Genomic DNA, 115,803 nt, shown 5'->3' on the forward strand with positions numbered 1-115,803 from the left:
CATCAGACTGTGTTGAACCACAACATGACCCTATTTTCAAATAACGTCTATAGATTTTGAGCATAGCTGAGGTCAGACCCTTCTAAAAGCTTAGTGTTAGCCTGCTATATGTATCCCAAACAACTCATATATTTAGGATCAATGACCTGTCAGAAAAGCCAGTATTATCCATATTCAATGCTCTCTCTGATGACTTTGAATATAATGGAATCATTTAGAGGTAGTCCTACTTTTTTCTTATTTATTTCTTACCTTTGGTGCAAAGGCAACACAAGCAGCCTCACTGAGCGATGACACTGCCACAGTGTCATTTGTGTTCTTAAATTTGAATTAAAATTTAAGAAGAAGGTGTCAATGTTTTTATTACATTGACACCCACGGCCACAGTGGTGAGGAGCTTGTCCTTTATGCAAAAGGTAAAGTAAATTTTGGATTAAAAAAAAGTCAACATTACGCCACTTCATAAAACTGTAGCAATGTTGATTTGACTTACTGGCAATACTTAAAGGTTTCAGCCAGTGAAAGTTGGAGGCACATGCCTGTGTCATCATTATGCAGTTCAAGAACCAGATAAACTCAGAGAAAACCTGAGTACGCAAAGAAATCCCATGTGGTAGAAGTCTAAAGAAAGGCCTACTGCCAATATCTGAGCCAAAAGGAAACACTGGTACCACACAGCCGTATCATGGTCACAACAATCATTATTTTGGTCTTTATGAGTTGAAAGTTTTGGGGAACGTAGCGCTTGACTTTGCCTGAGAAAAAAGAGAAAAAAAAATATCAATGCAGGTAAAATCTGGCAAAGTTTATAGTTTTAGATAGAGCTAATCATCACACAGCCAAACCACAGACTTTGCAGTCATTTTGTTGTTTGAAGCTAAAAAGTAGAGATGTTAGTCTCTGGGAGTACACCAAAGCAAAAGAGAAACGTGTTGCGTTAATTGTCACACAACAGTAATACAATCTCTGGTATTTTCATTTCCCCGTTTGGAAGCTTAAAAGTTTGAAAGTATTTGTTGGGAGAGCAGAAGTAGTTATACAAAGTCAGTACATGGGAAACCAAATAAAAGTTTCTTTATTTTTTTTTTAAGAAAGTCCTGCTGACAATATACCTGAACCAGAAGAGGACAGTGGTAATGACCACACAAGCATACCACTGTCATTGCCATTGTTATTTTTACTGTTCAGAAGGTAAAAAAAAAAAAAAGCAAGTTTGAAGAACCAAAGTGTTTCACATTAGGAGGATAAAGCACCAAGAGAAAAAGCACCCAAGAAAGTTCCAGCAAACGTTACAAAAAAATGCCTACAGACCAGGTTTGAACTGAGGCTCCTCTTGCCATGAGGATACTGTATTAATCACCCCACACCTCACCGACTTTTAAAGATTACTGACTTTGAGAGGGAGAAACAATGATGCTACTTGTTAATACAAAGCACCAAATACATTTTATTGTAGGGACTGCATGAGCTCAGAAAGGAATTTCTTATGAACACACATGCTAAATGAATCCCAGTCAATTGTAAATGTAACGGAAAGCCACGAAGAAAAGTTTCTTGACTTCATAAGTATTAGAACTAAGCACAAGGATTGTCCTTGCAAACTTTCGGCCTTTGTTGCTTATGCCAACCTGCCTCTGTGTATTTCATCTCCTGCCCTCCTACGTTGTGTGATATGAAGAAAGAACCTTCGTAAACTCAGTGATGTTTGTAAGAGTTCTGTCTCCCGCTCCCAAGCGATAATTATTTGATCTTGTTTAGTTCATTATTCATCTTGAGGGAGCTGGTTGCGACTTGTGGATAAATGCCATATGAAAGGCATTGTGCGCCAAAGATGCATCCTCACTTTTATCTCGGCTCCCACAACAGATCAATTAGTAAAACTAAACAGTAAATTATTAATCGCATTGCTTTGTGTCCCCGTTCCATCACCGGAAGAAAACAGTTCATTAGAGAGAGAAGAGAAAAGCGGGCGAGGAGTGGGGGAAGGTGTTGGAGGGGGCTGACTGTGGCATGATTGAGAGGGCCTTTAAACAAAGCTGATGCTGTGTGAACATACGAAGAAAGGAGAGGTGAGAATTATTAAGCGTGTCCATCATTCCAGGTAACTTCCAAACCCACCCACCCTTCCACAAAAAGGGGAGAAAAAAAAGAAAAGAAAAAAGATATGCACTCATAAAATGGGGTCAAGCAGTGAAGGAGTTCAATGTCACAGCCATCATATATGTTACCCGTTGGGGTGCGTGTGATTAAAATAACACACAGATATGTTTCATGTCATGGTGAGCAATCAGACCATATTTGCAAAAAATATTCAAATCAGATGAATTTTAATGAGGTGTACACTCGAGGGGGATACCGCTGCCGGTGCACTGGGGATGGAAGGTGATAGCAAGCCCGTCCTCATATTTGCCAGAAGATAGCGACGTACATAAACTTATTTTTTTCCTCCAACCCCCTTCCTGTTCTATCTACCTTTAGATGAAGAAGAAAGGCAGATCCAAATTTAGAGGTCCACTCAGCGTTCGGATTGCACTGCTGTTCTGTGTTGAGCAATTTGAATAAATTATTCCAGAAGAGGGGGTGGAGGGAGAAATGCTCAGTAGGGTTCATTTTGTGAGAAATTATATTTTTGCAGGAAAGGTTAATTTTGAAGGGAGCTTGAATGACTTGGAACAAGGAATGGAGGGGTAAAAAAAAAAAAAAAAAAAAAAAAAGAGAATGAGAGAAAGAAACAGGCAGAGACAGAAAGCGAAATGGATGGTGGGGCGATGGGGTTGTGCACGAGGAGCATTGGGCGTCAAGAGGAAAAGTGGCGAGAGAGAGGAATGGAGGGAGGGAGCAAGGGAGGCAGTTATTAAAAGCGATTGCATTGCCTCCCGGATGTCTCAGGAGAGCAGAATCAGTGGAGATGTTAAACCTTGCTTGACACCCCAGTTGGATAATTGTGGGTGTGGGAGCTAATCAGCGGAAGATGTCTCCTCAATTTAAATCTTGTCAGTTAGTGAAGATTAGGCCCTCCTGTCCCGGCCACCATTAGCTTTGTTGCATGTCAATGCACCGACGAGGATGTCCGCCTGGTCCGGCACCAAGGGTAAAAAAGGCAAACCGTCAGACGTATTTCAGCTAAAACCAGCAAGGTGTTTTGAAGAGGTGGTGGTGGGTATGAAAGTGGATTTATGCAGCCTTTTTGAAAAAGCATTTGTTACTAGTGACCTAACAGGGAGACCCTGTGGAATTAGAAGTGAAATACAAGGATGTGCTCCACATATTTGCAAGAAAAACATTGCATGCCAACTAGAGAATGTGCAGTGTAGGAAATCTGATTTATTTTCTCAGAAAAGCACAGGCCAATTACAAATCAAAGATGTATTCTAAAGCCGCATTATGCAACTATGTGACGCTCTGACATTTATGGGATAAATGAGAGGAAATCACTGGATCTGGATGGTGAGGTAATTAAAGGACTAATAACCTGTGACAGTGTGATCTCTTTAATAAAAATATATGGATATAATTTCAGCCCCATCTGAATGGAATGGGGGCACGAGGTGGCTTATTCCAAAACACACAGTTGTGAATTTTAAAGCTCAGGTCTGGCTGATTGCAGGGCCCTAGCTTTCCTAAATATTTGCAACCGATATTTTTTTTTTTTCCGTCTCTACAGAACAATGGCTCCTTTCAGTAAAAGCAGGTCCCGTAACCTCAGAGCAACCACGAGGTCAGGGCGAATAAACAAGCCGGCCGCGCCAAACTGAGAAGCTCCAGTGATTCCAGGGCAAGGCCTGCTACATACCAAGGTGCTCGCCTCTCTCCTCCTCAGCACCGGCGTCTGAGTACTGACAGATGTTTCGAGCTCAGCTGAAAGAGGAAGGGGGGGGGGAGACCAAAGGCAGGGAAAACAAGCGTGCTTACCTCAATCTGGCTCTACATTTCAATATTATTTGACTAAAATTCAGACACCTACCTAGAATCGTACAGTGATTCTAGGTAGATTTTTCTAAGGACATTTTGTGAACTCACCTGAAAATTACTGTAGTTTCAATTTCTGTTCATTCAGCAGCAATGACAACGTAAGATTCGACTGGAAATCACAACAAATCAAGACAACAAGATAGGGGAAAATTAAAACGCCAAATTTAAGTCAAACTTGTGGCACAAAGAGGCATCTAGTTTCTGTTGGAATGTGACAGATTTTGAACTGAGCGTAAACTATCCTATGCGCTTCAAGCTTGACCCCTTATATCCTTGTGTGAAACTATTTGAAGGTAGGAAACACAGTAGCCCTTCAGCTGCTTAATTTTGTTTTCAGAGCTGACGAATGAAGGCTTTTTGCTGAGTTAGCAAACACATTTAGCTTTGATAGCACTGAAGAGGCCTCAACCAATTCTTCGCTGAACAGAGACCCTAAAAACCACATTCTGGGATTTATGAAACCTTTACGCTATTTATTAAAAAACCCACTAAATTGTGTGGTTTTTTTTTTTTTTTTAATTTTGCAGTAGGACCACATTAGTATTAGAAATGCACAAACGCCACAATCTTTAGACCAGTCACACATGAACTAGTATAGTCAACAATAGTTGCACATTTTTCAATAAGCAATTTGTGATGTATAAAACTTAATGTATAGGGATTTTTCCTAATTACAAAAATTTTAGCTCCTTTTCTTCTCTTTTGAGAAATGCAAAGCTCAGACAAAGCCTCTCTGTGTGAGAAACAGCATCAACACCTGGGCTGAGTGGAGCGAGACATGGATCTATAACCTCGTTCCTTTACACTCATTGGCAGTCAGCAGGCGCAGCAGAAGTGCATACCAGGGCTGGCCACTTCTCCCCCCACATAAAAACAAAACAAAAAAAACAACAGAAAACCAATCCATTTTAACCAGCTGTGTGAACTGGTGACGAGTGTTCAAATTTCATACTTTATATATATTTTTTAAAGGAAACAAAAGTAATTTAACATAATTTAAGCTTGATACTACTTACATTTAAAAAATAAACAAGTGTATTTTAATTCAGATAAAATTGCATCAGAATTGATACATTTAATTTTACTTGATTAAATTCAGATTTCCTCAATCATTGTGTGAGGTGGTACGGACTGCGATTGTGCTTTGCAATTTAGTAGACTGTATATGTATATTTCTTTTAAATTAATTTTTCCGTAAAGGTAATGGAGTAATCTATTAAAATAAATGACAGTGGGAAAAAAATGAATATTTATGCATATATTAAATAGCACTTAAACATTCTCTTAAAAATAAAAAAATAAAATCACATTGGCCATGAAGGGCCCAGTTAAAAGTATCAAAGCCAAGAGAGTAGACAAGAGACTGGCGTTTAATCTAATCTATGTTCTAATAGTTTTGGAGACATTAATTATTGATAAGGCTGGCAATTGATTGGTTAATAAGATAATGTAATTGAGAAATGAAAATCATCATAGTTGTGTGTGCGTCAGCTCCGATCTGAGCCTCGTGGAGGTTGGGGAGGGAATGGGGGGGTATTGCAGAGAGGGAGGAAGGGGATCTTAGGGGAATGCCCCTACACAGCCTTCCATCATTACTGCCACACTATAAAAGCAGAGTGGTGATTAAAAGGACTTGATTGATTTGACTCTCATTGGAATAAGCTGTCCTCTTCCTGTCACTGGGATCCGTCTGCAAAAAGAGTGTGTGTTTGTAAGGAAATCAAATAAAACCCAGTTTACATTGTTGCAAACATATGAGAAGAAATGTTGGAAAATTCAATTCATTCAGCATATGTGTTTATTGGTTCTTGACACACTAAAATAATAATAATAAAAAAAATCATAATTAGCTGCATACTTTTCACTCATTATATATTTGTATACCACTTATAAAACTGTTCACTATTGGAATGTGTGTTAAATAAATAGTGCTATGGAAATGGATCAGTGCTGGAGAAGTATGTGTGTGTGTGCATGTGTCGTCAAGAGGTGGCCCCACTCCCCCAGTTTTCGCTCGCCTTTTGTCTGCACTCCGCCGCCCCGGCACACACTCTGATGCACGCGCCGGCGTGCGGCGCGCGCGTCTGTGCATTGCACACTCCCAGCTCCCGACCCACCAGGAGAGCGACGAAGACAGACCCTGCCGGCTGACACAAAAGCTATTGATTTTACTATCTGCCACGATGAATGATCTTCCTTGGCCAATTTCTGAATTTAGAAATGAGTTCAATACCAATAATGACAGTGGAAGGATTCTTTAAAATGTTAGCATGAGGGCGTGGGGGGACCAAGAGGATGGGAAGAAGGTGAGAAGTGAAGATTTGTGTGTGTTTGGTCTTGGGGGGGGAGAGGGAAGGGAGAGACATGATTTCTCTAAATGGATGAGTTCAAACAAAAATAACACTAGAGATTTTAACTGTAAATTCTAGCATTTACCCTCATTTCCCCTTTTTCGCAATGGGTTATAAGGAGACCTCTGCTCTTTAGGACACGATTTTCAATAGACAGTCCAAGTTCAGTCATGTATTTCACGCGCCTATATTTTGCTCCTCTGCTCTTTAGGACACGATTTTCAATAGACAGTCCAAGTTCAGTCATGTATTTCACGCGCCATAAAGCCACATCGTATTTTGCACCAAAGGTGTCTTCCATAAAACAAAAAACAGGCGCATAAATATTTTAACGCGGTGTCTGTTTGCATGTTGGGAAGCTATTTTTGTCAAATTAAACGGATATGAGGGAAAGCTTAACATCAGAGCCCAGCAGACAGGAACGTTTCTTCCGATATGAGATTTAAGGGCACATAACTTACCTTGTTATTCAGGAAGCAGTTAAAAAAAAAACAAAAAAAACATTTTGCATCTTCAAATACATAACCACAGAATTAAAAAGAAAAAATGCATAGAAATTGTATTGGTGACTATATCTCTTTTTTACAATCACTTATTTGGGGAGATAACCAGCATATTGGTGAGGCTGACGCGTGTTAATCATGCGCCCCCTGCCCTGTTGAGGTGTTAATTCAACTCCTCCTCACATAGAGGGTGTAGATTAATAGATAAGGGAGGTCTGAGGGAGGGTCAATGCGATACGGCCCTTCCCCGTGTTCGTTCGCTTGTCAGACACCTGCCTGGATTAAGCCTCCGGCTCTCCTCTCTGTTGTGTGCGGGTAAGAGGTCAGCGATCTACCCAGTTGACTGGGCTCTCACTCAACCTTCGACGTGGGGTGGATCTGCATAAAGGCTCCAGCATCTCTAGGCTTCGTCGTATGCGTGTGTGTGTGTGTGTGTGTGTGTGTGTGTGTGTGGGGGGGGGGCAAGGGGCTACACAAGGAGAGGTGCGAGCATGCGATGCAGATCGTGCTGCTGAGGATTACTGTAGATATACTTTAAGGCTTTGAGAGAGATGAGGAAGGGTTAGAATATTGAAAAAGATGTGGATTTTTTTTTTTTTCCCCAGTGTAAACCGTTGAAGATTTCATATTTCAGGTTATACTATCAAAGATTTTGGATTTTTTTTTTTTTCCCAGGAATCAGTTAGGCATGAGCTGGTTTCAAGGATCAAAAATTGGCACACCTTTTCAAAACTGCAAACATTTTACATCATACTGTTCTTAAGATTTATAGTCCTTTAATCAAGACGTGCAATGATGAGTAGGACTCACTGGAGTTTTCTCTTGCTGTTTAAAAGCTGCTGGTCAGCTTTTAAACCATGTTTCTGCCTCTTACAAGACAAATTTCATCTTTGTTTTACTTCTGATTAACTATAAAAAGATAAAACATGCCATGAAAAAAAAAAACAGATCTAACAACAAATGCTAAAATGAGCATGTGATTATTGAAATTCCTATTTCATGGCTATTTTCCTAATAATTTTAGGAATGCGGTAGTAATTGGTTTCATTTATTTCAATTTTTAGTCATTTAAAATATTTGTAATCTAAAAGCTGTCATCATAAAAAAAAAAAAAGGTTTTTTGCTATAATGCTGTCAGAATCTCAAAGGTTTTGAGAATTAATTTCACATGTGTGTTTGTATAAATTTTAGGATTTCTGCCAGCAGTAACACTGTAGCTGTCATGCACCATCAGTAGAATGTATTGCTTTTTATTCTGACTTCAAAGTGAGGAAAAACCTGGTATCAGCTGCCTTGTTGTATTTTAATTCTTAATTTATGAAACGTACTGGATACTTTTGCACACAGAAGTGTGAGAACATCCTTGGTGGCAAGTCAATGGCAGCTTGACCCTAAAATAAGCATCTCTTTTCTGAGCTTTGTGTTGGTGCTACAGTAAAGGAGTAATTCACTTTTTTTTTTTTCAAAGGTTCTGAACTGTATTTAATTTCTTTATTCAAAACTGAAAATATGTACACTGATAAAACCTTGGCTGGAAAATTCTAAGTTGAACAGGCACTCTTAAGACACAGCTTGACATTTATCAAACTGCATTCTGACAGTGAAAACACTCGTTTGGCATTAGAAACAGAACCATTCATCCCTTATTACACATTCTTAAAAATACAGTCAAAATTATAGGTGATTCAAAACTATTTTTCTTATTTTATATTTGCTTCATTTTTTATCTTTATACTGGAAAACAGTTCTATTTTTACATCCAGATATCACATGGTGAGAAACTAAAACCAGCCAATGTCTAACCATCAGCAAACAGAAGAAATAAAGATTTGGTGGGAAAAAAAAGGGAGGAAAGAACAGGTTGGGGGAAAAGGAGAAATAATGCATGAAACATGAAACTCTGCAAATTTGACTTATAACAAGCAAAATTACACCCCGCTGTCATTTAAATTATGGCTGCCCTCTATAAAGGTGTCTTTTAGATGCATTAATTGAATTCGGCACTATTTCCCAATAATAATCTGTAAAGTTCAGCCGTCCATCCTTCACAAGATCCCCGCCGCGTACCACAGGAGTATCTATTTCAGTGGCTTAATTTATTTTCATGATTCGCCGATAATGACGGCCATGCAGGCTGTACATCAGAATTAACCTTCATTTCACTGAGGTATATTACGATGACAGTCCCCGACACATTTCACCTACACAAAGGGCATTCTCCCCCCCCCCACCCTCCTTCTTATGTCTCCCACTTCCTCTCACTTCCTCCCCCCGCCTCCTCTCACGCTGCCCCTGCTGTATAATCATCCTCAGCAGACCAAGATTGTTTGATAGCCGATTAATTTTCATAGGAAATCAAGTGGCCGGCTCTTCCTCACTCTTTCTTTATTTCAACCCCCCCACTCTCTCCAAACACATACTGATGCTCCTCTTCGACAATGCCGAACAGCGCTCGAGCTTGGTGACTTTTTCTGTCAATTAGGTGTTTTATTTAATCTCATCTCACCCCCCCACTCTCGTAAATTGCATCCCTCGCCTCCCCCCCAGCCACCCGTTTCCGATATCTGCAGCGTGGTTAATTTATTTTGGACGATGCCAATGCAACAAAAGTGCTGTAAATTAATCAGGGGACATCAAGCGAAAGGGGGTCTCTAATTTCTATGCAAACCATTAAGTGTCAGATATAGATTCCGCCATTTGCCATGGTCGCAGTCAAAAGATTTCATTAGGGACCTGACGTCACATTTCGGAGGCAGCGCCGGATCATTTCTGTCCCATTTTCCCCCTCATGAGCTCTTTGTTCTTCGTCGCTCTGTAGGATCCCCGCCACTAAAAAAAAGGCCCCTATGCAAATGACAATAATAGATTTCGCTAAGCGCCCGCCGCAGCGGCGTGATAGCCTATTTAGAGAGAAACCAAAGAAACATTCAATTTGTGGCATTAACCAGGGCACATGCAAAGGTTGCTAAAAAAAAAAAAAAGAAAAAAAAAGTGATTAAGAAATTACAGAATTGCTCTTCTCTGCTTGAAGTTCCTTCTTTCATTTTTCTCCTGTTCCTCATTGACACGGCATCTGTAATGAGGAGGGCTGGTAATTAGAATATTCTGGAGAGGTGAGCCCTGCTGGAACTGGCAGTCAGAAGACTGATCTGTTTCTCCCTCCGCCTGTCTCTCCCCATATTATTTTCTTTCTCTTCCATGAGAGCTTGGATGCAGAACAGAGTAAAAGCAGCTGTCTGATGACCAGACTCTCTAAGGATGTCTCTCACTCTTCTTTGTGCATGCTTGTACAGTATAAGCGTGTGTGCGTGTGTGTGCGTCAGTGCTTCTGTGCCAGCGTATAAATATAATCAATCTCCCATTTACATACAAATAGGCTTCTCCCCTTCATCCTAATAATCGGCGCAGCATCTACAGAGGGGAGGAATTATATTCCCTCCACGGGACAATTCTGTATTTACCATTAAATGCCTTATTGATTGTTTTTTTCCTCCGTCAATTTTTCTCCACTTCATTTTATTACGGGATATTGAAGGCGTGCAGGGCTGACATGGGCACATACACTTCATTATTTCCTGCCCAATAGACGATTATAGTTATTGACACTGTCATGTATTTGCCCTCATCATCGGCTATCGTTGCTTACGGCTGTGCAATCCGGAAAGTTGCGTGAAAGTGTGTGTGTGTGTGTGTGTTCTGATACGTGGCAGTTTGGTGGGTGAAGAGAGCTTCTCATGTGCGTGTGTGTGTTTGGGTGTGTGTGAGTGCTGGTAACGTGTCTTATTCTTTGTCATATCAGTGGCGGTGGTGACCGGCAGGCCGCTGACTGAGTGTCAGTCCCATTTTGGACAAACAACCCCTCTGTCAGCAGCATCGCTTATTTTACACAGAAAATATCCCTCATAGAAACAGGAAGAGGAATGATATACTGCCTTTGCTTGTCAGCAAGCTTGAAGGTCGCCGGGGGAAACGGGAGTTGTGTGGTGGCATATTTTATATGAAAATCAAAATTATATGAAGACAACTTATAACCAGTTTGAACTGTACGGTGCCCTAAAGGTCACAAGCAAAAAAAGAAAAAAAACAAACAAAAAATCTTTAAAAATTCTGTTTGCACCAATGTGATTGGCATCACCTTCATACAAAACAAAAGGTGGAATAGAACTAAATAATTTCCTCTAATGCGAAGGCACCAAGCAGAGGGACTAAAATAAACGCCTACGTGTGAAACTGAATGTAAGGTAAAAATATTGATGGCATAATGTAGAGTCAATGGGTTTAGCTGAACACCATAAGGGAATGCAAAGCGATTTCGACAAGCCATAAACAAGTAGTCAAAAATGTTAATTGATTATAAAGGTGTAGAATAAATACACAAACTTGCTACAAGTGTGTGACAGTTACACCACTTTTCTGTAAGCAGAACTTGAAACTTTTCACCCTGCTGAGGCCCGTCTACATGGAGCCGTTTATCAGAGAATCTAACAATTTTGGTGTGATTCAGCTGTTTGTATACACATGACCAGGGATAAGAGTCTCTTATACTTGCGTTTTGTGAAACTAAGTCTCAGAGTAAAATTTTTCGGGAACCATGGAGGTGTGAAGTACTCCACAGGTGTGAAAGCACACATGCCCATACAGCTACAGGATTTGTTCAATGCACGCAGAGGCAGATGAGATAGAGAAAATGGTGGATAGCATTGTAGCGTTTGTGCTACTTTACCTTTTCCGTTTAACACATCTTCTTACTCAAAATGTGTCACATAGGCATTTGGTTGATTGGAGGCACACTTTGCATTTAATGCAGATCCTGGACAAACCCAGTGAGGCAAAGCATGGCCATTAAGTGCGCCAACACAACAACTACAGCAAATTCAAGATGATATTATTTAAAATGTCATCTAAACTTTTCCTTAATCAACATCCAAAAATATCTTCAGTTTCCAGAAAGCGGTCTTGTGTAAACAAAGCCTTATGAAGAACTATTCTTGCATTAGTTTGCTTTGTCCTGCTTCAGATAGCAGCATATTACACATTAATTTTAAGTATGGCACTTTATTAAAAAACAAAAGTACCACCTGCTGACAATCCCATTAATGAGTGTTGAATGATGTGATCTTGATTTTGACTGCATATACCTGAGTGATTCCTGCACAAATAGTTAAGCTTATGCATTTTACGTAAAACCCCAATTAATCAACAAATATGTAGCTTATCGTTGTGGCATAAAATTTCAATAAAAAGCATTATCGGCGTACCACAAACACACTCAACTGAAGTCTAGTTTAGAGTAATTTTATTCAGTCCATTATATTTAAATCAGAACAGCTAAATCTGCATTCAACCTAAAAGGATACATTTAAATTTGCTCCAGTAATGGCTGTACTCTAAAACAACATAAACTGAAAGATTCAGTTTGGCATTGTGTACTGAAAGAAGCTTTTGCACAAAATTTCACTTGGATGCAGTACCCAGTGTGCAAAGATCGTTGGACTAAGCACTGAGCCCTGCGGAGCACTTTAATGTCAACTTAAAATTAAAGTAGAAATTCTTCAGACATAACAGTGTAGGCGAAGAAGAACCTGAAATGGGCATTTTCTAATGAGTTTCCTGTAGCTTTCTTTGCTGCGGAAAGTGTCTCTCTTACTGTCAAGAAATCTGTTACTTTTCTACTGGTGAAATCTCACCCGGCTCCCAATCAAATAACATGTTCAATTAGAGCTCGAGTTCGGGTGACAAACATCACCGCATCATAAATGGTGTAATAAAACAACTGCCGTTACCACCACACACTTGGTAATGAGCAATTTAACTGTCATGGCTATTCTCGAGGTTTGCCATCAATAACAACATCTGCTTGCCACAGTAAGTTGATTGCTGGAAACACAACTTGTCACATAATTAACTTGTCACTTGTTAGCATGATTACATTCAGAAAGGACACCTACACTTGGTTAAGTCATGCAGTTTCTTATTTCCTCCCACATTAGAGGAAACGGTGCAGGTAAAAAAAATTCCCCATATCCTTGGTCAACCTTGTTAATTAGGTCGTAGTGGCCATTATTGACTCATTAACAGGCATTGGGGGAATGGTGTGTTGGCTGTGCCGATTTCAAAGAAATCAAATGCCATCCTGTCTATAAAACTCAGCCGACTGACTGGCGCCTGTGAGAGTTACCTACTGTGGGATTCAATAACTTTCAGAATAATTACTGTACATTCTTTTATATTAAATGCTTAAGTAAGCCCCGGATTCACAGTCATGTAGATGTCAGGTGTGTGAGGCTCTTTTTGGCACAAGATCAGGAAATATTAAAAAGTGTCAATTTCCGTCAAAGTGAAGTATGTCTTCCAAAACAGCAGTCACTGTCAATGTGTGACTTCATCTGGTGAAGATACACCATGATACTATTTAGAGCATTGAATATGAAGGCGATTGTTTGAATCATACATATCAATCCGAAAGTAACTTTAAAAAAAAAAGAAAAGAAAAAGACGAAAACCTCTAGTTGACTAAAAATTGCTTTTCAGAAGGTCTAGAAACAAAGGTTTTCACAAGCCTTCACCATTTTTGAATGGTTGCAGAAGTTTTATTGCCAATAGGAAAAATGATGACTAACTTTACATGTTTTTAAGTGCTGTAAGTATATTAGCTATTTTTTGTGCATCTTAGTGGTCCATTTAGTTTATTAATGAGTACAGGCTAAATTTGATCAACTTAAATTCAGAATTTAAAATACCTGAAAAAAACACTTCACTGAAAATGGATTCACAGTTTGAGAATTAAGAAACTTTATATATGTTAAAACACAAGGCAGCATTTTCAAAAATATTTTTGTTCTAACCGCTCAGCTGAGCAGAACTCCATGATTAATGTCCAGATTTTCTAAGCTTTTTTTCCCACATTAGGAATGCCTTATAATTGCTTAAGCACAACAACTGTAATATATGGAGAATTTTTTAAAGATAGTTTATGATTTCTTAATTCTGCAAAACAATGTTTCCTAAAATTCTCACTTCTTCTAAAATCCCAAATTATATATTTTCTTGTGACATGGATGTGTTGTTCTTCAACAACTTATCCAGAAATCCTCTGTCTTTACTGACAGCAAATTTACAACACAAAGCAGTGAGGAGGTAGAATGCTTGAAGTGAAAACACCCTCAAGTCTAGCTAGTTCCTTTTAGAAACTACCTCATATTAAAAGCCAATAATGTCATAACTTTTTTTCCTGAGATAAAAGACAGTCTGATCAGTATCAAAGTCATCCCAATGTGCCCGCTTTCATAAAAACAAAGAGACAGCACTGAAAGATCATCCACAGGCATTGACAAAGTGGTGCAATTAAGATAAATTTGGATCTGACAAAATGTTTGTCTGAGGTGTAAACATGCAAGTCAACAGCACCGAAGATGTAATAGGCAAACAGCCGCAGCAGATCACAGCATTTAGCAGCTTGTCATAATCAAAAGAGGTCATTAAAAATGTAGAAATTCCAAGGAGATTCAGCTGTAGTTATTGAGGAAAATTAGACTTTAATGTTGACAGTAGAAGCAAAGGCTTTAAATCTTGCAAGTTTATGCTGTTCTAACAACAATTTCCATATAATTCCACTGAACAACATTTATTCACCATTATTATTATTATTATTTTACCATATTTACCAAAACTACAACCTTTTTGTGGGTACAACTATAATGTGACACTTAAAGTTTTTGAAATGGTCATTGTAAATATAAAGTGTTTTGCTGAAGACAAAGTTAAGAGACACAATTTACCGTCTCGTCACCAGTCATTATCACCCATGGCAATAACCTACCTGAGGAGGAGAGAAAAAAATTCTAATTAACAAAAACTGTCATTCAGAAATGATGATGGAACACTTAAAAACACACACACACACGCACACCCCCGCCCACGCACACACACACACACCCACACCCACACACACACATGTTCTTTGAAGTCCCTGTTTCAGCAAAAAAAGAAAATATACACTGCATGTATTTAAAAAAAAAAAACGTATATTTAATTAAAATGATAACTCTATTCTCATTTTTCAAACTCTCAATGCTTGAGGGCCAATTGGGATGAGTGCGCACCCCACCCCACCACCCTCCTGTGCAGCTACAGCTTCTCTCTATCAGTCCGTCTCCTCTCACCATCTCTCCTTCTCCATGTCTTTTCCCTCACCCCACTCTGGCTCAGTGAACTGCTCCTACAGCAATATCCCATCATTACCATCTCCCCAGCTGAGCTTCAGCCAGCCATTATCATGCGGCATTATTAATCTTCTTGTCTTATCAACTTGCAAATCACAAACCATTGTGCCTTATGGCGCAGTTTGGGGTGCGCGGTTATTCATTTTGTAGGTCTACCTATCTGGCAAGTCTTTCAAATTGCCCTGCGGAGAGTCAACTCTCCCACTGTTGCCCAGTCCTTCTGTTAACAGTCATTAATCTAGTTTACTCTTAAGTAAATGCAAACAATTCTTGCATTGAGGCACGTGCCAGAGTGAAAACCTTCAGGAACAAAGACACGATATCAAAGTATTAACACAAAGGTTTTGAACAAAAAAAGCATAACATAATCTAATTGCCTTTATTTAAAACAGACTAAAAACAATTATTCTTACCGCTACTGTTTCTGAAAGTTTCAGAAGATAAAGCGTCCACACATATCCTCCAAAGAATGAGATTAATATTTTTCTAAGTTATACTTCGATTAAATATACCTGTGGCAATTTAAATTGATGTTTTCTGATTCTGGCATGCGAGTTCAGTGCTTTAAAAATCAACTTCACAAACTTCTAATATGTTAATATGTTATTTTCATGCCAAAGCTGGATTAAATATTGACTTTTTTCTTTTAGAAAGTTTGCTGTGAATTATCAGACATTTCAATTTATAACTGCTTAACACACAACAGCTGCATAACATTACCTAATGCACTACAAGAAAGTGGAGTTGATCTTGGTTATTTCAAAAAAGATTAATGCATAATAAATGAGCAATTGTACACTTCTGAGGTGTAACCAAATATTTAGATTTCAATATACAGACATTTTTTTAAAAAATACAGAAAATGGTTTAAAGATTTTTATTGCTCAGAATAGAACATTTTACTGTTCTGCTCTCCTTCTGAGTAAACGGTTGCTAATGTTGCCAGGGTTTTTTAGTCGAGATCCAGCAAATAAAATATGCTGTATGGATTTTGCTAAGTTCAGCTTTAATTACCTCAATTAAAGTCCTCGTTTGAACTCCTTTTGTCTTTGTTATAATCATGGATACATTGTTGAAAGCTTTTCCCAGCTAGCTGACCAGTAGCGTGCAGCAACAGGTGGGGTTCGGTGCAGTGCTCTGTTACAACCAGAGAAAACTGTGTTCAGTCATGTTTTTGTTTTGTTTTTCTTGACAGTGCATTTTAAAGAATTTAAAGCATAAAAACAATAAAGCTGCAAACTTTAGCTGGTTTGAAACTGTAGCTTTTTAATTTTCTATTTTTATTATTATCTTTTTACTTTCTTCAAAGAAAAATTCCTGCATTTAAAAGCAATTTTCATTTGGAGTTTTCTGCTAAAAGGAGTCAACGGCGATGAGGGTCGGTTTTATTATTGGCGAGCATTTCCATTCATATGTCCAGGACTGACGCCATCACCCAGAGACGGCGTTCCTGTGATTTCTCCTTGATATTAGTATTCCAGAGCTGAGCAGGAAGATGGAGACAGGGAAAGTTTCTTTAAAGACACGCCATTGACCCCCTCATTCTCGCACTCGCTTTAGTTTGCTTTTCTCCGGGGCTAAAATATTCACCCTGGATATGTGGTGTGGCTTTTGGTAGGCAACTTTGAAGGGGGGGAAAAAAAAAATGTGTATAAGGAATTTGCAAGAAATGCGTGTTCTGCTTTTCCGTGTGTGTGCGCATGTCTGAATTAGCATTTTCCTTTGAAAACTTTGCATGATAAATCACCATTTTCCCCCCATAGCTCATTAAGCACTATACAACAGGTACTTGGCATGAAATATTTAGCAGAAGACAAAGTGTTTCATGTGCTCCCGTGGACCCGGCTATTACCCAGGCCTTTCACATAACATCTGCTAAAAACAGCCCACCCTTTGATCTTCATTAATATCATTTGGTTAAATATTTCAAATACGCCGTCATATGTTTGATTAACATCTTTCAGAATTATTCAGTAAAACAGAAATTAGCTCTGAATCTTTAAGTGCTAATGATGAAATCACGATTACTCTTCCGTCGCTTTAAGGCCAATGGCATTCAGGAAAGCGTGGTAATTTTCTATTTGATCACTAATATATGGTTTTGCACACTGGACACTGCATGAAACTTCATATATCAACTTCCCTCTTGCATTCAAATATGTGCTTATAAGCCCTGGGTATTAATATTCGTGATGGGAGTATTTTAGAGCACATTTCAGAGCACTGCGTGCTCAACATTGTAATTTCCAAGCTTATCTAATCAATTCTCCGAGCTCTATCGGCCTCATATCAGGCTTTGTGAAAGAAACCAGCTCGGTAGCACCTTCAGAACGCTTATAAATAATGAAAAACAGCTTTTAAAAAGAAAAAAAAAGTGCTCAAGGAAAAGAAAATGTTGATTAAAAAAGTGCCTTTTATCCATAACTTGAAATCTTTTTCATTCCAAAGATGCGGAGGACTTCAGGCAAACTGGGACGAATAAAGTACTTCTATCTGACCAGGGAAAAAAAAAGAAATATTAATTTTTTAGATAAAACTTGCTGACAGCACAGAATAAGCCAGGTGGTATTTGGATATGAGCGGTGAAGATGAGATGAGAGCCCCAAAGATCACTTTCATCTTGTGTATGGGGTTGTCCTTGAAAACTTCTCCAAACTCTGTCCTGGAGAGCAGCAAGTTGGTCCTACTTGTTCTTCAAGTTTTCTGGTATTCGTGTGCTTAATTTGACACTTCAAGAACAGAGTTTGATCTGATCGGTTTTGGTCAGATGTTTTATAGCTTTTCATGCATCTACTGTCACTAGTGACTTTATAAGACTGTTGAAGTGTTAGCATAAATAGAAAATCTGCAAATCAAGTAGCAGCAATTCAATGGATTTAGGTTTCTAGGTGCTGAAGTTTAAGTTAACTTCAGCAAGTTAACTTAAACTTGCTGAAGTTTAAGTTAACTTTGAATATATTATGGATGTTTTGCTGGTTTAAAATTTTTCAGGCGTTGTTGATCAACTGAGATTTTTAAGCACAACCGGTTCGGTTGAGAACTGTTTTATCTAAACAGTTGTCAGGGACTCAGGTCAATTCGCCCATTTCCAGTTTATACTCCCATTTTATACATATGCTTATCAATTTTATTTCCTTCTACTTTTACTTCCTAAGCATTCCTATCTTTCCTACCAAGAACAAGATGTATTTTTCTATAATAGTGTGGTGTAGTGTTTGCATCAATTTAGTAAAAATAAATTGCTTCAGTTTAACATACAATTTGCTTAATTTTATATTTTGTCCACAAACTTTGTGTTAAACCCAATTTCCATAGATTTTTTTAAAAATTGATTTTTTCCTCTTTTTTTGTTTTTTAGCAATCACATAACATAACAATTAGTTTAAAGTTCAAACCATGACTACCCCAAGTGCCCTCTTGTTGAAAATATTTAATGAAATCATGAAAGTTTTCAGAATACAATAATATTTTAAGTTGTTGGCTGTCAGAGAGTGAGTATAAAACTTTCTCTCATTATGTACAAATTGATACTGGGAATGGGTATTACAAAACATATGAGAAAGCATAATTTTGTGTCTGAAAAAGTTGTCTAAAAATTACCACAAATGTGAATTATTACAACCCTAACCCTCTCAAACACCCTCTCTGAATGCAACAGATCGGCTACAGCAGCAGAAGCCCACATCAGGCACCACTCTTATCAGCCATCAATGTAATTAAACTAGGTCCATTGGAATAAAGTACATAATAAAGTGACCACTCGGTGCGTATTGCATGGAGAAATAGAGAAAGTAGGAAACAAGGAAGATGCAGGAGGGAAGACAGAGAAAACTTTTGCGTGGTTAATGTCTTGTGTCCTATTTTGTCACACTTGCGCTTCCCACGGAATTGAAGGTAGGAAGGTAGGAAGGTGGAGACATTTTATGTCTGACTATAAATTAGCAGCAGTGGGTTGATGAACAGTGAAGGAGGGTCGTGTCTTTACTCAAAGACAGAGGGGAAGCCAAAGCAACGTGCCACTATCCCAAGAAGATGATGCATTCCACACATCCACATACCCTCAATGATACGCTGAGGTCTTGATGACAGGTATCTAGTTAGGCTGATAAAGAAAAGACTGCTGGGCACATGCACACACACACTCAGAGAAAGTCTGTGCCGCGGACTTAAATCATCTCCTCCGGTGAGGATTTGCATTCTCCTCCTGGCAGGTCGACCGACAAATTGCACGGGATACCACAGGAGATGGAGAGGGAAGAAATGCCGTCTCATCTGGAGACTCTCTGCAGAGGCACTCCTTCAAGACAACTCCCTTTCCAGATGCATGGCAGATAGAGGCAAGAAGGCAGACGGTCTCTTTTTCGAAAACCGGAAGGCCTAGCGGCCATGGCCAGACCATAGCTCCCTGGGGCCAGGAGGGGCTTGGAGGCCAGTGTCCCCCCCAAGCTAGCCCTAGGCTGACTAGCCTTGGGCTATCGTTCACAAATCAGCCCCCGTTTTCCCCAATCAAAGACACTAACTGGGGAGAAACTGGCCCAAAGTGCTGCTAAGTGGCTTCAATAATTTACACCCCAGAATGTCATTACAAGGATGGACTCTCCAGAAATTAGATGAGAAAAGGGAACCAACAGACTTTCTCAGGACTTTTCAGTTTAAAGAAAAAAAAGAACTGTCTCCTAAAAGCACATTTCAATCTTTAATCAGCTGATAAAGTCTTGCACACATGCGGGTTAACAGATGAGCTAATAGGAAGAATTTGAAGTTAAAGATCAGAGTGAATTTTGTCTTTTTCCTATAATTTTTTGATTCATGAGGGAGGCCCAGCTTCAGCCTCATTAACACATTCAACTTGAACAAAGCTGATGTAACTACACTGATGCTGAAATGGGTGGAAATAGACTTATTTTTCCAGCAATGCATTCTCAGCTAACCTCATAAAGTTAAGAAAAACTGAGACCTCAAAAATAACTAATATTGGAATTAAACATGATTTGCCTTAAACATCTGAACTACAAACAGAATGACCTGCTAATTTCTTATGGGTTTTCTTGACTTCAAAGTAAGACTGACTACATCCAGTAATACATTAAATTGCAATAGGATTTAAAATCTTAGAAACGTTTCACATTTTTGCCCTAGAAAATTACAAACTAATGTATTTTATTTGAGTTTTTGTCATGTTCTGTGTTTTCCTGTGTTTATTTTGAAGTTTCCTGTGTGTCTGAGTCTCCGTGTTGTCCTGTCTCCCCTTGATTAGTTCCCAGGTGTGTCTCGTTCCCTGATTACCCTCTGTGTATTTAGTGTCACCTGTGTCTCTGTGTCTTGTTGGATCCTCGTCATTCGTCACGTCTATGTCTCGTCCCTCCGTCGTCCTGTTCCCTGTGATCTGGTTTATTTCATTAAATTCATTATTTTGCATTCAATCCAGTCCAGCTGCGTTTCTGCCTCACCTCCACACCCCATCATGACAGAAGGATCCAACCACAAACGAGGTGAGGTCGCTAAATTTTTGGCCCAGCTGGACCGGGAGGTTTTTCGGGGGACTAGACTGGTCTTGGCACCCCCCGGATACGGTCCCCTCCGTTACCTCCGCCAGGGAAGCAGGCGACCTGAGCCGCCGGTGGACTCGGCCCCTGGTCGCTTCCCAAAGACACCACCTCCACAGTCTGCCCGGATGAAGCGGCGTGAGCCGCCGGTGGACCCGGCCCCTCGTCGCCTTCCGGGAACACCACATCCTCTGCCTGCCCGGAAAGAGCGACGTGAGCCGCCGGTGGATCCGGCCCCTCGTCGCCTTCCGGGAACACGCCCTCCGCTGCCGGCCCCGAGGCGCTGCGCCGGCACTCCTCCGCAGCCCGGCCCGAGGCGCCGCCGCTTCGCGCCCCCTTGAGCCGGCGGAGGCGGCTCGCCGACTTCCCGCGGCCCCGAGGCGGCTCGCCGCACTTCCCCCGCAGCCGGCCCCGAGGCGGCTCGCCGCACTTCCCCCGCAGCCGGCCCCGAGGCGGCTCGCCGCACTTCCCCCGCAGCCGGCCCCGAGGCGGCTCGCCGCACTTCCCCCGCAGCCGGCCCCGAGGCGGCACGACTTCCCCAGCCGGCCCCGGCGGCTCGCCAGACTTCCCGCAGCTGCCCCGAGGCGGCTCGCGCTGACTTCCCAGCCGGCCCCGAGGCGGCTCGCCGGACTTCCCCCGCAGCCGGCCCCGAGGCGGCTCGCCGGACTTCCCCCGCAGCCGGCCCCGAGGCGGCTCGCCGGACTTCCCCCGCAGCCGGCCCCAGCCAGTCCCGAGCTCCGTCCCAGTGCCAGTCCCGAGCTCCGTCCCAGTGCCAGTCCCGAGCTCCGTCCCAGTGCCAGTCCCGAGCTCCGTCCCCCAGCCAGTCCCGAGCTCCGTCCCAGTGCCAGTCCCGAGCTCCGTCCCAGTGCCAGTCCCGAGCTCCGTCCCAGTGCCAGTCCCGAGCTCCGTCCCAGTGCCAGTCCCGAGCTCCGTCCCAGTGCCAGTCCCGAGCTCCGTCCCAGTGCCAGTCCCGAGCTCCGTCCCAGTGCCAGTCCCGAGCTCCGTCCCAGTGCCAGTCCCGAGCTCCGTCCAGTGCCAGTCCCGAGCTCCGTCCCAGTGCCAGTCCCGAGCTCCGTCCCAGTGCCAGTCCCGAGCTCCGTCCCAGTGCCAGTCCCGAGCTCCGTCCCAGTGCCAGTCCCGAGCTCCTTCCTAGTGCTCCCCCAGCGACTCCTATGCGCCGAGGTCGGCCCCCGGACCCCCTCCGTGGCTCCCGCTTCCTGCGCCGAGGTCGGCCCCCGGACCCCCTCCGTGGCTCCCGCTTCCTGCGCCGAGGTCGGCCCCCGGACCCCCTCCGTGGCTCCCGCTTCCTGCGCCGAGGTCGGCCCCCCCTCCGTGGCTCCCGCTTCCTGCGCCGAGGTCGGCCCCCGGACCCCCTCCGTGGCTCCCGCTTCCTGCGCCGAGGTCGGCCCCCGGACCTGTTCCGCCCCTGAGCCTCCGCCCACTGGGTTGGGTTTGTTTTGTGTGGTTTGGACTCTTGGCCTCCACCCACTCGGTTGGGTGTGTTTTTTGTTGTTTTGGACTCTGGCCCTCCGTCCAGCGCCCCCTCCGCCCACCCTTGTTGTATTTTGGACTTTTTTGTTTTTGGGGCGTCTAGGAGCCGCCCTTTAAGGGGGGGGTACTGTCATGTTCTGTGTTTTCCTGTGTTTATTTTGAAGTTTCCTGTGTGTCTGAGTCTCCGTGTTGTCCTGTCTCCCCTTGATTAGTTCCCAGGTGTGTCTCGTTCCCTGATTACCCTCTGTGTATTTAGTGTCACCTGTGTCTCTGTGTCTTGTTGGATCCTCGTCATTCGTCACGTCTATGTCTCGTCCCTCCGTCGTCCTGTTCCCTGTGATCTGGTTTATTTCATTAAATTCATTATTTTGCATTCAATCCAGTCCAGCTGCGTTTCTGCCTCACCTCCACACCCCATCATGACAGTTTTGTATTCCAGACAAACAAACCTTGTTTTCAGTTCTTGTATTACATCCAGAAAGAGGCGAGTCTCTACAATACTTTGCACATTTATAGATATAATTTTTTTTGTGCAAATTAGGTCAGCCAGATCAGGGGTAGATAATATGTCAACATCTTGTCACAACTGCATTTAGATCTGGACTTTGACTGAGCCATTCTAACATAAGAATGCATTTGTTTTTAACCAGGATGATCATACTCCTGTCCTTGAGGGCAGAAATCTTGCAACTTCCTTTTATGTGTCCCAAGTCCAAAATGCCTCAAAGAACGGAATTACCTCCCCATTCACTCAGGTCTACAATCCTGTTAATTACTTAATTTTGTAATACAGCTTTGTTGACAGAGAGAAACATGTAAAAGTGATGGACTCCATGGAGAACTGGAGTCTGACACCACTTGTAGTTCCAGCTGTATGCTTGCGGTTGTTTCCCCTCTGGACAGTGAAGCTCGACCCAGTCTTGAGCCTCTAACGGATATTCTTCCTGCATCGTCATGTACTTAGTTTTGTCCACGCACTTTTTGTCTCCTATGGAATATGGCAAACTTTTAAATAGGACTTCCTTTTCCGGAATGGCTTTCATTAAGGCATTTTCATGGACTCCACAATTTACATTCGTTGTTTTGACCTATTCTGCTACCTGAGCTGTGACTCTGCTGCTCGTCTGAAGTTCTGTTGGGCCTCTTGGCTCCTCTTCTGACTAGTGGTCCTCTTGGCCTGCCTGTCATCTTAGATGGACGGACATATCTTGGTGGGTTTACGGTTGTGCCATACTTGACGCGTTCTCAAACAAGGTTTAAGACAGTTGGCGCCGAAGTCACAAACCAAGGGATGATTCAAACAAAGCAGCCTGGGTAATTGAGTCGAAACAAATATAGTAAGCGGGTAATATGAGAGGCAGGGTGAAAAATAAGGAGGGACAGAAAAGGAAATGAGAGAAAAATGTACAGGCAACCAGCAAAGTGTCAGCTTTTCCCCATGTAGGTGCCAGTCTCTAAGGCACTGCACATGCCTTTAATGGATGTGAGTGTGTATGTATTCAGTAGGTAGAGTATGTACATTCTCAGCCTCCCTCTTGTGTTTGTTGTCACGCTGCCCTCTATCCCTTTCCTTAATGAGGCTGGATGCGTGGCTGCTTCAGCACCTGCCATGGGTGGCCACAGGGTTAATCCTGCCTGGCTTCCCTCTCTCACTTCGTCCTTTCTCTCTGCGCTATGCCTCTGGGCTGCTGACGGCAGCAGGGGCTGTATGAGAGGGGCCGATGAGGAGGGAGGGGAGGTGACAGGAGGCGCTGATATCCTGGGGTAGCCCCCCTCCCACCCACAATCCCTTCACCCAGCACCCCCCCCTTGCCTCCCATCACAGCAGAATGAGTTGTACAAGACACCGCTGGATACCTGACAACTGAACTCCTTCATAAATTACCAAATGAAGATTGATTGTGTTCGCCTCACGCTTCTGTTTTTGTCACTGCCCAGGCAGACGCACACTTAGGCCGGGAGACGAGCTCACATGTTCACATATGCAGCCAAACAGAGAGACAGTGACATATGAAGAAATACACAAACTTGGCACGCCGAGTCTCAGCTGCCCTTGCTTGTTGTCAGGCACGAGGGTAAAAGTGATCTGGCTGCTTCACGGTCTACCAGTTAGATAAAACAATCAGTCAAGTGGGTAGTCACCTGGTCAGTCACTCGAACTGGTGATGCAAACTCCATTACAGATCCTGTCAGCAAGGCTAAAGGAAGCTGTATTATTTATGGAGTGGGCCAAAGCATCAAAAAAATAAATAAATGAATGTGTGTTTGTGTACAAATCTGGGGATCTGTGAGTTTGTATGATCACATAGCCATATGTTAAAATACCTGAGGCCACAAAGCAAAACTTGTATATTAATATATATTTACATATATTATGGGATAGGTACCAATTACAATGAAAACAAAAAAACAAAAACAAAAATCAGTTTATATATTTATTATGCTATCACTTCAACAAGACCAACCTCAAATACGACCATTAAACCAGGCTGTTGCACCATTATGGCTCAAGCTAAACCAATGTAGAGCTTTTAGCAATACTTCAATGTCTGAGTTATATTTCAATATCAGTATATACATTGATAATATCGCAAAAGAATGTACCGATTGCAGTATGTGCTATATCCAGTTGTCATGGATACACATGTTGAATCCCAATTGGATCTCGAACCTATTGGACGGAGTCTTGCAGCATAAGATGCCCACACCTGACACAAATGTAAATGCCTGCGAACACATAGTGTTTCAGGCAATAATTTCCTAAATAGATTTTCTTAATATTGTCCAGGCCAACTCTTAAATAAAGCGTTTTTTTAATTTCATTTGCAGTGCAGGAAAAGTAAACAAAAAGAAAGTTTGTAAAATATCTCCTCAGTGAGACTATCGGACTCACGATTATAAAATGTGGAAATCTTTAGGATGTGACACCATAAATCAGTGGAAAGATGCTTATATTGCTGCTTACTGCAAAAGTTTTGCACCTGTAATTTGTCTTCTCATACCTCAAACTTGTTTGCTGAATTATGGTTGGATTTATGGAACCAGGTTCACAATTTTCAAGTAAGCTTCAAAAGAATACTGAATGCTTTACTTTTTTCTTTTCTCTGAGTGAATTGTGTTGGATTTTACTTTGTCCAACAAAGATTTTCATAATCTTCATAATTTATGTTTCGTATTAACTTTGGTAACTATTTTCTTTTTCAAACATTTCTTGCTTTTCTTGAAATTAATTTATTCCTGTCCAGGACTTCAAAGAAGCCTCTTTGCTAATATAAAGCTTTATTTTTATTTATCTATTGTTATAGAAGGCGGCAGATGATGAAATGTGTCGTTTCTCACCAACTCATATTAACATTAGCATATATTGTGCTGAACAAACACTATTTTGCATCTGTCCTATGGATAAAAGGGTGGATTTCAGTCGAAGGACTCAGAGTCACACGGCTAAGATTGATGCTTCTCTGTCTCATGCGAAAAGATCGTCTACATCAAGCCGTGCCTCCTCCCGCTCGTCAGTGTCCTGCACGTTCCGACAGTAAAACCGTCCGTATCAGCAAAACGTCCACAGCGGGCGCACACACAAAGTTAATTGACTTGAGAAATCACAATCAGAACATTATCTCTATTTCTCTCCCTCTCCTGCACTCGCTCTCTCTCTCTCTCTCACACACACACACACACACACACTTCCTCCCATTTCTCAAATACAATTTTTTTTCTAATCCAGGAACTGTAACCTTGGCTTGTAAGTTGCTTACTCAACAGACCTTGTTATGGTGCGGCAGCTTTACCACTCTTGCCTGTGCTGAAAGGTCAGCACTGTCGCAAGCGATCTCGTTTCGACGGAGCCCTGCCCCGTTATGATCGGGCCATTATCATAAGCAGATTCGCAAATTGGCGTGGTAAGGGATGATGGGACCTGGGCCATGAGGTGCTTGCCGGGTGAATGCATGATTGAGAGTTGTAATGTATGTATAGCCTGAACGTGATTCATGTTGAACAGTGGTTTGTGAGTTTCTGTCTGTAAAAGACGCTTTACAGATGCGGTTTACCTACCTGCTGGTAAGGTGTAGAAGCAAACGGCAAATTACTCATACAAACATACCAGACACTGGCTGTTTCCTGTCTCCTGTTTCCACCAGTAAATTGGTGGTGCCTCGACAGAAGACAAAAAGCATGAAAAGGAAGAAGGTAGAAGAAATAGAAGACTTTCACATGTATAGACACACCAGAATGACTTGAGGGCCTGTCAGAAAGCTGAGAAAAGAGCTGAAGAGAGGAGGAAGACCGGAAAGAAAAGTCAAATAAATCTGACTGATGCGCTTCCCCCAGCGGTGGGCCAAAATGCCAGACTCAGTGTAAATCACAACGCGCTGACTGTCCATCCCCGGCCTGAGCAGACGTCCCCTTCCGCCCTCCCCCCCACCAGCTGTCTTCCACTTTACGACTCGGCCGATCATCTTATCAAGAGGCGCGGGCGCGGAGATGGATGTTTATTCAGAACCGTCCGACATAATTCAGTTACACAACCAGAAAAAAGAGACACTTGAACATTAGGCCGGCCCCGCTAAATGAACCCCAGATAATTTAATGTGCCATACAGAGGACTCGGGCAGATAGAATAGGTTTCAAGCGTATCCATTTATCTCTCTCTTCTCCAGCAGCGAACAGAAAAGTTAAGAGTGGGTCAAGTTCACGGGTCCAAATGGTTTTGGCATGCCTTAAAATTCTTCTTAAATATTAATATTGCACACATTTGGATCGCCACACAGTTGCTCTAGCATACTGTAAAGGCCAGCCATTTAGTTCTCAAGGATGCCTGCGTGGGGTCAGATTCCTTAGGTGTGCGGTGCTAAAAATAAGGGATTCCTCTTGAGCAGTTTTTATTTCATAACTGATGGCTGCAGAATAATAGACAATATTTTAACAACCCTTAAATTGAAAGTGGAGAAAGTGGACCAAGACTGAGAAGGGATCCCTTTAAGGATAATATATAAAAAAAAATTACAACTACCTATAATGTAAAAATAATTAAACATTCAATCTTTTAAATTTTTTCTAAGTGACCAGACATCCCCCCAGGTAAAGATGTGTACACAAGACTTAAAATAATTTTCAGATTCCAGAGATTCAAGATTATCTGACCAACTCAGGTTATAAAAGAGTTATCAATAATTGTCATACTGCAAGTTTATGTTTAAAGCCTTATGTCGTGGGATACTTTTCTTTCGATTATCTCACAAATCAGAGGTTGAAAGTTTTGATTTTTTAAGGCTCTCTAAAATCTTTATTAGGGTTGCCAAAAACTTTAAATTTGGCAAAAAAAAAGTCAAAATAAAACAGCAGTTCTCCTCTTTTTTTCCCCAGTAATAAACGTTTGCATCTATTTGATCTGACTCCAGGTATGAGCCAGTTTGTCAAAGAAGCCATGTTCTTGGTTATTTACACATCAACAGGGTACAAATAATTTATTTGAAAGCTTAAAATGTCTGGACTTCTCCAAATCTTAAAAAAAAAAAGAAAAAAAGGAGATTTGGAGGCCAAATGAGAACAGACAAAAAGCATAGGGTCTCATAAAATGCGAAAATAAAGTTCCTTCCTGTTGCACCTGAGCGTGGGAATAGCAGAGCGAGGTGCTGCCAATGAATTTCAGAGCAGAGGTTAATTTAGTGAGGAAAAATCTCGCCGCAATTACCTTGTTCAATGTCTTCCCTCCAGTCGCCCTCGGGGCCCGTCTGAAATGTCACCCCGGAGGAGGCACAGAGGTCTGGGGGTTTGGCAGAATGGCGATTCAAATCATGATGCACCTTTAAGAAAGAAGAAACAACCACAGTTTTCAATATCACAACTTCTAGAAAGGTAGGAGTGGACTGATTCTCTTATGTAGCCCAGAGAAATAGCAGAATTAAGAGGAATCATGGAGGTTTTTCAAAAGGCTTAACTAATATGATTTTTAATAACAGCAAGGGGTGGAAGGGGGGGGGAAGGATTGTGCTGAAATCATAATTACATTGGTAACACATACAGAACAGTTGCTTTGTTCTGTTTCAAATAGCATACATTTATTTTGGTACCGTGACAGGAGATGTCACGCAGTTAGCGACTTACCCTGGGTCCAATTTCATGTGATTTTATGGATCAGTGACAGAGTAACTCCCCACTTCCTTCATCATCCAGCACGCCTCATCCGCCCAATACACAGGGCTCCATCTTTATCACCCTCCCTGTAAGCCGAAGGGTCTGGGCTCGCCGGATCTACTGCTGAGATCTGGGAATGTCTGTAATTACTGCTCCATCTTCATCTACTCAAATCAGCTCCGATTCGAATCTTTATTTCCCTGAGGCCCCCCAGGCCCGGGCTCCTAGCTAGCTCTTACCTCCCAGGAAGGCGCAGCCAATGTCTGTGCTTTTTAATCAGACCTCGACTCAAGCTGTTCCAGCAGAGAGGAAAAAGACGGTCAAGCTGTGCCAGCGGCTTTTTTAGAAGGTGAAAGGGTTCCAGCAAAGTTCGGCCCAAATATAAACACCGACAGTCGGTTAATTCAAACGCGGCGCAGTGTGTGCAAGTCGGATGGGCAGCTGGAAGTAATATTTCCTTTTTTCATATAATCGTCTCGTGCTGTAAGCTTGTCCAACTTTTTTCGCCCGTCCAACACTTTGTTGGTTGAGTTTTCAAGTCATTAGTGAGCGACGGTGCCCTGGAATGTCACACCGCACTAATGGTGCTGCAAAAAATTTGCAGAACCGAGGACTAATTTCATTAAGGGGCCTCATTTTGCTAGCTGATGTGCTTCTCTTAGCTACAGCTCTGACATGTATGTTAATATATAAATATCAATGTTTGGTTTCGACACGCAGAACCAAAAGAGGAAGCAGCTCATTTGCACTTCAGAGCGTGACTTAGCAATCTCTGCAGGCCTTTGCTTATTTGCTCATCGCTTCCCCGCCCTTCTGCATTAAACGGGAACAAACTCAAACAGCGGGTAGTCCAAAAGACCTCGCATTAGAATTTATAAAGAGTTTAAAAGAGGCACAAGCAAACGGCATTTACACAAACACCATCAATATTTCAGGGTTTGTAAAAATCCCCTCTCCAATGTGCAGTTAAATCCTAATATCCAATTTAATTGGATGTATCTGATTTACTAATTGATTGTGACTGGACCCCCCCCCCCCCCTTACAGGCATTCCTTTAGGACATGACTTGCTTGGCGTAAGTGTTTCAGTGGTGTATGTACAAATGAAATTGGCCCATTTGATCAGCTGTCAGGTTATTATGAGTACATTTGTCAGTCTGGAGGCTTTTCAATGTCAAATAAAATACTTTTACTGCTTGGAAAGAAAGATGGAATCTCTTGGAACTTGTGTATTGCTTTGGGGAAAATATTTTCACTTTGAGCTAGGTAGATTTTATTCTGGAATCCTGAAATATTATTCTAAATTGTGTAGACTGGAGACACAGACAGCCCTTGTTCTCCTAAAATGTTTTCTCAAGTCATAACCACAACGTCTTTTACCCTTTTATTTTTAAATGAGCAAGAAAAAAATACTGCTTACTCTTTTCAATTTTAAAAACGTATTTGAACTAAAATCTACCAAAATAACGCAAGCCTAATCAGTCTTGGATGCATTCCTGGCTGGAGTAACACAGACTTTGACTAGACCATTGTAAAACATGAACATAAAGGTGAACCTCTGTCCCAGTTTGATGATGAAAAGCATCCCAATAACATGATGTCACAACTGTGTTTCAAGATGGCGATATGCAGATCTATTTGTTTTACAAATTGGCAACAAAATCTAAATATGTTTTCATCTGATCGCAGCGCATCCTTCCATATTTGATGCGTGTCTTACATGGCTTGTAGTAGAATGTAAATCTAAATCTTTTTAGGTCAGTTTTTTCTTCAACAAGTTAATAATTACTACTCTTTCACAAAGTGACAGATTTGATGGCCGACAGTCATCTTAGTGAGGCTTTCTTTCACATGCCAGAGTTTGCATGATTGTGCTGGATACCTTTCTAATTTATGCTTTATGTTGTCTGACCTTTAAGTTCAAGTAAATGGCCATGGGTTTGTAGATCTGCAGCCAGACTACTTTGCTGAACAGTACCCTAAGAGATGCTGAAAGCTTTGAATATATATATATATATATCTCTATATATATATATATATATATATATATATATATATATATATATATTTATTTATTTTTTTTTATCCTACACTGTTAGAAACTTCCACAACTTTATTCCTGATCTGTCTTTCAGTTCATTGGTCTCCAGGGTGCTGTTTTTATCACTAATGTCCTCGATCAAACTTTTGAGGCCTTGGATCAATTACTGAGATAAAACTTCGCACACTATTTACCATCTAGATTTTATTCAGAAGCAGCAACACAAAAAAGGGAGCTAAATACACGTGAGATTTTCCAATGTGGAGAAAAAAAAATAACACGTACCACACGAATCCTGATAAAAATACATTGCCGGTTTCAAAATGTGAAAAGTTCAAGGCGTGTAAGTATTTTTGAAAGCAGCTGAACAAAAGATAAAAAAAATGCTTGTACCTTAGTGAACATGTGCCAAATAAATTGGAGAGTCAGCTTGAGTAAACCCACAGGTCTAATTAGGTACATAAATTCAAAGAACATAATGTATGAGAAGAATGAGCGAAATGGTAGGTTAATGCCGTGCGGAGCAGAAAATCACCCCGCTGACATCACGGGGCCACAGATGACCGCACGGCGTCCTGAGGGGTCTTTTGAAGTGTGCATTGTAGCCGAGGCCCAGGCTCACCTCTGCCCAAAATAAAGCACACTAGACACACACAGGCTCAAGTGCATTCAGACCCCCGACACAAGCCAAGTAATAACGAGGAGTGAAAACAAGTAGAGAGCAGTGGAGATGAGAGGGAATAATGGAAAGAGTGGGTACTCCCGTCTTGGAAGGCCATGGAGGACATCCATTTGTTGTTTTCTTTTTTTTCCCCCCTCTCCTTTGGAAAATGGTAAATATGCCGTTCATGTAAACTATGATGACAATCTCATGAATATAAGAGCATGTTTGGATGTGTGCCTCGTCTTCCTAATGCACCACTCATGCTTCGCGTCTGCTCGGCGATCGCGCAGCTAATCAAAGCCAAACACCGTCATGCATTTGTAGAGGAGAGATACTTGACGGCTTTCAACTTGGCAGAGGTGGAGCAGCGGAGGAAAACGAAAATAAAGATCCATAATACCCTTCCTCCTCCTCCTCCTCTTCCCACTACTGCTACACACACCACCCCCTGCGTCCCCCCCAGGTGGGCTGCTCATTAAACGGTTACCGTGCGGCAGGTGTTCGGTCACAGAGCATTGAGAGAGATGGTGCTTGGAGTGGCAGAAATCACGGGATGAATCGGAAAGCAGTTAGAGCGATGAAAACACGCGAAAATAGCCACGTTCAGCACAAACACGCAAACGGGGAAAGTGCTCACAAACACAATCAAGTTGGCGGTGAACAGATGTTTGAGGCAAATCCCTGTCGACCTGACTGGTGGTACTGGTTCCCTGTGTACCACAGATTTCTCTCTGCGTGGCCCTACTGCAGTTAATTCTCAATTCAGAACATAAACTTTCAATATGTTTTTAGATTATTCAAAACCTGTTAGGAACGCAATTTTAGAGTTATTGTGTTTGTAGATATATGACAAATAATTGGTTGAGATAACGCATAAAGATCCACATCTTTAAATAGGACAGCAATGACATATTATGGTATTTCTGCAATTGATCCTTTAGAGTCTTTGGATTTTCCATATTTTTTCCAAAACTTGTTCTGTTTCAGTAACATATCCATGCAAAGCCGCTAGTGATCATAAGTTATGTGGTGACAAAACCAGGCTGGGATTTTTTAATCAACACTGGAGGTCGTCCTGACCAGATGTCCCCTCACCTGGCTTCTCTCACTGAGGAGGAGCAGAGGCTTTGAACGGAGCCCATCCCGCGTAACTGAGCTTCTCAGCCTGTCTCTAGTCCAGACATCATGGTGTGCAGCCATTTTGGCCACTTGCATCCATAGTCTCATTCTTTCAGGCACTACTCATAGCTTTAGTCCATAGACTAGGGTAGGAAGATATAGATTGACCCGAAAATTGACTACAAAACAGTAATCTGTACAGGTCTGTTTTCACCATGACAGAGCATCACCTGCATCACTGCACACAAAGCTCCAATCTAGCCATCAATCTTACGCTCCATTTTTCACTTATTTAAATGTGTGTCGTCTTTAAACATTTCACCCTTTTTTTCAACCTTATGGTAGATACTAGCACCATCTAGTTCTCTTCTGTAAAGCACAAAAAAGATGTTTTTGCAGGTCATGCTATTTTTAAGGAGGAATGCCAGTCCCCAGTCTTTTAGCAAATTTTGCTTCCTTTTATTTCCCCTATCGGACTGATTATTTCCCTGCCTGTCTGGCCCTCCATCCCATAGTTTCTCGCCTGATTCAATTAATATTCAGACAAAGTGAGTGTGAAGTACAAAAAAAAAAAAAAATCAATTCATCATGCTCCAAAATCACATCTTCTCTTCTTTTGTGATTTTGTAACGGTCCTTTACATACGCCCTTTAGATTGCTGTGAGCCTGTTCTGAATTGTGCTCAGCTTCTTTTTTTTTTTTTACTCCATCTTTCTTCGGCCCCAAGGAGGATATTGTCTTGTCTTTGCCGCGCCGGGCTCTGACAAACCCGAACTCATGTATGTGCTTGCACCGGCATCCCAAACAGGCCTGCTTGTATACAGGAACCGCTTGTTATTCCCGGGGTTGAGGCTCACAGAGGCCCGTGTTTCTGTGTGTTTACAGCTCTGGGGGCTTGTTGCCTCCTGACTACAACAAAGACTGATGAATAAATAACATCCTACTCTCTCTAGCTTATTCTCTCTGAGGACTTGAAGCTTGTGCGCGCATGTGTGCCTCTATGTGTGTGTACATAAATGTTTGTATCCGTATTTGTGAGTTTCTGTGTAAACCCATTCCTGTTTGTGACCAGGCATTTCTCAGCGCGGGCATGTGTGTGCGTGTGTATGTGCGTCTTCAGTATCTCTCAACGGACCAGGCTCTCCTTCATCTGGCTGATTCCTGGCCCCTCTTGGCAGCAAGCCCTCATAGAGGGATTGCTCTCTGAGGTTGCAGGGGACAAACACAGAGACAGAGGGGAAAACATCCTCTTTATCCTACACATCAGTAGGAATATGCAGAAGCCTGCATGTGTAGGGATGTGTGTTGACACGTCCGTGTGTGTATGTGTAAGCTCGGGACTGTGAGGAAAGCGAGATCCATAGAAAAAGAATGCATTACTCCCCGAAGAGGCACAACCACAAGCAGTCACTTTCTTTCAAATAAGCTGCTTTACTTAACCCTTAGAGTTTAAATTAAACTCTCCTTGAACTTGGTTACCAGTATAAAGATACAGTGAGGATTTAAAAAGTTGTGGTTAAAAAAGAAAACTGTTGTGTTATTGAAATGCCAGAGAAAGTTCAGAATTGACCAGAATTCTCCCTGGTTGCATGTAATATAGAATTATGCATGAGTTGACCAGATCCATACTGACAAAATCTGGGGAATGTATGCTTAAACACAGCCAGCTCTTTGATACCCAACTTAGATTCCAATATTTATGCAGGTTCTAAGCTAAGATCTTAATCATGATTAAATCTAAATGATTCAAATACAACATCCTCAGCCCAGAATGATAAGTTACGTGATGAAATTCTTTAAACTGTAATCGGGGAAATTAATTCAAATCTCAGGTCAGCTTCCTGTCACTTAATATGACCAAATATTAGCTAACATAGCCAGTTTATGCAAAAATGAATTTAAGTATGCTTTTAAAAAAACAGCAAGGAAGCATCGATACCAAAATGTAGCAAAAGTTTCAGCTTTTTACCTCGCAAGTTGTCACATTCTTGATTTGTCCAAAAGTTGTCTGCCTCACAAAACCCACAATACAATAAAGATGACCCATAATGTATCACCTGAAATAACAATGGTCTCATTAATGTTTTTGCTTCTGGGATGCAGAATTTGATTTTATGCTGTAATTTCCGACATTTCCTTCCGACTGTTTTCATGAAACAACAACTAGCTGGAAGAAGGCTAAAACACGTTTCCCTTGCTAACACAAAAGATGGAGTTAGTTATTTAGAAATATTTTGGAGTTAGTTATTTGGGTGGGTCACTGCCACCCATAGCTCCAAAAAATTTAACAATTAGTGCAAGCTACCCATTTTTCCGCTAATTTATATATAAATTGTTTGGTGAAGCCATACCACTTGTTATTCAAGTTTTTAAGCCCTGTGGGAATCCTGCATCAGCCTTCGCCTATTGCCAAATTCCTCCTATTTATACTGACTGGCCCCATCTGCATAACAACTTTATTGCCATGGGGAAAAGCAATGAGAGTTAATGCACCAACCAACAAATAAAATGCCTCTCTGCGAGTAATCTTTAAGCAATTCCCTACATTGGCTATAAACAGGTCTCTTGTTAGCACTATAGCGGCCCGATATTCATTTGTCTCTCACAGCTGCTTACGCAACGTGAGCAGGAGGGGAGGGGGAGTGGTTTTATTTACATGACATTATGTTACATCAAGTGGTTGCACTCAATTAGGGAAGCCATCACAACGGTTTTAAGTCTCTAATACAGTCTGCTGAAAGAGACCATGACTTGCTAATAGGGTGTAATTCCTTTTGTATCAGTATCCATGTGCGATGGCAAGAAGGGAAGGGAGGAGAGGGGAGGGGGCAAATCCGTATCATCAGTAAAAACAATGCATCAATTAAGCAATTAGCGAGGAACAAACTGGGCAGCTTTCCAAACCCTCCCAATAAGGCACTGTGCCAAGGGGGCTTGTAATGTTCATTATACCCACATCACAGAGACGGAAAGGGAGAGAGAGAGTAAAAGAGAGGCTTGTCTTTTCATTTGCAAAGTAGAGGCATTTGTCTGCCAGCATGGAGACGTTTTGTTCCACCAGATGTGCTTTTTAGTGAGGCCACATGGTCGGTCAGGGCTGGGGAGAAGGTGCGCGCGAGCGAGCGCGTCTCGCGTACGGGGTGGCACCGAGCGGCCTCTTGGCTGCCATCTGATTAATTAAGACTTGAAAGGGGCCCAGTGGCAGCAGGGTTTTAATTGTGGTAATTGGGGTTAATAAGGTGCCATTACATGCGCTGATCACAAGTATTGTTTCATCCAGATGGGCAAATTGAGCAGGGTTAAACACTGATGGTATAAAGGATGGGAGGAAAAGGAGGAAGAAAAGGGTTGCTGGGGGTTTTTGGGGGAGGAGAGGGAGACTTGGCAGGCTTTCATAGCACTTGTTTCTGCATGTTAACACCATGTATTCCCTGTTGGGCAGTAAAAGCCTAATACACCGTGAGATAGAAGTAAATCAGCAAACCTGAAGTGATTTTAAGCTGTAAAACTTTTCAAAACGTGCTAACCTTACATGCAGATATTACACATAATTGCATTTTAACAAAGCATGTTTTACTCCTACTTCCTTCTTTAACAACAAAGTTGATCAATTTTTACAGATTCACAATGGAAACCAAGACATTTATCTCTGCAGCAACACTCTTTAGCTCAGTCCCAAGACAATCTGGGCCACCATCGCACCAGCGAGGTTTGGGTGTCCTTCCACAAAGTCCATAATCAGTTCCAGTTGACTCCTTTTAACATTTTGAGCAGTGGCTATTCTGTTTCTGTCCCCCAGTTGTTGTGCTTGAGGCTCCTCAACCTCTCCTCATGGCAGAGCCTAGTTACCCAGTGGAGTAGCTCACCTTGTAAATCACAAAATAGTAGCTGGTTCAACATGGGGCAACAGGACTCAGAGAAACTGGTCAAAAGTTATATCCATGTGAGAATTTGAAGGTAAAACCCAGAAAAAAAAAAATCTAGATTGTCCACAAAATTAGTTCTTACACACATATAAGTGTGACAAAACACAAAAACAGTTAAGGCACAGAATTAGCCAGCTCTTTATGACCAACAGGTACAATGACAAAAAGCTAACCAGTGTTCATCATAGTGGATATCATAATATATATCCCCTGCTATACAAGCAGTCTGCTAATGCCAATCCATGCAGTATAAACATAAGAAAGAGAAAATCCATGCTTTTCTTCTTATGACAGGTGTGTACTCCTTCCTCTGATTTAGAGTCGTTGCGATGGTGGCTTACCAAAATTTACCATTTGCCTGCTACTCTAGTTCCTGTAAGGCCACTTGAAAGTCAACCATTTAGAACAAACTGTTTATCCAATAGTAAGACAAAGTTCAGATAAGACACATGGTACTTGCAGCCTGTGCTAAATCTGTCGTAGAAGTGCAAGATATTGCAACCAATCAGAGTTTTGCTTCCTTTAGCTTCATTTTGCTTTTCCATATTGGTAAGTTATGCACACCCAGAACCTTCCATCAAGAGAGAATGGACTGCATTACGCCCTTCTCCTCTCTAGGAGGTACTTTTGTGTGTCCTGGTGATTTGAGCTAACATGGCAAAGCTCTGTGGAGTGTGTCTTCTTCAGCTGCTGACAGCAAGTATAAAGAAGGGAGGCGCTGATAGGGATGGAGAAAGAGTGAGACAAGAAGAAGAAAAAAAGGGATGGATCATCACTGGTGGTGCGGCACTGCTACGTTGTCTACCTTTCTGTCAGTGGAGAGACAGAAGAATGCAGGGCCAATTAATCAAAGTCAGCTGTAGCTGAGCGCCTGGAGTCAGTCATGATCCCCACCGCAACACACGCACGCACACACACCCTTCCACTGTTTCCAGCTGTGCCTGGCTCCGATGGGGAGTACGTACACACACCACCAATGTCTTCTGGGGACCCTCTGTGAATGGTGTTCTTATATTGACCATAAAGTGACACATTAACCTTTAAACAATCTGCACAGCGTCAGCCCAACCCGTCCCGACCAAGTCGGAGTGAAGTCATCCCACTAGGAGAGAGTGGAGTCCTTCCGTTTCAACGATATGCATAACTCTGAGCGTCTCGTTCCCCTGTGAACCCAAAATGCAGAGATCATCTCCCTTACTCCTCCATAAATTTGTCAAAGTGGCACTTCTGCATAAATGCAGACTTTAAGGAACAGCACATTTAAACCAAAGTCGCTGTCGTCTCTTGATCTCTCATCAGATGCAATGCTCACCTATATACATTTTTTTTTTGCCTCCGTCAGACTTTTATCCTCATAAAAACAGGAAGACAATTATCTCCACATTGTACAACAGCACTTTTTTGCCATCTGAAACATCTTTTTTAGTCTTTCTCTGATCTTTATCACTGCTACTGCAACAACTGTCAGAGTCAGGCCAATTTTCCCATTTCCGTTACAGCTGCAAAAGTAGTTTAGATGGCTAGATCTCTCTCTCTTTTTATTTATTATTTATTTTTTTACAAATTAGGTAAACTACTTAACTTGACCATGCTTAAACAATCATGCAACAACCATGCTGGTTTGTTTTTTAGGTGGAGTAAGAACTACTGAAAACGGAAGATTTTTTTTTTTTTTTTTTTTTTTTTTTCTGTTGGATGCAATAAGAGTAAAGCAGCAATAAAGAGAATGGAGTTTTCTATTTGTGACAAAGAGAAAAAAAAACTGTTATTAAAGAATGTCTTAATATTTCTGTAAAATCAAAAACAAATTCAATATGTTTTATATTCTATATAAGATCTTGACCTAAAAATAATAAATCAGGCAAAAATGTAAAGGTATTTCATATGGAAATTATATACATGATTAAATTAGAAAGTCACACTGTAGCACAACACACCTGTGACTTGTATCACCGCTTGCTGTAAATGAGAATATACACTGCCATCTTATCTAAACATAGCATGTAGATAACAGGTAAAATATAGAGCTATATAATTCAGTCTTTGCCTGGAGACACTACAATAGATTATTAAAATATTTAGATTCATCTACGGTAATTGAAAAATGGTAGTAAATGAATAGATTTATTTGAACTTTTTATGCATATAGTGTATTAACTTTAATCCTGTCTTAATTTTACACTTGTAGTAAATCTGAGGTGGGTTTTCTATAGACCTAAATGGGAACGGCCAAGTGGAAATAAATGTATAACACAATTTTCATTATTTTAAAAAGAAATAAAATGTTGCTAATGCTTCTAACTGTATGATCGTGATGTGAGGAACATACTGTTCCTCACATCACTTGCGTATTGAATTGCGTCTCACCCCTGTGATTATCTGGTTAGTCAGTTTGCTACTCAGCTTTCAAATTTTTTAAAACAACCAAGTTTTAATAGAAGCTATGAGTTTTTTGTGTGTTCTTTTAACAGAAGGAAAAATCACATTTCAAACTGCGGAGAGGCAGAGTACAGCAACTCGTCAGGAACAAGCAACCAGAATAAAGAGATCATTGTGTGCAACAGATTTATAGAGTGAATAGAAACGTTGTACAGTCAGACAGCATCTCATTTTTTTAAGAAGTAGAGCTGGCATTTACTAATGGGAAAAACAGACACAAAAAAACAAAACATTTTCTTGTTGTCGGTTGACTCAACCCACCTTGGTTCCACTTGAAGCTTGGTCCGCCATCAGAGGCTTCGGAGCTGTAGGGTTCTGGACGGTATCATATCTGATCCAGGGATTGCACTTTTCCAGACAGAGATGATCCCAGGTGTTGGGTCCGGATTCTGCCGTAGTAACTCTCTGACTAGCTCACAACCTGAAGTGGACAAATGAGTGGTCAGTGTACCATGCTAATGGGGTGTTATAGTGTACCATTTGCTCACTTGTGCTGGAAAAAAAAAAACTTTGTTAATCATAAATTTGCTGCTGGGTTGTTGATAAAGTTTATTTACGGCAATATTTTGGCACCACACTTTGTGATACCTCAGGTAACACTAATACATAAATGATCCCAGGATACTCAACTGCCAGTATTACGTAACCTTTTCTACTCTTCACACTCTATTGTCCAAATCTCCAAATAAGAAATGTGGTGTCATCTAAGAAAATAATCCTCTCTATTTTCTGAAGTTTTATCCTAGCTTTTCCTGTACAATATCAGTCTGCCTTTCATTTCTCAGAGAGAAGTGGCTTTTTTTCCTGCTCTTCTTAATTCCGGGTCACTATCTAAGAGACTCTTTAGAGTTACATAAGCAGTCATGGCCTCATATTCCCCCAAACTAAAGATAAGGTCATTAAAATTACACTAGCAGGTCAATTATGTGTTTATGATTAAGTTAATGTTCACTGACTTATTTACTCTGCTTTCAAATGCAACCCAGATCTCATGTAAATTCTCAAAGAAACTATAGCAGTACAGTTAAAGATAAAACAAGATTTTTGCTTGTTTTAAAGGTTTAGCCCATGATTTCTCATGCGCGCCCACACAATTTTACAAAAGTTAAACATTTAAAAGGGAAACCCATCCTTCCTTTGAATTTCTTCTCCCCTTTTTCTTAAACTCATATCATACTCTTCTAGTGCTCCCTTTCGTAAAAGCCAGATGAATCTCTAATGGAGTCAATGGGGACCCAACATTTACCACATCTGAGGCAAACAGGCAGGTCTCCTCTGCTTTCTGTACCACTGAGACTCTGTATGCTCAGCTCTCCATTAACACCTTCTCCAACAGCTTCTTCTGCACAAAGCCCTCAACGCTCCACCGTGTGCCCCACTGAGCCCTGCTAGCCAGTCCGAGTTTTCCACAGCTTTTCTTTGATGTGTGCCAGTGTTCAACATGCCGGCTTCTTTTGTCAAGGCACCGCTGAGACAATTGGTGCAGACAAAGATAACAGCTCACATTACGTTTGGGGAGGCTCCTTGCCAGTGAGGTTGTGGAAAGAAATGTAAAAAAGCTGCAGAAAGATGCTATTGGGTGTGACAGCAACCCATGATGTTCAGTTGGAGGACTACCCGCAAGGATGTGGGCTCTTCCTGGAGCATCCATCAACAGCTGTCCAAGAGGTGGCTTAAAAAAAAAAAGAGAAAAAAAAAAAAAAAAGACAACTTTACACATTTAAGAGAACTCTGCTTAACAATGGAAAGTGAATCTGACATTAACCCACTGTAGACAGAGTGGGGCTTTGCAAAACAGACAATGACCTTTAAAAGACAATATGCTAATAAATAGCCGCAGCGAGGGCCTCGGCACTCCAGACAAAGGGACCTTGGGAAACCGGCGGAGTTTTAATCAGGTGCAGCTCTTTCAAAAAGAGCCCGTGGCCACATAATTGATCCCAAAAGGTATGTCCCTACGCAGAACCTTGGGATGCCGTTCCATTACTATAAAGAACTAATAGCGCTCTTTGTTTTGCTCTCCGGGAGGACGGGGAGATTTAAAACTATTGTATATTCTTGCACTACAAAGGCCACAAATGGTAAGCATTTTAATGATGAAAATGTTTTGATCTCTTACACCTACTGAATATGGAAGGAGGGCCGGTATGTTCTTTTTGCCCCTCTGGTGACGATGCATAAGCAAACAGCTGGGGCCGAATAAATAAAAAATAAAAAAAAGAAGAAGAAAAAAAGTCATTTGAAAAGTCACTGAATCAGTGGCATTACAGATTCAGCTAGGAATAATTTTGTTTGTTTAAATGTGTGTGTTTAGGAGGGTGTGAAGGTGCCTACCAAAAGTCCCCTCACTGGATGAAACCGCTTTAGCTGCTCTCGCCATTTTGCCTTAAGTGGCAAGAGCAGATTAGAATTATATCAGCATTTCTGCATAATTTGCATTCTTGTGTGCACTTCATTACTTCAAGTATGCACAAATACAGGTTTATTCACACACTTTACCTCCAACCAACAGATTCAGTTTTGTACAATACACCAGAATAAAAGCAGTGTAAAGTATAAGGAAATATGGTATTTTAAACACACGGACATATATATATATATATATATATATATATATATATATATATATATATGTTTTAGCTAAATTCTTCGGAAGCATGCACTACTTTGTGTTTATCTATGACTTATGGCTCTATTAAAATAAATAGAATTGTGGTTTGACTAAGAAGAAACATGTTTTATTTATTTATTTTTTTTTTACAGGGCACTGCGACAAACAAACACGAACAGTTAAAAGCGCCAAAAGTTACGAGCAAAACTTACTTCACTTATGAAAGCTGCCATTGATTTAGCGATATAGTTGAGATAAATGTGCATTGAGCCTGCCAGTGGTTTCGGTGGCTGCCAGAACGCTGCTCCCCTTGTACAGTTAGCCAAAGCTTTTGTCTGCCACCACAATGTAAACACATGTGAACCCTTGGCAGGGGAAAACACGTCGTAGCTAAACTGTGGTTTATACTGATTACAGACTTGCAGATGCGGCGGATTCTGTTGGAGAAAAACAGAACATGAGTAGGAGGATCCTCCGACTTCCAAGTTGTCAGGTGAAACCGCAGAGGCCTGCTGCTGCCGCTGCTGGCTCTGGCTTACTTTGGCTCCGAATACGAAGCTGTGATCTCCTGTTTAGAGAAAGTGCCCAATTTCAATGCTCAGTTTAACAGTTTTGAGATGAAACTCCAGACAGAGGTGGTTTCTAAATTTGGTGTTTTGATACTGTGTGCATTACTGGAACCGAACACACCGTCTCTTGTCCAACTGGTGCATAGGGGTGGAAAAGAATATAATGCATATAATGGTTTTAAATGTTGCCCCCCCCCCCGCTCCCCTCACCTACCCTTCCAATGGGGTGGGAGTGATCTTTGGAAAACAAATCAGGTAATTGCATTACACTTTCCAGCCATGGAGGGATCATCTTTCCCAGCTGGATAAACACAACACACGCAGCGCAAACATCGACTTAAATGTGAAATATTATCCCGATCACAAGCGTGATACCCCAATTTACTCATTGCAAGTTCAGCATAAACATTAAGGCAAGAGCAACGCAGGAAATCAAAAGTATTTTTTAAGTGCACAGACCAAAGCCAGGGAGCGGGCTACGAGACATTAACTTTTTTGATTTGGAATAACATTCGAATGAATTAAATCAAATTACCTCCTCTAAAGAAAAGCAACTGCTCAGGCATGATCGCAGCTTAATTCATCCAACATGAATAAGTGGCATCCAGCCTAATGAATATCACATACCAAACATTTTCAACCACATCAGTGTTTCCCTAATTGTCAGAGAATTAATGGACAATGCAGGCTTTCTTGCAATTTCCAAATTACCAAACGTCCCCTTTAATTGTTGTATTGAAAATCCAAGGACGGATTCTTCCTGCAGTGTCTTCGCCACACTAGCACAACGCTTTGCCTGCAAACTATCCCATAAAATCCCATCGCTGCACTTAATTGTTCAATATGAAGCCAAAGCATCTGAGGTAATTCGAATGTCTTTCTCCGATGAATATGCGCAATTGTCCTTCTTCCCTATTCTAATTTAATGCCATCTCGGGAAGGTGATTGGCTCCGTGTTGCCACCACTGCCAACTGGGGTCAGCCTAACCATCAAGCGCCGTAATTGAGTAGTTAGTGGCAATTTTCTCCCTCTAATTTCCATCTGCGAAATCCGGGGCCGGCATGGCAAATAGCACATTACACAGGCACGATTGTGGCAAAAGTGTAATAACATCGTTTCCACAGTTTGAAAACTTCCCCTGAACAAATGAGAATCACCGGCGTACATGTCATTTTCGAGAAACTCCCTCCCTCTCCGGCGTGAACTCCTCCTTGATCCGTCGTGCGCGCACACACACACACACACGCAAACAACAGACAGAATAATGTGGCGATGTCCCATTAACATACAGATAATTAGCTCCAGAAACCCTGCCTTCCAATGCCCTAATCCCCCTGACAAAGCCTTTGACTGGGTTTATCGGAAAACACCATGTTGACGCAGATGCAGCCTCTTGAGGAGCCGTCTTGTTTGGCTTATTCACCATGACATGCTTCTATCAGAGCAGAGATGAAGGAGGCTGTGATTTATATGGGTGTAATCCATAACCAATGCCTCGTCTTGGTGTATTCTCTGAACAGAGGGGGAAAAAAGCCTGGGTGGAGTTGTAAACTAATGGAGCAGCAGGTTTCAACACTTTTGGGCTGAGAGATTTATGGCAATCGTAAAGCTTTGTCAGGGACAAAGAAAAGTGGCACCAGAAGATTTGTGTGCAATAGCTTAGCTATTACACTTTTATTTTAATTCACAATGCAAAAACACGTTGACTCCTACAACTCAACACAAAGGAACGTACACAGGGAAAGAAAGTTTCGACTGTGTCAGAGTTTTTCCTAACTGGACAAAATTCTAATGAAGCCATTACCATAAAATCTGTACCAGATGTCGAAAGCAACCCAAATAATCTTTGCAACACAAAAATTCCATAAATTATGTTAAGTGAAATGATGTGAAACCACGCTGGGATTAGGTTTTGAACACAATATTTACCCAAACTTAGTACAAATGCATTCTTGGTTATATCATATTTCTTACATTTTAGATAGATCATCTTTAATTTATGCTTTAATTACATGAAATCTTTCAGCAGTAAATGATGAAAAATAGCCCGATAACAAAATGCTCCCACCTTCAAACCCATCTGTTGATACAGTGTGTTTGGGATGATGCACAGTGCTGCTGCTCCTCTAAACTAGTGTGTGCAAAGAAATCCAAAACATTTAACTGGTTTCAAATGGCTAAACTACATTCCTACCCAATGGTTGTCAAAATGACCAGCAAGGACTTGATTTCTTGATGTCTTTAAATAGTCTTTAAATGAGCTTTAAATTACTTTATCTTCAGGAGTGGTTAGCCTTTGCTGCATGATATAGATTGTTATTGTTATTTTTGTTTCCTCCGTCTGATCATGGTTGCTTTATGATGAAATTTTCTTTCCACTTCCAGACTGTGGCTCCAACAGTGCTGACTAGAGCATTGGGTTTAGAAATATGTATATTTCTGTGGATGAAGTGGATTGTTCTTGATATATGGTGTAGCCCTAGAAGAAGCATATTTAAAGAGAACAACATTGTTGCATTTAATGCTTATTTCACATGGTATTTTAGGTGACTGTCTGGGCTTTATTTAAATTCTAAGGGCCTTACTTTGGAAAAAATGAAGGAAATTAAGAAAGTGTTATCTGGAGCAATGCATTAAGTCCTGCAGACTTAACATAAATTCAATTTTATAACTCCCTGCTTTTCCCTCATCTCTTCCCTCCCTCCCTCTCACTCTTTTTCTTTTTTTTAAAAAAACCCCAAAACATTTTGTAATTACTCAGACACACTACATCAAAAAGCGAAGTAATAAGGGTTCTAATTTAATCTGGTCACACAAGTCATTTTCATAAACTTCTGCCTCTACACACTTAATGTGCATTTCATTTATTATTGATCATGGCTTGATGATGTGGTAATGACAACAGCATTCTCTTTTTTCGTTCAATGTAGACCTTGTGATTCAGGGTTTTCATTACAGGCAGCACACCAGGCCTCGGGATTATCAAGGGCAAACAAAAGATAATTAGCATGAAGAGGGGCGCGGGATGTTTATCCCCACCTGGTGCGGCACCAGCACAACCATCGCCAGCAACCACTCTTCCACAAAACGGCCCTGAGTCTTTGTGCACATGGTATGCCTCCCCTGTCTGTCAAACAATATCACCACTGAGACATCCCCCGCCGCTTCTTTCAATCTATCTCCTCACCATTTTTAATTTGGCTGGAGGGCGGTCAAGATTGGACGGGATCCTCCTCCAGGTCAAATTTGTTTGAAATGGAGACTAAGAACATAATGATTTCATTGCACAAGATGTTTTGAGTAGATGAAAACTAGAAGTGGCCTCATTATAGTTTTAATTCGTAGGAACCAAATTGGTTGAGTTGAATGATGGCTGATTACTGTAAGCGTTCTGTTTTTTTGGAGCAGAAGTTGCCAAAGGAAGGTAGGAGGGATAATTTCACAATAACAGAAGCTGGATTATTTTCGCAAAATGAATAAAGGATGTCCCCCCACCCCCAAGAAAACTTTGAATGGAGGCACTCCAAACAAAAATAAATCACTACATAAAACTAATATTTATGGATACAGGCAAAAAAAAGTTATAGTAAGTTATCCTTACTTCTGTGGTTTAGACAACCAATATCCTCATGTTATTGGAAAAGTTTTGAACATTAAGACTTGGTCACATTACAGTTGTAAGTTTCTCTGTATTATATGCAGAGACGAACATGAAACGCACACACACACACACACGCACACACACACACACCATCCACTATGCTGTGTTGATCATAGAAACAGTCAAGAAGCTTATGACAATCTACAGAGATGGCTCAGGTTAGGGAATCTATTGACAAATCAGCTGTTAGTTATGCACTCCACAAGCAGAGGTTTACCTGCCAGCAGGACAACAGCCCAAAACACACAACCAGAGGTAAAATGGAATATTTTGGATCGAGGCATTTTCATGAATTCAAATGCCCCAGTCAAAATCCAGACGTAAATCCAGCCGACTTAAAAACCGGTGTTCACAGATGCTCTTCATCCACTCTTGAGCTGTTGTACAGAGAATAATGGGCCAAGATTTCACTCTCCAGATGGGTGATGCTTGTGCAGAAAATATTTTTTTATATATGCCTTTGTCCTTGTGCCTTACTGGACGGACCATAACATAGATACTCCCAGAAAGACCTGAAGCTGCAACCACAGCAAAAGGGGCAGAATAAGAAATTCAAGCCACACTTTCTAGACATTAAGTTGCCAAAACTTCTAAAAATAATACGCCATCTTCATCTAGACTCCTTTGCTCTCATACACACACAAATAATAGTGATTGATAAAATGCCACTAAAGTGAGACTATATTGATATTTTGCAGGTACTGCATACAAACATTTCTCCTTCTCCACTGACCACACCCGTTTTGTCCCACCTCATAACCAGAGACTCACTGTAGTCTGTGACTGACTACTGAGAGTGAAAGCCTGGGATTTTTATTAAGGAGTAGGGACAGCATTCATTTTTTAAAACCTCCTCAATAAAATATCATACGGTCGCTCCACATTCCTCAGAATTATAATGACATGAATATTTAAATTTAAATGCATTCTGAGCATGCCGGTTTTCTCTTCTTCACTACGGCATCAGATCTCATTTTCTACTTAAGCTCCTCCATCATGTTTATGCATATCCACATGCATGATACATATCTCTTCTTCTTTTTTTTTTTAAAGCTCCTTAATGCAGTCCTGATAATTTTGCTTGACTTTAATGGGGAATGACTCCTCATTGGCAAGCTTTTCTCTTTAAGACAAAAATAAAAAAATATGATCAAATGCCCCTTTCATGTGGAACAGAGGCTGTTTTTGAAACTTCCCACTGCCTCTTCGTCTCTGTTGCCTCAGCTGCGAGTAAATAGATCAAAAAAAAAAGAAAAAAAAAAGGAGGTGCAACTTCATATTCTAGTTGTGAAGCATTCTGTAATTGGACACATTTAATTGATATCCCTCAAGCCCATAATTATAATGCAAAAAGGGCGAGAAGGAAACGCATTCCCCTTATCACAGCCGTGCTATTTCGCTTCATTTTTTAATGAATGAATAGTCGATGAAAAAATATGTCGCAAAAAAAAAAAAAAATGGGAGAGAGGTAAAGTTTTGAATGCATTTTAGTTAAAGAATGGCAAGCGGTGATTGATACCTCTACTGTCTCTCATTATGGTGGATAACAGAGCCCTTATGAGGCTGGAGTGGACCCTTGTGAGTTCCGCTCTCGGGGAGCTCCTACTCTGATCTCTCCTCCTCCCTGACAAGGAGCTATCACTTCCTTCCTTGATGGAGAGGGAATGGAAAAGATAAGACTTAGTCATCTTCAATATGTCTTTTTGTAACGCACTGTATATGGAAGGCTCTTGTTGGGCTCAGATAGCTGCTTGATTAAAGCAGACATTAAAGACTTTTTAACTGTCAATTCTGAGGTCTTATTTCTTGGATCTTGGATGCTCCAGTGCGGCATGAAAGCAAGAAATTCCAATTCACATTGCATGAATTGGGACCTGTTTGGGAGATACCTTTTATTAACATAATGGTGGTGCGCACTGCAAAAGTATTCATACCGCTGGTAGTCACGCATATTGTTGCATTACAACTTGAAATTTTAAGATATGTGTTTTAGTTGGCAACAAATCAACTCAAAATAGTAAATTTTTTTCAAAATTAGGATTCACGATTGCACTCTTTGAAGCCATGAAGTTTGCCTTTAAATTCAGATGGATGAATTTATATTTATCAGCGTAAATAGTAGCACAATTACTTCTGTTTTTGTCTTAAAAATTATGTTTTACTACTATGTGTTGGTCTATTTTTTTAAAAAACAACTGCAATAAATGGAAGTAGGAGGGTGTTTTTAAGGGGTGTCGACACTACAGAACATGAAATTGACTCTATTCTAGCTCCTCTAATATTTCATCCTTCCTTCTAGCAGTCTGTTGAGCTGAAGAGTTCCCACCCCAAAAGAAGACTTTTTTCCACCTATCGGTGCTCGTCCTGCTCATGGCTGTCACAGTTGAGTGAGATAAGGAAAGATGGCGAGGTTAAAATTATGAACGAGGCAGCTACAGGATTCAGTCAGAGCCGTCTCGCACACAGAACGCAGGAGACCAATGATTAAACGTACCCAGACGAACAACTGTGTCTGGACTTCATTCGCACTATTCCCCTTTCCCGGTGACAAATCTCTTTCTTTTCCCTTTCGTTTCTCCAAAAATTACACTGCACAACGACAAGTAACCTAGATGGAATGCGGAGGTGAGGACGGCTGGTGCCGCAGCGCTCTGCAACTGTCAGCTTTTGCTGATGAAGGTGGAGAAAGAGAGAGAGAGGAAAAAAATTCTAATCTGAGAAGGCAGCGAGAGGAAAACACGACACAAATGGGATTTTATTTATTTTTTCATTCTTCTCCCCCCTCGGGTTTTTGCAGGTGGATCATCGCACGGCCTCTATAGGGAGCTAAGCGTGATGACAAGAGGCTAAAGAGAGCCGAGCAAGACCAAAGAGACGGGATCAATTTCAATCCTCTTGATCCCATGACCCCACAGCCCAGCATCTCCCAGGGAGTACCAGCAGAGTGCACCAAGGCTGGGCGACTTTGAAGTTTTGTCTGGGAGGCTGGGTACTGTAGATCAGGCTAAGGACTGGAAAATATAGCTGTGTGTGTGTGTTTGTCGGTGTGTGTGCTTGTGTGCCCCCACCCCCTGCTGTGTGTTTGTGCCTGTGGAGAGGAACAGGAGGGTTTGAGCTAAATGACAGTAACATGGTCACATCCATGGATGAAATGGGAGACAGAGGCAGATGGGGGTACTTGGCATTTCCTGCGCCAGCTTATTTGTTGGCGCCTAATGAGCTCTCGGACTCCATTAATGAGAGGACTGAATCCATTATCATCATCATTTCAAAAGGAGTCCCTGGCTCTAAACAGCTCCCCACATTAGCAGGACTTACCCTTGTTGCGCCATTTGATCAGTAGAGACAGCGGGGGTGTCGATGCACACACACACACACACACACACGCACGCACACGCATGCATCCACGTGCAAACAAACCCTTTCCTCGTTAACATGGGTGACCCTTTAAGCCGCCTTCATGCGGCCATGCAGGAGCACATAAAGTGAATATAAATAAAACAGAATCACATGCAGCACTTTCAGCCAGGTGTGAACTGAAAAGTTGTCAGGCTTGATGCAAAATATCTAATATTTAAAAAATAAACATAGATGGAATAATAAAACAAGTATATCCATGAACCCCTTTGTTTAGGGTGATTCCAACCGTTCAAAGAGTTAAAAATCACTCTCTTATCAGTAGGATACTGTTTACGGTGACTCTGGGATATCTTCTTCTTGCTTTCCGTCCTACTTGAGTGGTTAAGATCAAACAACTGTTATGGAGAGACAAAGAAAGCCGAAAGCAAAAGTAGTTTTTGAATAATCATTTCCAACCGAGCCATTTGGGGAAATGTGCTAAAGTCAATTAAAAGAAACCTCTGACTATATGAAGGTTGCAAGATCATTCCTAAATCAAAAATAAATTTAAGAACAAATGTAAAATGGGGATAGGAGTATATCAGAAAAGATGAAAGACAAACACCTGTGCAAAAATTACAAAAGAGGCAGTTGTCTTAAATGTCTTTACAATATAAGTTCTGATATCTGAAAATAAAACATGAACTAAACAAAAGTAGTAATAAGTGGTGTTAAGGGTGACGTTTAAAACCAACGCCCAGTTTGAAAAACTTTGAAGAAATCTTGTATTAGAACTTTTTTGTTTACTTTAAATGGGGTAAAGAGACTAAAACTTTTTTTTAAAAAGTGTTTCAAAATCAAGACCGGGAAAAGACGAAACAGAACGAGAGAACGGTGGAAAAAAAGTGACAGTAGCATTAAATAGGCTGCTCCTTTAGGAGCATTGGAAAAAAAAAAAAAAAAAAGGGTCCGATTCATAAATAAACACAGAATACACAGTGATATAATGATATGTGAGCAGAGGGGGACAGATCCCATATCCATCGACTTCACCACCTTTTCCAGCAACATCAAAGGACCAATTAAGGTCCCAGTGAAGCTGGCCGTCACGGCTGCAGCGGAGGTCCTGTCACTGTTAGCCTGCCCTCGGTGCCGCTGTCTCTGTTTTCAACCTCGCTGCTGACACTAGTGACAAGGACCCCTTACTGAACCCGCCTGCCTGCCCGCCTGTCTGCCTCAATTCAGGTTACCCGATATATACATTTCTTTTCCCGTCTTAGTCGCTGCTTTATCGTTTGACTTCTTCCTTTCACCATCTTGCTTACTTTTCGTCTCCTCTATGGTTTTTCCTCCCTTTCTGATTTTGTAGTTGGACAGTATTTCTCCCTTTGGGTTCGACTGTTGCAAGCGGCGCCCCTAAATAGTCCAAAACAAGAGATGGCAAACAAGTCCCCTGAGCATTGCTCTGAAATAAAGGAAGAAGGAAAGACAGGAAGAAACAAGGAAAGAAAGAAACACAAACCCCTGACTCTCTCAGCTTGATAACTTCTTCATTGCACCGTTCACCCTCCCATGTCCTCCTCTTGTAACTTTTGAATTACTGAAACGTTAACGTGCTTTTGCTGCCTTTGATATTTAAGACAAAAGGGTACAGATGTGCAGGCTGCACACATGCAGAAACAGGGCCAAGTGGAAATGGGGAAAGGAGTTTTAATCTCGCTTGTCATGCTCCAAAGAGTTCCTCCTCCCTGTGTTATTTTTTTTCCTTTCTCCCCTTTGAATCTCTTTGGTTCATCCTCCGCCTACCTCTCTGCCCTTTTCCGCTCGCAATTCCCAACATTTACGAACGGCCCGCCGCTGAAGGCTGGGCAACAGTTAATGAGAGGGTGTTTTCAATCCACTGCTCACATTGTGGCTCCTGCAGTTAATTTCATCTTAGAAACAAAACCCATAATAGAAAGAATTACAGTTCTGTAACAGAAGAGAAGAGGGGCGAGTGGGACTTGTATGAAGATATTAACCGTCTGAACGGATGTAGATCAAATAAAAGGGGGTATGCTCGATGAAATTGACTGGTGACCGAAATGTGACAATTTTAGCCTCACCAATAGGTTGGAAATTGCAAAAAAAAAAAAAGAAAAAAGATCTTTTCCTGATCAGGGAACGCATATCAACATCAAAATATCAAGCAAGTACTCTTCAGTGTGGAAGTCAATACTGAAGGAAGACGACTCAATGTTAGCTACTTAGAGATCCAGATGACGTATAAAACCCCAAGAAAAACCTAAAATGATTGGTTCACAGTTTAGAGCACCTAAATGCTGAGAACAGGAACTCTGCGTTTAGTGAGTGCCACAACTTTCACTTAGTTATGGTTCGTGAAAGTATGCAGTAAGTTGATTTTTCATATTCCCTAGGGCAAAGTAGTACAAATGGTAAATCCCAGTTCTGACCTAATAAAATCCAAACTCTATTGTATTGGAAAAATTCTTAACTATGTAACTTTGTTTTTATTTGTACAAACACATTTAAGTGGCACATCTGTCCAGGCCTTCATGGTACTTTACAACAATATGTTTGGAGCTGGTGAAATCAGCTGAAAGAGCAGAGACAGGTAAACATGTGGAAAAACACTGGTTTGAAGTAAGACACTAATTGTATGGTCAATTTCTTTTACCATGAAATTATGCAATTTGGATTTACAAAAATAAGTTGGTTTAACTGAAACATGTCAATTTAAAAAAACCAAAAACACCTTTCAGTAAAAAGTTTTCGCACTGGGATGAATGAAGATTAGTGTATTTCGCAAAACTGCAATAGACACTTTTTTCTCATCACACCAGTCATGTAATCAACCATGTACTACTAGAGGTTGAAAATACTAAGGAAACACGAGGTGGCGATAGGAGGGTGAAGGTGCTGCCTGATTTGTAATTACTTAATGTATGAACAAACTTATTCAAGTGGGATTTTACTGCATTTCTTATTTAATGGAAGCAACAATTGCATAATTGCACTTTTTTGACACTAGCAGAACATCTAAAAGGTTTTGGGCATATTAGTCATGGAAACACAGCTTCTGATGGTGACATCAGGATTTCCTGCTAAAGAGAAGAATCCCATGGTTTCATCAAGTGTGGAATGTGTGAAGGCCCTGAAACAACAAAGCAACCCCATAACATTACACTATCCAAGTCTCTTTTTTGGGAAAGGTGACATGGACCTCTGTGTTCTCTCTGGTCTGCAGTGTTTTTCGCATTGGAACTCTGCCATGGATTCCATTTTTGCCGATTGTTGAATCATGAACTCTGACCTTAACTGAGACAAGTGAGGCCTGCAGGTTTTTTGGGATCTTGGTTTTGGATGGAGTAAATTTGGTTCAAGGCAATCAATTATATTTCACATTGAGCAAAGACGATTTGGATAGCTTCATTGCCTTCATAGACAAAAATAATTTTTGGAAACTATTTTTATTTTTTCATCTGCATAGGTTTTCTTTGTGTGATATTTGCATGTCAAATTCTTTACAAATACTGCAGATTGTAGACCAGTCTCTGATCGGTGCATCGCTAAACAGCTTGCAGTTACAGAAAAATCATATGACTGACATTAAAAAAAAGTGATCTGGAAGCCTAATGGTGATAGACTGTGGTATGAAATTCCCCCTGGAGAAAATAATGATACCATGGCACAAAAGCAGCTCTGTTATTTCTTCCTTCTCTTGCCGCCTTTCATCCCAACACATGCACTCATCCTTCTCCCTCCTTTCCTGTGGTATCTTTCTAGTGCAGTGGCCTCCGTTTACCACCATAACCCAAATTAGCTGGGCAGGCGTTATCCTCTCTCATCGCTCGGTGCCACCGTTAGTAAAAAGGGTTTAAAAAAAAAAAAAAAAAGGCAGAATTTCCTCCCTGCCTCTGTGACAGCGCTATCTGACAGCGTTTTTACATCTCCCCAGCTCTCCCCTCACCACACTCCACTGTCAGACAAAGAAATTAATACCCCCAGTGACTGTGTTTTAATTAAGCAATTTCATGCAAATTACACATTTTAGATTGTCAAATAATATACTGCGCAAAATCGTAGGCAGGCTGATCTGATATGCATGGTGTGTTATTCTTCCAGGCACTGTGCATACATGGAAAATGAACAAAAATGCTAATTTCTAATCTATTATGCAAACAGTCGAGATACTGGCGTAGATTTGCACGCCTTCCTCGGATAAATACATCTCTTGAATTCTATGTATAGAGTGACGGGGTTTCTTAAGCAGCCCGAGCCATTGTTATTTATCCTATTTTGTCCTCGTTTCAATCGTATCTGCTCTTGCTTTTCGAGCAACGTCTGCTTGACGCTCTTTATTCTCGCATGCTGCAGGCTGCACAATTTGGATTACATAAATAAACAGATGCAGAACAAGGTTGCAGGTTTATCACCAAGCGCTTATTGACGGCGAATAATTGGGGGAGGATCAAAGTACAACTTGAAACGTGAACAAAAAAAAAAAGAGCCTATTTGAATTTTCTTTTTTTCTAGTGTAGTCTATGAAACATAGAGCTCGAGCTAATATTAGTAATCCACACGACTCTTCGTCATTTCCCATTAGCACGCTGAACTTATTTGAAATTCATTATAATCCACAAGCCTTTTAGTGCACTGGAATCAGTAATGATGACAAAATGAATATAACATTATACTTTATTACAGTCGACTTGATTTAATCTGGGGTTGCCGCCATATGAGAGTCCTCAGAAATACCCCTCTTGAAAACGGCGGGTGTCAAAAGTCAGCATGCGCAGGTACCCAGAGTCAAAAAGCAATCCTTATTAACTGAAAACTTGAGGAGGGGTCTTGCTGTTTCTTTGTGATTCAAATCCATTTAATCAAAGGTTTGTTTCTATATGCTGCCACTTAATAGTGTATATTACAGCATACAATGGAACTCCAATGAATTGCAATCCATTCGGCGTTCCATTTCCCTTTCTCTTCTAAAGAGTAATGAAAGCAGGATAAGAGCAGGAGAAGGCGAGACTAATGGCAGGGTACGGGCAAATTGTTGACGTGCTTTCTGCATATTCAGAACAGTGTGCTATTTTTTTTTCCAATGACTGCAGATTTGTACAATAAATTAGGCTTTTTTTTTCTCCCTCTTCTTTCCCCATTGGTATAATAAAATCTGCATGAACAATAGGGAAACATGTTCACCGCAAAGTCTAAAACATTGTGGGGCAATTACAGTTGCTCTGAATTTTCCTGCTCAACATGAAGCTGCTCACTGGTGCCTCAACTGTGCACCCTCCCTTTCCCCACCCTGCTGTCAGACTCTTTCTACTTCATACCTTCTCCATCTCATTGAAGTCAACTAAAGGTCCAGATCACCAGAAAATGGCGACCTTGAAGCAGCTGCTCCAAACTCCAGCGGGTTTCTCCTGAGATTTGGTACAGTGGCCCAAGGTTTGTTGGCTTCAGGTTGCCAAGTAATATGTTGGAGAGAAAAGGACGGAGAGAAAAAAATTGCTGGAAAAGTTGGCTTGCAAAACCACTTGTGGACTTGCAAATGGATAAAATGAAGAAAGACGTGAAAAATTGTTGGTTTTGGAAATCTTTGTCAATTCTTGCTGTTTTGGTGATTTTTTTCTTTGTCCTCGACATCCATTTGTTATGTGTTATTTTCTCGTTCATCATAAATCCGTGTATACCTTGTGTTTCGTTTACTTTCATTCATGTTCTTGTTGTCACTATTGTAAAACATGCTTTTTGGTTTACATCGTTTTGCTTTTAATTGAGACACAGACACTACATTGTAATTTTTACAAATTTAACCAGTAATCTAAGTATTAAAAGTAAATCATTTTTAATCTTTTGTGAAATCTGGTTGAGCAGAAAAAACCCCACTGGAAGCGCAAGAGTCAGCTTTAGGTCTTGGAAGGTTTTTTTTGTTGGTTTTTTTAAAGACAGCCAGAGAACCGTTAGCAGAATGACTTAAGTGCCTTTTCCTGGCTATTGATGGTGATTAAAAGATTTGCTGTGTCATCTGATTGCAAAACTGCCAGATGCTGTATTGATTCCAGGTGGGCAGAGAGTTAAACGTACAGGGCGATTTGCACGGATGAAAACCAGGGCAGCAGTGATTCAACTGCATCAGTCAGGCAGTTAAAGTGCTGCCAGGGACAAAGCGAGATTAAGATTGAAATTCAAGTCAGTGGAACAGTGATCATCTCAGGACGACGCAATAGGATAAACATGGCGGTCCCAAGTCTCTCTTCCCATCTTGAATCTTTTGCAACCTCAGGTTTTCTTTCTGTTGTATTTAACGTCATCTATAGCTAAGCTTCCCCCGTTTCTACTGTAAGAAAGCATGACCATAGCTTGATCCTGGTCATGGTCATGTCCATGTTTCACTGAGCATGTGGTTTGTTCGTGCTAACGGGATGTTTTCGTTTTCAGAATTGCATAGAATTCCGGCAAAAAAAAAAAAAAGTTTAATTTGAAAACAGAATCTTCTTTCCCGTATCTATTATTTTTACTGTAACTAAGCATTAATCTGGCACTTTGAATTCTACAAAAACGCATCCCTTTTGCAAGACCTGGACACCCAACAAGGCTTTATAATATTTGCTTATACAGTAATCACTCCAATAAAATCAAATTGGGGAAAAAAAAAATAAATAAATGAGGCAACAGTTTCACAATGGCCTAAAAAGTGAGTAATGAGATCCACTCCTTGAGAGAAAAATAACTAAAGTTATTTGTCACATAGACGGCAAGACAAAATATCACAATGAGGCCTTGTTGTTGTCATGCAAATGCAAGTCAAGTGTGAAAAATGAGATCCCTTAAATCATCTTTGTTAAAAAAAGAGTCTCCATCCGAGCGGCACTCAAAGGCGTCAAGAGAGGGCAGGAAACTGGAAATCATTGCCTCATTTCCTCCTCCTCTTTCTTATACTACTTCATCATCATCATCGTTGGTTCTGTTACTGCTGAAAAAAAAATGAAAAAACAAAGTATGAAGTGCGAGTGGGGCCAACAACGGGCCTCCTTGTTTTGCTTGCTCATTAAGTCTGCCCAGGGGTAAAGCCAATTGATCTGCAATTCATTCTCACAAGCGTTAAATCGATGGGGAGGGAGACATGAAAAGCTCTGGGTTTTTATGACTTCAGTCAACGATTCCTGAAACGCTTTGTAACAGCAGATAATGGTAATCCGCCTTGGTTGTGACTCCATATGGCGAAATCAATGTAGTAAAAAAAAAAAGTACAGGAAGCCTAGGAGGAAGTTGATTTGAGAGAGAATAGTGGTGGTTGGTTTGTCCTCCTAAATCTAAATCCCTTTAAGACAAATGATGTCACTCACCAACCTCATCCACTTAAACGCAAACATGCAAACGACAGTTCGTCATCACTACACGTACAGTAGGAGGCACCCTGAGCAATCCATTATGATTCATTTCATATTGATTGACAAAGCAGCAACATAAAATAATTATAATTGATTCCAGATTAGACTCAACCTGCCATACAGAGGATCCTCCTCCTTTTTCCCTTCTTCTTCCTCTCTCTCCATTTCACTTACTGCCCAGAATCTGAATAGGGAGCTCGGGTAATTAGGTCATGCTGTTAAATTTTTAATGATCTCTGAAATCATATTCATGCTCACAGTGTGTCAGGTACACGTACAGCCAGCCCGGAGTGATACATCACCATTCTGTGACATGAACAGAAGGCCTTAGCCATTTAATTGTGTGACCTTTTCGACCGAGCGCCAAGTGAAGCCATCGGGAGGGAGAAGTATTTAGCGGGGAAAATGAGTGATTGGGTATTGGTAGGCTGAACAATGCACAAGCTTGTCATAATAAAGCAGATTCGCTCGTTTGGAGCGTGGGGGCGCGCATGTGTCCGGGCATGTTCAAGCAGATCTGTTTGCGGGGAAGAAGATGGGCTTTTATCTTTGGTTTTTCGTGTTCTGCCTTTACGAAGCCGCCGGGGGTCACAGTCAAGGTTGGGGCCAAAGGTCAAAAAGGGGTTAAACACTGAAAAAAGAAAAAAAAAATGGCTGGGATAATTTGCAGTGACAGACAGTCATCTTTTCTTCTAATTGAACACGTCAGAGAGAAGCAGAAAAACTCAGAGAATCAGAAAATGTTTTATTATATAGATTATATTTTACATTTAACAAGTATTGCACTGACTTGGAGGAGAAAAGTTAAATTTTTTTATGTTTTAATTGATGAAAATAGTGTATGATAATACACTATGGATAGAAAACAAACTTTTTCATTGAAGACATGTTTGCACAATAAAAAAAATCTACAAGTGTGGTGCACATTTGTATTCGACCTGCCTGAGTTAGTTCTGTTGAATCACTTTTTGCTGGACAGCTGCAGGTCTTTTGGGGTTTGTCTACCTACTTAGCATATCGAAAAGGGAAACCTCCCCCCCCACACTCTTCTTTGCAAAACATTTTGAGCTCAGTCAGATTGGACAGACAGTATCTGCAAACATCGGTTATAACCTCCTTCCACAAATCATCAACTGAATTTCAGTCTGAACTTTAACTCATTGAGATGCTTTGGTTATATGTTTAGTGTTGTAGTCCAAAAGGAAGGTCAACCCGTGCCCAGATATTCTTAGAGGTCTTATCACATTTTAAAGTTTCATCCATTTTCTTAATAAAAAAATCTTAAAATATCCTAACGTTTACTGTTGTGTCATGGTAAAATGACAAAAAAAATTAACTGAGCAGTACAAACTACAATTTTTATTTTATTTGTAAATGAAGTCAGATTAAAAAAAATCAGACCACATAAAACATGCCATTATTGCAATGTTTTAAAGTAATTGTGTAATATTTTTAGAGTGTCCGTGTTCATGTCCTACACTCCTACAAATCACCTAAAATGTACAATAAATCTCGTATGTGTAATGCATAAATGTTTGAAAACAGATGATGTAGCAGGAAGTAGTGCACTAATTTTAATTTATTGTGAGACCCAGAGTAAAATTTTGTTCCAAGCCCTAAAACAAGCTGGCATTGGTTATGCATTTACAAAAAAAATAAAAAAATAAACTTAAAAAATAAACAGTTAAAAGTTTATCACTTTTAATACTCTGGTACAAAAGTGGTTTAGTGCAATTGGATTAAAAATCCAGTGTGAGCCACATTTACCTCAGACTAATTTATCTAAGAGGACTATATGATGTCAGTCATTAAAAGCGTCCATTTATTCTCTATGCAAGCTTTAATGATTGTGCATTTTCCTGAAAAGACATACAGGGAGCTATATTTCACTACGTCACACATCTTAGGGTGAAATCGTACAATGCTGTTATCCATAAAGGTGAATAGCATTTAGCATTGCACTTGAGCTGTCCTGAGTGCTATTTTCATCTTTTAAAGAGACTTTTAACAGAGACTGCCTGAGCAAATTCAATAGCTGACCAGTACAAAAGAAAGAGAGAAACTAAAGCGGAATTGAGAAAAAGTACCTTTGCTCACCCCTCATATGTAAAATCCTTCATTAGGGAAAGATTGTCTCATCTTGCACCAGTTTCTGACAGTAAGGTGGGCTTGATCCTCCATAATTACCCCTCCCCTGGAAATGATTGCATCTCAAGTTTCCATACTGACATCTTTATTTGGACACAAGTAATCCGCTTTCTTGGCTGCGGCTGATACCTGGCTATAATCTGCCCAGTCAAGCAGCAAAGAATGGCAGCATGCTCAATCACTGCCGTGGCATGAAACACAAACAATGAAGCCTGAACTCCAGTAATTTAGTCGATCCAGGTTTTAGATGGGTTATGAAGCATGAATGCTTCCTTTGCCCCCCTCCCTCATCATTATTGGGGTTGCATGGAAGGCAGGGAGAATGCAAAGTAAATGGGAATAGGCTTGTCAGCCTGTTTAGAGTGATGCAAGACAAAATCCAGAGATTAGATTAAGCCTTGTGGTATACTTGTATTTAAAAGTGACAGGCCTGGACAGCATATACAGGGGATAAAAGAAAAAAAAAACAACTTGGCAAAATCCAAGCTCACACAATATGCTAAACAAGTATTCCATCTCTAAGAAAATCCCTTTTCTTGTAATTGTTCAATTGTCAGTTCTGATGTGGACTGCTTTGATTCAACATATAGTAAAACTCAAGATATTCACAACCAGCTACAACTACACATGCATAGTTTGAACCAATTTTTTTTTTCATAAGACAAGCACACCTGAAAGTAAAGACATCTGACTTATATTTCTATGTGAATTACCAGAAAAGTTTCTTTTTTTTTTCAATTATTTTTTTTTAAATTGAAACGTTCAAATACACTAAGATCCATATGCTTTTAAACAATTTAGCAGAGCTCAGATAATGAGATCATTGTAGTCCATGTTTTTGGAGGCACACACGTTGCTGTATTTTAAGGTAACACCTCAGACATCCTGCTTCCTTGAGTTACATTTCAGATTGTGATAATTGTGATTCATGAAAACGCCACTTTCATTCAGACAAACAATTATGTGGAAGTATAAACAGTATGGGATTACCCAGCAGTTTTTGAGTCCCAAGATAACTGTTTTTTCATAAAATGAATAATGATTCTGATATTGCCAAATTACTTACAATATGGCTTAAGACTACTAAAACAGTCAATATTTTGGTGAGACCATCACAAAGCCCTGGTCTCAGTCCCATAGAAACATTTTTCCAAGTGGGGGAAAAAAAATCTTCAAAGTTCACAGTTTTAAAACTGCAGCAAAAATGGTAAAATGACTTCATAACAATTACACACCAACTACATACCCAAAGGGAGAATTTGTGAACAAGCATCCTATGCCAAGATGTACAGTGGAGGCTAAATGATGATGTGGGCCGGTATGTCTTCCGTTGGCTCTGGAAATAGGTAATTTGAAAAACAAAAAGATCAAACACAAACTGCTCATATTTCAGTGACTTAATTACAGCATAAAGGAGTTTTGACATATTCATTGTCTTCCAACCATTCGAAGACAATCGCTATGGGAAAGTAATGATGGGCAGCTAGTGATGGGAATGCATTGAAAAGGAAAAATTCACAGAGTGAGAATGAGTCAGTAGAAGGTTAATTTGCGGCAGTTGCACAAGTTAAGCGGTAGTTGGTTAGATTTGGGGAGGATGGGAGGGATGTTGGGAGGATAAACAGCCAAGAAATTATGAAATAAGTACCAGAAACCGAGCAGCTGGGTAGAAAGCCATTAGGCACGATGCCACTAATATGACAAGGCAGTGGGTCTGGGTAAATAGTCTGTTTATTCATTTAGATATCATTCAGCTGGCTCATATAATCATGGTGAACAACTGCTGCTGCTGCTGCTGCTGCGGCGGAAGATGAAGGGGACAAATAACATGCAATGATCTAAAAACAATTTTGCGTGGCGCATTTAGTGTGCGAAATATCATTTGAAAGCAGGCTATTGTGACAGCTCTTGGCAGCCAAAGCAGAACTGATTTCATTTCCAGCCGCTGATTCCTCTAAACCAGATGGGACTAATGCAATCAGCTTTTCACAGCCTGTTTATGTATTTATGTATTTATCTATTTATATATCCAAGGGAGTTATGCTGGCTGTTTGGTTGTCATGTTTGCAGAATCCCCATTTGCTAATCAGGCTAAGCCTCTCCGTGTGAGCCGGGAGCAATAGAGAACTGAGCTTTCACTCGCTGGCTGAAAATGTGGAGTGAAAAGGAAATCAATATACTAATAAGACGGGGTGTCACGGTGTCAATGTGTGGATTTTTTTTGGGATTAAAAACGGATGTGGGTTTGAAGCTACAAATAGCCATGGAGCAGCAGAAAATCTGACTTTGATCAGAGCTTCCAAGATTCCTTAAAAATTAAATACAACTGAATGTCATTCAGATGTCATTTTTGTGGTAATTCAATTACAGTAAAATTCCCTTATGGATTGCAGTCACATTCTGTATATTTCTAGTGGGTTTTTTTTGTTTCTGTAATTTTGGATCAAAAGTTGAGTGGAGGGAAAAAGTGTGGGAGACAAGGTGCACATCTAACAGGGACAACGACAGCTTTGAGCACTCAAGAGATTGGGAGAAAAATCACAAAGCAGACACCTGAGGTTAGGAGTCACGTGGGAACGCTGAGGAAGATGGCAGCACGCTAAGAGAGCTCCGGAAACCGACAATTTCTTTCACATTTATCTGGAATATACACCTCTCAATCTACTCCGATATATATACCTCTGTCACGCTAAATCCTAAAGTCTTTTTAAGAAATCAGATATTAATAATTTACCGACGAAATGTCAAGCAACAACAGAGCTAACTTTTTCAAAGGTGCAACAACGAGAAGCAAGCTAGCAGCGAGGACCAGCCCCGCACCTGAAAGCACTTCTGCTAATCCGCCGACAGAATTAAGCTGCACTGGAGAGAAACATATCGACTTCAACCTCATGGAAGAAATACGGAAAATGAGTGCAACACTACAAACTGTTGCAGCAGATGTCTCGATTAAAGAAACAACAAAAGACCTTAAAGACTCCGTTGAAAATATTCTAATTAGGCTGGGCGAGGTTGAACAGCGGGTGTCCGACATTGAAGACACAAGTGCTCAAATGGAGAAATGTGTGGAGGTACGTGACAAGAAACTTGCGATTCTGTGGGAATGAGTCGAAGACCTGGAGAACTGCAGTCGGAGGAACAATGTGAGAATGGTGGGATTGAAAGAAGATAATGAAGAAAGAGGAAACATGCGTCAATATGTGGAAAGGATTATTGCGCAAGGGTTCGGCCTCACAGGCAGCGAGTTCGAGGTGGAGCGGGTCCACCGTTCCCTGGCGCCCAAACCAGATGTCAATAAATCACCCCGAACCATCCTGATACGGTTCTTACGCTCATCGGCCCGGGATAAGGTGCTACAGATAGCTAAAGAAAAGCGTGGACTGGAGTGGGAAGGCTGCAAATTGTCCTTTTTTGAGGACCTGTCGAAGGAGCTCGTGGAGAAAAGGAGAGCTTTCAACACTGCAAAGAAATACCTCCGGGAAATGGAGGTGAAAGACCGGCTGCTGTTCCCAGCAACGCTCATCTTCACATGGAAAGGAGAAAGGAAGACTTTCCGGGACAACTCAGAGGCTGAAAGGTTCCTGCAACAAGCTAAGTGAAAAACAAGTGTTATTATTTGAGGTGTATATTTCTTAAAAACGGTTTGTAAAATTTAGGTCGGTTGTGTATTTCGGAGTTCGGATGGTTGTGTTGACCAAGGACAAATTTCAACGCGTCTCACGGACCAAGTTTAAATAGAGGGGTTAAGGAAAGGACTATAAGCGGCAACATGTTCTGTGTTGCTATGCTTAGTTCTATGTTGTATTTCTTTTCTTTTTTTTGCACCAGGTCAGTGTATTTAAGTTTGCACATGTTGATAGTATTAGTTATTATGCTGTTGTGTATGAACCTCGTTAAGTGGCAGAACAAATCACGCAAAGGGTACCAAATAGCAAAAGATGTCTAAGGGATATATTAACATAATTTCATGGAATATTAATGGATGCGGGCACCCAATTAAAAGAGAAAAAGTTTTGACTTATCTAAAATCCAAAGGTGCTGATATTGTTTTCATCCAAGAATCACATATAATTGGGGACGAAGAAGCTTCTAAGTTCAAAAGAGGTTGGGTGGGTAAAGTGTACCATAGCTCATTTTCAAGCAAACGAAACGGTGTAATGATTCTTGTTAATAAAAACATAAGTTTTGTTAAGCTTAAACAACATAATGATAAGGAAGGGCGCCTCATATGTGTTGAAGCCTTGTTGAACGGAATTAGGACTGTCCTCTGTAACATTTATGCTCCCAATCAGGAAGAACCCGACTTCTTTCATGAAGTTAATAGCATAATAGGAAACACAGAGGGTCAGATTATTCTGGGGGGCGATTTCAACCAGGTGATGGATGGATTTATTGATAAAAGTACGCCAAGGGGGAAACCATTACCTAAGGACAGGGCTGCAATCCAAATGCTAGCACAGGACTGGAATCTGGTTGATATATGGAGACTAGTAAATCCACGAGAGAGAACAAGAAAGGAGAGGACGTTGGAGACTTAATACTATGCTACTTCAAAATGAGGTATTTAGTAACTCTATTCTGGAAGATCTTAATTTTTTTTTCCAAGTAAATATTGGCTCCACGGCTAATATAGCCTCTGTGTGGGAAGCGTCAAAAGCATACATACGGGGAAAATTTATTGCATATGCATCAAAAATTAAAAAAGAAAATAATGGGAAAGAAAAAACGCTGGAAAAAGAAATTTGTTTGTTTGAGAAAAAAATAGCACAGAATTACTCAAATCACCTATATCAAACACTTTGTAATCTTAAATGTCAGTTACACAAACTATATAATAAAAAAGCTGAATATGCTTTATTTAGACTTAAAATCAAATACTATGAAGGTGGAGAAAAAAGTGGAAAATTATTAGCGAGACAACTTAAACAGCAAGATAACTCTAGTAACATTCCTCTAAAAAAGATGGTAAAACATTTACTGCAGCTAAAGAAATAAATGGGATCTTTGAAGAGTTTTATAAAAAACTCTACACATCCTCTAACAAAACTGACACAGAGGAAATGAATGATTTTTTCTCATCATTGAAGTTGTCTACTATCTCCAATGAGAAAAGAGTAAAATTGGATTCCCCTATTACTTTAGAAGAAATTAAAATTACGATTTTGTCTATGAAATCTGGGAAATCGCCGGGCCTGGATGGCTTTCCAGTTGAATATTATAAGAAATATATTGACACCATTGCCCCATTATTGCATGATGTATATAGAGAAGCCTTTGAGTCAGGCTCGTTACCTGGTACTTTCAACGAGGCTCTCATATCACTTATTCCTAAAAAGGACAAAGATGTTTCAGATCCATCTAATTTCAGACCCATTAACCTCATAGGAGTAGATTGTAAAATATTAACCAAAATACTAGCATTGCGGTTAGAAAAAGTACTCCCAGATATTATAAATGAAGATCAGGTAGGCTTTATTAAGAACAGATCTGCAATCGACAATATGAGAAGACTTGCTCATCTAATACATTTGAATCATTCCAACATAATTTCTGTTGCGGCATTCTCTTTAGATGCTGAAAAAGCCTTCGACCGCGTGGAGTGGGGCTTTCTTAAAACAACACTTTTGAAATTTGGATTTGGTTCTACGTTCTGCAAATGGGTGGAAATATTATACTCTAAACCCAAGGCTGCAGTAATGACAAATGGTCAATTGTCCAAATTTTTTCATCTTTCCAGAGGGACAAGACAAGGCTGTGCCTTGTCCCCATTGCTCTTCACGCTGGTTGTAGAACCGTTGGCAGTTGCGATAAGAGCCAATCCAAGAATCAAAGGAATTCATGCAGGAGGTAAAGAGCACAAGTTGCTTATGTATGCGGATGACATCTTAGCCGTTATAGCAGATCCAACTGTCTCCGTTCCAGCTCTATTACAGTGTGTTGAATTATATTCAAAATTTTCAGGATATAAGATCAACTGGAACAAATCCGAGTGTATGCCCATATCACAAGCATGTCACTCAAATGATATTACACAATTTAACTTTAAATGGGTCCCCTCGGGTATGAAATATCTGGGTATACGACTTCACTCAAATTTAGAGGAAATAATGCTATTTAATATGGAACCGCTTCTTCAGAAAATTAAAACTAATCTTAATAAATGGGCAAAATTGAAACTCTCTTTATGGGGAAAGGTGAATGTAATAAAAATGGTGATAGCCCCATTGTTCAATTATGTGTTCATGATGGTGCCTGTTGATATCCCATCACAGGTATACAAACAATACGAGACTTGTGTTAAGGACTTCCTTTGGGACAAAAAGAAACCCAGAATTAGTAGTAAGAAAATGTGGTGCGCAAGGGACATAGGGGGTATGGCCCTCCCTAATGTAAGGCTATATAATCTCGCTTTTGAAATGTCTAGGTTGTTCAAATATTTTGTAAAGGGAGAAACAAAGCTGAGTTGGATGAGTACTGAAGAAGAATTAGTGAACCCTTTCAGACCAGTAGATGTCCTTTCTCATGGTAAAATGGATAATAGACAACCCTTTTCCACAAATCCAGTATTAGCACATTCTAAATTAGTATGGAAGGAGATGCATAAAATATGTAGGATGTCACATTTTAAACAGTTGTACTCTTCATTGTGGTTTAATCCATCCATTTGTATTGGAAAGAAAACTGTCTACTGGGAACAATGGCTGGTGAAGGGGATACACACTGTGGAGGGGGGGGGGCGGGGGGGGTTGGGAGAGGTTGTATAGATGTATGCCTTTAAAATAATAAAAACTTTAATAATCGAAAAATCACAAAGCGTTAACTGTTCCTGGAGTTTCCTTGTTGTCTCACACAATTAATTAGATGGTTGTGATGAAATATGGGAGGACCATGCTGTCCCTGGGACACGTCTACCTTCTTCTCTTCCTCGCAATGTTTTCCTTCTCAGCCCCTGAAGCAGTCAAACTTGTGGCGAAAAGAATATCAGTAAGTTTGTCACAATTTACTACATCCACTTACAGGCCTATTAGTAGTGATGCACTGTACCACTGCGCAACAAAATATTAAGGCTATATGAAATTTTCTGCTTGATTTGATGCATACACGTCTATCAAAATGTTTGAAGGGAAACAACTCTCCACAACTCTGAGCATGGTGCCGCTGTTAAGCTCGGCAAAAAGCGGAGAAAGAAGACGAGTGCACATTGCAACTTTCCGATTTGACATCTGAGGGCATCGAGGTCACTGTTTATGCAGAAGTGTGAGTATTTTTGACTATTTCCCTCTCATTACCCTCCCTGCCTTGCCTCCCCCGCTCATGGCTTTTAATTATTTACAGTTTTTAAGGAGGAAAAAAAAAAGAAAGAGAGAAATAAGTAGTCAAGCTTTTGGACATTCCTGATGCTGCACTGCACTTCTCCTCTGAAATATCATGCATATTTAAAGTTAATAAAGCACATTCCTTACCTTTTATCCCGCTTTTTAATGCAGTGCATGAAACAAGATGGGTGCGTGCGTGCTTGCATACCCAAGAGTCGATTCAGTTTGTGACCCTCCCCAAGAAAGTCAACTCTCAGAAAGACAAACCACATTCATGATCAGCACCACCACAAATTGCTGTCAATATTCCTGGCTGAATCTGTGACCTCAAACCCGGTCTCGTAGGTTACATCAAATAATCTGGTAAATTGAGACAAAACTCTCACTTATCTGTCGCACACAACCAGCCAGGGTGTCAATGGTTCATTGACAAGTGGAAATAATGTTCCGAGTTCAATGAGGAAAATCATGAATAAATCCTACAGCAAAAATGTCAGGCCCACCATGTTAAATGCAGAGCTGCTATTATGCTGTTGAGTGGTTTCTTCAAAGCACGTCTTTGAGCTTAAACTACTGCTTTGTCTTGAGCTTACAATTGGGGTGTAAACAAAAATGACTCAACTGTTGAATGCCTTGACATTTCCACCACACCTGGTATTTTACTGTAATCGTCAGCAAGGAAGGTGGCTAACAAAGAGGCTAGCATGCAGAAGTTGGCATTAGATGTAATTTTGCAACAATTAGACCCACTGTAAGTGAGTGACTATATATTTGAGCTACCGGTATATTTCAAGATGAACCTTAGGTGTCCCCATATCAAATCTTTGCAGCCATTAACAATAGTTTTACCACGATTGACCTGCACTCATCATATATTTGATAATCTTTCTTTTTCTTCCGAAAAGGCCGCCATGCTGCCAGCACCATGTTTAAAAGTGGGGCCAATTGGTTCAGAGTGATGCTAGGGACTGGCAAAAATGCTTGATGTTGATTTCAATTGACCAAACCTCTTTCTATAGTTTTGGATTGTCCTTTTTATGAATTTGATCTTCCTGCTGTTCTATAGCTGCCAGAATAGTGGTGTGGAGGACCAATTAATTTGTAAACAGATTCTTCTTGGTTGGTTCTCTGAACACCGCTCTCGTTTTCTGGCTTGCCAGTGTACGTGAAAGGAGATTTTTTTTAGGTTGTAGCAAACTCTTAAGATGTTCAAAGCTGACTCTGTTTTAGACTTTTCTGGAACTCCGTTCCCCTCTTGTCTGATGTGCTACTAGGTCTTCGAGTTTGTTCACAGAGACTCCTTGTCACTTAGGGGTATAAATGTAAAGGGGGGTAATTAAAAATGCAAACTACACTGCAAAGGTTTAATTATACAAAAAAACAAAACAAACAAAAAAAAACATTTGCAACATGAATCCTGCTCCATTTAATTCACAATTAGGCACTGCTTATTGCCAGTCATAACACTACAAAATCTAGAACCATTAAAGGGGCACGTAAACATTTGCATACCACTGTACATTTTCCTTTCAGAGTAGCTGAAGTTGTTAACCGGATCATTCACTTTTGGTGTGCTTTTCAACATTTTGTTTTATTCAATATTTATTTTCCTTTGGGAACGAAACAAAAAGAGGAGTGTTGCTGTGAACAAAGGGCTGCTGGATGCTGGATTTGGAGGGAAGTCTTGACTGGGGATCCTCATAAATCACTACCCAAGCTGCTGGATTCTGACAAGTGCGTGTAGCTTTATCTGCGGCTGATGTCCGCTCTTGTGCCCGCCTGCCTGTTTCGTCTCCTGTTTATGCATATCCAGCGGATATCCCACCTCTTCTCTCCACTCTTCAGATAGCCCTCCCACTTTCTAGCTTTCCCCTCACTCATTTCTCCATTCTCATCTACCACTCTCCCCCCCTTTCTGTATTTGTGCAGCATCTCTCCTTTCCTCCCCCTCCCCTTCATCTTCCTGCCTTCCTGTAGGCCTGGTCTGGTTCTCAAGGCCTCGCCAAGCTCAGAGCCTCCCAGAGATCCTATTTTCCTTTTTCTGGTTGCTTAATTGATTCTGCTGGGGCAAAAAAAAAAAAAGCAGCAATATATATATCTCATAACTTATTTATGATACCCTTTGATATGTGTGATATTTAAGAAGGGTTAATATGAATAGGGTTAATCCTTGAGGAGTGAGTTTGTTCAAATTTTTATGAAGGACTGACCAATGAGATGAGATGGGATAAAACGAAAGTTGGAAGTCACGGCACACGCCGCTCTTTACAAGCTGTTGCTGCTCTCACTTCCCCACACAAGAAAACGCCAAACTGCAGGACGAAACTCTACAGGAATCTGCTTTCGAACTTTCTCGAAGACCACTTAGAAGAATGGATGTGCGCTTAGATGTGCGAGCTACGGAAAGGTTAAAAAATTGCCACGTCCTTTCATATGCATATTACATTTACTTTTTGGTGCCTGTGTCGGCACTATCTGCGTGCAAACGCCCACGCCTCATGTATGTACAGTCTGTGGGTGCTGACAGAGGAGAGGGAGACCATGCTCTGAGGCTGGTGCATGGAGGCTTGTGGGGCTGCAGTCCCAGCATATTCATAAATCAGGCCTTTCAGGGAGCTGTCAGAGGCTCCATAATGAGGGTCATTACTCAGGCAGGGTGTCAAAGCTACTATCACAGGGACCCGTCCCTGGAAATCACACTCAGTCTGCTCCTTGTTAAATAAACAGTGCAGTATACAAAATGGCAAACAAGCTGAGGGTCAATCTGATGCGGTGCGGGGCCAGGCGGGCCTCCAGAGTAATTTACCCTGAGGGAATACCTCTCGGCTGGGGAGATGGATTACAGAGAGCCCTCAAAAAAAGATTAATGGAAATAAAAATACAAAAAAAAAAGGAAACATAGAAAAAGAAAAAAAATGTGGAAGATTGAAACAGAAAGAGGATATGAGGGATTTATAACACGGAGAAAGAGACGGACTGACAGATTGATAAAAGCGCAGAGAGGGAAAATCTGCTGCCACATTGAGAACAACCACTAGCTAAATATTTCCATAACCTCCACCGTACATTCTTTTCTTCTTCAGGCCAATCGGAAATCCAAGAACAATTTAGTTTTCAGGCAAAAACTAATAATATCAGAGGGCTTTCCCCCCCACAACCCTCCCTCGACATGAAATAAAAGGCACCTATATTTGGTCTGGGCTCACAGTGCTGATGTAATGGCTTGGTAATAACAGTGTCTCAATCTCTGTTATGAAATATTCATCCTTTTATTGCCTTGCTAATATGTAACACACAATTTTATTAATTTAGTGTGGTGAAAGTGATGTGGCTGAGTGGATAATGGCAGATCAGAGAGTTAAGATGAAGATGGGCCTCTGCGTAGCCTTTGTCATGTGAAGGTAGATGGAACAACTTCTGTCTTCAAACATGCTAACTAACCGAGGTAATTACTGCAAATGAATCACGTTTTATTTCACAAGTCACATTGAGTGTAACCATACCGGAGCAATATTTATCATGTCAAAACACTTTTGATTAAGCAACAGAACAATGAGCAGATTTCAATATTTATTCATTTAATCTTTGATGTAATTCTGTATAATGTATTCATGTATGTAAAATTAAGGGGACCTCAGCACCTTACATTAAAATTTATCTCTCACTGCATAAACCTAACCTTTACCATCAAATGAGTTTTACCCCTTTAACAGCACAGCTTTTTGGTCTCTAAAACCAGAGGAGCTAACAAATATACTCTCAGTTTATGGACTCCATTAGCATAGAAAAACATGTATCCTGATGGCTTAGTGTCAACCATTTTACAGCTTCCAACAGGTTTTTCTTCAAGAACAAAGCTATTTATCTCCATCTATCCTCAACAATTCTCACCAGGCCTCTCTCTTTAGAACAACAACTTCCACTGAATTTCACTGTACACAGTAAATTATCACGGTGATGTCAAATTTTAGGCTGTTTTCACACCTGACAGTCCAGTAGACTTGATTAGATTGGGACCAAAACAGCAACATTTGTTGCAGTTTGCTTTCACACTGCACTGTGAAAGCAGTTCAGGGACATAGACCAAACCCTTTGAAAAACCTGTTCACCCTGTGGTGGTGCTGCACCAAGAACTGAAGGAAGCAACGTGAAAACCTTTGAAGAAGATATGAGCAAAATGTAAAAGCTGGACTAGCGTGAGATTTTAGCAAGTGTCATATTTTTCTTTCGTCTTTGGTAAAAGACCATGATGCTCCAAAAACACACCAAACATTCTAGGCTAACAAACTAAGTTTGGTTAAAGCAAACTAAGCAAAGCTGGTGTGAATGCCACATGTAAGTCTCCACAGTTATTGGATCTATTTTGACCAGCACAGCTTCTGCACATGTGCCATGTCCCCAAGTTGGCTTGTGGCAACTTATGGTTTCCTCTACTAATAGATTCTCCCATTGAGCTCTGGACCTCTGCAGCTCCTCTAGAGTTACCACAAGCCTGTTTTCTGCTTTTTCAGCTAATGCTCCACTAGTCAGGCTTGTGAGTTTAGGTTGACTGCTATGCTTTGGTATAGAAGTGCTATGATATGCCAGCTACGCTACGATTTGCATATTCTGTTTTCAGATGGGGGATTGCACAGTACTCTCAGAATATAGTTTTATAACATGGAGATACTTTAAACCACTCCACAACTTGAATTGTGACTTCGCTGGTGTATTTTTATTATAGTGTTTGTAGAAGAACATTAGCGAACAAACCGCTAAAGGGCTTCAAATGAAAGCAGTATCTGTAGATATATTTTCTAATAAAGTTCTATGTATGTTTCAGGCAATTGTTTGCACAGGATTGTCTGTAGAATCAAAAGAAGAACGTAAATGCATGCCACAGGTGTTTATTTGTGAAACACGTTTTGAGAACCATTTTTTACTTCACAATAATGTACGACTTCATCATGTATAATGAATAAAGTAACTTAGGTTTGTGGTAACAACAACTTTAAGGGCTATTGACAGTTTTGCAAGAGAGCTGCATCTGGGTAAAATTTAAATTCCCCGTCAATTTTTTCTGGCTCATACAGTTCTACAAGAACAGTGTCACCGTCACATGTGTTCTGTTCAAGGACAAAATGCTGAATACTTCCCGCAGATGTGCCCTCTTCTCTGTTCTCCCCACTAACCAAACAGCTTGGAGTGCTTGCTTTTTTCTTTTTTCACCCTCCGATTTTCAGCTCACCTACCTGAAGGCAAAAAGATTAATCTTTTACATCTGTGAGTTTTAGACAGGCGTTCCTGCTGTGCGAGACACTGCAAAGGCAGCCAGCCCTTACGCAATGCCAATTAATGATTTTGTCATTTTAGTAGCGGGGGGTGCTGCTATGAGTTTGTAAGGAGTTTTTTTAATGCACTGCTGCTGTTGTAATTTGCAGCCATCTGTTTTTTTGGGTTTTTTTTGGTGAGCTCAGACAACCGTACATCCGTACGATGATGCGTTTGTGTACCTAGCCAGGTTAGGCTGCGCGACGGGCTGCCATGTCTTTGGGACATGCAGGGGAACATATGTTGTCTTGGAGCCGCAGGGCTGACACAGAAGATGAGGAAAGACAGTACTTCAAGGCAAATGTTTTCCCCACAGTGCAGCTGCCACAGCCTATACGGCTCAGCGTATTGACAAGTCTCCTGTGGACCGGCAAACGTAAAGATTTGCGCTGCATAACAAAGTCCTTCTGGTTCCAGGGACTGTGATCAGAGTGGGACACGTTGCCTCCCAAAACTGGAGTCGTTTCATCAGATAAGCCTGGAGGAGAAGCACAATCGCATCCGTACTGCGCGTGCACCTGCGGCTGTGCTTGTAGCTGTAACTGTACTCTGCGGGAGTACAGCTTGGGTAGGCAATGCTAAATATTATAGATTTCAGTGAATAATTTATTAATGATCGGTCTGCTACAATCAGGAGGAAATATGCATACTTAGAGCGGCTCTCGAAAGTGTCCTCATCTCTGAAGAAATGGCAGGCTTTTGGGATGTGAATAATTAGACCTGGTTAAGTACTTTTCAACTTTCAGTGTGAAATTTCGGTTTGGCCAAATATTTTTGTTGAATCGTATTTCTTTTCATTCAATGGCTGATCATTTCTGGGGCACACACCTTATAGGAAATTCCAAAAAGTACTGGATGTTTTCTACATGTGATAAAACTCTCCACATGTCTGGCAGCGAAACGAACACCACATGCACAGCGAGACATCGTCGAGCCAACACGATGTTCTGGAGTTACTTTTCATCAAATGGAACTGAGCCTTTTATCAACATGGATAATATGACAAACAGTTTTACCTGTCAGTGTAACAGTGGGTCCAAGCATAATTCATAATCCACTTATGTAGAGCTTCAATAGAAAAAAAGAAAATCCATTTTTGGAATGGCCCAGGCCAGTGCCCAGAACAAATGCTACTTCTCAGTTTTAATCACCTAATAAATCCCATACTATCATAATAAGGTGGAAGGTATTTAGAAATGATTTAGGTCTCATCATGTGTATGGAGACTTTTGAGATCCAGTGTGCTTGACCTCTTCGCTACCTGTCAAGCATCAAATGTACTAACAATGCCTCATTTGTCTGATACATCTGCAGGCCACATGTTTCCCCAAGCCATCCAGCTGTTCTTTCAAAATGTTAATTTTACTTTTCAAACACCAACAGAAAGAAAGCGCCTCACTCCACTGCGCCATAAGAACAAAGTTCGGAGATATTGTTATATGTATATGAAGATATAAACTAAGGTTAAAGAAAAGCAAAGTGCTGCTTTAAAAGGTATAGTGGGAATTCAAATAAATATTTAAGTTCTCTGTAATGCATGCCATATTCCTCAATGAGTTTGACTTAAAACCTTCCAGACTTAAATGTCGGGCCGGCAGCGCATTGGCAGTTGGAGAAGCGACACAATAATTGACCCAGCTTAATATCGCTGAGGTGTTTTCATGAGTACAGAACAAGGGCCTTCATTAGGGGCTCTCTCACAGAGGCCCTAAGTGCCTGGCTCCCTTCTGCCTCTTAGCTACATTCAGACCAATGATGAATGGCTGCAGAGATGGACTGCTGCCGAGGGAGAGTTCCTGACGGAGCGCGAGCAAAGCTTTTGGATGATGAATAATGATTCTGTAGCCATTTTCCCACAGGATGCCCTCAGACTACAGTCAGCTCTTCTACAAAGGAAATCCAGCTGACAAGCTCTCCTTAGCCAGGGACCAAACCCTAACATGGTTAGGTGTGGCGGCGCGTTGCTCTGAAAGAGCACAAGACATCACCTTATAGAGATGGGTTTCATCATCTTGTCAAGGCTAGTGTAGAAACGCCTTGGAAGAAAGTAAAATGCAAAAAGTCGGAGGAAGGAGAAAACTCAACAAAAAGGCAAATCCTCCGTGAGAATTCCTCAAAAAGCTGGGGGAAAAAAAAAAAATGGATGTGGGAAGAGGCAACGCAGGCAAATGAAGAGGACAAGGAGGAAAAGAAACAGAAAATCAAAGTGAGCATTTGCAAATTAACTTTGACTGCTCAACAAGGAGCATGTGTTGACAGGGGGAGAGCGATGATCTGATTTACTGACACAAGCAAGGGATGGGAAGAGAGCAAGCAGAGACACATGCAAGACAAAACAAATTCAATCATCTCTTCCATCAAGAGAAAAACCGTAGCCTTTCCGACGCAAAAAAGACCCCCCCTCGGCTTAAATCAATTGCAAACAAACCTGATTCTGCGACGACACACGGGGGGAATAAACAGTAGCTTTCAATTTAATTCAGCTCTGCACCATGGGAGACAGAAACTTTCATCCATCACTTTCATGTGCCTCGCAAGGCAGTTGTGGTGCAATTGGTGACAGCAGGGAATGGCAAATGTATCTCCACAAGTGGATCGGATGACACAGTCAACTTGTTTACAGCGGAATACACTTGAGAGACAGTGTCAGTTACCAGAAAATGCATGCACTTTATGATCAAACAACTCCAATGTTTTATTCTAGGTGACATCACAAGTTTACACACACACACATATATATATTACACACCTGACAGAGAGCTCTGTACAATCTGATGTTAGCTTAAAAGTTTATCTTGATACAGCCACAAATGTATTTAATTTGGATTGTATATCAAAGTCCAACAAAAGTGAAACAGAGTTATGGATGCAAGGATGTTTTTTATGCAGATAAGAATCTGAAATGTGGGCTGTGCATTTGATTTATCACCCTGAAGTCAAAACTTTGCTAATCAAAATGTCACTAGGACTTTAGTTGCATGTATACTTAGGTATGTCCCAACCAACTGCGCATATACGGAAACTGCTTTTTTCTCCCCAACAAAACGCCTCCAGCTCAGTCCTAATACACTGGGAGCTGCTGTGATCAATCAACATGCAAGTAGATCTGGACTTTGATAAGTCTATTGAAGCACATGGGTATGTTTAAACCTCCATCAAACAGTTTTTTAGCATTTCCCTTTGCATTTATCTCAAGCCATTTTCCTATTCGCTTCCCAATCCTTCCCCATTTTAAATGACCTGTTGATATGAGTTTACCCACCAGTTTCCAGATTTTTATTGAAAACAAGATTCAAGGATTTGAGGTGCTGAGTTTATTGAACTCTTCTTCTTATGCCAACTGTCCCATTTTTAGATGTATTTTCAAACTTATCTGCATTTGCTAATCAGAATACTGTGGCTTCGCATGTCCAAGCCACACTGAACATCAGCAAGACACTGAACACCAGGTTGCCATCAGATGTTGCATTTTGGCATCTTGAAGTATGCAAATGTGGTTATTAAAAAAGCGCAATACAACTGCAGTCCTTTAACGATAACATCCCTCTTGATGCCTCACGAAGCAGTTTCCTGCCATCAATTTTGGAAACCAATTATGAACCATTTCAAAGAGTGTTAAGATTTATTTCCCTTACCGGTACTTAACTTTAACAATGATAAAGAGAATACAACTTTGTATGTGTGCCTAACAGGTCATTATTTAATTTTTTACTTTTTTGTGAAGAATTAAGTGCTTGAAATGGTTATTCTGCTGCACCTTCTCCAGGATCCTGTCTCCAAGCATTGTGCCTCAATGAGTGGGTGGTCTATGCACCGGCTCTGTCTGTCTAGCTGAGAGCCTGGGCATTAATCTGTCCTGACTGATGATGAACATTAGCATACAGTGCATAGCCGAAGCCCTGCATGTGCGAGAGGCGTCTGTGAAAGGTGAAAGCAAGAATGTTTAAGCATGTGCATTTTTGAAAACGTGTGCAAACAGTTGCACAGCCGAGTCGTGTTTTTCTTGCATGTTCTGGCGCTTGCATGAGGACAACTTCTACCCCACCACACACACACACCTCCATGACTCACTCCGACCAGTTCCCTTCCACTTCCTGTCGTTAAGATACACACCGCCTTCTATTCTTTTTCCTTCAGAATTATTCTTAGCAGTTTTTTGTCAATCCAGTAATAATTCAATTTAGCAGGACTGGCCGGGTTAGGACTGCCATTAGTTTGGAGGAGGTGATTTAAGATTGATGACTTGTGTCCCCTGGGATTCTATTCCTCGACTTATGGGAAGGAGGGGTAGCGAAGGAGGGGAAAGGAGGGAGGGGGGTCTGCTGCTGTTGGCCGGGGCGTGGGAGTCGTCGAGTGAATTAAGGTTCAGAATTGATTTCCTCCAAATTTGAGCTGACTAATGTGACAAGTGGCAGCTGTGAGCGTCTCACCGCCGCGGCCTCGGATGTCTCCTCCGGGCTCCTCACTGTGACACGGTGCCAATGCAGGCAACGGAAAGGAGAGAGAGTTGCACCGCTGTTCATCCTCGCAGGTGCACACAAGCACACACGGACACGCCAGCGTACACACAGACGCAGGTGCACACCATCGCATCTTCACATGTCCACATCTCAGGATGGAGACAGACAAAGTCATGTGGACGTGGCACAAAAATACACACACACGCACAAACGCGCACGCACGCACGCTCGCACACCTCCACCCCACCCCTGTGACACAGTGTTGTGCGAAGCTGCTCACCCATCAAACTCAAGTCAGTGACACAAATTACAGCCGAGGACTGCATGAGGAGAGCGATGCTTGGCCCTGACACACACACCCATACATACAGATGCACCCACACAGCTGCAGCATTGGTTTAAACACACACACACATGCACGCACACACACACACACACACACAAAGACACAGCTAGAGCTCTGACAAGGAACAGGTCAACATGATGACACTGGTGAATAATTCAAGCGAAAACAGAGTGAAAGAGAGGGCGCAGGGAGGGAACAGAAAGAATTGAGGTTTTATATATATATATATATATATACACACATATACACACACACATATATATATATATATATACACATATACACACACACATATATATATATATATATACACATATACACACACACACATATGCATCATATATGAAGAGTTAAAATTCTATTATGGGAGTTCCAAAACTTTTACAACTTTTTATATCTTGTTACATTACAAAAATAAACTATGTTTTATCGGAATTTTATGTGAGAACAGAGACTTTGTCCACAAACCATGATGCTCCCACCACCATGTTTCAAAGCATACTTTAGAGTTTCTATGTAGCATAAAATGTTTCATTTTTGTCTCATCTGAAAAGATCACTTTCCATTGTTTTTCTATATCCGATAAACGACAGATACATGTACTTTATTTTTACTTTTGATAAACAGATTAAAGGGGCATGAAAATATTTTTTCTGAATTAATTTTTTTAGTTTTGGAAGCCATTTATCTTTTTCTTTTCACTTGTCACATTTTTGCTGATCCATCCAACAAAATTAAAAAAGGTTGTCTAAATGTTACTTTTAGTTTAGCAATTATTTATTTAGAGCTATTTTATTATTTAGAAAAATGGCTATTCTTTCCACAATTTTTCTTTGAAAAGTACTTTTGTTTTAAATTATGTTAATGCAAACTGTATTTATTTCAGCGGCTCCAAGTCTGTAAAAGTCGCCCCATGGAAGCCAACATGTGACAAGTTGTTAAAGCCTTAAAGGTACGGTAAGCAAACAGTGTCTTTTTTTCTTTTTTTTAAAGAAACAAAAAACGGGGAGCTCTTGACGAGTCAACGCTGGAATTGGTTTCACGCATGAATGCTGCCTTTAAGACAAAAAGCACCTCAGGAGATAATTACAGTGTCAAGAATACCCTGCCAAGTGCCTGACGATTGCCCAATATTTAGCTTTAATTAAATCAAAGCAGAAATGTAATTTCTCCTGAGTGAGCTGTGCGCAGTGGATTCCCAGAAACATACAACATGGTTGACTAATGCACTTCCTTTGTTCCTGTCACATTGCCTTTTGCCTGTTATGCCCCCCAAAGCCTTTGTATCCTGGAGGTAAACTAACTTACTTCATGTCAGGAGGGAGAGGAGAAAATAAAGGGGATTCCACTTTGCCTTACCGGTGCTTACCTAGTCGGTGTATTTACAATGACGTAAATTATCCACAAACAACAGAATATTGTGTCTGGGAGCAGTTTCATGTGGTTTTGGAAGAAGTGGTGCAGAGAGGAAAGAGCAGGTGCAATGCCTTGAGAAAGTAGTCATAGGTGAATCACTTTAGCATACAAATATGCTTTCATCTAAATACTGTAGGGATGATGTGTTCAGAGTCATAATGCAGTAATTGTTTTCCTGTAGCCCAAAAAGTCTAATTTTGGTCTCATCTGACTAGAGCAACTTCTGCTGTTTATTTTTAATTTTTTTATCGACAATTTCTTTCTACTTTGCTGCTCTTTCAAAACTGTCAAAAGTAGTGTATTCTCCCATCGAAGCAGTAGCGTAGTGCAGTTTGTTTCACTGGAAACTAATGCACTAAGTACTTTACAATATTCTAAAATTTTGAAACCTTTGTGTCATTTTCCAATCACTTCAGAATGTGCACTACTTTTAGTTGATGTTCAAAGCAAAATCCTAACAAACTACAATGAATTCTGAAGTTTGTAAGTATTCTTTGCTTTATGAATAATTAATGCTCCATCAAACTTGCTTCCTAAATTGTTTTTTAGCTTCCAGTATCTAAGGAATTTGCGCTATTATTAGCAACAGAATTGGCATTTAAGAAACCGCACATGCATTTCAAACCAACATCATTTTAATACATGATTCCTATTTTATTTTCGTCACATGAGCATATTTCCCATCAGCAGGATCATGAACGCAGGAACATTTTTCTATATAGGCTCAAGCCAGTCATACATGATTCAAAGTGTTGAGTTGCGTGCACACACACGCAAAAAATCTCCTTTTGAAAATAATGAATGCATGCAAGTGTCTGCCTTTTTCTCCTCCAGACCGAGGAATTAAAACCAACGTCTCTGTGTTTGGACTGCAGTACCGGGTCTGTGGATGGCAAAAGGTCAACACAATATTAATATGGGCATTAATATTCCTAATGCAAACTCTCAATGTTCCGAGTGTCAAAGTTTTGAGTGAGCTCAAAGTTTAATAAGACCTCCACGTGTGATCTTTGCTCGGCACTTGGTAAAGTTCAATACATGAGCACAGGTTGGTGAGCACACACACTTAGAGCTGCAGCGTACAAACAGAGAGGAAGAGCGGCATGCGCGCACACACACACACACACCCACACACACACACTAAAACTGTTAAGTGTGCTTTATGTCTGAATATTATGAATGCCTTTGAAGCGACTGATCAGCAAAGATGAAGATGGGGCTGTGGGGGTTTAATTGATTGTATGACAGTTTAAAAAGTGCCTGGAGTGCAAAAATACTGAAAGGTTGTGTCAAGTGCTGGGGGATGTAATTACTGTTTTGATCTGAGTAAGGATTTGTCTTGACAAATTTCTTATATAGCCAAAAATTGTATGTAAACACCTGCTGAAAGTACTAAAAAGTGCAGCTTTCAATGCATTTTATGACTGAAGCGGGAAATTACAATTCAAGGAAGAAGGGAATAATCACAGTGAAAATGTTTAATTTTCACTTGAATTTCATGTAATGTTGTTGACTTGGGCCTGTATTCGGGAAATGCAAAACTGGATTTGTGCCTAATCAATTCAGTCGACAGTTAAAAATTGTTCAGTCTTGCAGCTACAAATGTGCAATTAGGACAAGGAGGTTCATCAGCGACGGTGCAGATTAGGCAGAGATGCTTGTTGAAATCTCTTTCAGAGGACCCTTGTCCATGACTCTTCCTAATAATGGTGAAATGTCTATTGAAAGAGTAATCAGTTCTAAGTACATTTGGCTAGGACTCCATTGCATGAAACCCTTAAAGAACTTAAATGACATCTGATTTTGAAAGAAGTCTTGGGGATAAATATGTTAATTGTTATATCAACTGTAAAATAATTTCTAGTAAAACTGGGATTAAAAGACTCACCTAAAACTGTAAAGATCTACATGGTATAACTTTTATACTTACAACTGTTGGTAGTAGTATAACTATAAAACAGGGGAGTTTACTCATTATTGCAATTACAGCATTAGCTCTTTGGACAAATCACCTCTACCAGCTTTGTATACCTACACACTACAATTTTTGTCCATTTTTTGTAAAATACCTCAATAATTGACAATTGGTTGTTTAGAGTTGTTGTTCTGCTGGCAAGTAACATGTTTTAGTTCAAGAATGCTCTATATTTGACTCCAATCGTCTTCATTCATTTAATCACTCTGACCTGCTTTGCTGTTCCTATAGGGAAAAAAAGGATCTTGACCACATGATTATGCCAATACCATGTTCCGAAACAAAAATGAATCAATTCAGACATACTTTCTGACAAGGGCTTTGGATCTGCTGTATTTCTAGGCGTTTGTGATACACTTTGATCAAATACAAACTTTGGAAGCGCTTGAAAACCAGCTGGATTTTACACAAATGGTCTCTGTTTACTAATTGACTTCTGAGGGCAATCTGCTGCACGCACTACATTTTCACGGCATACTCCAAAGAACTTAAAATAACATGTCCCCAAAAACAGATGATGCCAACAGGAACTGGTGTCCCCAAGCTAATGTGCATTCCTTTCACCCGCCTTGCATGGCATCATGCAAGCTTTTCTATCGGGAGAGCCCGAAAGAAAGCCATCGGAAATCAACTGAGGTTGTTCAGGCATCTGATCAGGACGCCTCCAGAGCTCATCTCTGTGGAGGTTATCCAGACTGTGGAAAATCCCAGAAGTCACTGGAAGGAGTATGAATCCATTCCACCCAAGGAACAACTTGGGAACAAGCTGTGAAACCTTTTCACCATCTGTGAACACCTCCGGAAGATACTTGTGTGTTATGCGATTGTATTTACAAGACCGTTACAAGAAATGGTCTTAGCAAAAAAATAAATAAATAAGTCGGCAGATTACATGAACTAAAAGCAACAAAGTCTCACACAAGCTTCATCAAGCTTGGATGGACAGCGAGTTTTTTGAAATTATTATTATTTTTTTGTTAAAGCAGTTGCCTGGGTGACGCTTCACAGATCGTGCTGACCTTCCACAATTTCCAACCGTCAATCTAAATGGGAGCCCCTTATCTCATCCTCTCCCCCCACTCGCACCCCTTCCTTTGTAGATGTGCACATCTTTTTATTCTAAATCCAGTCATTATTGTTCCTCTCCACTGGCCAGCAGGAAAAGCCCTTCTGAAGTTGGGGAATTAATTGAGCATGTCTCTATCTCTCTCAGTCTCCCTCTTGCTGCTACTGCTGCCGGCATCTAGGGTTGCAGTGCCCCTTTCACCAGCCCCTCCACTCTCGATGTCTGGCTCCTCAACTTGCCAGGCTATCCTTTCTTTCTGCTCGACGTGTTCGCCCAGATTGCCGATGCAGGGCTTGACTGAGTACGTCTTGTCGGCCGGACTTTACTTGAGCATTCATGTCTCGGGCGCTGCAGCGTCCGCTCATTACGGAGAGAGAAGTGTCAGAACTGGGGGAGACCAGCTGGCTAAGACTTCTCTAATGTAATCTGGACATTGAACTTTTTCCTCCTTAATGATATGAAACCTGACTTCATTTGAACTGGTGCCCTGTCAGGCCTAACGGCTTGAAGTTAGAAGAACATACAGTCCCTTGCTTTGCAGAAAGGAAGAAAAAAACTTAACTCCAAAGTGCTTTATTTGCACATCTTTTGTGGAATTTGCATCAAGCAATCTCTAAACTTGATGCGACCGCATGAGGCAATCTTAAATCGTACAATTAAACGCACACCAAATAGATTGCGATTTATCTCTGAACCGTTTAAAGTCTAATCATATATCTCTGGCTCGCTCCTTGGGGGAACCAAAGGTGAAACCAGTTATCTGCCATTATTTGGTTTAAAACATTCCCAGCAGTATCCAACATCTCAGCCTATTTGATTCACTTTGAGTACGCCTCTCTCCTGGATGCATTCATCCTCCCTAAACTCCTGAGTTGGAGTGGTTCGCCTCAGGCAGAGGAAGCAATAATGTGAACCCTGGAGAGCTATTCAGAGTGAAGAGGAGAGTGGAGAGGAGCCTCCTCTGCTGTTCTCCTCCAGCGGGCCGTTTGGGAGGCTAAACGGCGCCGATATCCCTTATTAAACCATCTGGCTGATGCTAATTAGATTATCAGAGATAAAGAGAAGGAGTTTTCTTTGTACATTTTAATGATATAATGTGTCAGGCAATTGCGAGGAGAAGCAGCTTTCTTTTTTTTTCCTCGGAGTGCAGAAGCTCTACAGGTGAAACTGTGCGAGAGGGAACAGATGCGGTGGAATGATTAATGGTGCTTATCTGGAAACATCTTGCCTACATAAGGGGAAACGGAGATTTGAAGTGTAAAAGCATATGCCTTTTGTGGCTTCTTTATCTTATAATCTAGGGCGAAATATTCTTTTAGCACTGACATTGGTAAGTGAGAACGGATGTAAGTCAAACAGCAGCTTAGCTACTCGACACTTAGGCACTACCCGAGGAAATTTCATTTTCAATAACTGATTCATGACAAATTAAGATCAAACAGAAGGCTATGTTGGTGGTGCTTTTGAATGTATTTACATTTTTGTTTTAAAGTAAGTATGAAAATGAGGTACAAAACAGATTTTCTAGGAATGCAAGACTTCCAATGAATTCACATTAACGCCCTTTCTGCTAAGTCAACAGCATCCAATCTCCATGCACCAGTCCCAGACTCCAACATAGAGAGAAAAGGCCTCCACCTTCAGTAAGGACACTCCATGTTTGCCAAGAAGGTGTAAAGCTTTAGACTAAATAAAATCCATCATTCTCTAATATTTTCAAGGAGGTGTTCATATTTTTGACATGCCATGTTCTACTGTTTTAAAACAACCGAGTCAGTTAATGCCACTGCTGTTTTATTAACCTTTAAACCAACGATTCCCAAGTGGGAAGTATAGAGTGATGGGGTGGGGCTTTGTTTGGACTAGAAAACTCAGGTGTTCACCTGAAACCCTGCCACTTTAAATGAAGCCGACACGTCTGTTGACACATATATCCAACCATAATCGGAATCCTTTTTGAAACGCTACAATGTTTCCAAGCAGTCAAATTGTGAACCACATCCACTTGGGATTTTTACTTCAAAGAGACATACATTAAATTAAGCTTCAAGGTCCGATTTTATTATTATTTTATTTGGTCAGGCTGGTGTCAGCTGCAGCTGGTCACTGCTGAGCTTGTTACTTTACTTTTTTAAAAATGTATTTAGGTGTTGAGGAAATTCTGATTAGTCATCCATGACTTTCTATTTCCACAAAGTATAAATATTGCATGGCACAGATGCCCAGTTCTGTTAGTCACTCTTAAATGAGAAAGTCAGGACATTTCACTTAAGCAAATGTGTGTAGATCTTCACAAGATGACAACAGCTACATGTCTAAACTGATACTCTCCAAAGCTCACCATGACATTTTTTTAGTATGGAACAAGATTGTTGCACAAATGTGATTGGAAATATGGCTGTATATAAACATCCCTGTCAATTGGTAAGGGTTCTCAATGTGAATGTTTGTTTAATACAAATTTACAAAAAGAATAATTTCGCAACACCGATACCAGCATTTTTAATCAACAAAAATGCAGCTAAGAACTAATAAAGCTCGTGAAATATAATATGCGTGTCCACTGTCACATCTCCTTGATAATTTAGTCCTCAAAAACATATGCAGATAGATTTCCAGGCCTAAGGAGGTCTCCCAGGCGCTAGCTTAATGAGAGTGAGTAGGGAGGGTATTGATCAGGGCCGTCACCAGAGAAGAACATTAAAGTACACATTCAATAAGGGACTTCATACCCCGTTTGGCTAGTGTAAAGGTTAAGTGCTGGAGAATATCGCGAAGATCAATAATTGTCTGCAACTTCACGAATGGTCCACCATCACTGAAGTCACATAAGAGATGCCACAGGAGATTTGTGGGACTTCGTAGGTTCTATTTGACGGACCTGGTTTAGACACACTTTGCAAATGCAGCACCCTCTCCAAGCAAAGAAACTGTTGTTCCAAGCCAGTACGCATTGTGAGTGAAGACATTAGCTCATGTTAAATGTTTAATAGACTACTGTTTGGGTTTAACTGTTACATATTCTGCCACTTAGAATAAATAAATTCAATATTCCTTTGGTAAAAGAGAGAGAAGCTCCTTAAGCAAGACAAATGACGGGTTTGCAGCAGAGAAAAACAACATTAGCTGGCTAATTAAACAGCAACGGAGGATGTCAACGACTGCTGCAGTAATTACATGATGTGGTTTTATGAAAACAAGGCAAGGGATAAAACCTTCTGAGGCTAAGAATAGCTCCAAACAAAATATTATTACTTATTAAAAAAAAGGACTGAATTGCTTCCTAAAGGTAAGTTTGTTTATTATTAAAAAAATTAAAAGGTTAAAATCCTTTGCTGTACTCACTCGGGCATGTACAACCATTAGTTTTTAAAAAATATGTTCTATATTTTACCTTATGTCTTAAAATCTTATGTGTTATCTTATGATACAGATCTGTAGCAGATCCCAATTTCTCTTTAAGAATTCTAATCGAGTTCAAAATGTTTTTCTAAGCTTTACTGGCGTGAGTAGAGGCGACGTCACACTGAGTGTGGGAAACCAGCTGCTTTAAAACAAGAATTTACAATTTGTGAACAAATGGAAACAGAGTTAAGACCCATGACTTAATTTCAATATCCAAACTACTGCCAAAATCTCCAATTGCAGCAATTTATTTTTTTAATTTTTAAGCCATTTTAAAAGCTTAAGAAAGACAAAGCTGGGTAACTGCTAGATTATATTCTGTCTGATATCAACTTCAAATTAATTCAAATAAGTTAATCTCTGGTCAGTTTGGTATAAAAAGACCAAAACTGATAAAGGTATTTCGTTCATTTCAGTTTTGTTTAACGAGAAATATTACGGTAAGATTAAAAAAAAATAATAAAAAATTCTTGTTCAAGAAAGACAAGCTAGTAAAACATTTTAACTGACAAAGTTACTCAGTAACACAAAAAGAGTAGCATGACTTACTAGAGTGAAAATGCAAAAGCTGAATAATGAAAACAAGTACATGAAATGGAATCAGCTTCAAATCAAAGTTATTTTGATTTTTAAAGCACCAAATGAAAACACCTTTCCAGTTGATGCGCTGTTTGTTAGCGCTCCTTCAGGTAGCGACAGGCAACAGCCAACAAGCTACCATAAAAGTTGTTTAAATACTTAATTCTTAAACACATTTGTGACAGCTATTACTGCTAATTTTAGTCTTCTTGAAAACAGCTTCCATACTGAAGATCACACACCTTGTAGAGTTGAGGGATTATGCTTTAAAGAAATTTTTGAGTTGCCAGCTACTGAGGTAACCCAAAAACCTACCGCTCATAACTACCAATAGATTATTTGATGCATCTCCACTCCAAACGAGCATATGATGAGATTAAACAAGCACTGAATCAACAGTCCAAACCTACATCTGAGAAGCAGGGATACAAACTATGCATCTGAATTTAGTAAAACCTGGTGAAGGGCAGGCTTTGCACCATCGAGTGACCTCTTCCGCTTCCTCTGAAAGTGCAATTAATTGCACTTCCATGCTGTGAGGAGTGCAGACCTATTATTCCTTGCGGACTTATTTTTCTTTAAACTCTTAAATATTCTATTAATTGATAATGTGCATACCCTTCAGGTTTACAGCAGCTCTGACACATACTCCAGCTATAAATCCAGTTGAAAGCTGACAGCTGAAGCAAAGATCCTGTAAAAAGCAACATCTGGATTCACTCCTTTCTACTGAACCCCATCGACGTGGATGTGAACTTATTTGGGATCACATGCACTGTGTTTTTATTGGAAAGCAGCAGATCCTCCAAGTTATGGGGGTATGCGTTTGTCATAAGACCTTTTAAATCCTGTGGAATGTTGAGAATGAGACCACAGGTGGTTGTTGCCAAAATATGAATGGAAATAGACAGGCCTATTTGGGCTTTAATTTATTTTTGCTCCATTGTCCATTTCTGCAGCTAATATTTTAATTTATGGCTTATGTTTATGAGTATTCTCATTATTTAATTAGAGGCTCCTAATCTGTTTATCATCACTTGGAGTCTGAAACGATGAGAAATGGCTACCGCTGTTGGAAGACAGATGACCAATTTGCGATTGTGACGGTAGAAACTGAACTCAGTGTATGAAATAATTAAATGGGGACATACACGTCTTAGATGCCAGAGATCCTCTGAACTGCATCTGATCTCGCAGCTGCAACATGTGGCTCTGATAGGGTGCACAGATGTCTTTCCATGGCTTTTTCTCAACTGTTTTTCAGATTTTTTTTTTCCGCAGCTGAAATGTCAAAACTAACGTGTGAGGGTTTGAAGCCTTTTTGTTTTTCCTCTGGAAAGAAAGACCATTTCCTGAGTTACTCAAAAGTTCCTCCACACTTTAGTTCAATATTAAAAACTCACACTTATTCAGACTCAAATTTATGAAATGTTGCATCAATTTATGCAATATGTCAGTATGAAAATTATGTGCTTTGCTTCAATTAACTTCATGTTCCACAAATCATAAAACATCACGATGCCAAAGCTGGCTTCCAATTTTGTTTTTGTCAAATAATTTTAAATCATGTACACCTAAAAATCTAATCTAAAACACAGACTTAAACTCTGAAATAAAGTACCTTAAAAGTAGATGCAGCTTCTTTAAAGATTATGTTTTTTTTCCCCTTATTCAGAGAAAACTTTGCTTTTGCAAGACACTAGCTAGTTGAAGTGGAGAGCTCCTGCAGTGACAGGATGCTGCATCATAGATGCTCAAAAGTGTGCGAACACAGATCCTTCCTCCAAGCAGCTTTTAAGACTTAAAAATACATCAGTCCTCCCAGAAAGATAATAAAACCCTAATGTGTTTACATCCCTGCAGTTATTTATACAGATTTTATTGCAAACAGCCTGTTTGCAAATGTGTAATGCAAAACCATATGTGCATGTTTTGATTTATTGTTTTTTAAAATTGTCCTACTTTATAGTACTTTTAAAAAATTTGACGTTACTGTACAGTTGCTTTTTTTTTACTTTCCATTTCTATTTTCTTCATCTTGGTGTAAAACTGCATGTTATGACTTGCCTGTTACATTAGTACTCATACACCTGAATTCTCCCACTGAGGAACAAATATTTTTAATCTATCAAATGAATTCAGTTCTTTTCTACAGTTAACGCTAGCTTAAAAACAACAACAAAAAAAACTTGTTCCTTGCTTGCTAACTAAATTATTAGCTAGCAAGCTAGCTTGTCAGAGAGGAAAATGCTAAATAGCACAACAACTAGCCTGACTGAACGCTGTTGTGTGAAGGCTGTAAAGTAATTTCTCTCATGACCTAAAGGGTTGCATAAACTTTTCAATTTGCAAGAATGGTGAAAAACGTCTTCACAGTTTGAACGGTCCAAATTACAGAGTTATTCAATTGCACATTTACTGAAGGTGTGAAATTGTACATAAAGTAAAAAAGAGCAAAAAACAGTAAATTGATGAAGCTTTCATCAGTTCCAAAATCTCCAAAATTCATTTATTCAATTTTCAAGTTAAGTACAATATTCTTAACAATTATTACTCTGTAATTTTCTTATATATATTTTGTGAGCCAAACTATATTAAAAGTATGACATTTGGAGATTTATTAAAAATTTTCATGTCCAAAATTGACTAAATATATCTTTAGTTTTACTCTTGACTTGCAAAACAATAAGGAAATGGGAAAGAACGTGGCGGCTGTTTGGCTTTCAGGTGCCTCTAACAGATTTACTCCATGAAGGAGCTGCCAGTTATTTATTCACTACAAGCTGTTGCCAAAGAACATTTAACTAACAACTACAATCAATAATGGAATTATGTTAATAATTCACTAAACAAAGTGACATGAAAGTCCATGAGTGATGCTCTGAGACTAAACAAGTAATCACTTTTAGCATAAGTCTGATCTTAGGAGTTATGTTTTATTGGTGTTGCGCTTAAAAAATGCATGATACAAAATATTTATCTTTATTTTTCAAAGGCCTGTGATGCAAATCTCTGATGGTGAGCGCCAAATGGATGTGTCTCTTCAAAAATGTATGCAATTGCACAAAGCACCCCCCGCACCCCTCCCTGCAGTTAGAGAGGCTTTTTTCATGAATTCGTTATGAAATGCCGGTTGACAAATACGCAAACATGAATATTGAAAACATTTACAGCGTTCTTACTTTATGAGTTGACACATTTAATATGCTGACTAAAAGCCTACAGTTCTAAATAGCCCCGGTGTATGTTTACGACAGCGTGCATCTGTTTGTGGTTATGTGCTGCACGCTTTTCCCGAGAGAGAGAGAAAGAGAGAGAGAGACTGAGAGAGGGGCTCACTTAGAAAACATCCTCCTTCCTCAAGGCTTCATAACAAGCACTCTTTGCATTACAAAGATAGGATGCTGCCATGCATGTTGTGCAATTTCAAAATGTGCGCTCATTGCATTCATCAAAATCCCCATGTTTTATTAGGATAGAAGTGCATTAAGCTTTAATACGGACGCCCGAGAAGACTAAACACTGCCGACACTCCGGCACGGTGCACACAAAAAGGAAGGGAAAGATTACCATTTAAATGCTTTAACACAATTGGATGTATTTGATTCATAATATTTATAACAAAGCGGGGAAGCAGATGTTGAAAGAACAGGGCCGATAAGCATATTTGCACTGATCTTTTCCGTATGTGATAGGGTGAGAAATACAGTGCAAACCGCAGTTTAACTACTTGACCAGAAAAGATTTGAGAACAAAAGTGGGTAAAAGATACGGAAAGCCATGTGTGACTTTTTTTTTTCTTGTGGGATAAAAATATAATGGGACAATTTTTCAATAAAGCACAGTAATTTCTAATTTCCACTCCCTGTCTTTCTTTTGAGGCTGTCTCACCTCACTGTAGGGAATTACACTTCTTCCCTTTGACTCCTTTAGTATTCTGGGGAGAAAAAAATAAAAAATCCACCTCAAAACAGCTAGACTGTCAGAGAGGAAAATGCTAAATAGCACTACAACTAGCCTGATTGAACGTTGTTGTGTGAAGATCAGAGTCTCAAAATTACACCTGACAATTCAAACACCGAAAAGTTTACACACGCACACACACGCACGCTTGCTCTCGCTCGTACGCACCGTTTCCCCATGTCACGCTCTCCTGGGGTGCTGCTTTATTAATGAGTTTGAAACATAAAAAGTATCCGGAGGACGGGAAGTGTCACTCATCAGAAAAGGCTGTTTTTGAACAGTCTTGGCGTATGTTAAAGAATTATTCTCTTTCATAAGGACAAGAGACAATCGGTGATTGCCAGGGCTTTTTTTTTTTTTGTTCAGCTGACCAGACCATGAATCCTTGTTCTCCGACAAGACATGAATATTGCATGTAAAGTCTGCAAAGTTTGGCTGCCCAGTGGGAGAAAGGAGAAGGCTGAAGGATGTAGACATGTGGTGCTGTTCATTATGACTGTTTGCAATGGGAAGGAGTGTGGGATTCATTACTGTGTGAGCGTTTATGGCTTTGGGAGGCTGAGCTAGCATAGGAGTGTTACTAATTATATCAATTAAATGCAATATTTTGGGTAAATAGAGATAACAAAACATGCAACAAGAAGATCAATCACCAGAGAGTTATTTTTCCTTTTTCTAAACTGGTCTGCCTCAATAGTAGCAGTGGATTTTTTTTCCACCTAAAAAAATCTTGAGGCCATAAAAGATTTTTTGCCACATTACAACCACAAACCTCAATGATTTTTGTTCAGAGTTTTTGCGCAAGGAGGCCCATAATTTTAAAGTGGAATAAAAAATTCTACAACCTTTGTAGAATTTTTGTTTTCCAGATACATTTGTGTTCAGCCTCATTTTCAGCGACACCCTTAAATAACACAGTGCAACACACTGCTTGTGAGTCTGCCTAACGGACTTACGGAGAGGAACTGCAGAGTGGTGGGAAACTGTTAACTGGATAAAAACTTTTTGTACACTCCATAAATCAAGCCTTTGGTAAAAGGGTGACAAGAAGAAAATAAAAACTTTGGTGAAGGAAAACCAAAAAGAAAGTCTTGTTTAAAGCTTACCACAAGCAGTGCTTTAAAGTGAGCCAGTACGAAGAACCACGACTTCAAAATCTCACTCGGTGAACCACGACTTTTGTCCAGTTTTTGGTGCGTACTTTCGTCGGTGTTGTAGCATGTGTTGCATCAGTCTGCATCTCCTCATCAATATGCTGCTCATACTTACAGCTCTGCACTCCACAGGCTGCAAAAAAAACAAACAAACAAGAGGACACTAAACTTGGGAACAACAAAACGGGACAGAATGGAACGAAGATGCGAATAAGTGCATTATAAACTGAGAATTGAACAATGAATAGTAAAAAAAAAATAAAAATACTGGCAGATCACTTTAAACAAAAGAACGAGGCGGCATAGCAGGTGAATTGTATGAGGACTTACTGATGAGCATGGATATAATAATACAGGATGTTAACTAAGCATGAAAGAACTTAAAAAGGACATAATAAACAGAGAAAAGCCAAATCTAAGCCAAGAACTGACTGGAATTGCACAAATAAAATACAAGAACAAACTGAAAAACTCAAAAGGAAAAACACTGTATGACAAAAGCACTTTTTCAAATAATTTTCTTTTTAATATAAAACGTATTAAACTATACAAAAGGTTAAAGACTCCCTCTTATGACAAAATAGAGGGTTTACTGTATCTTTCTGACCTTCAAAGATCTCAGCAGAAAGAAACTATCATCAGATCAACAGTGTTCAAACTAAAATTTTTAATTTAATCAAGCAGTGGATTTGTGTCCGTTTCTTGTAACTAGACGTTTTACACAACTAAGTAGCGATAGTTAATAGTCATATCGCACAAGAAAAGTATCTGTAGCAAAATTACTTCTAAATTTAGAAGTACAAGCACTTCTTTTTCCACTTAGAGCACTGGCCAGGAGCCGTAGTGGACACAGCACACATGTGGAAGATGATGCTCTACTCAGACGGGACCCAAAAACCGAGCTTTTTGGCCTTTAAATAAATTCATCCGTCTTGAACCTGACCACCTTTTTCCAGAATCAGACATGATTCTGGAAAAAGCATGGCAGCATCATGCTGTGCTGATGCTGCTATTCAACAGTGAAAGAGAATGTGATCAGAATTGATGGGGAGATGGACAGAGCTAAAGACAAGGCAGTCCTGGAAGAAATCCTTTTAAAGGAGACAAAAGCTTTTGGGACCAACTTTGTCTTCTAGCAGTACAGTGGTCCTACGTAAGGAGGAAAGGCCACAGCTGAAAGAATATTGATGTCCTGGAAAGACCCAGTCCAAGTAAAGACTTAATTCCAATTAAAAATTTGAGGAAAGGGTAGAGCATTTCTGCTTAGAGAAACTTTCTGCTCAATCTGACTGAGTTTGAGCTGGTTTGCCAAGAAGAATGCAAAAGTGCACCACAATATTAAAAGTTTTCCATTGCCAAGAGATCAAAAAGCAACACGCAACTTTCTTTCCACTTCCTAATGATATTTACATTGCCGTATCACAATAAATCCCAATAAAATTCCAGCTTGCGGTCTGACGATTAATGTTTGAAAGCATGTGAAAGGAGGCGAGGGCCAACCAATCAGTCAGCCTTCACCTTTTCACAGTGCTGAAAGGGTGAGCTACACAGAAATAAACATGCAAGCGGTTGACTTTAAAATAAAATGAGAGCATGCCAACTCCTGCTAGGTCTGCTGACATAAATATACATACATGAGCATGACAAACCCTCACACAGGAACTATTGCACAGACGTCAAGTATATAGACACACTCGCACGCTGAGCTCTGCTCCCATGTGATCTCGCCTCAGCCTTCCTGGACTGGAACAAATAATAGAGGGGAAGTCGACTGTGGGATTTTGAAGCTCTCCCTGTTAGTGACACTGTGTGTCAGTGCTGTATCCCTTTTCCTTTTTATTAACACAGCACAGGGAGCAAGGCCTTTGAATAATAAATACTCCAAAGTTTTCGCACAACTCCGGCCACAGATGCTCGTCCGGCAAACAATGTTGATGTGTTGAGGAAGTGAGTCCAAGAAGGAGTCTAGAATGAATATAAGATGCATGTTCTGACACAAAACACGACTGAACTGAGCTGGGCCTGGGAAGTGAGAGAGCCGGTGGCCTGAAACTTCAAAAATCCGTGTGTACACACAGACAACTGACATTCCTGGGAAAGGTGTAGAACTGCAAGATAAGCACAAAAAGAAGAAGTTGAGGATATTTTTCTGGCAAAAATCAAGAAAAGAAATCAAAGGGGAATATTCCCTATAGCAGAAAAAAAACAACATCTGAATAATAGTGACAAGACTTTTGCTTCATTATTCTGGCAAGCTGCGATTGACAACATTTTCAATCTCTCTTTGCCTAAGCCAAAAGAATCATAAAGACAAACCAGCCTGACATTTTTTTGGATCGGCATTCTTGAAAACTTTGCGTATTTCCACGAGGCTTACAGTACTGGGAGCCGACGGCAGCATGATGAAGTTCCTTAACTGGAGCAGCACATACTAGGGCGATGCACTCCACTTTCACAGAGAGATAAAAACGGGGCACGCTGAAGTTGAGGTGATGAACAAGGGGCCATTGTAGTAGTTGATGTGTCCATCGTCGGCCGATATTTAATACTCCTGTTCCGCAGCATGGCCCGAACATGACAGAAAATCATTAGCCACTGTGGGCTGTTAACTGTCACATGAGTGATTGAATAGGCAGTGAGCCATGGAGTTTTGTATGGCAGTTAAACATCTGTCCTGAAGATTCGCGGTGGCAGACGGTTGAGGTCAATGATGAGGCAGTTTTGGCAGGCAGCCACTCCTCCTCTCTGAGGTATTGGGAGGTGAGGGGGGCTCATTGGTATGTCACATCTGAATGGGGATCAACTACAGGTCAAGCCCACACTTTATACATCATTTCATAGTTCAGGTAATGAAATGCTGAGCTGGAAATAGTTTGAAAGGTATGCACACCTTTCTGAACTCCCAGATTTGGGAATCATGACCATTTAAGCAGTTTTGTTGGCCCTGGACATTATTCTGTGTATTTGCAAAAACTAACGCAGCTGTTTTGGAGACATGACACTAAATTGGCTGCTTCAGTTCCCTTTCCACATCGTGAGCTGCAGTGCGCTACTCAGACGGCTGTTGGTGCAGAGAGCAGCTGAAACATCACTCATCAAATTTTATGGTATTCAAAATAAAAAACTTAGAAAGTTTATGAAGCAGGAGAAGAACTTTGTGTAAGTAGTTTCTGTACACCTTTAACCTGAAGCACAGCTACATGTCATCTAGTTATCAATGAGTCACATCACAATAAAAACACTGGTCTTAGCCTATCACAAAAATCCTAACTAGTTTTGAATTATCCCAAAAATTTACACTCACACACACACGCATATATATAGTAAAAACTATTCCACATCGGGTTCCCATTTGTTTAGAATGAATCTCTTATATAAAAAAGAAAAACACACAAAAATGTCCTATAACAATTTAGTATTTATTTTCATGCATCTAGCAGTAAGTTTTTCCCACAATTTTCAAACATGACTGATGACTGATTTTACGTAATTTACAATTTAAGCCAATTAATATTACATATGACATATTGCTTTTTAAAAATTTATATTGTTTTTGTCCTCTAAGCTCTCTTTGTCAGGTTTTCTTTTACTATGATACCTCACAATTTCAGAACAACTTTTATCACTGCATTTATCAAACCGTTGTCATACCACTTCAAGCAAGGAAGCTCACTTTTTCTTTAAACATATCCAAGTGGGCAGCACCAAAACTGCCCCAACGGACAGTCTTAAAATATATCTCCATAGAGGATTTGGATTCTTCCATCTGATCCTCTCACCACACATCCTGAATCCTCTTCTTTAGAGGAGTCTTGACATACAGACCATGGTGGTGTATGCAGCCTATACATAAGACTGGTTGTGTTCAACAAGGGCCAAATCTCCATATTATTCCCTGTTGGCTTCTGCCTTTGTAGCAGGAAGCCCAAGTCGATGCACTCCCCCCTTACAAAAGGAGAAAAGAAGATTTCTGCAGGGGAAAAAAAGGGCCAAAAGTACCATATTAAATATTTTTAGAGAGCCAAATGTTCATTAAAAATCAACACTGGTAAATGTTTCTCTCAATTTCCTCTTCATCTAATGAAGCAATACATGAAAGACGGTAGGGGGAAAAAAAGAGGTATGAAATTGTCAAATTATAAATTAAGCTGCTGCTTCAATTATTTGCTTGGTTTGATAATAACATGTGGTTAATTTTTGAACAAGGTTAATTACAAGAGGGTTAATGATGTCCTTGTGAAAACCTAAGAACTCTTTTTTTTTTTTTTTGCCTAAATTACGCTGCTATATGCGAACCAAATGTTTTCTTCCGTTGATTCGCAAATACATTCAAAATTAGACGGCCTGAAAGAGGAGGCCATGTTCTAATGTGACATATCTGAGCAGCTTCTTGGAACATTTTGTAACAATAATTGCCGGAGTCGACTTCTCACCAGAGGTAATCGGAATCTTGCCGTCTTCAGTCGGTGGCCAATTTATTTTATGAGGTAGTGGGATATTGCACATGGTGTGTTGCGGTGCGTGTGTGTGTGTGTGTGCGTGACAGTAAGGAGAGCTAGAGAGGAACAAACAAAGGGCAAGTTGGTGTGATCACTCATTCACACTGGAGCTGCTTAACGTAGAGCTCTACAGGGCATGATTACCAGGCCTTGGGTGATTCTTCAACTCTCCATCTGACACTCGTTGCTGCTGCTCTCCACGTTCCATTCCTCTCTCCTAATTCATCTCTCTAAATCGTTTCCCTTTAACTCTGCGCTTTATTTTTTTTTCTCCTCCGTCTTGTCGCCACGGTGTTTTATTTACTCCTGCAGCCCCCTGTCTGTCTTTATAATGTGTTTCTGCCAGTCTGATAAATACAGCAGTTTGTCTTTTTACAGTGCCCATGACGCTTACAGTTAATGTCTTCCCATCCACCTCTGCTATTTATCAGGCTTGAGACGGGCATTTACTGCGTGTGTGCAGGTCCCTGGTGGCAAATTTCAAAAAGACCGTTAGGTTTCATGTGCAGATAAATAAGTTGCGTCTACGCTACAAGTTGCAGGGGTAGACGGCTCTTTATTTTATAGAAGCAATTGCCTCTTAAAGGAGTTTAGTTGAATCTGAGTTTGCGAGGATGGAGCTTTGACTGCAGATTGACATAATCAGCAGGACTTGGTGTTAATTCACCAAAGGTGTCTCCCATCTTCATCAAAATGCAGGACCTGATGACAAAAACTGATTTTAAATTTGCGTTCCACTAAATAATAAAAAGGCGTTGAAAGCATTTTTTCACAGGTTTTTTTTTTTTACCTGCATCTCTTCTAGTGTTGAATCGGTTTCTATTAAATTATACATGCAAATTGAGGAACATATTGACCAAGTCAAAGAAAGCACAGTGTATTTTTGTCAATATCAGGATCAATTGCCACCTGATGGTTTTGATTAAAAGTGCAGATGTTTGTTGTTGTTTTTTTTTCAAAGATAATTTTTTTTTAAATATACATACCAGTATACATGCCATTACATCAATAGGTCATGAAAGAAAAACATACTCAAAGATCATATAGGTTGATGGACCCTGATCTGTTTAACATAAGCAGCAATGTGTGGACTTGCAAAGAAAGATGCACACTTTCAAACAATGACGTCCACAGAACAACATTAAGTTCTTTAAGCAGGAAAAATAAGTTAATTTGGAATCATTAATTAAAGTCAAACAATTAAAATCAAACTAGAGTAACATAAAAACAAAAAGAAGATAAGTTAGTGTTACCTTGCTATTTTAATTCCTTTGAATAAAAACATCTTTAACACTGTTTGGATCAATGTTGACCCAAAGAGGCATCCGTACTTCAAAACTTATCTGTTCTGCAATTTAACCTCCCAACATTTCCATGATTATTTTTTGCTCTTCCAATTATTTTTCTGAGTTTTTCAAACAAAAAATTATTTGAAGCACCTGAAGTGCTAGAATTTTGCACTAAATGCATCTACAACCTTACCGGTACGTTACACAAGTTTTTATTTTGGATGAACACTTCAGCATTTTACACATCTAGCTTTCAGAGTTTTTAACTGAGAAAGAAAGTTAGGAAAAAAGTCCCACATACGTTTTTTGCTGAAGTTAAAATTCACAAAAATATCAGTGGCTAAATCAACAAATATTCAAAAAGCAAAAAGTCAAGAAACAGAGTGATAAAACGTTGGATGTTGAGTGAGCCGAGTCTGAGCTCCTGTTCGATGGGTTTAATCTCCTCTTGTTAGACGTACACGAGGGATTTAGGGTGACTTTTAAGTGGACTAAAACATTACAATGATGGCCCTGCACAAATCTTTTCATGCTCTACCCAACAGAGTTCTTATAGACATGCTTGGCTTAAAACCACCTTGTTAACAAAAAGAAAGTGGGAAAGAGAGTTAAAAAAAAAAAAGAAAAAAAAATCACCCTGACACTTCTGCCGTGTGTACTTGAAAAATTTCAAACACTTGTCTTTTCTTTACCATAATAGATGTCAGTTTTTCTCTGATGTAGCTCAAAAAAAGGGGGTGCGGCACACGGGGTCTCGCTCTTCACCGCGTTCGAAGCCATCACTCAATAGCGAAAAGGATCTGTGTTGTTCGACATCAAACAAAGGAGACATTCGTAGCATCACCTGCAGAGCGCTCCAAAGGGATGAAGCAAAATATCTTCAAATCACTTGTCCAAGACATTTCCCCCTATTAAAGCTGCCTGCACGCAGGCTTTAAGGCGGAGACAGGCCCTTTAGATAAGCTAAACCAAACCCGGGTGTTACAGCTGAGAGATCACACACGCAGTCTCTGTTCTGTTACAGAGCTCTCCTTTGGTACAGCATGCCATTAAATAAATTTTTTTTTAAATACTAAGAAGGCTGCAAGTTAAATAGCATTAAACGGGAACCAAGTTAACCGTTTACTTGTAAAGGCAAAGTCAAATTTTATTTTATGTATAGTTTTAAATTTAGATATTTCTATTAAGTCATAGTTCTGATTCAACTGTGTAGAAAACAAATTCATATTTTGGAAAATCGTTCTTTTCTTCATCAGAAATTTGATATTATTGGTTGTATTGGCTCGATTTTTAGGTGAAACCTTTACTTTTATTTAGAGCCGGTGTGGGTGTGTGCACCTATTGTATCTGTTACAATGTGTATGACTCCCAACTGTGAAAATCTGGTAGTAGCGCTTCAGTTCTAGGTGTGTTGGGGTGTGTGTGTATGTGTGCACCTTGTATATATATAAATATATATGTGTGTGTTGTAATCTCAGCAGCAGATCATGTTTTCCAGGCCTCAGATGAGGCAAAGCAGCTTTGGCAGCGGGCCGTTTCATCTCAGGCACTGGGGCCCAAAACAAAGAGAAAATGATTGATTGGATGATGAATTATTTAGAGGTGGAGAGCTGAGGAATGAACGAGCTTGCGCTGGAGAGAAAGAGAAGATAGGCGGAAAAGCAAGTGAGATAGCGGGAAAGAGCGAGTGTGTGTGTGTGTGCATGCAGGTCCAGGCTCCCTTTATCACTCGCTCTGCTTGTAGAAGATAGGAATTAAAGGAAAAACTTGCCCCTAATTGTACTAATGCGTGTCACTGCAAATTTGCCAAAATAAAATATTGATGTGGATGCGGTGGCAGGGCTGCAGCGTGCCGAGCACTGATTGGACAGGAGAGATGTTTGCCCAGGGATCTATAGGATAGTAGGACCTACATGTAGGAGTGCACTAAAAAAGAAAAGCAGCTCATATGTCCTTATACCTCAGTTTATTTGCATACTCTTCCCTTTTTTAAACTTTATATATACACATACACACAGCTAGGCATAGCTTATTTTCCCACTATGTCATTGACAGAAATGTACAGTTGAATTCAGGCAAGTAGGATGTCATACCCAGATGGACCACAGGGGGCACTGATGTGATATGCGAGGAAGAAACAAACAAGAGTTGAGGAAAAGGTTGAGAGACAGATTGAAGGGGGGAAAAAAGTGTGCAGAAAGGAGAAAGAAAAAGAGAGACTGGATGTGGGCGGGAGAGGTAGAGGAGTGCAATGAGGCAAGGCTGCAGGGATGAACGCAAAGCGTCTCTCTCCCTTCATTTTTTCAATATCCCGTCCTCATGAAATTTCATTTGGATTGTAAATGTTCAGTAATTTACCATCATAAATGTGTAATGGGCCCCTGAATCCAATGACATTGTGCTGGCTAATCAAGTCATTTGAAAATGAATATAGATCTATTAAAGGGGAACTCAGCATTTTGCCTTTGTTAAGACTGGCACGCTGTCAAACGTAGGGATGGTTTCTTAAAGGGAGGATTCCACTAAAAGGTTTTCATAAAGAAAAGAAAAAACAGATTTTCACCCAAAACACAGTTCCTGGTTTAAGATGCTTTTTTTGCCAAATTCCGATTTGTTTTGTCATTAGAAAGCGTACTCGTAAGGCGCCGCAGGAGAGAAGGGACTCATTTAAAACCTCGTTCCGAAAACCGACAGTTGGGACTGGCACTTAATGATGCTTCATTTTCAGATGGGAAAATATTGCAAAATTAAATTCTTGGGATTAAACTGCTTTTCGGTCCCACGGCATGCAGCCAAAGGGAAAAATAAAATAAAATAAAACACACACAATAACACACACACTCTGTAGGATTACTGCCTCTTATCTGCGAGAGACGAGAGACGAGGCCCGAGGCGCTACCTACAAACACTTAATCAAAAACCAAGTTAAACTTGTGGCAGCCTGTGACTCTTAGAAACAGAGAGCAATGGAGAGCGCAGAATGCAAATTGCTAATGTGTGAAGCTTGTCTGTCTGTGTTCGCGTGTGCATCTATTAAGACTAACTCTGGAGGCAAGTAAATATTCCCTAATAAAACCCCAAAAGGTTCTAAAGGATTTGGATGGAATTCATTAACTACATACGAGTATCAAGAAGTCTACCAAGAAAACATGAAAGTTTTAAACAGTTTTCTAAAGCATGCAAACCAAGAAGACAAACTTGTCAAACAAATAACGAAAACCTTTTTGGTTTTGTTGAGCATCCCCAGCACAAGATGTTCAACAGATTTCAACATTTCCTAGTAAATTCTTTCCACCATTTCAATATTACTTATGGGAGTCACTTAACCACAATTAATACTATTAATAATTAGAATTTTGTGTAAGTCAGGTTCTCAGTATAGTTTTTGGTTATGAATTGTCCCATGTCTGACATATTTTTATGCTGCGAATGAAGTAAAAACTACAAAAGTACAAAATGGCAAACATGAAGAGTACCAAAAATTTTATATTTAGGGGTAAGAAAGAGCTGGAATTTAGTAAATGAGAGCAACTCTTCCTACAAATCAATATCCTACATTATGTTTCTTATGTAGTATACACATTTTTTTTTGTTTCAGTACACCTGTGTCTGTCTTCTACTGACCACCTTTTCTGAGGGTTTAGTTAGTAAAGCTATGATACAAAGGGTGGTTTTCCCTCAGATCAGTATTTCATGATCTGCCAATCTTCTGGTATGTTCACACATAATCATCTCTCATGTTTAAACAGGATGACCTGAAAATAAACGCCAAGGCAATGAAAAGGCAACAATAGCTTAAATAATCAATTGTTGCATCAGACGCACATTCAGAGATGCTATTCTGCTCACATTGAAGCATATGAACCACAACAGCTCACACTCCTGACAAAAAACAGTAACTGGGTTTATAATGTACAAAGACCCTTCAAATCAGGACAATAGCAGACAGTAAATATGAGTTTCAACTGCAATATTCCTATGGGATGATAAAAACTGGGAGTAAAAAGAGGAAAAAAAACACAAAAGAAAAGTAAAAGCGGTTCGTGGTTCAGGTGGCAATGCAATGGTATTGGATTTGGACCCCTTAGTAACAGCTGAACATTGTTCAAATACCCCCTACTGACCATGCCCACACATGACCCGTCTTCTGTTGTCTACTTCCAGTATATTACTCTATCAAAGCTCAAATAACCTCAAACAAGCCTCTCAAAGCCAAGAATCCAATGGCCTCCACAGTCACCAGATCTTAATTGAATGGATTATGTATTGGATACGGTGGAACAGAAGATCTGCATCAACTGCACAACTGTCTATCAACACAAACCAGAACCTAGGCAGAAAGTTGCCAACATCTAGTTGAATCTCTGCCATAAGGAATTAAGTTCTGAAAGTAACCGGGAATGCATCCCGATTCTAGCTGTGTACCTAATAAAGTCGCTAGTGAGTGTTAGAGTAGTTTTGTACCATTCACTTAAATCCATTATTGATCACAGAGATCTAGAATGTCCAAAGCTGAGAGTGTTATCTTTCTTCTCCTTGCTTTAGATACTTTCGGATACCTCTTAACCCTTCTCTCCTCCTGCTCTCTATCCCCCTTTTCCCTCTCTTGGACCTGGTGCAGCAATCAAGGAGCAGAACTCATTTATCAGGTATGATGGTGGCAGGGGGTGCATTGTGCACTGGTGGGGGGTACTTGCTTAGCCTGAATGCACTGCTGTAGGCTACTCCCCTGTTGTAAGGTCATTATAATTAAGACCCGACTCGCAGATGCGGACTGTGCCTTTGAGGTTCAAACGTCTTTCCACCCTCCTTCCATCTTGCAGAGTACTTTTCTGCCCAATTTGATAAACAGTCTTATCCCGCACCAAATATTAGGGTTCTATCTGTGAATATTGATTTGTCTGTGGACTCAGCTGAGGTGGAATGAGTTGGATTTCCTTAATTTCCTTCAGTGATTACCTGGTGGAAATAGATTATTAGAGTTTCAGTGATTGTTGCAGATAGAAAGTGTGGGGCTTGACTGACCACTTAAGATTGCTAATCTAGGATCCTGAACTTGTTCTAACTTCAATTACAGCAGCTTGGCGAGAGAACAATAAAGAGAAGAGATGACCTATTGATGAATTTTATGGTAAATCTGTGCAATCTTTCTCAAGTGCTCCATTTTCATTTCTGAACTTGTTGGCCAAGAGGGAGAGAAGAGACATCTCTGTTCGCAACTTTCACACAGAGCAGAGGTTACGCACTACATAAAGTGTAGCCCAGTACAGGCAGTGAGCTCTTTGATGGCAAACGCATCCAGATGGGCCAGCTGTTAGCCAATTACCGCAGCCACATTTTCTGTGCGTCACTAAACTGGAAGCCTCCAAGTGTTTAACATGGAGGCCAGTTAATGCCCACTCCCTGCATTTGCAATGTCTATTTTCTTTGTGTTGGATATGAATGAGTGAAACGATTTTGTCTTCCTGCAGGAAAGATCCTCCTTAACCAGAAATCCCAAAGCTAAACCTCAAAGATCATCCTAAATATCAGTTTCATAGTCTCAGTGACTGATGACATAAACTGCTGACATAAACTGTGCGTCAGTATTACTGTGGGATGGCTGTGTGCATCGCTGCTTTTTCTAAAAAAAGACTTCGCACAAAGTTTTTCCTGTATCCATGCAGGTACTTGCAAAAGCATGCATGAGCCTGGACCTATTTCACAGCATGTCTTATTACAGCCATGAGGTTTAATGTATTTGGGGGGGGATTTTATTTGATAGACAAACTGCAAAACAGCACTTTGTTCCTGCTACTTTCCCATTAAAGCCAGAGTTTATGGGTTTATATCTAATAGTCATCTTATAAAAGGATTCTCTACACCCGAGTCATAGATCTGTGCAGCTCTATCAAAGTTACCATGAGAATGAAAAACAACAAAGGGCTGGATGGTCTGAATAAAAGACAACAGTTCTAGTCCATAGGACAGGATACAAGTAAGATATTTCAATACATTTATTTGTTCTATACTTGGAGGCCTGGAAGGCTAAATTCTTGTTCTTTAGCTTTAAAACTGCCCTGACTTTTCACTTATAAATAATGTCCATGATTTCCCAGAGACTATGTGTTGTATGGTTGGCTGTTAGAGCAGAAGTTCCCAAAGTTGGACTTTTAAAATCCTTTCAAGAAATTAAAACAAGGTACAAAAATGTTTCAATTCTAAAATTTAATTGTACTAAAAAGGTTGAGATAAAAAGCAATATCTCAACAGATGTATTGCCTGTTGATGCTTTTGTTGTGTCTCTGTTTTGTTAAGTTAGCACAATGCTATCTTTTGAGCCAGAAGCTAAAATTTGGGAACCACTCAAAACCTTGGGATCAGAAACATCAGAAATTACAAAAACAATCTCCATGCACCAAATTCCTATTCCCAGATGTATCCAGACTCCCCTTTATAAAAAAAGAAAATGAAACAGTTAAGAGCTTTTAGGGACATTTCTGGAAACACATCTTTAATTTGATCAAAGTAATGCACTGCATTGATGTGCGTCAAGTTTTTTTTTTTTCGCAGCAACAATATACAAGACAATTCCACTTACATAACATAGCAGGATTGCTCCCCACATCCATCAACCCCTCCACCGCCACCCCTTCTTGCTTTGCCTCAAAATGCTCGTCACACATCTGACATTGGGCTGAGCTGCATTTCAACTAGCGGTGTACTGTAGCAAATCTTTTGAACAACCAAACAACTCGAGTGAAGTGCCTGCAGTCCTTTAAGCACTTTATCCTCAGAGCTTCATTGGGCAACAGACAGGCACAAAGGAGGAAAAACAAGACAAAAAATGCAAATGAACTCTTCAGCGCTCCGATATGTCATTCAAAAAGGAAGAGTGCATTTAGAATATTTCAGAACGCCAGGCTCATAACTGCACTTTGCAACAACGGGGGTGTAGAAAAAAATAAATAAATAAGTAGAAAGATGCGGGAAGTGATGAAGAGAAAGTCAGAGAGACGTGTTCTTTCTTTGGGGGGGAGCATCGCGTTGGGAATTTCATGTGTCTCATCGTCTTGTTTAGAGTGCATTAGCAGCCAATGACACAGTCTCCCTCCCTCCTCATCGCTCTATTTTTCTTGTTGTCGGGGAGATTGTCCTCAGGCAATAAAAGTAACCATCAGCACTCCTCCTCCTACACCTCCTCTTCATGCAGAGATACGCCTGGGCCTAATTTTCCATCAGCAAAGCATGAAATCAAGTGAGAATGCCACACAACAAGCACTCTTATGAGGGGACACATTGCCGGTTCAGCCACCCACACAAGTATACATACACACACACACAGGCACTCACCCACAGCTCACCGGTACAGAAATACACTCTGACTTTTGAATAAATTATGAAATCAAGTGGATGCTAAACCAAAGTGACAATCAGAGGCTTGTTGATGAGAGAATAAATGTGACTTTGGGAGGCTTTTTTTTTTTTACACATTTTAATAGAATTATTTAATAGTTGTTAAATTACCAGACTTTGGTGGAATATAGTACAGTGGTTTGAATGTTTCCAGAGATTACTGTGTTCAGTTGTTAGCGGCGACAAGATCACAGAGAGCAAAAAAAATTATTTTGCATATTTTAAGAACTCTATTTGTATTTATCGACAAACATGAGCTGGAGTTATTCCTTTAAGATTATGCAACACAAGCAGGGCATTCTAAACTATATTCTTGTCAGCTCATGAAATTATAATTTGTATGGAATGTAGGTGAAAATTTATTTTCAATCAGGAACTATGCAATCCAAAAGGTTATGTGAATCACTCTCAGACAAATTAATCAAGAAGTTTTAGAGCTAAGCAGTAAAAATTCTCAAAAGATTTGTCTGGACTTATTGCAGTTGGCTTAAAATCACCCATGCACCAAACATCAAGATAGTCCAAGTCAAGCCCTCCCTATAACAATGCAGAACAACTTTAAACTTTTTCAGGTTTCTTGAATCTGTGTTTACACCCCTAGAACATTTTTTTTTCTAAACTTGAATGTAGCTTTATTTAAATTTTATGCACTAGACCAGGGGTGTCAAACTCCAGTCCTCAAAGGCTGGTGGACTGCAACATTTAGATGTGCCTCTGCTGCACCACACCTGAAAGGAATAATTAGGTCATTAGCAAAGATCTGAAGAACTGATCTACACAAGGAGGAGGTGATTAACCCATTTCATTCCAGTGTTTTGTACCTGTGGCACATGTAAAAACTGCAAGATAGCGACCCTTGAGGACTGGAGTTTGACACCTGTACATTAGACCAGCACACAAAGACCACAACAGGTGGGTCAGGCATGAAAGCCTTATATGTCACATCCTCATGAACAGAGCATCAGTAGTGTAAAACATGGCACTGGCCATCACATGGGGATGGTAAATGCTTCTCTTTACCATGGGGAGAAAAGCTTCTGATAGTTGATGGAGAGATGGAGATAAATTGAGGACAAATTGTTTAGAAGCTGTAAAGCACTTATCAAGATGGAGGTTCAGCCAGCAGAAAAACAAGTTTAAACATGTAGCCAGAGACCCAGAGGACGAACAAGATAAAAGTATTTCTATGAGTTATAAGGACTAGCTTAGTACCGTATCTAGTGTGTTGTTGGGTCCATTAGGTCAGAGCCTCAAAGGCTGCCAGAAATTGAGTCAATGCAAAGACGTAGACAGAAGATAGCTACTGGGATAACCAGCATCGCTTTACAGACATTGCAACCAGCAAACGGACCAACAGAGAGACTAAACCGTGTTGTACTGTATCTCACTTTTCCATCAACTGCAAAAATAAAGCAGATCGTTATTAGGACAGCAACACTGAAAAACACTACAGAGCGAGTGCGAGTTTCTCTTCTCCACACAAACAAAGCAAGAAGAAAAAGATCTCAGAGTGCTGACTGACAATGATGCGCTGCAATATAGATGACGAGAACAAAGCTCCCCATAACAAACTCCAGTCATATTGAGACGATTTCCTTTTCAATAATGAATCGCCATCAGCGCTCCCCGTCAATACCGTCTCTCTGTGTTGTATGCGTGCATGAGAGAGTGAGGAGAGAGGGTGGAGGGGGGGAGAGGAAAACATCTATCCTCCACGAGAACTAAACTTCTATATTTAATCTGCGCTGAGAACAAGCAGGCATGCAAAGTCAAAAACAAAATGAGGATGGCAAGCTGAGGCTTTATATGGCATGCAAATCACATCTGGACCAACTAGCAGCTGTGAGCTTATCCCCACATCTTTGTGATTGACAGGAATTTTAAGATGTGTAGATTATAAATATTTATAATTGACTCTATATTGACTGTGTTCTGTCTGTTTGGCGGGACTTGAAAAAGAAGGAAAGAATAAAAACTCAAATTTTTCCTCTAAAGTGAAGGGAGGGAAAAAAACAATATGACAATTCAGTTCGTAGTTGGTTCCATCTTCTGATGATCCCTCTTGTGCGTTGCTACATGCTGTAGTTTGCATATGTGTTGATCAGTGGCCTGTTTTCGTTTTTGACAGTAGTTGGTATTAACTTTCTGCAGTTGTAAAGTTTTTTGCCATGGGGTTTGGCTGTTCTCAGAAGGGTTAGATCAGACTCTGAAAAGTTGCCTTAGTGCACATATAAAGGTTACATGTACAAACAAAACCTAAAGAAAAAAGAAACAGCACAGGTCTATTGAATCCTGCCTGAGTTCAAAACCCAGTTTTGAATATTTATGTGTAATTGCATTACTTAGCTCATGCATTATTGGATAATATCTTACCAATTATGCAAAATATTAGGAGGAATAGCACTTAAAATGCCAAATAAAAAAATATTCATATTGTGAGCAAAATAAAACATCAGCCATTTGACAATTTCTACCATTATCTTCATTTCAAGTATGTATGCTGTTCAAGAATCTCCATTTTAGGGGTGATAAGCCAAACAACTTGAATGTAAAAGGTAAGCTGAAAACTTTGATTGTATCTAAAGGGCAACACCAGCAGCAAACTCAAAAATGGAGGAAGGACATTTAATAAGAGCAGAAAAAGATTTTATGTAAAGTTCTATTGAAGCCAACTTTTATTTGATATGGTTACAGTCTCCATTTTTCCTTTGATGAAATCCCAATTCAGAAGATGGAAAAATAGCCATCTGAAAAAGCAACAGTGTACTTTGGCTGAGAAGGTAGGTCCAGGAAACACTGTGCCATTGCAGGAACTGGGTGGGTTCTGACCTCTAAGAAATTGAAATAACATCTTCCCTTTGATTGAGTTGCACTGTGTGAGCTCACACTGCATCGGTCTATCTAACTCTCTTTCAGCTCCACATCAAAAAAAAAAGGGGAGCAGAAAACGCCGGCCCGTACACACCTCGCACACACCCACTTCAGATCCTCAAGTTTCCTTGCACCCGAACACAGCACCGCCCCCTCCCCTTTCATCCGTTTTCCCGTTTGATTTCACCACAGGGCCAAACCAAAGCGTCATTCTGAAGTCGTACGGAACACAGCACGTTATACATCTAAAAGTTTCTGTGTTGCCAAACAAACACACGCAGATATACTGAAACCATCCGAAATCCCAAAGAGCATTAGGATTTAAAGTGAGCATGAAACCCAAACCCTTCAAGCAGATTAAATTCCAAATCAAGCAGGCCATGTAAATGATGTGGTGACAGGAGGCCCCGTGCAATTAGTATGCCAGGCTAGTGTTAAAGCAATTAGGCAAAACAGACGGCAAGAGCACCCGGGCTAAGCGCAGGCAGGGAGGAAGGACGAACATTTCCATATTGTTCTTCAGGACATGAGCGCGTGTGTCGGCGTGCGCGCGAGTACAGTTTGTTTGAGGTCATCTGGCACTCGACTTGTTTGTGGATCTCTCAGAGGAAATCAGAGGTTAATGGGAGCTAGACTTTGTTTACTGTCAGCCTATGCTTCCATTTCGGGTAGCTAAGGAGATGAGCGTGAGGTACTAAATGCTAAATTTGCTCTTCCTTTAAAGCAAAGGGAAAAAAATAAAAGGGAAACTTAAAACACACAGTCCCATGTCGCTTTGGGGGTGGGGGGAGGCATTTGCTGGTAAACAAGCCCAAAGCGGAAACAGTAGACACTACATTGGGAAGAAAGAAAAAGAGAACTCATTTGGGCAAATCTCTCAGGTGGAGCCATCAAAAGCTGTGTCGGTTTGTACACAGAGACGTGGAAGAGAAGGACCACCTGGAGACGAGGACTGACAATTGTTTGAGTGCAAATTACTCAAACAAGCATGCCGGGGAGCATCGTTTAATGCCTGATGTTTCCCAGAGGAAACTGAGCTGGATCCCTTTAATTCAAGCACTGATTTCCAAACACGACAAAAAAAAACAAAAAAACTGCAGTGCACAAGGAAGTTGTGTACGATATGATAATGCTTTGTGGGTATGTTAAGTGGGACAGTGGCTGTTTGTTTCCTCCAATGTGAAACAGCAAACCTTGACAGTGAGGAGTAGAGTGTTAAACAATGCTGTTACTTCATTTGAACTATGTTTACAAGTTAATGTGGTGCAAATGATCGCCAATCTAATGACATAGTAATTTTTCACATAGGGCTAATTTGGTTTTGATAGCTCTTTTCCCTAAATGAAAGGAATTGTTTTAAATTAGCATTTTTGATTTCCTCAGGTTTTCCTTCTGAAACCCAGGCTCAAGGATGAAAGTGTGACCAAAAAGCAAAAACAAAAAGAAAATCAAAAAGTAGAGACTTTTGTAATCTTTGTTTTACTCAAAGAAAAAAAGCAACTAAATTGATACAGAAAACAAAGTGACGCATGATTGAAGTATATGCAATTTGCAGACTTGATATTCTCCGTGTCATCAAGAACATGTCAACACTTTTCATAAAGCTTCTAATAAGGAACTTTGGAATATTATTGTTGCATTTTCCTCACACATTGTCTTGTCATTTAACTGTGCAGCAAGCAGAAAAAGAAACAAATCGAAAAACATCAGCTGGAAAATACACAGTGTGTGTATGTGTTTATGCCAGGGGTTGCTTAGATACTACCTCCCTTGTGCATGCTGAAGTGATACCTAATTACAGAGCTAATTTTGCACCATAGGGTAAATAATAAACTCAAATTTATGAGAAACTAATATACAGCAGCTGTTTGATTAGAAGCACAGAACAGACAAACAAGCCTGTGCAATAAAAAGACAAAGGGTTGGGAGTTGTGAATTTGATTAAAAAAACATCCCAAAAGTACAAAGCTGAAGCATTCACAACAAAGCCATGAGTTGAAACGGTATAATTATTGCATCTTTTCTTTTACATATTTCAACTTTGCAACCAATCGTTAATGCGCCCTAAAGAAAGAAAGCTTCAGCAGAGAAAGTCCTTTAAAGCAATAAAACAGTTCTAATGTGCAATGATCAATTAACAGAAATGTAGATTAAACCAAATCTCCAAGACGAGCAGTAATTAGCTCCAGTTTAAGTCACCGTTACGAGAGCGTGCCATGTAGTACAATCTATCAACCTATGTAGCGCCATATGGTCGACATGGCCTTCAGGCTTTGTGGGAATTACTTCATGGAAAGACAAGCAGGTGAGGCTGTGTTTAGTTTGAAGCACATCCGCAGACTTTGTACACATAAAACAAGGGAGAAAGAAAAAAGACTTTTTTTCTTTTTTAAAGTGAGGTCAAACCAGATGGATGCCATCACAAAAGCTAAGATAAAATAATTTAAAAAAAACAACTGAGCAGTGAAATCTGGCAAGTGTCCTAGAGAAACAAGTGACATAATGCAGCAGTCTCATGTATCCTGGTAACGCAACACTTAAAAGAGACAAAAATAAAACAAAAGATATTGTCAAATAGTTCTATGGGTTAAAAAAAAACAAAAAAAAAAAACTGTAAAACAGGTAAGACAACCGTGCCAAACAATAAATCTCATCACAGTGATGATTTTGTTTGGGTCAGATCTTGATTTCCTCTGCGATAACTTGAGTGCGTTTATGTTAAAGAGTTTTTTTAATTCAATAGGAAGGAGAAAAATCAAAACATGATGAACAGATTATTCTGAATTCTTCAATATGAAAGCCGGGCAAATTCTCAGAGCTTTGCTGGAAGGAAAAAGACCTGGCAGGGCAGGGGCTTCTTTAATGGTTTTGGAGGATTTGTCACTTTTCTCACACTGATATAAAACCTGAAGTCTTTTACAACTCAAACCAGTAAAGTGTCTTGAAATGTTTTGAGTGTTAAGTCTCCAAAGATTAGCTTGCAACTGCAACCCTCTCCAGACACTCGTTACATACAAGTCATTAGTTTGGCAAAGCAATTTGTTTTCAATTAAATGTTCTGGAAATCTATCCAATGGTAATACTTGGGGGTTTGGGGTGCATTAAAATTAAATGGGCTCATGTTCCCAAACTGTGGCACAACTGGTGCTACATAACTGTCTCTCTTCTGCGGTGCTCAGAAGAAATTGGAGTACCACATTAGTTATAAATTAAAAATAAATCTAAAAAATACCCACTATAAAATGTACAGAATTAGAAGTTAAAAACAGGAGAGAGGGGATTGGTTAACCATAAAAAATCTTTTCATGTTATCTTAAGCCACTTAAAAGAAGGATGAAGAGCAAACTTTTGGAAGGACTCTGAGCTGAATGTAAAGTGAATGACGGTCAACTACAAACCAGATGTGGATATTTTTCCCACATTTCTTTTACCTTTAAAGTCATACTTGAATCTGGAGTTTACAACAATGCTGTTGACAACAGCAACACAAGGCAACAACAATTTATCTCTCTGTATGGCATGTTCAAAGAGATGTATCTCAAGATGAATAGTGAGTAACTTAATGAGACAGACAGACATTAGTGCAAATTAATGGTTTACTACAGTGGTCCCCTGTCAAGTATGGCTGGAAGGCCATATTGAATTTTGAGGTCTGGTTCAACTTTGATAAGAACACAGAATTCTGCAGGCCTTCCAGTTAATTTTTCCAACTTGCTCCAAGAACAAATGGAAGTCATAACTCAAAGACTTCCTCCAAAATATCTATGTGTAATGCTAGCCATGTAATGCAGCTTTTAATCTTATTGTGTTTCTGTGATGTAATGAAGTAAGACTAAATAAATCTTGTTCTATTGCCTTTTTTAGAATAGCAATAGGTTGTAGTGGAAAGTAGTATGGAAGCCAATCTAATTGTGAGATTGTACAGTAGATCTTTGTGGAATTTCTGATGACGTTGCATTGAAAAAAAATGACAAACTTCATCCAAATTTATACTAATCTAAGAAACAAGACAGTCATCAGGCTTAGTTGTCCCATTTCATCCATTCAAACAACATTTAGAGGGCACCAGGCACTTTTTCATTGTTTAATCTTAACTTAAATCTTGCTTGGACAGAAGAAAATCAATGTATTTAATGTAGATTTGCTAAAAGTTTTTCCTTTTACTTAAATGAATTCATTGCAAAAATGGTCACACAGGGCTTACGTATAAAAGTCATCTACTGAATTTGCCTAAAATATCTGAGCAACTAAAAGATGTTTTGCTGTGAATGGAAATCTCCAATCAATATGAAGCCAACATAAACATCCTCACTGCAATAAAACTATTTGATCATCCAAACTAACCAGTGTGTTGGCCCACCATGTTCTGAAAATTGTTGAAATAAATTAATGAGACTGTAGAACAAATTTGGTCTTGGGTTTGTTTGCCCTCACCTGTCATACGGAGCCATTTCCCAATTTCCTGACTATCATGAACAAGGTTCAGGCTTAGAAACAAAGGGCCTGCTAACAAAGCTTCCCATAGAGAATTGACTGTGGACTTGGTTGCTATTTACATACAGATGCACTGGCAGGAATTTGCATAATATTTTTTGTAGCTGGGTGCTCAAGGGAGCAGCATTGTAACATATTGGTGCCTAATGAACTCTGAAAAAAAAATTGATTTTCCACAGAGTAAATTAAGAAATGCATTATAGCTGTTAAAGCAATCTGGGGGGAAATCGGAGCTTTCCACCGCTAAACTACACTTGATAAGTAATAAATTACATGTTACACTTATTTGCTTTAATTCATGCTAATTTTGCCCAATTAATGTATCACTGCAGTTCTGAGGGTAGCCACTGGAGATTCAATTATTTATTGGATATTGGTGTGTATGCAAGTGCTTTTGTGGTATTGTTAGAACATTGTGTGTCTGAATATAGCAAAGATGTTTTTGTGTGTGTGTAAGCGTAATACTACAAACAGTTCCTGGATCAGTATGCTTCCTTAAATTGCCATCCCAGATAGGAACATAAATTTAGAAAGAGGACTCAACCAGTTTAAACTGGTAAGTTTGTTTACTTTTGTTAGAAAATAAAGTTTATTTTTATGTTTCTGCACAATTAAGTGTTTTTCTAGTCATATTTCTTGTTTTCTTGAAAAAAAGACAAAGGCTGAGCTCTTTTTTTTTCCAGTCAATTCTGGAAAAAAGACATTTTCTAAGATAACTTATTAACCTCTATTAGTCTGAGATTATAGAAGAAAGAGACCCTGTGCTCATGTCCTAAAACCTGGACAAAATTAGGCTTTTTCCAAGCCTAATTTTGTTTTTCAGTTCAGAAAAAAAAATTCAGGAAGATTTTTTAGACCTTTGGTCTAAAAAATTACTTTGGTCCACTGAGTAACAGTCAAATTATCCGTCTTCTCATACCAGATAAAATGCTTGTGATGTTTTCGCAGGAGTGGCCTATCACCAGAAGTGCTAAGGTGATAGCATAGCAATTTGTTATCAAAATGCAGTGAAGAAATTCTGCCAAAAATGCACGAAGAATCTTATATCTCCAGTTTTTGTTTTTTTTCCAGTAATGTACCACAAAGCTCCTTATTTGACCCCCTGTTTTTCTTACTTCAAGGCTGCAGTGTATCAAAGGTTAAAACTCTCATGAGACATTGCTTTTAATCTGTCTTTTTTTCACAGATTTATTTTTTTTTTTGGCACATAATGGCTTCTGTGAGGGGTTTTCTGTTGTGTGTCCCTTTCCCAAAAAGAAGGAAGATTCAGAAACAGCTGAGGTCTATTTGAAATCATCTGATTTTTGCACTCCCTTTGTGGAAACTAAACGACTACTTTAAGAAACCTTATCTCTTCTTTGGGGTTCCAGTTATATTTATAAGCCTTCGCATTTGTGGATGAGTGTTTGTGAATGTATGAGTGACAGAATTAAATCCAGAGTCTGCTAGGATTTTCTGACAGAGGCCCATTTGTCTCAGACTGCAAACTCTGACTCTCTCTCTCTCATACACACACACAGAGAACTTTTGGTTGCTGTCGTCTGCTTCCTTCCCACTCTTCCCCTCTTTTGCTAGCCAAGTGAGTCATTGTTTACAGGCCCTTCACTCTGCTGTCCTATCACCCTTCTCTGACGCCACTTTTTCCATTTAATCATAACCCTTGCATGTGGTGACCCCGCATCAGGGCTGGCCTTGCACTTCCTCTTTGAACTGTATTCTGGGTTTCCTGCCGTCGCTCACTTGACAATCTGACTACAGCAGGTTGCAGAGCTTTGCAAAACTTTGTTCCGTGGACTAGATTTTAATCATTGCAGAATCATTTGTCGCAAAGAGAAATTATTCATTTCATTAAAAACAAATAAATATAAAAGTCAAAACTGAAACTTCGACAAATCCCTTCAAAAATGGGAAAATTTCAACTTTAATATTTATATCCCCCTGGAAGATTTAAAACAGATGAATACATTCCAGTGAATATTTGGCAAAGTTTCTGGAAAACTGTACTATTGAATTAGGTTTTTGTTTCACCAAATGGCAGGAACGATTAAGGCTGAAAAAAAGAATGTTTTCCTTCCCATCACAGTAATGAAGCTGCTCTTGTAAAATAATTTCAGACAGAACTTGGTACAACATTTCTCGGCAACTCTCCAAACAATTGATGGGATAATTGATGTTGAATATTCAATTGATATTGAATTGATAAAAATCGAAACGAGTTTGTTGAATATGTAGCTTGCCTTGTTTATGTTCTACCATCACGAACATAAACAAGTCCAGTTGGATTCTTGTTGTTGAGACTTGAATTGTGTGCTTTGCCCAGAGAAGACAGAGAATGAAGTTTAAGGCATCAAACACACACAACACACACAACCAAGATTGAAAATCAGCTCATGCCCACTGTCGAATAGGGAGGAGCAGCTGTGATGCTAAGGGCCTGTTCCTCTTTCAACTGCCATTGGAAGAATGTTACAGTAAATTATCAAGGCATTTGATAAAATTCAAATGGGTTTTACCAAAGAATCTGAAAATGGATGGTGACTGGGTCTCTCAGGAGAACAATCACCCAAAACATATTGGCAAAAGTAATATATGTAGGCACAAAATAAACTATCTTCTAAGATTATTTCAGCCCCAAGACAAACTCTACAGAAAATCTCTGTGATGCAGATGATTCCTCTCCCTGTATGCACCAACCTCATGAAATGATATAGAAGAACACCAACTGCTGTCGGGTAAATATTAACAGCACTGGTGCCAATTATTGTGGCACAACATTGCAAATGAGGTCATGAACCTCTTGTAAATTTGAAGTTTTACCACAAAGATCTGCAGGGAAAACTGTAAAAAAGAAATAAATGTAAACTAAATACAATATAAAGTCCTGTTCGGTCAAATTGATAAAAAGTTTAACCTCTTTTGAAGTGTTCCCTCATTCTTTGGGAACCCACTAAACACCCAGCCTCCACAGGCCCAAATTAAAAGGCTTAGCTTACGATACTTTTTCCAAGAAAATGAGAGAAAACAACATCTTCCAAGATTAGTGAATTAAGTGGCACATTAGTCCAAGACTTAATTAAAAGATAGCGAAGCCGGCAGTCTTTAAGGATACATGGAGGTGACGGGAATGTTTAAACAACAGATTGAACAAATGGCACTTATTAAAAAACTTGACTGTGAGTCACTAGACACTTTGCATATCCTCTGCACCTTGAGCTACACAAACAGAGTGTCAGCTCCCCAGGTTCCTGCTATGCAAATCTCCAGGCCGAGGCAAGGGGAAGAAACAAACTCGTCACACAACATCCCTGCTAAGATGTCCTCCTACATTCGGCAGCTTAGCAACTATGGCAACCCGAGATGAGACATAACATTTGGCGTATCACACGCTCTGCACAAGTCATGAATAGTGATGATCAATGTTGGGGGATGAAATTCACAAAACTTTTAAAGAAGCATCTGGTTCACGAAGAGTCGGTTTCGACTCGATCCTCGCAAACACACACCTTGGCTGAGATGTGTGTGTTTCGCGTCGGCTTCCCTTCGGAAAGCATCCTTAATTAAACCTTTTGTTCTGCCGAAATGACAAAAAAAAAAAAGAAAAGAAAAAGTAGAGCGAGGCGAGCAAAAGGCAGTTATTGTGTCAGAGCGCGCCGAACGAAGGTACACTAAAACATCACAGTTCACCGCTCGTGTTGCCATTTCAGCGTCACTTTCCATCCTGGAACAATGCGACGGCTGACAGCTCACACCCAAGAATTATCACGCTAAACTGAATTATTTCTGCCACGTGTTAATTTCTTAACAACCTCCGTGTGCTCTAATGTAGCCTGCATTTGCATATACATTTTTAACCTGCGAGTTCGACCGTCTTCAATATTCTTTTTTTTTTTTTTTGGTGGGTGGGTGGGTGGAGCGTGGTCGGGGGGGTAGGGGGGAGTATTTCAAACCGCCTTTTGTTGTAACATGTTTGAATGTTGAAGAATGTGGCAAGACAGGGAAAGAAAAGACATAAATCTGGCATGCGTCTGCAGGGCACAAATTCTTTAAGGGCAGATATCTGCACTTCATCACCTTGCGACAAATGAGCGGTGGCATCTTCGACGTGATGCCTCCTCCTCTTCATCTTCCTCCTGCTGACTTGCCGTCCTCGGCCTCTTCAAAAAGGTGCTCGCGACTTCGACTGGTGGCTTTCCGGAGGCTTCAAAAACGGCAAGATGGCTTATTTAGGCGGCTCCTCAGAACTGTTCTGTGAAACGGGAGCAAACATGCAGCATTTATAATCACCAATGGACTCCTGCAGTCAAACAGTAGGTGGGATGTGTGACTATGAACACTGCCAAACATGGCTGCTCAGAAGAAGCACAATCCCATGTGGAACTCAAAGATTTAAAAGTGTTCTTGTTTTCCAACTTATATCATAGAGATGATGCAAAGAACACTTTGAAAAAGACTGGGTCTATATCTAAAATTATGTTTGTAGGAAAAAAAATAAAAAATGAGATGCAGATAATCTTATGGTTAAAGTGTTGACAAAGAGTAAATTGTGCCTTTTCAGAACGTACTGATAAAACAAACACTGCAAGGCAGTTTCACCCACTGTACAGTGGCAATATTAATTAGATATTTTAAAATGTAAACAATTTTAAAATTTTTAGGTTGTACAAATATTCCTGTTAAAAAGTCTTATTTTAAATACACATTTAAAGACAATATATATTTTACATATTAATATCTGTTCATTTTGATAGTTGTGACCTATAGCTACTGCAAACCCAAGGTTGGGTTAAATGGAATACGAATTTTTGCATAAAAGCAATTTCAAAAATCACTTTCAAACACATAATGATGTCATAGTCTATACTACCAAGGGGAGGAGTACTAATTTAACAGCTGGTACAGTCACTGAAACCCACTACAGAGAGAGAAGCCCACAAAAGGTCATTGCTGAAGGAGCTGGCTGTTTACAGAGCCGCATCCAAACATATGTATGGAAAGTTTAGCTGAAGTAGAAAGTGTGGTAGCAACAGTTGCCAAAGCAATAGGGATAACCACAGCCTTGAAATGATATTGTAGGAAAGCCTGATTAAGGGTTCGAGAGGAAATGTACAAAGCGTGGACCAGGAGTGGTGACTGTACTTCAAGAGCTACCACACACAGATAAATCTTTGCAGCGTTTAGAAGGCTGTCCAGAAACGTCCTTTGAGAAAAGTCTAGAATTTATTAAATCTTTATTTGCATCTGTCTGTATTCATTTGATATTATCCGAGGCAATATTTAAATATAGTAAGAACCCGAACTGTCGACTCGGTCGTTAAAAGCCGTAATTATGAAGACGAACACAAATGAACAGTTTTCTGTGCAACATTTATGTCAACATTACTCTACTTGTGCGAGCTAAGAAGCGAAACATGTTTGAGAAAACTTTATGTCTAAGAAGAAAGAACATTCAGTTGAAGTGTTCCTCAACTGCAGCCAAAAGAAACTCTTTAACCAGTCCCAAAATAAAATAAGTAAACAAATAGACGGCCATGAAAATGACCAAGGCAATAACTCTGAAACGGCAATTAGAATAAAAGCAATACTAACCTAAAATTGCACTCCAGCTTACGTTGCACTGTAGTCATTGCACGCCTTGATTATGCACACCTGTTCTGTGTTACCTTAACGACGCGGTTCTTCTTCTTCGTCGTTTGGCAAACAATTGAAGGACGCGTTACCGTCACCAACTGGTAATAAGTGCAACAAGAGCACACTTCAAACTCATTGTTTTTCAGAGTGAAAATACAGCATCAAAACAAGAAAAAAAACATCAAGTAAAATACAACATTTGTATTTTTTATATAACTTTTGTCCTTTCTCTAAAAATTAAAGAGACAATATATATTTTTTCTTTATTTCCCCACCACTTTCAAGAACTTTTGTGGACTTTTTGTACCTTGTCTGATGTTATTGGTACTTCCTCCAAAAGGAGTTCTATCTTCTAAAAAACAAAGGCCTATCTTCTATCTTCTATCCTTTCCTTAAAGGAAAACATCTACAAGCGGTTTGCAAAATGTTTCATCCGATTTACATGGGATGAGCTCACATCCTGAAACTCATTCATTTTGTACCACTTTTGAATTTAG

The 115,803-nt window shown here is 40.1% G+C and overlaps 1 long non-coding RNA gene across 2 annotated transcripts; it reads right to left on the bottom strand.

Annotated features, from left to right (window-relative positions):
* Positions 1-39,563: 39,563 nt before the first annotated feature.
* On the bottom strand, positions 39,564-115,381 carry LOC122826715. Of its 2 annotated transcripts, none has more exons than XR_006369847.1 (4): positions 115,265-115,381; positions 113,750-113,924; positions 89,083-89,263; positions 39,564-40,083 (listed from the first exon to the last, which is right to left on the bottom strand). It is a non-coding gene; the product is annotated as an uncharacterized LOC122826715 (long non-coding RNA). The 2 variants fall into 2 exon arrangements; XR_006369846.1 differs by lacking the exon at positions 39,564-40,083 and adding an exon at positions 77,701-77,871.
* Positions 115,382-115,803: the final 422 nt, after the last annotated feature.

Source organism: Gambusia affinis, linkage group LG23 (assembly GCF_019740435.1).
Source record: "Gambusia affinis linkage group LG23, SWU_Gaff_1.0, whole genome shotgun sequence".
Classification (NCBI taxonomy): domain Eukaryota; kingdom Metazoa; phylum Chordata; class Actinopteri; order Cyprinodontiformes; family Poeciliidae; genus Gambusia; species Gambusia affinis.